The following is a 126,202-nucleotide window of genomic DNA, read 5'->3' on the forward strand; positions in this document are numbered from 1 at the left end:
GCATCCAATTATATCAGTGCATTTGCAGCAACATAACCCTTACGAAACGTCTATTCAATCAAATAGCCTAATGTATCAAATGAGCAATTCCATTTTTTTTTAAACCAGATTTGACACTCTCATTGATCTCCATACAAAAACTCCTCACTTCGTCTGCTTATTTTCATGGACTGATTTTGGGCGGGGTAAAACCTCTTGCTTCACCTCTTCCTCTCTGTGTGGCAGGAGAGGCTACCCAGGATCAGAGGGGGCTATCTGACAGAGAGGACTCAGCATAAACAGGAAAATCGAACTGTCCCGCCCAATGGCATGAATGTACATTTGTAACCAATCACCCAATACATTTAAAGTTCATTGAATGAAAGGTCCCATCTTGTTTGTAATGGACAAATGGTTTTATTTTGGCAATGTCACAGGTCACCATGTATCCTACTCCTACAAAATATTCTCAATGTGAAGTGATTCTCCATGTAGGTCAAGAAGCCTTTTAGAGTTAATTTCCTGCAATTCAACACATTTTGCCATGGGGCGCAGAGAAGATATTGCAATTTTATAGCTAAATTCATGCAATTCAAACATTTTTGCCATGAAAAAGGTCCAGTTCTACAGGTTATTTCCTGCAATTCTACACATTCTGGCATGACTTATTGCCATGTTAATATGATATCTGAGTGAGAACAACTAACGAAATGAATGGGGGCTCCCCTTGATTACTACAAGTTTAGATAGCTGGCTAGACTAACTTACCAACCTATAAAATGTTAGCTGACATATGCTAATCGAGTGAGCGTCAGTGACTGACATAAGATAAACATTCCTGATGCACAACCAATTGTCGAAATTGGACCTTGTGTAATTCTACTATTCTAACTCTTAACAGTAAGTTGAGACCCCAACTCTGTTCCCCAACTCTGTTATTAACATGAGTATACCAAACATTAGGAACACCTTCCTAATATTGAGTTGACTCCAATGCTTCCCACAGTTGTGTCAAGTTGGCTAGATGTCCTTTTGGTGGTGGACCATTTTTGATACACATGGGAAACTGTTGAGCGTGAAAAGCCCAGCAACGTTGCTGTTCTTGACACAAACCGGTGCGCCTGGCACCTACTACCATACCCTGTTCAAAGGCACTTACATGTTTTGTCTTGCCCATTCACCCTCTGAATGGCACACATACACAATCCATGTCTCAAGGCCTAAAAATATATTTTTAACCTGTCTCCTCCTCTTCATCTACACTGATTTAAGTGGATTTAACAAGTGACATCAATAAGGGATCATATCTTTCACCTGGATTCCCCTAGTCAGTCTGTCATTGAAAGAGCAAGGTGTTCTTAATGTTTTGTATACTCAGTGTATGTGTTTATACTGTACATAACTAAAGTATGTGGACACCTGATCGTCGAACATCTCATTCCAAAATCATGGTCATTAATATGGAGTTGGTTCCCACTTTGCTGCTATAACAGCCTCCACTCTTCTGAGAAGGATTTCCACTAGATGTTGGAACATTGCTGCGGGGACTTGCTTCCATTCAGCCACAAGAGCAGTAGTGAGGTTGGGCACGGATGTTGGGCTATTAGGCCTGGCTCGCAGTCAGCGTTCCAATTCATCCCAAAGGTGTTTGATGGGTTGAGGTGAGGGCTCTGTGCAGGCCAGTCAAGTTTTTCCACACCGATCTCGACATCCTATTTCTGTATGGACCTCGCTTTGTTCACAGGGGCATTGTTATGCTAAAACAGGAAAGAGCCTTGCAGAAAATGTTGCCACAAAGTTAGAAGCACAGAATCGTCTAGAATGTCATTGTATGGTGTAGCGTTAAGATTTCCCTTCACTGGAACTAAGGGGCCTAGACCGGACCATGAAAAACAGCCCCAGACCATTATTCCTCCTCCACCAAACGTTACAGTTGTCACTATGCAGTGGGGCAGGTAACATTCCCCTGGCATCCGCCAAACCCAGATTTGTCCGTGGACTGCCAGATGGTGAAGCGTGATTCCTCCCTCCAGAGAATGCTGCTCCAGAGTCCAATGGTGGCGAGCTTTACACCACTCCAGCCGACAGCTGGCTTTGCGCATGGTGATCTTAGGCTTGTGTGCGGCTGCTCGGCCATGGAAACCCATTTCATGAAGCACCCCGACAAACAGTTATTGTGTTGACGTTGCTTCCAGAGGCAGTTTGGAACTCGGTAGTGAGTGTTGCAACCGAGGACAGACAATTTTTATGCGCTACGCGCTTCAGCACTCAGCGGTCCTGTTCTGTGAGCTTATGTTGCCTATCACTTCGCGGCTGAGCCGTTGTTGCTCTTAGACATTTCCACTTCACAATAGCACACTTACAGTTTACCAGGGCAGCTCTAGCAGGGCATAAATTTGACAAACTGACTTGTTGGAAAGGTGGCATCCTATGACGGTGCCACATTGAAAGTCACTGAGCTCTTCAGTAAGGCCATTCTACTGCCAGTGCTTGTCTATGGAGATTTAATGTCTGTGTGCTCGATTTTATACACCTGTCAGCAACAAATCCACTGATTTGAAGGCGTGTCCACATACATATATATATATATATATATATCAACCAGGGGCCCTAAGCGACCGCATATGCCTAGAGCCAGCCCTGATTTAGGTATACTCTACCAGAAATCAACAGACTTTGCATAACCTAGTTGTCCAGCCTTAACTACCAAGTCATCCTACTTGTCATTGAACGATAAACATACAATTGAGTTCCTGTAGTCCAGGTGGCTTTTAGATAACTGCTGCGTAAAGTAAAAAAACTAATAGCTCTATAAAATATGTTGCTTAATAATTATTGTCCATTCTTTGGTAGGTATAGCAATGATTGGCCAGTGTTTGAGTTCTCCATAGGGGCCTCCTCCCATCTGGAGGAATTGAACTTTCACAATGACATCATCGTAGGGAAACACAGACCCTGGCGGCAGAGAGATGGCCATGGAATGTTGGACAGCATTCTACAGTGAATTTCACAATTCCCAAGTGATTCCGTGGAGGGGCAGGGAGGGTGGGCACTCCACAACATAGCTGTTATGACAGGGATGCCGCTCGGAATCAGGGGTTCTTTGCCTTGTAATTCCAGAAAAACACGTTATTCAGACAAATCTCAGTGTTTAGGTTAGGAAACACATTTCGGCTAAAGATTGTTGAGTGAAGTCTGTAACAAACTGTCAGTCAGAGAGAAGCCCAATGAGAGAGGTCTGCAGTAGTTACCCTTAGGCAAAGATCTAGAATCAGCTTATCCTCTCCTAACTCCTAACTTGATCTATTAGAGGGGAAACAGTTAAACTAACCACAGATCAGTGTCTGGGACAACTGCATACTGCTCCAGAGGGTTAGAGTGTGTACAATCCAGAGTGGTTTGGGTAGGTTCTGTGTGGTTTGGTGTGATTCCAAGCTGCATTTAACCAGTTCCATCTCAATATCTCTCCCTCCCTCCATTATCTCTTCTCTACACACAGTCACAGCATCATACTAGGCCATTACATTTGACACCTCTCATAATGAGTTAAATAAATACTGACACACAGAGAGAGGCCCGGAGTCCCCTGATCGGGATGTGATTATCATCGCCTGCCCTGACATCCATAACCTACTACCATGGCCCTACGTCAGAATGCTCTTGTACCCACTGAAGCGAGGGTCCCTTTGGGGTCGAGAAACCCTGACTCTCCCTGGAGACCTGGGGAACTGACTGGGATCATCGGGACCAGAGAGAGAGAGGAAGAGAGAGAGAGAGAGAGAGAGAGAGGGAGAGAGAGAGAGAGAGAGAGAGGGAGAGAGAGAGAGAGAGAGAGAGGGGGAGAGAGAGAGAGAGAGAGGAAGAGAGAGAGAGAAACCAGAACAAACAAATAACAGAAGAACGCGTCTGTCTTTCTTCGTCCATTTGAGACGCTCCACTCCCACAAGCCTCTGTGGTATGTGTAATGACTCTACAATTAGTGTCCCTTTGTGTGTTACCGTGTGTGTGTGTGTGTGTGTGTGTGTGTGTGTGCATGTGCATGTGCATGTGTGATACTGAGAGCAAGAGCGCCAACAATGTGGTTTGGCCTGACACACACACACACACACACCAGTTGAGAAAAAGGGAAGGAACATCTAGTCAAATAGCTACCCAGACTATTTGCATTGCCCCCCCCCCCCCCCCCCCCCCCCCCACACCACTGCCACTTTCTGTTGTCATCTATGCATAGTCACTTTAATTAACTCTACTTACATACTTACATACTACCTCAACTAACCGGTGCCCCTGCACATTGACTCTGTACCGGCTCCCCCCTGTATACATTGTTATTTTTACTGCTGCTCTTTAATTACTTGTTACTTTTATCTCTTATTCTTATCTGTATTTTTTTAAACTGCACTGTTGGTTAAGTTGTATTGCACTGTAAGATGTATTGTTGTATTCGGCGCATGTGACTAATACAATTTGATTTGATTTGAAAAAGGGAGGGAGCTAAAATGAAAACATCTTTCCCAATAAGGGAGAATAAAACGAGATCCTCACTGCCTGCAGACAGCAGCTGTGCTGATACAATCTTTCTCTCTATTTCTCTCTCTCTCTTTTTGTCTCATACACACACGTTTTCTTTCCTCCTTGATTCTTATTCTTTCTTTTAGTGCCTCTCTATCACTCTTCCCCATTCTGTCTGCCCTTGTCTGGGTCTCCTCCTCTCTTCTCCTCCTCTCTCCCTCCCATCATTCCCCTCCTGGAGGACCACAGAAATGTACAGTTAGTCTGGGAGTTTTTCTCTGTGTCAGTGTGATAATCAGTGGACTGCCACAAGCCACACACACACACACACGCACACGCACACACACACGCACACGCACATCCAGACAGCTGTGTGTGAGTGGCTGTAGCCAGACTTTCATTGCTAGTTATAAATCAAGATAACATTGCTATGATCTATCTTGAATGTGTTATCATAATAACTGCATGTCAACACACAGCTGTAAACTGCTACCATTGAAATAGTGTTAAATCTGTGTGTGTGTGTGTGTGTGTGTGTGTGTGTGTGTGTTTAAGCAGTCTCAGCCCTTGTACATTGCTATACTTATAAGCGCAATATGTGAATCTCTGTGGTCATTTCCCTGACCATGATCAGTCAATACTGGTCATGTGAGCTTTAAGTGCATGAGATAGTCACGTGATGTATGTCTGAGTGTCCCATTATCACGTGTCCCTGGTGTCTGGTCATGTGATCAGTGATGCAGCTGCCATGATGGGTAGAACGGGACCGTGAAAAGATCCAAGTGGGTTTCTTTTCGACTCATATCCAGTCTACTCATTCTGACTCTATGGTGGCGTTAGTTTTCTTGCGGTCCTGTTAGTTGAGCAGGAGGTTGTTGAGGTTGATGACTGTGTTGGCGAAGTCAGTCAGTTCCACAAAGTCAGAGGTGATGATGTTAATCCCGTCAACACCGGGTTTCTGGGTCTCGACCCACGTTAATATGATGGGAAGGTTCCTGAGAAGGGGAGGAGGACGGGAAGAGGGGGGAGATGATAAGGGGAGGAAGGGGGAGTGGAAGAGAGAGTCAGACTATAGTTATTGTATCCAAAGCATTGTTTAAGTTTGGAGCTCTCTCTGTTTTAGTTATGGGTGCATTTCAGCAAACACACACACACACACACACAACGGCCAGGGTCGTATCAGTGATAGAGCCCTTAACCTTCCACTAAGCCCCTGCAGCCGTCAGGACAAAACCAGGAAGTGGGAATGTTTATCCTGTGATAATAAGCCATCTTGTTTCCGTGGATACGCAAAATTAGGCCATTTCCTCCCAGCCTGCCGTCTCCACTAAATATCCGCTTCAGAGTCACTTCTAGACACTCATCTATGGTCAGATTTCTGTTGTCATCTCTTAATGGTTAATGGTTAATATGAGGATGTATGGAGAGCCACCCGATCCTAGATCTGTACCTAAGGGCAACTACCTGGAGAGTCTAACTAACAATTACCCTTACAGTTTACCTTCCCCAAGTCCTACCTTTAAGCATTAGGGGGAGATGCCAAACTGACCTTAGATTAGTCCGTGTTTAGGGTCTTCACCCTACTGGGAGTCTGACCGACTGATAAGCTGACAAAACTGACTGTGTATACCGCCCTCTGCTGGCTGCTATCAGAATACATACTATACGCTCAGTACACACAGAAACACTAATAACACACACCTCTCAACTAGGTAGTTGCGTAGCCCCTTGACCAGGCCCTTGACAACGGTCTTGACTCTGGGGGTGAGGATGGCCTGAGTCACGTGGAAGGACCCCATCTTAGCCCTCTCACCTAGTGTTGTCTCCAGGAACTAGAATCATAATCGTAATCATTATCAACATCAGTCGGATTTATATACAATTTTTATATGAGATTTATCCCCTTATCTCATCCACTACAAAATACACACACACACACACACACACACACACACACACACACACACACACACACACACACACACACACACACACACACACACACACACACACACACACACACACACACACACACACACACACACACACACACACACACACACACACACACACACACACACACACACACACACTGACCTGAAAGAGTTTGGTGGTGTCTGTAGTGTTAGCCCAAGGAGCTGGACACTTGTTGCCCGGCCATATCAATGGACAGCTCTCAGCTGACAGGTGGTGGTAGAATACTATGACCTGGGACACACAAGACTCAGACTCACTCTCAGAACATTTCGTTTTCACACCTTAACCCTTAATCTGTCTATCTGCTAATTCATAATTATGACTCACCTATTGTACCGGTCTCGTCGCCTGTCTGATTACTACACACCTGTCACCTGCCAGGTAATCTGGCTCTAGAATCGAGATTAGGGTCACAGAACATAGAAACTCACCTGACCACATCTCTAAATGAGATGTTTCTGATAAACACACACACACACACAAGAACAAAGGCGGAGAGTTCTGGTTTATGACCAATAACAAGTGGTGCGATGGGGAAACGCACAGGAATTTACAAGATTTTGCTCACCCAACTTGGAATACTCGGTCCTCAAATGTTGTCCTTTTTACCTTCCGAGAGAGTTCTTAGGGATTATCACCATGGTTGTGTACATCCTTCCCCAAGCCGACACACGGCTGTGTACATCCCGCCCCAAGCCGACACACGGCTGTGTACATCCCGCCCCCAAGCCGACACACGGCTGTGTACATCCCGCCCCCAAGCCGACACACGGCTGTGTACATCCTTCCCCAAGCCGACACACGGCTGTGTACATCCTTCCCCAAGCCGACACAAGGCTGTGTACATCCTTCCCCAAGCCGACACAAGGCTGTGTACATCCTTCCCCAAGCCGATACAAGGTTGTGTACATCCTTCCCCAAGCCGACACACGGCTGTGTACATCCTTCCCCAAGCCGACACAAGGCTGTGTACATCCCGCCCCAAGCCGACACACGGCTGTGTACATCCTTCCCCAAGCCGACACAAGGCTGTGTACATCCTTCCCCAAGCCGACACAAGGCTGTGTACATCCTTCCCCAAGCCGACACAAGGCTGTGTACATCCCTCCCCAAGCCGACACACTGCTGTGTACATCCTTCCCCAAGCCGACACAAGTCTGTGTACATCCCGCCCCAAGCCGACACACGGCTGTGTACATCCCGCCCCAAGCCGACACACGGTTGTGTACATCCCGCCCCAAGCCGACACACGGCTGTGTACATCCCGCCCCAAGCCGACACACGGCTGTGTACATCCCGCCCCAAGCCGACACACGGCTGTGTACATCCCGCCCCAAGCCGACACACGGCTGTGTACATCCGGCCCCAAGCCGACACACGGCTGTGTACATCCCGCCCCAAGCCGACACACGGCTGTGTACATCCCGCCCCAAGCCGACACACGGCTGTGTACATCCCGCCCCAAGCCGACACACGGCTGTGTACATCCCGCCCCAAGCCGACACACGGCTGTGTACATCCGGCCCCAAGCCGACACCAAAATGCACTCAAAGATCTTTATTGGACCCTGGACAAGCTGGAGACAGCGTATCTGCAGCGTTCATTGTTGCAGGGAACTTTAGCAAAAGTGATTTGAGAACCGTATTCCCAAATTAATATAAACACATTGACCTTCCAACTCATAGAGATTCAACGCTGGACCACTGCTACACACCTTTTCGACACGGGTATAAGGCCATCTCCCGTCCTCCTTTCGGCAAATCTGACCATGACTCCATTTTGCTCCTTCCCGCCTATAAACAAAGACTCAAGGAAAGTTCCAGTGGTCAGGTCTGTACATGCTGGTCTGACCAATCAGAATCCAGGTTCCAACTGTTTTCATCACGTGGACTGGAATATGTTCTGGGTTATTTCTGCCGATAATATCAATGAATAAGCAGACCCAGTCACCGGATTCATAAAATGATGTGATATCCTCCCCACCCCCTCAACAGCCATCTACCTTGGCCCCACCCCAATGGAAATTTGTGACCGATTGGCTCAATTCGCTACATACATTGGCTCAATTGGCTACATCCATTCAGCATCGTTCACACCCCCTTAAACTTAGCCTCACCCATCTCTTTAAGGATTCACATGTGCGGCCATGTGCTAAACAGTGAGTACGGTAGTGTTTTAAACAACCCAAGACTAAAGGCTGGTTTAGTGCAGGTCATGTTGTTCTTCACATCACCATCTCTGGTAAACACACACTATATCAAACAAAGTCTATGTTGATTTGTCACATGCACAGGATACAGAAGATGTAAACAGTACAGTGAAATGGTTACTAGACATGTAGCTAGCTAGCTAAACAACTAACCATAATCCCAACTCATAACGTAACTACACTGCATGAATCTACAGGTAGCTAAAGCTAACCAACTACACTGAACAAAAATATAAACACAAAATGTAAAGAGCTGCATTAAAAGATCCCAGAAATGTTCCATACTCGTAAAAAGCGTATTTCTCTCAATTTTTGTGCACAAATTTGTTTACATCACCGTTAGTGAACATTTTATCCTTTGTCAAGATAATCCATCCACCTGATAGGTGTGGCATATCAAGAAGCTGATTAAACAGCATGATTATTATACAGGTGCACCTTGTGATGGGGACAGTAAAAGGTCACTCTAAAATGTGTTGTTTTGTCACTCAACACAATGCCACAGATGTCTCAAGTTTTGAGGGAGCGTACAATTGGCATATTGACTGCAGGAATGTCCACCAGAGCTGTTGCCAGATCATTTTATGTTAATTTCTCAACCATAAGCCGTCTCCAATGTCGTTTTAGAGAATTTGGCCGTACGTCCAACCTCAGCTCAGGACCTCCACATCTGGTTTCTTCACCTGCGGGATTGTCAGAGGGGGGTAAGCGGGTTGCTGAGGAGTATTGCTGTTTTCCCTTTTGTGGGGAAAACTAATTCTGATTGGCTGGTGTCACGCCCTGACCTTAGTTATCTTTGTTTTCTTTATTATTTTGGTTAGGTCAGGTGTGACTAGGCTGGGTATGTTAGTTTTTGTATTGTCTAGGGTTTTTGTATATCTAGGGTTTTTTGTAAGTCTAGGTATTTGTATGTCTATGGTGGCCTGAATTGGTTCCCAATCAGAGGCAGCTGTTTATCGTTGTCTCTGATTGGGGACCATATTTAGGTAGCCATATTCCCTTGGGTATTTTGTGGGTTCTTGTCTATGTGTAGTTGCCTGTCAGCACTCGTTTATATAGCTTCACATTCATTTTGTTATTTTGTTAGTGTTCTTTCTTCATTAAAAGAAGCATGTACGCGCACAACTCTGCGCCTTGGTCTCCTCCATACAACGAACGTGACAGGCTGGGCCTGGCTCTACAGTGGGTAAACCATGGCTGCACCCCTCCTAGTCATGTGAAATCCATGAATTAGGGCCTAATTTATTTCAATTGACAGATTTCCTTACATGAACTAACTATGCAAAATCTTTGAAATTGTTGCATTTATATTTTGTTCAGTATAGGCTCAATGTTAGCTAGCTAGCTAAAAGTACACTTTAACTTGCAATAAAAACAACTTTCTGACAAAATATGAAACGTATAATATCTGCAAATGTAGCTAGCTACACTCTCTTACCCGTATACAAGGATGAATGCTTCTCCCTCTGTCACAGATGCCATGGTTGCCCATAGTTTGAAGATGGAATCCGGAGACAGGTGTTTTGTATATTAGTCTTATTTGTTCTCAACTCAATTCTCACTTGCAATCACGCCTGAATTTTCTCAGTCTCCTTAGCTATCATACTCGGCTTCCACTGGGCATCCCACTAACTTCAAAGCTCGATCCTCCAGAAAGTGGAGAGCCTTAGCAACACTTTTGCAGTTCTTCGTGATATCTTTCAAAAACGCCACGTTAGAAAAGATTACCTACACATACTGTAGCTATTGTTAAATGCCTCTCCTGTGAAGTAGTGACGTGTGACATACACCTAGTTTCCTGAAACAAGTCACATGTATCATGCTGAATAGCCACCACTGCTCCTACCCCCCCCCCCCCCCACACACACACACACTCACACAGACACGCACACAGAGGGATACAAATACCAACAGTATTCTTTCCCAAGCACTCTCAAACACAAGTGCAAACACACACACCAACTGCCTCCTGACTTAATCTTCTGTCATCCATTAAGACTTACTGGCCGCTTACAGACCGAAATAGCTGTGTGTGTGTGTGTGTGTGTGCGTGTGTGTGTGTGTGTGTGTGTGTGTGTGTGTGTGTGTGTGTGTGTGTGTGTGTGTGTGTGAGAGAAAGAGAGCGAGAGAGACAAAGAGAATCAATGTCTGTGAGATGAGATCCCTGATTGACAGGTTGAAATAGCTGCAGCAGCATTTAGTAAGCAATCCACTTTAGCTTCTACTGAAATCCTGACTCCACTATTACTCTAAGGTGTCACACACACTCAACTTGTAGATGACTGGGTCTTACTATCAGAGGTTGAACTATATCTGGAAGTGGAGGACGTGGAGGAGTGTTCACACTTTCTGACCTCACCCTGTCTGTCTCACCTGGTACTTGTTCTCCCAGAGATAGTCCAGAGTGATCTCCTCAACAATGCCGATCTTGCAGAGTTTAGGTCCGAACACTTCCTGGAGCATGTTGATGAGGTAGGTGTGATGCTCCATCCCCATGGCGTAGTGATGGTTAAAGTCCAGGAACACCATCTCCTTACCATGGGCGTCCAGGAAAGAGTTAATGTCCGACAGACCGTCACGCACCTGAGAGAGAGTGAGAGAAGTCAATAGTAGGTGGAGACGTTTACTCTAGGTTTTCGTGTAATAACATGTTTATTGATCTTCTAGGTGTCTGGCTATGGGGTCAGTACATCCACCTTGTGTCCAAACAGGCCATGGATGAAGTAGATCTCAGTACCAGACTCTCCAGGTTTGGATGACACACGCAGGTCAAAGTAACGAATCCCTGCATCCAGCTGCTCCTTAAACGTCAGGTTCTGGTGATAAAAGTCATATGCTGACAAAGACTGAGGATCCCATCTTTTCAATAGAGTATTGGTTAATCATCTGAACCAGTTGAACCCTCACCTGTGTCATGGACCACTTCTTCATGACTTTCTTGGAAACGAAACGGAAGGCTGTGGCCAGGTATTTGACTATGGCCTTCTGGTCAGGGCCCACCGGGGCCTTCACATCTACCCAGAAACTAAACGAGTCATGGGACCCTGAGAGAGAGGGATGAGGGGAGATTGGGAGAAGGAGGGGAGAGAGGAATGAGGAGGGTTGAGAGGGATGAGGAGGGGAGAGAGGGACGAGGAGGGGAGAGAGGGAGGAAGATGGGAGAGAGGGACGAGGACAGGAGAGAGGGACGAGGAGGGGAGAGAGGGAGGAAGATGGGAGAGAGGGACGAGGACGGGAGAGAGGGACGAGGAGGGGAGAGAGGGAGGAGGGGGGAGGGAGGAGGGGGGAGGGAGGGAGGAAGATAGGAGAGAAGGATGAGGAGGGGAGAGAGGGAGGAGGGGAGAGAGGGAGGAAGATGGGAGAGAGGGAAGAGGAGTGGAGAGAGGGAGGAGAGGGAGGAGGGGGAGGGAGGGAGAGAGAGGAAGATGGGAGAGAAGGATGAGGAGGGGAGAGATGGAGGAGGAGGGGAGAGAGGGAGGAAGAGGGGAAAAGACAGATCAAGTGAGATAGAGAAAGATATGCCTTTTCAGTCTGGAAAAGGAAGTGAAGGTCCTTCTGCCGATCTTGTGAGTGGGCTAACCATCTACTTTTGTGCATTCTCTCTCCCTCTCTCTCTCTCTCTGTTTCTCTCTCCATCAAACACACAAACTCAGGTCTCATGCAGGTAGTACAGATTAACACCAAGAACCCTCTCTGAATCCATTAGGATAGCCTCACTACATTGTAAACAAAACAAACACATGCATGCCACATCAGTCTCACATACACGTCACACAGAAAATCAGTCACACCCCAGTTCCCCAGACCCACAGGTGCTGCATCACTGTTTTTCTCTCTAGCCCAACAGTAGCCTACGCTGTTCTCAGACAGAGAAGGTGCAACTTAATTTAGCTAAAGTGTGGCTTTGCTGTTAAAACCATATAACCCCAGATAGACTTTACCAGTGGGAGGTCATAAACCAAGTCAGAGCCAACAGTCATCATTATACGCCTCATGTCGACCGACATATGACACCCCTACAACACACACACACACACATACACATGTAAAGTGCCGTCAGAAATTATTCACACCCCATGACTTTTTCTACATTTTTATGTGTTACATCCTGAATTAAAATTGACAAAATTGAGATGTGTGTGTCTCTGGCCTACACACAATACCCCATAATGTCAAAGTGGAATTGTGTTTTTTGAAATTTTTACAAATGAATAAAAAATGAACAACTTTAATGTTTTGAGTCAATAAGTATTCAACACCTTTGTTATTGGCAAGCCTAAATAGGTTCAGGAGTAAAAAGGTGCTGAACAAGTCACATAATGAAATTGCATGAACTCACTCACTCTGTGTGCAATAATAGTGTTGAACATGATTTTCAAGGTCCCTCAGTCAAGTAGTGAATTTAAAACACAGATTATACCACAAAGACCAGCCAAAATCCTAGAGGAAAACCTGGTTCAGTCTACTTTCCAACAGACACTGGGAGACAAATTCACCTTTCAGCAGGACAATAACCTAAAACATAAGGTTATGTTACACTGGAGTTGCTTACCAAGACGACATTGAATGTTCCTGAGCGGCCTAGTTACAGTTTTGAAAATCTATGGCAAGACTATCTAGCACTGATTAACAACCAACTTGACAGAGCTTGAAGAATTTTTAAAATAATAAAATAGTGTACAATCCAGGTGTGCAAAGCTCTTAGAGATTTACCCAGAAAGACTCACAGCTGTAATCGCTGCCAAAGGTGATTCTAACATGTATTGACTCAGGGGGTTGAATAATCCCAATCAAGATATTTTTGTTTGTTTGTTTTTTTACAAATGTTAGAATTTTCTTCCAGTATTTTGTGTAGATCATCGACAAAAAATGACAATTACATCCATTTTAATTCCACTATGTAACACAACAAAATGTGGAAAAAGTCAAGGGATGAATACTTTGTGAAGGCTCTGTAAATAACAGATATGGTTAACGCGCGCTTACCGGGCACTGCAAGGTGCTTCAGGGGCATAGCTGTGAGCTCGGGGGAGAGTGAGCTCATCCAGTTGGCGTTCGAGGCACCGATACCCGTGGGCCGCGTCTTCATGGCACCTCTCTGATCTCACCCCCCCCCCCCCTAAAAACGTTAACCGTCAAATCTGGTATACCTGCTGCCGGTGTAATGCCAGTATCCTCGCCACCCCCATGAGACTCACAGTAAAATAAATCATCCTGAGGTGAGGAGCAAGAGCGCCTTTCATGCCTCCTCGAGCCACCTGTGTATCTACCTGGCTCTTTACCAGTGGTGCAGAGCCCACCAAGGCAGCCGAAGTGCCTCCAACGGCTAATGACTTGACTAATCTTCTTAGACCGAAATTACACTCGTTATCCCCCCTCCATTCTTCCCTCACTCCCTGCGTGCAGGTTTAAACCAGCAGGGCTTCCCTCGATGCGTGCTGTGCATTAGCCTACTCAGGCTCACCCTACTCACCACCGGAAACAGTGACAGATGGACAACGGCTTGGTCGGGGGTCTCTGTCCATCCTGGGGGCAAAATCTTAAATGGCCATAAAAATGCTTGAGTGACCATCCATCATTAAAGTGACAAAATTTCACTGCAGAATATACTGTATGTGACTGGAGAGAGTAGGAGAGAGGTGGCACTAGGAGTGGGCCTAATCGCCTACACAAGTGACCTTGTGGTTCCATGGCAAGCACAAAGGCCTGCCTGTACAACTGGTCCACAGCATAGTGCACATAGTCTACTATGAAGTTTCATGTATCACTGCTAAATATTTTAGCATAGAACAGGGGTCAGCAACAGGCCGACCACTGGCAAAAAACAGCCCCCCAAGTTAAACATTTTTTTAGAAAAGGGATGTTCGTTTTTGGAGAATAAATAAATAAATAAATAAATAAATAACCAGGAAACAGCTAAACAAATAATTTTGGAAATCTGTTCCCAAGTATTCCCACCAACAACAAAACAAGAGACATATCCCACTGGGAACAGACGTCAGTTCAACGTCTAGTTTTTATTTACATTTGGTTATGTTGTCAACTAATGTGAATTCAATTTGAAATCAACAACAAATGTCACCATGTCATTGGATTTAGGTTCAAAGTTGGGTGAAAAAAGATTCCCTTACATTGATGACTTTTTTCAAATTGAATCAGTGTTCCATGTTGATTCCATGTCATCAATGAATCGGAAACAACGTTAATTCACCCAGTTTTTGCCCGGTGGGATGTGATTGTGTCTCAATGTAATCAAGGTATGAAATGATTGTGTATTTGAAAATAACAATCTAATTTTGGGCTCAGTTGTGAACTTGTGGATGTGTATGAGGAACAGGCAGCCAGAGTTCTACTGCGCATTAGGCCTAATGTAATAAACTTGAAAGATATTGGAAGGTTATATTAAGACATTGGTATATATCATATTGTTGTCCATAGGTACATCTGTCAGCACCGCATGCCAGACGGACCTGACCAACACTGCCATTACTGAAATGGAGGAGGAACTTATTTCTGTAGCATGAGGTGGCAGAGTAAGTGACAAACAGCTGACAGAACAGACTGAGTGGCTTACTTGACAATCTCGAGTCAGGGGACGTTGTTATGGCAGACTGCAGGTTGAATATAGAGGACAGTGTAGGGTTCTACTGTGCCACCATAAAGCTATGTGCATTTACACTGGACAAGAAACAGTTGTCTGCTTTAGAAATAGAAAATACTAGAAAGAGTTAGTCAGTGTTAAAATATCAGGTGCTACGGAGCAATGTACCTCACCATGAAGCCATGAGTACCTTACCAAGAAACCTGGAGAATCAGTTGTACTGATTGAAAAACTGGGGTCATGTGTTGTGCGCTCAATAATCTCTCAGACTCCATTGTCCCTTTGCCCCCTCCCCCCCTTCCACCAGAAAAAAGACAGAGCTCAATTTAATTGTTCCCGGTCAACATTTTTGTCAGAATGTATTGCTTAAAAAATCTTGGCTTTTGCAACTGCCTCTCTCAAAATGTATTTTTTATTCCAAACAACAAAATTGCAGTAATGTGTGTAATGTCTGTAATATTATGCTGCTCCTGAACTTGATAGTAGTAGGCATGGTCTCTACGCAGCTGGAGCTCTCCGATTCTATGAGACAGAACTCTTTCTTTCCAACTCTCTGAACAAAGATGTCCTCCTGGTGGCAGTAAGGACACTGGAATAAGATGTCGATTTTGAGATAATTAGATGAATTGATTGCTTTATTGTTGGTTGAGTTATTGATTGTTTGGTTGGTGGAATGATTGATTGAATATAATTGGGTAATTGATTATTAAATACAATATGGTGCATTCGATGGATGACTAGAAGTTAGGATAGGATGAACTTTAAAAGTCCCAGAGGGAGAACAAAAGATCTTAGACACATTACTACTGTATACAAAATAGACCCTGTACATTACAATGATTGATTGAACCAACAATGATTAAACAGTATTGATCTATCGATTGAATGATTGTTTTATTGATTGAACAGTTGATTTGTTGGTTGATTGACTGATTTAAGCTATTCTCTTAAAATGCCAATCTACAGTTGCTACATACATTTTTTGACAAATATAAATTCATATTATGTACCCCTTAGGGTTGAATTGCAGGAAACCAGTTACCGACATTTACCGGGATTTACCGCCAAAAATCACTCCCTTTTCCCAGGATAAATAACTGTGACAAACCGGTAAATTATAATAAATGATTTATATGAACAGCATGCCGCGAAATGGAACTGTTAAATTATATGTGATGTCTAAATCTGTCTTCTCTACAGCCTCTGCTTGATGAATCAACGCTCAGAGTGGGGACATACTGCCCATCTCAGCATGGAGCGCAGTTCACAATGCATGTAGACCTATAGTATCATCACATCATGGTAACTTGATTTAATCAATTTTAGAACAAAGCTGTAATGTAACAAAATGTGGGAAAAGTCAAGGGGTTTGAATACTTTCTAAATGCACTATATATATATATATATATATATATGCCTACTAATTATACAAATAGGCCCTGTTATATTTCAAAAATAAAATACAATTTGTTAGCCTATACTTGTAACTTTGTAGGCAGCATGTGCTGCACCAGAATCGCATGTTCTCTTCTGCTTTATCATGTTTTGAACGATGTGTATAATTCCAGTCTATATAATACAATACAGTACAGTAATACAGTTCACACTCAAAAAGATTAGCCTACTTGAGCTAGTTTCATTTGGTTACCCAAGAGAGCATATAGCTAGCCACATCTATGGGCTTTTATGTTTTTCTGTCATGCGTAATGTGCAGTAGCCTACAGTATATCGTGTAGCCTATGCAATGGATAACGGCACAATCATTTGGGCTTTTTTGGTCTTGGACTCATTAAATATCATTAATATAGGGCTCATAAAATGTATTTAATACAGGTCTCATCAGGCTCTGATAGCATCAGATTTGAATTTTCATGCTGATCAAATCTCTAATCAAATCCAGATATGTTTGTATGCTTTATAATGCTTTTGAATGACACTTCTGGTTTTTAAAAGTGATTTCTTCTCGGGGTGGAACATTTGTAAAATGCCTGGGAAATACTCAACCCTAGTTACCATTGATCATTGAAGAATATACTGCAACTTATAAACGCCTCATGAGCTTAGTTAAACTTTTGTGGGTTGGGTAACTATTTGTTATAGTTTCATCTTCTGATTGCCCATTTAAGTGTGGTTCACTACCATACCTTGAGTATGGTATACGTCCTTACCTTAATCTCACAGACTCCTGCACCAGGAGTAATAATAAGGGAACCCATCAGGTGTGGCACCTATGTATGACTAATTGGCATCAGCTGAAGGCCACTGCCATGGACCACAAAGTTCTCATGTTCCAAGGGACATGACCTCTGCATACTGTTTGGCATCAGCTTCATGTCTGTAACCTGTAACCATGACTACAACAAACACAACACAGATATTATAAAGGTCTCCACAACATAAAAAGCTATCTTTTCTAATTCATTCACTTTTATAAAGGGACTTCCAGGGACATATTGTAACGAATGCAATTGATCTTGGGATTTATTTAACTTCAAATCAGTACATTCAGGAGATAAATCTATCAATTGATACTTCCCACCTAATTTTCTCTGGGTAGCAGATGCTGTTTGAAAGACTATTGGATGGGTTGTTAGGATCAGTGTGCAGGAGGTAATGATTTGTCCGGCTCGCTGTCTGAACCAGATCTTGGATTTAGACTGGCTTCTTGTCTCCTCCTCCACTGTCTCTATTTGGCTTTCAGTCATTGTGCTTAGGTTGTCCACAGTCGTGGAGTCAACTGCACAGCCCATGATGGAGGGTGGCAGTGCTTTTGTTGTTGACTTGGGCACAAAGCCTGTGTAATGTACATTTTGTTATATAATCCGTAAATTCTGGCCTCAAAGAAGAAGATATCAAATGCCTGGTATATGGCGTTTTTGACAATTAGAATGGGAAAATATGTCCCCTGCCGAAATAGTTAAATTCAAAATAATAGAAAGAATCAAAAAGAATAATACACCTGCATAACATCAGAGCAACGTTTTTTGGAGCATTTTGGTTTAGTTTTTTCTAAAATTCCTGGTATTGTCGATCCACTCACAATGGGAGGCCAAGTCAGAGATGATGTTGCCTGCTCCATTGTACAACTTGCCTGGTCCATCCTCCTCTTCTTAGCCCTTGCAGATAAGAAATCGATGTTGGCTACAGGGGCTGCTGGTATCTGTGGATAGGATAGAAGTTCAATATAGTAAACGGCATGGTAGGGTGCGAGCCCAGGTCGCTGGTGTGAAAGTTAGACACCCTATGCATCGTTCCAATAGGGTTAACTCACTTGGTGGGAATTGTAATTGTGGTACACTGTGGCTGAATGTTGAGGGAAAATTATTATAAATATTTCTACCTTTTTTACATGTGCAAGCATCAGCCAGCTGCTCCGTTCCATTGTGCATGTGACCGATTCTCGCATGGGGTCGCCTTCCTCCACTGCGTATAACAGGGCTCCAACATGGGAACATGACTCTGCCAACCTGCATCAGTTAAATCTATAAATTGTTTATATTTCTTCAATTGAATGCATGAGTTTGTTACAATCAGCCTGTGAGGCTTTCATCAGATTCACTGCTCTTACCCTGCCATACACCTTACCCTGCCACATCACCTCTCCATCTCCCTTCACCATCACCTAGGTCCTCAAAGCAGGGCCTGACATTTGCTGCTATTGGTTCACCTGACCAAAACAAAAAGGATAACGACGTGAGAAATATATACATAGATCAAGTCAAACTGTGGGAGGGGCATGATCATTTTTCAATCAATCCAGGGGATTAGCTAAATAGTTAACGTTAGCTAGCTATCGTGCTACAGAAACGTAATGCTAACAAGTAGCCTGACAAAACTTTAATGTATCACATTATATTTCTTCATTCCGAGCTTTTATAAGCCTTCATCTGGTGTTGGGTTGCAACCTGGTCTTTGCTGTAGTAGATTATCTGGTGCAGTAGCTAAATTAGCTAGCTACAGTAAATAATTGCTGGAAACTGGAGGCTGGGCAAATCTGTTGTTTGATAACACCCCCGGATTTATCGTAAAAGGATGTATACTGTAGCTAAGAAAACGATACTAAATGTATGTTGTGTAGTAAGCTGTTAGAAGCACATGTGCCTCACCCTAATAATGTTATCACTTTCCCCCTCATAACTTAGTCTACTGTTCTGACTTGGTGGTGCACATGTAGCCTATAGCCTGTTTTAGAGAAATGTCATCATTGAATATTGTAAGCGCTTTCATTTTCTGCTTATATATGCCCCCTTTATTTATCCTACTGTTCTGACTTGGTGTACAGGGAGAATACTGTAAGAACGGCTCACGTTCTCAATTCTGTCGCTGTACATTTCAAAAGGGCTGCACAAATAGTTATCTTGACTAAGTTCGCCTTAGCTCACTCGTTAATGTCTTCATCGAAATTACTAATTGCCTCTTATATGCTCATCGTTTCCTTATGCCGTAGTTTTTACATCTCAAACTGTCAGTAGAAACCACATTTGTTTAAGCAAGTCAGCCATATCAACTATGTTTTTTAAAAAGGCAGTAAATGAATCTGAATGAACTGTTTCGCTGCTAGACAAGGCTTAGCCAGGTGTAGCGGTGGTAAGGATTCCCGATAGCTCTGCTATTGGGACAACTTTATGTCGGCCCTAATAGTGTGTGGGCACTGTTTCTCACTGTTATAGTGCAATTCATGTATTGTTTAGTGTTGTGTAGCGGCTTTGCTGGCATGCATCTAAAAAAAAATGTTGCGTTTGCCCCACCAAGACTTACATGCTAATATCGCCATTGCTAGTGATAGACAAGATTTAGAGACAGAATACAGACAGCAGAGTTTCAAAAGTTTACATACATTATATACTGTACAACTAGGTAGAGTGAGCATAGACCTAAGAGAATGAGCAGATATACAAATATACTGTGGGTATAAGCTTGATATACAGTGGATGTTTAAATTTATAGTATCAGTATGAATATTTCTACAGTGCCTTCAAAAAGTATTCATACCTCTTTACCTTTTCTTCATTTTGTTGTGTTACACCTAAATGTTACATTTATTAAATAGAGATTTTGTGTCACTGGCCTACACACGATACCCCATAATGTCAAAGTGGAATTATGTTTTAAGAATGTTTTACTAATTAATACAAAATGAAAAGATGAAATGTCTTGAGTCAATAAGTATTCATCCCCTTTGCTATGACAAGCATATGTACTGTAATTTCAGGAGTAAAACCTTGCATAACAAGTCACATTATATGTTGCATGGACTCAATCTGTGTGCAATAATAGTGTTTAACATGATTTTTAAATGGCAACCTCATCTCTGTACCCCACACATACAATTATCTGTAAGGTCCCTCAGTTGAGCAGTGAATTTCAAACACAGATTCAACCAAAGACCAGGGAGGTTTTCCACTGCCTTGCGAAGGAGGGCACCTATTGGTAGATGGGTAAAAAAAAAAGCAGACATTGAATATACAGTACCAGTCAAAAGTTTGGAAACACCTACTAATTCAAAGGTTTTTCTTTATTTTACTAGTTTCTACATTGTAGAATAATAGTGAAGACAACAAAACTATTAAATAAACGTATGGAATCATGTAGTAACCAAAACAGTGTTAAACATATCAAAATAGATTTTAGATTTTAGATTCTTCAAAGTAGCCACCCTTTTCCTTGATGACAGCTTTGCAAATGCTTGGCATTTTCTCAACCAGCTTCACCTGGAATGCTTTTCCAACAGTCTTGAAGGAGTTCCCACATATGCTGAGCACTTGGTGGCTGTTTTTCCTTCACTCTGCGGTCCAACTCATCCCAAACCATCTCAATTGGGTTGAGTTCGGGTGATTGTGGAGGCCAGGTCATCTAGTGCTGCACCATCACTCTCCTTCTTGGTCAAATAGCCTTTACACAGCCTGAAAGTGTGTTGGATCATTGTCCTGTTCAAAAACAAATGATAGTCCCACTAAGCACAAACCAGATGGGATGGCGTATCACTGCAGAATGCTGTGGTAGCAATGCTGGTTAAGTGTGCCTTGAATTCTAAATAAATCACTGAGTGTCACCAGCAAAGTACCCCCACACCATCACACCTCCTCCATGCTTTATGGTGGGAACCACAAATGAAGAGAGCATCAGTTCACCTACTCTGTGTCTCACAAACACACGGCGGTTGGAACCAAAAATCTCGAATTTGGACTCATCAGACCAAAGGACAGATTTCCACAGGTATAATGTCCATTGCTTGTGTTTCTTGGCCCAAGCAAGTCTCTTCTTCTTATTAGTGTCATAGCGCTTGATTATTTTTGCGACTGCACTTGAAGAAACTTTCAAAGTTCTTAATGTCTTACAATAATGATGGACTGTCGTTTCTCTTTGCTTATTTGAGCTGTTCTTGACATAATATGGACTGGGTCTTTTGCCAAATAAGGCTATCTACTGTTTATTACCCATTACTTGTCACAACACAACTGATTGGCTCAAACGCATCAAGAAGGAAAGGAATTCCACAAATTAACAAGGCACACCTTTTAATTGAAATGCATTCCAGGTGACTACCTCATGAAGCTGGTTGAGAGAAAACCAAGAGTGTGCAAAGCTGTCATCAAGGCAAAGGGTGGCTACTTTGAAGGATGTCAAACATAAAATATATTTTGATTTGTTTAACACCTTTTTGGTTATACATGATTCCATATGTGTTATTTCATAGTTTTCATGTCTTCACTATTATTCTACAATGTAGAAACTAGTAAAAATAAAGAAAAACCCTTGAATGAGTAGGTGTGTCCAAACTTTTGACAGGTTACTGTACTTTTGAGCATGGTGAAGTTCTTAATGACATTTTGGATGGTGTATCAGTACACCTAGTCACTACAAAGACAGGCGTCCTTCCTAACTCATTTGCCAGAAAGGAAGGAAACCACTCAGGCATTTCATCATGAGGCCAATGGTGACTTTAAAACAGTTACAGAGTTTAATGATAGGAGAAAACACTGATTGATTTCCCGAGTGTGGTTTGACTTTGAAGGCGGACGACAGAGTGGTTGGAAGATGGGTACAGGTGAGGAAGGTGGGTACAGGTGACGGATCCTGAGATGATTCCTGTAACTAGGCAGAGACCAATAAAGAGGAATGTGTTATATGTGCTTCAGTAAGGTGGGAGTCTTAGCATTCATAGACATGGTTGTCAACTGTACTGCAACAATAGAACGTAAGTCATAGGAAATAGAGGTTATGGTGGCAGCTGCAGTGAAGTTCTTGGGCTTGCAAGGCTTTACTGCAGAAGATTTGCACGGGGTGTTGAGTGGTAGTGTTCTATTGGCCTGGAGTAGGATTAGATAAGGTTAAATTGTGGAAAGGGGTGGAGGTTTTTCTTATTTTGTTGTTGTTGTGAAGGCTAATAGCTCTATGTGCCAGATGGCTGGTTGGTGAGGGCCACAGCCCAGGGAAATAAACTTTTCAGGTGGTGGGAGGTTTTGGTCATGAGTGACATGAATCTACTGCAAGAAGCGAATTTTTGGAGGAGGGGGTGACCAGTGGAGGAAAAAGTACCCAATTGCCATACTTGAGTAAAAGTAAAGATACCTTAATAGAAAATGACTCAAGTAAAAGTGAAGGTCACACAGTAAAATACTACTTGAGTAAAAGTCTAAAAGTATTTGGTTTTAAATATACTTAAGTATCAAAAGTAAATTGAATTGCTAAAATATACTTAAGTATCAAAAGTAAAAGTATTAATAATTTCAAATTCCTTATATTATGCAAACCAGATGGCACAATTTGTATTTTTTATTTTATTTACGGATAGCCAGGGGCACACTCAGACATTCATTTACAAATGAAGAATTTGTGTTTAGGTAGTCCGCAAAGATCAGAGGCAGTAGGCATGACCAGGGATGTTCTCTTGATAAGTGCGTGAATTTGACTATTTTCCTGTCAAAATTTACTTTTGGCTGTCTGGGAAAATGTATGAAGTAAAAAGTACATTCTTTTCATTAGGAATGTAGTGTAGTAAAAGTAGTCTTAAGTAGTACTTTAAAGTATTTTTACTTTAGTACTTTACACCACTGAGGATGACTGGGGTGAGAGGTGTCAGCGATGATCTTTCCTACACGGTTCCTTGCCCTGGAGTCGTGCAGGACCTCGATGGAGGCCATGAGGCAGCTGATGGAAAATGCATTGCAGTTTGCCCTTGCAGTTAGCAGACACAGACCCAAACAGTGATGGAGGAGGTGAGGATGGACTCAACGATTGATGCATAAAACGGGATCAGGATTGACTGGGAGATTGAGTTTTTTAAGCTGCCGCAAGTAGTACATCCGCTGGTGTGTCTACTTGATGACCGCTGTCCCCCCAGCACCTTGTCCTCCACAGAGGCAGTTCAAGGACCTGGACAAACACCAGACTACTACCCCCCCCCCCCCCCCCCCCTGCTGAAGGCAGCCATACAGTGTGCTCGCTGAGGAGAGACTTGAGGAAAATTAAACCATGGCAGAGTTATCAGTGGGCACCAAGAAAGGTGTGCAACTACAACAAACTGCCCCTCGGCCCCTTTCTGTGGACAGTAAGAGTGTAGCTTCACAGCCCCGGATAACCGTCAAATCCCAGAATTTGTGCTGCTCACTTTGACAGCGACAGCTTTTCAAATGCATTACAAGTTACGCTGGGTCATCACCGATGGCTGAAGCTGAAGACAGACGCTGTCCCATCCATTTATCCGGAGCATGCGGTTCTCTATGAGAATATTAAAAGACTGTTGAAAGAAAAACAACCATGCTGCCTCGTAGGGTTGTGATGGTCATGGAATTTTGAATGACAGTTAGAGACCAGCCAAATGACCGCGGTCACAGTAATAACCATTTGAATAGCCCAAAAAATGTATAATCAAAAAATGAAGACTCACCTTTTCTCCTCTCCTCTGCTCCTGACTGCATGTGCTGCCATAGAAATAGAATGAATAGAACAGGCATCATCCAAGTCAATGAATGATGGCATAATAGGTGGACTGGCGGAAAATACTGTGAGTGACTGTCATTGTCTCTCTTATATGATGAAACTGCTTTCAAACTCTTGAATAACCTCTTGTTTATTATCAATGTATATTTATTTTGGATCCTAATCCTAGACACTATGACTCAGCTCGCTTCTACTATCAAATCACAATATCAGATCCTTATCATAGAGCAGGGGTTCCCTAACGTTTTTGGCCCACGACCCAATTTTGATATCTGAAAATTCTCTTGACCCCAACATTGCGGGAAAAAAATTAAGTAATTAAAAGCCAATGTTAACGTTTTTATCTGGGGCTGTAGCAGTCGATTGAAAAACATTCTAACAGTATTTCTGGTTGATTTCTCAACTCACCATCACATACTTTTAATGCAGGATTGCATTGAAATCAGATCCATACACAGGCTTGGGAACATGGGAGGGGGGAACCTCTCCACTCAGTACTCCCTGTAACGTTTCGGCTGTAAAGTCCTGGAGATCCAGAAATCGATTTTCACAATGACATCTAGCTTCTTTGATTTTGTATTCTTTTGACTGGTGCAATTGATAAAGTCCACCTTCTTCACTATTAGTGTGTCGGGATCCTTCTCCTGCTTGTCATTCACTGCAGACTGTGGGACATCCACTACCATCTCCTCTCTACTCACTCCTTCAGCTATTTTCACTGCCTCCACATAGCAGACTTGCTGGATAATCCTAACTACTGCGACCTCCTTCATCCTTACAGGGAAATCAGGGAATTTGGATTTGTGATTCCCATCACAATTACAACAACGTGTTTCATCTGACTCTTCAACTACGACATATTTATTAATTCGAAAAACCCTTGCCATGTGTCCAAACTTTTTACAATTGTAACACTGTACAAACGGTCTCACCACATATCTCACATACCCAAGTTTTACATAAATTGGGAGAACCACTTCATCAAACGACAGTAAAACCGATAGGCTTAGCTCCTTCTTTCCGATCTATCATTTGATTCAAGTGACGTGCGTCTACCACTCCTGGAATGTTATCCCTAAACCACACACTCTTTGTCCAACGAGGCACCAGAGATGACATCTTTAACCAGTGCTCTACTCTGAAAATCATAGCTTTCCACATCATACGTCGCCATCTTGTAAAGACACAGATCTTTCTCCTTTTGCTCTTTTGGCACACACGAAATCAACATCATACCGATCCTGGTCCCTCTGACCGATTCCCCTTTACCCAATTCGTCCTTCACCATCTTCGAGACCGCAAACGGGTCACCCAAAAAAAACGTGAATCGTGAATCTCACTCCAACCATAAACTGCTGTTAATTTTCAACTTTACTCCACTCTTCTTCACCATCGTCCACTCATTCTCACCAACTGTACTCGCGCCAAGAGAATTGCACAATGCTTCCAACATTGCATCCCTCGTCTATGACAGTCAATTGCAAATTAGTTTGACATAATGTGTCGTGGTGTGGTGGAGGCGTGGTGGACAGAGCGCGCCTCATCTCTGCTGTCACATACAATTTTCTTCTTCTTCTTCTATGGTATATTGGCAATCACACAATTTAATGAATCACACAATTTAATTTACTTGAAGCGCTGCTTCATTAGAACTCAGCATCCACTTCCGCCATCTTTCACACCCTTCCACTCCACCAACATTCAACCTGGATCGAATGTCGGAAGTCAGAGATTTCTGAGTTCCCAGTTCGAGTTCCTAGTTGTTTTGAATGCAGAAGGTTATTATTCCCTTTGAGTCAGGAACCAAAACTCCTCCGCAGTGACACATCTGTTTTTTGTCAATATAGTCATGCAGCACATTGAACATCCCCTGTGCCGTTTGATGCTCGGGGATCGTGAGACAGAACAATATGTCCTCGTGAATAGCATCCCGCCGACATGTATAGTGAACAAAAGTCAATGCATGGGCATCTCGCCCCTCACAGCTAACGTCCATTGGGAGAGCATAAGCTGGGGAGTTTTTGAGTCATTCAGTCAGAATTTACTCTTGATTGCTAGCATGACTTCTTCAGTTAACAGTGTTATCTGACAAAGATATTAATGCGAGTTTCTGTGCCTCTGCCTCCCCACACATTGTTTTCACCATATCAATTGCGGCCGGTAATATCTAAGTCTCTACAATAGTGTGTGGTTCCATAGGATAGCAGGTCTAGCCATTCACCATGGGAATTATTCAATTGCAATGGTCAAGTGCTACCTTTTCCCATGATTTAAGGGCGCTTTCTGGTTGACTTTTTTCTTTTCAATTTCAATCATTTTCTTTTAGATTTTTAAGGTTAGCCACATTACAATCAATTTGGAATACAGAAACGATATTATATATTTTTGTATATACATATTTCTTTCTCCGTATTTTGGAAATTCTCAAGCGACCTCATTTTCATATCAGGTGACCCACAAGGGGTCGCGACCCCTAGTTTGGGAACCACTGCCATAGAGAGAGAAGTGAATCTGCAGGTGGATCTATTTCATAAGGAGCCTGCAGATAATTAACCTACAGGCCAAGTGCTCAACAGCCTGTGCCATAATGGTCCAGACCTCTTGGCATATCAAAAGTTTTGCATGCTTTAGATACAAGTTGTTTTTCCTGCAGCTTTTTAACAACATTGATTAACCTCATCTCAATTCTGAGAAACTGTTTACATAAAGTCCCATTTAGGCTATTCTTACTTGATTGTTGAAAATCACCCATGGGTAGGATTAATTAAATTGGCAGTTATTTTCATTGGGCACTGACTGCATTTAGTCCATATAGTCATTTGGGGAATTCACAAAGAAGCAGAGACACTGCCCCATAAAAATGTCTCTTGACTTCAAAAGAGATACCATGTTTTTTTATCCAACTGACCAAAAAGAAAACGGACTTTCAATGTAAATTTGGATTACTAGCCTACTTTATTCAGTTTCTCTCTCCCCCACCCCCATCCCACCAGTATGCACAGCTGGCTGGCCACGGTCTCAATGGGTTGTCACTTGTTAACACAGCTACAACGTCATAATTATGGCTAAACCTACCCATTTATACAATTTATCTTCATAAAATCTGATTTGAAAACTAAACCTAACCTTAACCCTAACCTTAACCACACTGCTAACCTAATGCCTAAGCCTTAACAGAGCTGCCAACTCTCACGCATTGTCCATGAAGCACACGCATTTGACCCTCTTCTCACGCTCACACGCCACACACACCTCTTATATCTGACGCGTTGGAAATGACTGCTTTTATTTTTCTAATTAGTCCATTGCATATAGTGCGGTAACCTTTGAACTGTGATCCAAATCGTTTTGAAATCAGAGCATCTGCAACAGCAATTTAACATCACGCACGAAACCTCTATTATTGTCCTGTCTTGCCACAACACTGTGATTGGTGTAGTTATGTAAGGGATCAAGGAAATTGGATGCACATTTTAAAGAAAGGCCCCTCAAGATTAGAGTGGAACTGAATGGAGAGAGAGTTCATAAGACCGTAAAAAGAGCAGCACGGTAGCGTTGTTTTATGTACAATGTTGTCAACAAAATTAGGTTGCTGTTACTCCCGTCCCTATTGCAGAATGCAGCCTTTTGACAGCATGTACAAAAGTCGATTTAATCCACGCTCGCATTAGTCCCCTCGTTTCGAGATTGGTTTTTAGGCTGTGACAATGAAAAGGCAGCAGACAGCAGCGAAGTTTGGTAGGATGACCTTATTTGTGTCTATGGAAATCATTTTGTCAAACATATTGTGAACCCAAAAGTCTAAATTTCATTCTAGAAGGGGGACAATAAATATACAAATCATTTGGTTAGGTGTAGGGGAAGATTTATGTCATCTTGTCTTCAGGAGATTTTATTATCAATTTACTTTATTAAGTCTGATCAGTTGTACAATTGTCATTATTAACAAAGGGTTCAAATAATATTATTCCACTTCTCCCCAATTTACCCAGTGTCTGATATGCCTACTTGTGTCTTTGAAAATGAATTATATAAAGCTATGTAGTTTTGCAGCCATTTGTGGACGGTTTTAAATAAGTCCTACAAATGAGCAATGGCTCATTTTTGAGATTTAAGTACTGTGCACATGCTAGGCAGAGATGGTAGAGGGACTCACATCATATTTGTTCTATGTGGAGTCAGATGATGGCAAGGATCTTCAACTAGTAGGCATGAACCACAGGAGTATTGATATGCATTCGATTTTTCTTGAACGTTGAGTGATTTTGAGAATTAATTGTTATAACAAGAACATTTTCAAACACCCAGCACTTGGGAAACATAGATCAGGGTTGGCCAACCCTCCTGGAGACCTAGCAGAATTTTCTTCCAGACCTGTTTGAAAGAGATAGTTGACAAAAATGACAAAATACAACACGTTTGAGTCCTTACTTTGAAAGCAGTCTATGGACAACAGACCCACTGCCATCAGCCATTAATATTAGTATTTCCTGTGCAGAGCATTCCCACTGACCTTCCCACTGTTTCTCCCATTTGCCTGTCTGCCCATCCAATTCCATTGCTGTCTGAATAAAGTGTCAAACTGAATTAGAGGATGATGCCTCTGGAATGTATACAGTGATTGAGTAGGTGAAGTTATTGTCACGCCTGCTCCCGCTCTTCCTCCCTCTGGCACTCGAGGGCGCCAGACTCCCCAACATTACACACTCAAGCCACCTTCAGTACGCACACCTGCCTTTCCCCATCACGCGCATCAGCGCTCATTGAACTCACGTGGACTCAATTACTTGTGTAATTTCCTTCCCTATATCTGTCTGTTTCCTAGCTCTGTTCCCTGCTTCGGGATTGATTGTCGTCTCTCTTTGTGTTTCCCAGTTCTGACGCTGTTCCTGTCCTGTTGCATGTCCATTCCAAATTAAATGTCAACTCCCCGTACCTGCTTCTCTTCTCAAGCATCATTCCTTACAGTTATGGAGATTGTACTCCTATTAGAGAGACGGTGAGAGAGACACTTCCTCAGGATAGCAGCAGTCCTAATATGTCCATCAGCTCCGGGGTAAGTATGAGTCGCCATCCCAACAGACCAGAGAGCTCAAGGGAGCTGAGGGTCCATGATGAGAACCACTTGATCCATAGTAATTTCTCTTCCATCCTTCCTCCACTTCTGTCTTTCCTGTAGACTTGGCAAGTAATAGCGAATGAACCCCTCCTGTCTCAGCCTCCAGTATTTATGCTGCAGTAGTTTATGTGTCGGGGGGCTAGGGTCAGTTTGTTATATCTGGAGTACTTCTCCTGTCCTATTCGGTGTCCTGTGTGAATCTAAGTGTGCGTTCTCTAATTCTCTCCATCTCTCTTTCTTTCTCTCTCTCGGAGGACCTGAGCCCTAGGACCATGCCCCAGGACTACCTGACATGATGACTCCTTGCTGTCCCCAATCCACCTGGCCATGCTGCTGCTCCAGTTTCAACTGTTCTGCCTTATTATTATTCGACCATGCTGGTCATTTATGAACATTTGAACATCTTGGCCATGTTCTGTTATAATCTCCACCCGGCACAGCCAGAAGAGGACTGGCCACCCCACATAGCCTGGTTCCTCTTTAGGTTTCTTCCTAGGTTTTGGCCTTTCTAGGGAGTTTTTCCTAGCCACCGTGCTTCTACACCTGCATTGCTTGCTGTTTGGGGTTTTAGGCTGGGTTTCTGTACAGCACTTTGAGATATCAGCTGATGTACGAAGGGCTATATAAATACATTTGATTTGATTTGAACTCCGACCAAAAGTGATCAGCAAGGACTTGGCTATGCCTCCAGCGGCGTTTCTCTTTCATGTTACTGGAGTCATAGAAAACCTGAGGAAGAGAAGAGTCATAGCATCCCATAAGTAGGCGGCTCGGTGTGCCGGGATCTGGGTCTGCGACAAGGGTGGCTTGTACAGTCGCAGAAGAGCAGGAGGTAGGTCATCTTTGGAACTTCAGGTTTGGCGCACCATCTTTGGCATTGCAAACAGGTGTGCTGAAATTTTCGGATGGCTTCACTTTCCCGCAGAATCCAATATCTACAGCGCAGTTCCACCAGAACCCTCTCTGGGCCGGGATGGAGGAGAGTCTCGTCAAAATCTTGAATGAGTAGCTTGGTCAGCAGTAGATGCAACTGCAATACGATGGGGTGCATAGCATTCATCTCCAGGTGCTGTGCTCTTCGCAGTCTACCGCCAACTCTAGGGAGTCCTGAATCCTTATCATACTCAGGAGACAAGGGACCCAGATGACTGTTAGAAGGTATAGACTGGTTTGACATGATGGCGTTGACCTCTTCAGAAAACGATTCCATCTGAGCCTGCTTGGTTCGCTGCGGCTATGTAGTCAACTGCATCGCTGGGTGAACTGGAGCGTGGATCGGCCGCCCTGTGTAAGGATCTAGTTGCTGCCTTCATGAGGTCTTTCTATGTATCAGAACTGCTGATATCTGGGAACTGAGGACTGGAACTGACAGACACATGTCCGCAGAAGGCTAATTTCTTCAGTTCGCTGTCATCATGCTCCGGGTCAACAGAAGGCATTGAAGGCCACTGATCTTCTGAGTGTTGGAAGACCTCAGTGACTTGGTGCCATCGATGTGGTTGGGCCAGCTCTTTCAAGGTCATGCCCAGAGTGATGTCATCTGCCGGCTTGTTCGTGGTATCCACATACCTCCAGTTGACTACATCCGTAAGGTACTGAATCTATGTAACATGAGTTCCTACAAAAACCTTCTATCTACAAGATTCTGACTTAAGCCAATGGAGGACTGTGGTGGAATCGGCCCAGAGGATGACTTGTCCGATAGGCAGGGTGAGTTTCTCCTTGAGGTACACTGGCCAGCTGAGCCCCAGTGAGTGCAGCACACAGCTCCAAGCGTGGCATCGACAGCTGCTTCTTTGGCGCAACGCAGAGATTGAGATGATGTGAAGCTCCGCCTCTTTCTCCTAGGTTGGCGTGGTGCGGTTGTGTCAGTGGGATAGACTCAAAGCTGTCACATAATTCATCAGACGGCGCTGGCGAGGGGCTCCTCTCCTCTGACTGAGTCACCTGGGTTCTGGCTGCATCAACACCTTCATCTCTTTCTTTAAGAAAAGACGTGACAAGCTTGACTAGATCTAGCTCATTAGATACCTTCTGTAGATGCTCCTCGGGCCCGGTGAGCTTCCTGCTGTCGATGCTGAGCTTCTTCCTGTCGTCGCTGAGCTTCACTGGCTTCGGGCTGCTATGCATCAACACTCTACGTCGACGTTGTGATCTTGCTCTAGCTGACATTGTAGGTCATTAAACTCTATGAGCTTCATTCCTTCCTCCACATAGCTGCTTGGAAATGGGATAGATCTGGGAAGCGGCTCACCGATGAGTGGGCACTATATCTGGAGCTGGTATCACTCCTCTCTGATCGGATGTCCGCTCGACTACGCCTTCGTCCTAATGATGGAGGTGCCTGAGTTGTGGATAGGCGTTGTTCCTGGTGAGGGAGATATTCAACAGCATAATCACCCAGGAGAGCTTGGGGATATCTTTCTCTCTGTATATGGGGCCGCACGGATGGGTCAGGTGCGCCCGTATGTGTTGGATCAATCTCTTCGGATGGTTTACTCAATCCGACTCTGAAAGACCATGAATTAGAGGTTGATGACTCTGGAATTTATACACTGATAGAGTAGGTGAAGTTATGGAGTTTGTACTCTTATTAGAGAGACGGTGAGAGAGACACTTCTTCAGTTTAGGGTTCTTTAATGTTGATTGGAGATTAACAATGTTTGCGATTCTGTGCCATCTCATTCAGCCGTGATTATCCAATTAACTGTCAATTTATCTTTACAAGATAGATGTGTTCGAGCTGCACATGGTAATGAACTAAACACTCTGCCAGCTTGTGATAGCGGTGATGTCATCACTGAGAAAATATGTTACAAAAATGTTTACCCACCAAAAATCTCAAAACAACAATGTCGTCAAATTTGAGTGTTCATTTAATGTTCAAAGCCTTCTGAATACACCTGACCTGTGTGTTTTTCACCCTGGTCAGAAGCCATGCCAAAATACATTGAATTACAGGAAATTTGCTTTAAAACGTGTAAAATGTTCTTGGGGGAGGACCCCCAGACCCCATCTGGGCAAAATCTCACTCCCACGATTCTTCAAAGGTTGGCAGCCCTGCATTAAATTACGCCCTTTTTTGTGTGTGCCAATTTTTACTTTGTGGCTGTGGAATCTGTCTTTGTGGCTGTGTTATGAGCTCGGTCTTAATAGGCAGCACAATTCTGATATTTTTTTCCACTAATTAGTATTTTGACCAATCAGATCAGCACTGAAACATTTCTGATGTAATTGGTAAAAAGACCAATTAGTGGAGAAAAAAATATCAGAATTGGGTTGCCTAAGTAAACGCAGCCCATGAACTCCGTCAGAATTTTGACAGCCATAAAACACGCCCCTAGCCGCGCACCTCTCCCACAGGCCGTCAGCGGGATTCTACAACACGCTTTACGCTCCTTCAACATCCATCAATTCATTCAGTCAGTCATAGCCATGCAACGACAATGGGAACGGATATTTAAAAACTGCAAAGGCAAACAACAAAGAAAAGAGGTCACCAGAGGCGTAAATTGACAAATTGGGGCTTATATCGTTCTTTCAGGTTGTTTTCTGTTATGAAATGGACCAGATCATAGCCTGATGTCGCGTGCTGCTGTCAGTCTGCTGCTGTGGCCGCGTGCAGATGTGGACATACTAGTACATTAGGCCATTCACCCCGCGAGCTATTGTCCCCTCCATCCTCTTCCACTCCATCCCCTCTCTCGGGGCCAAACTGGCGTGTGCGTCCCTCCCCGGGTATGTCTCTCCGTCTCTCCGCCAGATGGGGCGGAAAACAGGTGAGTTCCGTTTTTTTTCTATTTTTATGTTCTTTCTTTTCTTGTTCTTTTCTTGTTTCTGTGGAGTTTATAGTGTCTGTTCGGAGTTTTCGCTACCGACGAGGGAGGCCAAATACAAGTAGCCTAAGCTTTAATTAAGAGGTCACAGCTTTTAAAAGGATGGTTCATAAACATTTTTTAAAATAAGACTGACAGACTGTCCACAGCTGATCTCCGCAGAAATTAAACAATGTGTTAATTATGATACATTTGATGTATACAGCAATCAATAAAAGCAGAAGCTATAGCTTATAATAATACAATGTATTAAAGACTCATTGTTTATTCCCTTTACCCAAAATGAAAGAAAACAAAAGAAGAGTAGGTCTATGTTAAAGTTGAATGAGTTTGCCACTCTTTTTTCCTCTCCTCCCTCTCTGCATGGGACAGAAGCCTCTGGAGAGGGATGTTTCCTTCCTCAGCCGTTTGTCCTACTGGTGGATTTACAGGTAACAATATTAACATTTTCACATTAGATGCATCATTATCATTAAACATAATGTATCTGATGTATGTTACATAACTGGCAGATTATTTGATTGATGATGTCCTTTGTGCTGTGGTTGCTGTCAGAGTCGTGTCAGCAGGCCATAGGAGGGGGCTACAGCTGTCGGACCTGTGTTGCCTTGGCGATGAGGACTCAGCCCAGAGTTTATGCTCAGCCCTCCAGCAGCAGCAGCAGCACCGGACGACAGAGGGACGGAGTCATAGCCAAGAGTCAGGAGAGGAGGAATCACTGGGTGGAAACACCTCCCACCCAGGTGTTCACCTGTCTGGCCCCGCCCTGCTGTGTCATCTGTATGGGTGGCTCCACCCCTCACTGCTCCAGGTAACCCTGCTGAGGATGACCTCTGACCTACTGGCCCTCCTGCCCCCTCAGGCCCTCAGGTACACACACACAAACACACACGTACACACAGACACAGACACAGAAACAGACACACACACACACACACACATAAACACACCCATGTACACATTTCCTGTGGCGTTATCTTCAAATGCATATTGTTCCCATATTGCTGAAGGAATCTGTAAAAAATGTAATAAAACATTTATAAAAGTGTAAGAGCACAGAACGTCTAGATTCAGCAAGAATATACACAGGTGATAGATACCCTCTTCCTTACACTGCACTGCCTCACCTGTCCCCCAGGTATGGTATTCTCTACTGTGAGAACCAGCCTGTCTTTGATTGGTCTGGGCTTACCCATGCCCTGGCACTATTGGCTGCTGTAGTGTGCCACGCCCTGGTCCAGCAGGTGTGTGAGCGTCACAGCAGAATGACTGAGGTCAGAGTTCAGACAGCGCTGACTGGAGCCTTGTATAAACAGGTACAGAGACATCCACCTCTCTCTCTCTCTCTCTCTCTCTCTCTCTCTCTCTCTCTCTCTCTCTCTCTCTCTCTCTCTCTCTCTCTCTCTCTCTCCTCTCTCTCTCTCTCTCTCTCTCTCTCTCTCTCTCTCTCTCTCTCTCTCTCTCTCTCTCTCTCTCTCTCTCTCTCTCTCTCTCTCTCTCTCTCTCTCTCTCTCTCTCAGTGAACATACATTCAAGAAAATAAAAGAACACTGTTAAATGCTTGCCTTCCTTGTCCTTACACCCCCCCCCCCTTCCCTTCACCTCTCCACCCTTCCTCTCTCTTTCCTCTCCCTTTTCTACTGTAGGCCCTGTCCCGGTGCAGTATTCCTGGGTGTCTACCCTCCCCTGCCCCATCGTTAACCCCACTCCGGGCTGACGTTGGACGGTTAGCAGAGCTCCCAGTCTCCCTGTCTGCCCTGTGGTCTTCCTGGGTGCAGGGGACAGTGTGTGTGTGTCTGCTGTGGAGAGAGCTGGGTCCCTCTTCTCTGGCGGGACTAGCTGTATTGTTACTGCTGGTACCGCTCACCTCTGCTGTACAATGCAGGGCAAGGCTATTACAGGTAACAGAGAGAGTGTGTTTGTGGGTGTGTGTGGCTGCGTGGCGCAGACCTGTGTATGTGTGTAACAATGTATTTTCCCCCTCAGAGAAGCCAGGAGAGCGTGAGGGGAGAAAGACAGCAGCTCGTGCAGGAGATGCTGAACGGAATCAAAGTCTGTCTCTCACACTCTTTTTCAATTTCTTAGTAACCTCAAGACTTCTTGGGTCCTGTCTCTTTCTCTTTTTCTAAGTGATCTAATATCTGTTGTACTCAACTCTCTCTATTCCCACTTCCTCTCTATCTTCCTCCCTCTATCCTTCTAGACGGTGAAGTTGTTGGTCTTGGAGGCGTGGTTCCAGTGCAGAGTGGGCATTGCCAGAGAGAAGGAGCTGGAGACGCTGAGGATTCTGGGATTCCTGACGGCCTTCTCCCTATTGGACCGCGTCTGTGTGCCTTTCCTGGTCCGTCTTTGACCGCTGACCTCTCCTGACATCTCTCTCCCTCAGAAATACCCTAACAGACAGGTGCAGTAGAGTTTGAAGGTCAGTGTTGGACTGGGACACCAGCTGAGACACTGTAGCTCTCCAGGACCAAGGCTGCCTAGTTCAGTCACTAAACAGTACAAACGTGTCAATATCATCAACACTGATGAGAAAGTAGACCTACATAAGCCTTGTTAATGAATTGGGATTTGTGTTTAAAAAGCCCCCTACTTTAGTGAGTCCCATGGTCCCTCTGGCCAGATAGAGAGGGTAGTTGCTTAGCCCTGTCCTAAGCTGATCACTAATACAGACTCAGCGTTGTGGACAGTCTGGGACATTGCGTGCGTTTCATTTTTCGGTCGTAATCTTCCTACCACCTCTCTGACCCAGAAGCTGATATGCAATCTGAGGGATCCAATCAGCATCCAATCACAGCTTTCTGTCCAGACTGGTGTCCGCCTACCTGAGCCCTGGAGAGACAAACCTAACACGCACATACAGCACTGGAAAGGATATTAGATGTTTCAATAATGTGCAGAGATCAACCCTAATCTGACCGGATCACAGATGAGGATCAGTGATTATCGATGAATGGATCTGGGATCGGATAGTTTGGTCTGTGATTGTTATTGTGGACTGATGGATACTGTAGATGAGGACTGATAGATGGTGATGGATGATTAACATGTACTAACACACACACACTCCCCTTTCTGTGTCTCTACAGGTGTGTGTGTCCAGTTTGGGTGTGTATGTGCTGGTGGATGATGGTAATGTTCTGACAGCGTCTCAGGTGTTCACCTGTGTGTGTCTGTTCACACTGCTACGCTCACCTTTTAACCTACTGCCCTCCCTGGCACTGCACCTCACACAGGTAACACACACACACACACACACACACACACACACACACACACACACACACACACACACACACACACACACACACACACACACACACACACAGTAAAGACTTCTGCCTAACCCCGCTCTCTTTCTTTTTGATTGACAGACCTGGCACTCCCTCTGTCATCTGGACCACTTCCTCTTCTCACAGGAAGTCTCTCACACAGGTAACTAACTACAGGTATTTATTATTTATTTTGAACATTTATTTAACTAGGCAAGTCAGTTAAGAATAAATTCTTATTTACAATGACGGCCTACCCCAGCCAAACCCAAACCCGGATGACGCTGGGCAAATTGTGGCTGCTCTATAGGACTCTCAATCACGGCCGATTGTGATACAGCCCGGAATCGAACCAGGTTCTGTAGTGACGCCTCTAGCACTGAGATGCAGTTCCCGCGCCACTCGGGAGCACACCTGTATAGTGTAACACACACACACACTTACCTAGCATTAGCATGATACTGTACAAATCTGACCTGATCCAACCCTCTACCCTCTGTGTGTGTACCGGAATCCTTTTCCTAAATCTTTATGAATCTCTTTTTCAGAGAATGGCACTCTTTCAGAGAATGGGGTCAAGAAAAGCTGTCTCGAGGAGCACTCAGATCGGTGTGTGTGTGTTTTTTCTGTTTATTAACTAGAAAGCATGTCCCCTGTCATCCCTAAGCTGTAGTGTGTTATGTTATTACCTAACCTGCTTACACAATAATGAGAAGGCTTGGATTATACACACACACACACACACACACAGATGACTCAGTTTCTCTGGCCATGCGACATCAAGGGACTGACCGAGGCTCATCCCCAAACTAATCTCTGCCCTCTGATTGGACAAGGGTCTCTCATCTGTGCTGGTCTGATTGGTCAGATTGGGGTAGGGGTTGGTTTATGCAGGGTAAAATTTTTGATTATGCCAGCAAGGTCGGGTTGAGGTGAATACAAAGATGAGGGTGAGATGGGTTGAGGTTGGTGTGTGTGAGAGAGTGGAAAGGGAGTGGAGGTTTGTGCAGAGGCTAAGATAGATGAGAGGTGTGTGTGTGTGTGTGTGTGTGTGTGTGTGTGTGTGTGTGTGTGTGTGTGTGTGTGTGCGTGCGCACGCGAGCCATGGCGTGTTTGAGGGGGTTAGAAAGGCTAAATTACAAATCTTTCTAATCCACAACATTAACCCCCTCACAGAGATAAGAGCATTAGACACACAGAGCAGAGCCCTGACCTGGTCCTCACCGCATTACTTCCCTCTCATCATATCTGATCTGTGGTCATGCATGCTGAGACATAGACATACACACATACATCTTTTCCTTCACTAACCCTTCCCCCAATCCATCTCTCTCTCTCTCTCTCTCTCTCTCTCTCTCTCTCTCTCTCTCTCTCTCTCTCTCTCTCACACACACACACAAATACATAAAATGTCCCCTCTCATTAACAGGTGCAGTAATGAGACCTTGAGAGAGACAGAAGCAAACACTGTACATCTGCCCAAACATGGTGTGAGTACACAGATCTAGGATCAATCTACACATAGAATACAAACAGAATCTGTCCCGAGGTCAGCTGTTATAACACAGTATTTTCCTCTTCTAATCTCAACCTTGCAGTTTACAAAGTGACAGAATAATTGTATGTGTATTCTCCCTGCAGGTGAGCAGTGTGTGTATTCGGCTGTATCTGCATGTGTGTGGCTTGGGCTGGGTGTTGTTGACTGTATTATCCCAGGTGTGTGTTTGTGTGGTGGGTGTGTGTCAGACCGGTCTGTTAGCCGTGTGGACCAGACAGGCTAAAGAACTACAGGGGCTGGAGGAATGGAGAGAACTACGAGACTCACGACTATCTGTCTACGCTGTACTGGGGCTGCTGCAAGGTGTGTGTGTGTGTGTGTGTGTGTGTGTGTGTGTGTGTGTGTGTGTGTGTGTGTGTGTGTGTGTGTGTGTGTGTTTGCGTGCCTACTGTCTAACTCGCGAGCGTGTGTATTTCAGCTCTGTCCGTGTGCTGTGTAGCATTAGCAGTCACTGGTGGTTCTCTGAAGGCGTCTGCCAGTCTCCACTCTGAGCTGCTCTTTGCTCGGCTCCGCCTTCCTCTCAGATTCTACCAGATCACGCCCTCTTCTCTGGTCCTGCGCAGCCTATCACAGGTGAGAGAGGATCTATAAGCAATGACATTATGGCCCTAATTTTTTATAAAAATGTATAGAAAATAGGTTCACATGTATCTCTGTCTGTCTCTCTCTCTGTAGGAGATGTACGTGATTGACGAGCTAGTCCCCACCAACCTCCTCTCCTGGCTCTCCTGTTGGCTGCAGGTGTTTGTGACAGTGCTGCTGATTGTCTACATCTCCCCTCTCTTCATCCTGATAGTTCCGGTGCTGACTTACCTCTTCCTCACAATACAGGTACAGTATAGCATGTAATGGTATGATATAAAATGTAACGCTATGATATAAAATGTAATGGTATGGTATAACATGTAATGGTATGATATAACATGTAATGGTATAAAATGTAATGATATGATATAACATGTAATGGTATAAAATGTAATGATATGATATAACATGTAATGGTATGGTATAACATGTAATGGTATGGTATTACATGTAATGGTATAACATGGTATGGTATGGTATTACATGTAATGGTATAACATGTAATGGTATAACATGGTATGGTATGGTATAACATGTAATGGTATGATATAACATATAATGTTATAACATGTAATGGTATAACATGGTATGGTATCGTATTACATGTAATGGTATGATATAACATATAATGGTATAACATGTAATGGTATGGTATAACATGTAACGGTATGATATAACACGTAATGGTATAACATGTAATGGAATAACATGTAATATGGTATAAAATGTAATGGTATAAAATATAATGGTATAAAATGTAGCGGTATGGTATAACATGTGATGGTATAACATGTAACGGTATGGTATAACATGTAATGGTATAACATGTAACGGTATGGTATAAAATGTAACGGTATGGTATAACATGTAATGGTATGGTATAACATGTAATGGTATAACATGTAGCGGTATGGTATAACATGTAACGGTATGGTATAACATGTAATGGTATGGTATAACATGTAACGGTATGGTATAACATGTAACGGTATGATATAACACGTAATGGTATAACATGTAATGGAATAACATGTAATATGGTATAAAATGTAATGGTATAAAATGCAATGGTATAAAATGTAGCGGTATGGTATAACATGTAATGATATAACATGTAATGGTATAACATGTAACGGTATGGTATTACATGTAATGGTATGGTATAACATGTAATGGTATAACATGTAACGGTATGGTATAAAATGTAACGGTATGGTATAACATGTAACGGTATGGTATAACATGTAACGGTATGGTATAACATGTAACGGTATGGTATAACATGTAATGGTATGGTATAACATGTAATGGTATAACATGTAACGGTATGGTATAACATGTAACGGTATGGTATAACATGTAACGGTATGGTATAACATGTAACGGTATGGTATAACATGTAACGGTATGGTATAACATGTAACGGTATGGTATAACATGTAACGGTATGGTATAACATGTAATGGTATGGTAGAACATGTAATGGTATAACATGTAACGGTATGGTATAACATGTAACGGTATGGTATAAAATGTAACGGTATGGTATAACATGTAATGGTATAAAATGTAACGGTATGGTATAACATGTAACGGTATGGTATAACATGTAACGGTATGGTATAACATGTAACGGTATGGTATAACATGTAATGGTATGGTATAACATGTAATGGTATAACATGTAACGGTATGGTATAACATGTAACGGTATGGTATAAAATGTAACGGTATGGTATAACATGTAACGGTATGGTATAACATGTAACGGTATGGTATAACATGTAACGGTATGGTATAACATGTAATGGTATGGTATAACATGTAATGGTATAACATGTAACGGTATGGTATAACATGTAACGGTATGGTATAAAATGTAACGGTATGGTATAACATGTAATGGTATGGTATAACATGTAATGGTTTAACATGTAGCGGTATGGTATAAAAAGTAATGGTATGATATAACATGTAATGGTATTACATGTAATGGTATGGTATAACATGTAATGGTATAACATGTAATGATATGGTATAACATGTAACGGTATGATATAAAAAGTAATGGTATGGTATAACATGTAATGGTATGATATAACACGTAATGGTATGATATAACACGTAATGGTATGATATAACATGTAATGGTATAATTTGTAATGGTATGTAATGGTATAATTTATAACATGTAATGGTAGAATTTGTTCTACTGTATTATTGACTGCATGTTTTGTTTATTCCATGTGTAACTCTGTGTTGTTGTTATGTGTCGATTTGCTACGCTTTATCTTGGCCAGGTCGCAGTTGCAAATGAGAACTTGTTCTCAACTAGCCTACCTGGTTAAATAAAGATGAAATAAAAAATAAAAATAACATGTAATGGTATGGTATTACATGTAACGGTATGATATAAAATGTAATGGTATGGTATATAACATGTAATGGTATAACATGTAATGGTATTACATAACATGTAATGGTATGGTATTACATGTAATGGTATGGTATAAAATGTTTTTGATGCCTTTCGTCTGTCTATATGCTGTAAGTACATTCCTGTCCACTAGATGGAGTAATCACATCACTGACTCACTGATCTGCTTTAGTTTCTGTAAGAAACACATGGAGACAGATGTTACTCAGCAAACTGCATTTTTCTCTTATACTCGCCTTCTGTTCTTCCATTTCTCTCCTCCATCTATCTATCCTCTCTCTCTCTCTCAGTCATACTACAGGTCAGTCTCGGGTCAGGTGAGGAGGATGGTTTCAGACTCTGCCTCCTCTCTCTCATCCCTCCTTTCTGAGTCACACAGGGATGAGGTCACCAGTGGTAGTCATGACGACCCCTTGACCCGTTGCTATGGTGCCCTCAACGAGCACCTGGTGTGTCGCTACAACTGCATTTTATTGGACAGGTTAGAGGACAGGACCCTTTACACACAAACACATTCACATAACTCATACATATTACAAACACAGAAATAGTGTGTGTTAATAAAATGTTATATCTCTCTCTCTAGGTGGGTATCAGTGTGGTTGGATGCCTTTGCAGGACTGGTTCTGTTCCTGGTCTCTGTGACTCTACTGGACTCTGAGGTAGACCCCAGTACTGTAGGACTGGTCCTGACTTACACCCTCAGCCTGAGAGAGGTTCTTCATCTCCTGGTCCAAGCAAGCTGTGGCGTAGAGAGCAGTGCTGGTGCCATCCAGAAGATGGACCAACATGCACACATGGAGAGAGAGGTAGGCTGCAGAGTAGAGAGAGAGGTAGGCTGCAGAGTAGAGAGAGAGGTAGGCTACAGAGTAGAGAGAGAGGTAGGCTGCAGAGTAGAGAGAGAGGTAGGCTACAGAGTAGAGAGAGGTAGGCTACAGAGTAGAGAGAGAGAGAGAGGTAGGCTACAGAGTAGAGAGAGAGAGAGAGGTAGGCTACAGAGTAGAGAGAGAGAGAGAGGTAGGCTACAGAGTAGAGAGAGGTAGGCTACAGAGTAGAGAGAGAGAGAGGTAGGCTACAGAGTAGAGAGAGAGAGAGAGGTAGGCTACAGAGTAGAGAGAGGTAGGCTACAGAGTAGAGAGAGGTAGGCTACAGAGTAGAGTGAGGTAGGCTACAGAGTAGAGAGAGGTAGGCTACAGAGTAGAGAGAGGTAGGCTACAGAGTAGAGAGAGAGGTAGGCTACAGAGTAGAGAGAGAGGTAGGCTACAGAGTAGAGAGAGGTAGGCTACAGAGTAGAGAGAGGTAGGCTACAGAGTAGAGAGAGGTAGGCTACAGAGTAGAGAGAGGTAGGCTACAGGGTAGAGAGAGAGAAAGAGGTAGGCTACAGAGTCGAGAGAAAGAAAGAGGTAGGCTACAGAGTAGAGAGAGAGATAGGTAGGCTACAGAGTAGAGAGAGAGAGAAATAGGTAGGCTACAGAGTAGAGAGAGAGAAAGAGGTAGGCTACAGGGTAGAGAGAGAGAGAAAGAGGTAGGCTACAGGGTAGAGAAAGAGGTAGGCTACCGAGTAGAGAGAGAGAGAAAGAGGTAGGCTACAGGGTAGAGAGAGAGAAAGAGGTAGGCTACAGAGTAGAGAGAGAGAAAGAGGTAGGCTACAGAGTAGAGAAAGAGGTAGGCTACCGAGTAGAGAGAGAGAAAGAGGTAGGCTACCGAGTAGAGAGAGAGAGAAAGAGGTAGGCTACAGGGTAGAGAGAGAGAAAGAGGTAGGCTACAGGGTAGAGAGAGAGAAAGAGGTATGCTACAGGGTAGAGGGAGAGAAAGAGGTAGGCTACAGAGTAGAGAGAAAGAAAGAGGTAGGCTACAGTTACTGTCACAGATACAGCACTGTTATGGTATTAAACAGAGTAGAGAGGACACAGATATAGCACTGTTATGGTATTAAACAGAGTAGAGAGAGGACACAGATACAGTACTGTTATGGTATTAAACAGAGTAGAGAGAGGACACAGATACAGCACTGTTATGATATTAAACAGAGTAGAGAGAGGACACAGATACAGCACTGTTATGGTATTAAACAGAGTAGAGAGAGGACACAGATACAGCACTGTTATGGTATTAAACAGAGTAGAGAGAGGACACAGATACAGCACTGTTATGGTATTAAACAGAGTAGAGAGAGGACACAGATACAGCACTGTTATGGTATTAAACAGAGTAGAGAGAGGACACAGATACAGCACTGTTATGGTATTAAACAGAGTAGAGAGAGGACACAGATACAGTACTGTTATGGTATTAAACAGAGTAGAGAGAGGACACAGATCTTCAAAGTAGCCACCCTTTGCCTTGATGGCAGCTTTGCATACTCTTGGCATTCTCTCAAACAGCTTCACCTGAAATGCAACAGTCTTGAAGGAGTTCCCACATATGCTGAGCACTTGTTGGCTGCTTTTCCTTCACTCTGCGGTCCAACTCATCCCAAACCATCTCAACTGGGTTGAGGTCTGGTGATTGTGGAGGCCAGGTCATCTGATGCAGCACTCCATCACTCTATGTATTGGTCAAATAGCCCTTACACAGCCTGGAAGTGTGTTGGGTCATTGTCGTCTTGAAAAACAAATGATAGTACCACTAAGCGCAAACCAGATGGGATGGTGTGTCGCTGCATAATGCTCTAATGGACATATCCTCTACCTGCAGCAGAGGTAACTCTGGGTCTTCCTTTCCTGTGGCGGTCCTCATGAGAGACAGTTTCATCATAGCGCTTGATTGTTTTTGCGACTGCACTTGAAGAAATGTTCAAAGTTCTTGACATTTTTCACACTTACTGACCTACATGTCTTAAAGTAATGATGAACTCTCATTCCTCTTTGCTTATTTGAGCTGTTCTTGGCATAATATGGAATTGGTATTTTACCAAACAGGGCTATCTTCTGTATACCACCCCTACCTTGTCACAACACAACTGATTGGCTCAAATGCATTACGAAGGAAAGAAATTCCACAAATTCACTTTTAACAAGGCACAGCTGTTAATTGAAATACATTCCAGGTGAATACCTCATGAAGCCGGTTGAGAGAATGCCAAGAGTGTGCAAAGCTGTCATCAAGGTAAAGGGTGGCTGCTTTGAAGAATCTCAAATATGAAATATATTTTGATTAACACTTTTTGTGGTTATACATGATTCCATGTGTTATTTCATAGTGTATGTCTTAACTGTTATTCTACAATGTAGAAAATAGTACAAACAAAGAAAAACCCTTGAATGAGTAGGTGTGTCCATACTTTTGTGTACTGTATATCACTCCCTCTCTTCTCTTCCTCTCTCAGCCCCCCTGGTCTGTGCCCTGTAGAGCACCCCCTAGCTGGCCAAAGGAGGGAGTGGTGGAGTTCAGGAGCTATGAGACGGAGCTTAACCCATCACCCGCTGAACTGTCTTTTTGCACTCGGACCAGAGAGAAGGTTTGTGTGTGAGCCTTGATTCTCTGTGTGTGTTTGTGTGTACTTTGCTGTAGGTGTGTGAATGTGTACATGTATATACTACTAGGTTTATGTTACTCTACAGGTTGGTGTGGTGAGCAGATCAGGAGCAGAGCTGGATGCCATAACCAGTTCTCTCTTCCGATTGGTGGAGGGCCGAAGGGGCGTGTTGATGATTGACGGGGTGGACATCTCTAGTGTGGGACTCCATGACCTTCGCAGCCGGTTGGCGGTCATAGCTCGGGTTCCAACTCTGTTCTCCTGTTCACTGCGCTCCAACCTGGACCCCTGGGGTTGCCATGGGGATGCCCAGGTGTGGCAGGCACTGGAGAGGTGCCACCTGAAGGAAAGGGTCAGCTTGCTGCCAGGACAGCTCCTCTACCCACTACAACACGGAGGGGCCGGGCTCAGGTACAGTGCCTTGCGAAAGTATTCGGCCCCCTTGAACTTTGCGACCTTTTGCCACATTTCAGGCTTCAAACATAAAGATATAAAACTGTATTTTTTTGTGAAGAATCAACAACAAGTGGGACACAATCATGAAGTGGAACGACATTTATTGGATATATCTCAAACTTTTTTTAACAAATCAAAAACTGAAAAATTGGGCGTGCAAAATTATTCAGCCCCCTTAAGTTAATACTTTGTAGCGCCACCTTTTGCTGCGATTACAGCTGTAAGTCGCTTGGGGTATGTCTCTATCAGTTTTGCACATCGAGAGACTGAAATTTTTTCACATTCCTCCTTGCAAAACAGCTCGAGCTCAGTGAGGTTGGATGGAGAGCATTTGTGAACAGCAGTTTTCAGTTCTTTCCACAGATTCTCGATTGGATTCAGGTCTGGACTTTGACTTGGCCATTCTAACACCTGGATATGTTTATTTTTGAACCATTCCATTGTAGACTTTGCTTTATGTTTTGGATCATTGTCTTGTTGGAAGACAAATCTCCGTCCCAGTCTCAGGTCTTTTGCAGACTTCTTCCAGAATGGTCCTGTATTTGGCTCCATCCATCTTCCCATCAATTTTAATCATCTTCCCTGTCCCTGCTGAAGAAAAGCAGGCCCAAACCATGATGCTGCCACCACCATGTTTGACAGTGGGGATGGTGTGTTCAGGGTGATGAGCTGTGTTGCTTTTACGCCAAACATAACATTTTGCATTGTTGCCAAAAAGTTCAATTTTGGTTTCATCTGACCAGAGCACCTTCTTCCACATGTTTGGTGTGTCTCCCAGGTGGCTTATGGCAAACTTTAAACGACACTTTTTATGGATATCTTTAAGAAATGGCTTTCTTCTTGCCACTCTTCCATAAAGGCCAGATTTGTGCAATATACGACTGATTGTTGTCCTATGGACAGAGTCTCCCACCTCAGCTGTAGATCTCTGCAGTTCATCCAGAATGATCATGGGCCTCTTGGCTGCATCTCTGATCAGTCTTCTCCTTGTATGAGCTGAAAGTTTAGAGGGACGGCCAGGTCTTGGTAGATTTGCAGTGGTCTGATACTCCTTCCATTTCAATATTATCGCTTGCACAGTGCTCCTTGGGATGTTTAAAGCTTGGGAAATCTTTTTGTATCCAAATCCGGCTTTAAACTTCTTCACAACAGTATCTCGGACCTGCCTGGTGTGTTCCTTGTTCTTCATGATGCTTTCTGCGCTTTTAATGGACCTCTGAGACTATCACAGTGCAGGTGCATTTATACGGAGACTTGATTACACACAGGTGGATTGTATTTATCATCATTTGTCATTTAGGTCAACATTGGATCATTCAGAGATCCTCACTGAACTTCTGGAGAGAGTTTGCTGCACTGAAAGTAAAGGGGCTGAATAATTTTGCACGCCCAATTTTTCCGTTTTTGATTTGTTAAAAAGGTTTGAAATATCCAATAAATGTCGTTCCACTTCATGATTGTGTCCCACTTGTTGTTGATTCTTCACAAAAAAATACAGTTTTATATCTTTATGTTTGAAGCCTGAAATGTGGCAAAAGGTCGCAAAGTTCAAGGGGGCCGAATACTTTCGCAAGGCACTGTAGGTATCAGACAGCTGTATACGGGTACAGGTGTGAGAGAGACAGGTACAGGTGTGAGAGAGACAGGTACAGGTGTCTGAGAGACAGGTACAGGTGTGTGAGAGACAGGTACAGGTGTGTGAGAGAGACAGGTGCAGGTGTGAGAGTGAGAGACAGGTACAGGTGTGAGAGAGATACAGGTGCAGGTGTGAGAGTGAGAGGTGCAGGTCTGAGAGAGAGAGGTGCAGGTGTGTGAGAGAGACAGGTACAGGTGTGTGAGAGAGAGGCAGGTGTGTGAGAGAGAGACAGGTACAGGTGTGAGAGAGGGGCAGGTGTGAGAGAGAGAGACAGATGCAGGTGTGAGAGAGAGAGACAGATACAGGTGTGAGAGTGAGAGACAGGTGTGAGAGTGAGAGACAGGTGCAGGTGTTTGAGAAAGAGGCAGGTGTGTGAGAGAGAGACAGGTACAGGTGTGAGAGAGAGGCAGGTGCAGGTGTATGAGAGAGAGACAGGTGCAGGTGTGAGAGTGAGAGACAGGTGCAGGTGTGAGAGAGAGAGACCGGTGCAGGTGTGAGAGAGAGAGAGGCAGGTGCAGGTGTGTGAGAGACAGGTGCAGGTGTGAGAGTGAGAGACAGGTACAGGTGTGTGAGAGTGAGAGACAGGTACAGGTGTGTGAGAGTGAGAGAGAGGTACAGGTGTGTGAGAGAGAGACAGGTACAGGTGTGAGAGAGAGACAGGTGCAGGTGTGAGAGAGAGACAGGTGCAGGTGTGAGAGAGATACAGGTGCAGGTGTGAGAGTGAGGTGCAGGTGTGAGAGAGAGAGGTGCAGGTGTGTGAGAGAGACAGGTACAGGTGTGTGAGAGAGAGGCAGGTGTGTGAGAGAGAGACAGGTACAGGTGTGAGAGAGGGGCAGGTGTGAGAGACAGGTGCAGGTGTGAGAGAGAGAGACAGATACAGGTGTGAGAGTGAGAGACAGGTGTGAGAGTGAGAGACAGGTGCAGGTGTTTGAGAGAGAGGCAGGTGTGTGAGAGAGAGACAGGTACAGGTGTGAGAGAGAGGCAGGTGCAGGTGTATGAGAGAGAGACAGGTGCAGGTGTGAGAGTGAGAGTGAGAGACAGGTGCAGGTGTGAGAGAGAGAGACAGGTGCAGGTGTGAGAGAGAGGCAGGTGCAGGTGTGTGAGAGACAGGTGCAGGTGTGAGAGACAGGTACAGGTGTGTGAGAGTGAGAGAGAGATACAGGTGTGTGAGAGACAGGTACAGGTGTGAGAGAGAGGCAGGTGCAGGTGTATGAGAGAGAGACAGGTGCAGGTGTGAGAGTGAGAGACAGGTGCAGGTGTGAGAGAGAGAGAGGCAGGTGCAGGTGTGTGAGAGACAGGTGCAGGTGTGAGAGTGAGAGACAGGTACAGGTGTGTGAGAGTGAGAAACAGGTACAGGTGTGTGAGATAGAGACAGGGGCAGGTGTGAGAGAGATACAGGTGCAGGTGTGAGAGTGAGAGAGGTGCAGGTGTGTGAGAGAGAGAGGTGCAGGTGTGTGAGAGAGACAGGTACAGGTGTGTGAGAGAGAGGCAGTTGTGTGAGAGAGAGACAGGTACAGGTGTGAGAGAGAGGCAGGTGTGAGAGAGAGACAGGTGCAGGTGTGAGAGAGAGAGGCAGGTGTGTGAGAGAGAGACAGGTACAGGTGTGAGAGCGAGGCAGGTGCAGGTGTATGAGAGAGAGACAGGTGCAGGTGTGAGAGTGAGAGAGACAGTTGCAGGTGTGAGAGAGAGAGAGAGGCAGGTGCAGGTGTGTGAGACAGTTGCAGGTGTGAGAGTGAGAGACAGGTACAGGTGTGTGAGAGAGAGGCAGTTGTGTGAGAGAGAGACAGGTACAGGTGTGAGAGCGAGGCAGGTGCAGGTGTATGAGAGAGAGACAGGTGCAGGTGTGAGAGTGAGAGAGACAGTTGCAGGTGTGAGAGAGAGAGAGAGGCAGGTGCAGGTGTGTGAGACAGTTGCAGGTGTGAGAGTGAGAGACAGGTACAGGTGTGAGAGAGAGAGAGACAGGTGCAGGTGTGAGAGAGAGAGGCAGGTGTGAGAGAGAGAGGCAGGTGTGAGAGAGAGAGAGAGAGAGAGAGACAGGTACAGGTGTGTGAGAGAGAGACAGGTGCAGGTGTGAGAGAGAGAGAGACAGGTGCTGGTGTGAGAGAGAGAGAGACAGGTACAGGTGTGAGAGAGAGATAGGTACAGGTGGGAGAGAGAGAGAGACAGGTACAGGTGTGAGAGAGAGATAGGTACAGGTGGGAGAGAGAGACAGGTGTGCATGTGAAACGTATGTGGCAGATTGACAAGTGTGTAGACTAAAATCAGAGGAGGCTGGTGGGATGAGTTATAGGAGGACAGGCTCATTGTAATGGCTGGAATGGAATCAAATGTGGTTTCCATATGTTTGATGTGTTTGATAAGTTCCATTTAATCATTTCCAGCCATTACAATGTGCCTGTCCTCCTATAGCTCCTCCCACCAGCCTCCTCAACCGTAAACCTCAGTCTGCAACTCCCTCTCCCTCTCCAGCTCCAGTGAGAGGAGGCTGCTGTGTGTGTGTCGTGCCCTGTTGAAGGACTGTGTTGTCCTGGTAGTGGAGGACCCTGTTCCCCCTGTAGACGTCCACACTGAGAGGCTGCTCCAGAGCATCATACACACACACTTCTCCCACTGCACCGGGCTGTATCTAACACAGAACCCTGGGAATGTCACACACACTGACAGGTGAGGGTTACTGAGATCTGTGTTCCTCTGTGGGATTTGTGTTCTGTCATTTCATCTTATAAGAAGAGATTAATGTTGCTCACTTTTTTCCATATGCTTGACCAGTTGTATCTCTCTTTCCCCCTCCTTCTCTCCCTGCCTCTCCAGGGTGTTGGTGTTAGATGGGGGACGTGTGGCTGAGTTTGACTGCGCCTCTGCTCTCCTCCAGAGGGGGGCACTGTTCTCCCAGCTGCTCTCTGAGACACATAGAAACCAAGACACAGAAGAAGAGTGAAGAATGAGGGTGGAAGTTGGTATTAGGAACAGAACTAGGATCATTTTACCCATGATCATAATGATGCTGGACTAGCTGTTTGAGTTTGCTCAGTTGTTTGAAGCATGGGGTTCCAACACTAGAGTAATAACACCAGAGTTGTGGGTTTCAACACCAGAATAATAACACCAGAGTTGTGGGTTTCAACACCAGAGTAATAACACCAGAGTTGTGGGTTTCAACACCAGAGTAATAACACCAGAGTTGTGGGTTTCAACACCAGAATAATAACACCAGAGTTGTGGGTTTCAACACCAGAATAATAACACCAGAGTTGTGGGTTTCAACACCAGAGTAATAACACCAGAGTTGTGGGTTTCAACACCAGTGTAATAACACCAGAGTTGTGGGTTTCAACACCAGAGTAATAACACCAGAGTTGTGGGTTTCAACACCAGAATAATAACACCAGAGTTGTGGGTTTCAACACCAGAGTAATAACACCAGAGTTGTGTGACACTCTGGATAAAAGCATCTGCTAAATGACCATATTATTATATTACCATGTGTTAAGTGCCCCTCGTAAGAGGATCCTAAAGGGCTATACATTGTGATGAGGTTACTTACCTCATCCTCTACCAGCAGCGTCCATCTTGGCTCAATGGGGCTATCTGGTTGCCGTGACTGTGATGCTTTTGCAATATGGTCAATGTGAAACTGAGTTATAGAGGAACCGCATGGACTGTGGCCAGGGCTTTAAGTGTACTCAGACTATGTGGTGATACAGGATCAATAGTAAAAGTACAACAAATACAGCACAGTAAGCACAGCACTCAATACATACAGCAAGTTTATCTCAATGACTGACACCAGCACAACAAACTACTGCCTGGACTACAGACTCTCTCTCTGTGTCTCTCTCCCAACCCCCTTCTCTTAATTTATCTTTCATTTCTCTCTCTCTCTCTGTCTCTCTCTCTCTCTGTCTCTCTCTCTCTCTCTCTGTCTCTCTCTCTCTCTCTCTCTCTCTCTCTCTCTGTCTCTATCTCTGTCTCCCAACCCCCTTCTCTTAATTTATCTTTCATTTCTCTCTCTCTCTGTCTCTCTGTCTCTCTCTCTCTGTCTCTCTCCCAACTGCCCTTCTCTTAATTTGTTTGATCTCTCACTCTCTCGCTCCCGGTTAGGCATAAATCTGTTCTGATTGAAGAGGGCTTTTATTGACCAGGATTATCCGTCCAGCTCTGTATCTACTGTTACGGGTACATTCAGGCTTGGCCAGTACTGTTTATACAAAATCTCTACAATGTATACAAAATGTATTGTGTCCTTTTGAACTCATTCTGACGATACATGATCAATTGTAGCTGATCATCGCTGTGTGTGTGTTTCTAATGAACATCAAATGTTGAAGGTTCTATTTTCTTAATTTTACCCTGAGCTTTAAAATGCAATGATTACTCATATCTATAATTACCAGAACCTCCGTGTGTGTGTGTGCTCTTGTTGAAGCACAGGACTGATAAGTTTAATTGGCAGGCTAATCACTTTAACAAAGTACGACTAATAACTGACTGGGGTAACCCACACACACTCTTCAGTGTGTGCGTGCGTGTCATGTCTCATCATCGAAAATGCACAATTAAACACGACGTCAATGAATCACATAAAGCTTTTTTATTGAGTTATCTCGTCACAAAACAAGTTATGGGTGAAAAAGGTATCTTTCAGTTTCTACAAGGCTCTTTATAAACTCTGTTTTCATCTCTGGCTGTGGGTAGACATGCTAGCAGGACAGTGACTGCATCACAACGCTGAGTACAAAACACGCCACTTCTTAACAACACATTCACACACAGGCTCCAAAACGTACCACACCATCACCAGAATCTAGTCTCATATATGTACCACTGATCTACTGTATGTGTTTCTAGAACCTCTAGAACCTAATGTATGTACAACACTCCATCCAACACATACACACTGAAACATACACAAATCCCTTATTAAAACCTTGTTCAATGGTTGAGCGTGCTACACGTGTGTTTGCCTTTGAAAGAAAACACATGTAGTACTCTCATATATTCCATCATATGAAAGCAATAACACAGGACATCGGAGGATAAGTTGAGATGTATGGCATGTATCAATATTTAGCCAGGTGGATAATCTCTCACATTAGACAATGCTTATACGGAATATAAAATATAACATTGTAGACCATGTAACATGCACAAAACTGCACTTACAGTATTCATATCAGGCGGTGATAAATATTGGATAAATACTGACTGTTTCATCCATGAGATATTTACTGGCATTATGCATTCAATTAGATTGGATCATGGACATTTTTTTATTTTTTTCAGGACATTTAGGAAAGTCATTTAGCTGACTGATCTGTCTGAGACATAGCTCCCCAGTGAGGGAACAGAGAGTTAAGCTAGTACTAAACCCTGAACAACGGGAAGCAGATCAAACAACACACTTCAATATCCATTTTAAAGTCCTATTTCCCTATTTCCCCCTCCCTGCCTCTTTCCCTCTCTCTTTTTATCTTTTATTCACTTTCCCTTAAATGTTGCTCTTTTCCCCCACTCCCTCCCCTCCCTCCTCTCCCTCCACTCCCTCCTCTCCCTCCATTCCCTCCCCTCCCTCCTCTCCCTGCTCTCCCTCCTCTCCCCCACTCCCTCCCCTCCCTCCTCTCCCTGCTCTCCCTCCTCTCCCCCACTCCCTCCTCTCCCCGCACTCCCTCCTCTCCCCGCACTCCCTCCTCTCCCCGCTCTCCCTCCTCTCCCCGCACTCCCTCCTCTCCCCGCTCTCCCTCCTCTCTTACACCTCGCTGTGTGCTGCTCTTCAGGAGTGAATCTGTGTGATGTGTTAAGTGGCTCTGACCCTATTCCTGGTCACAGGGGATGGTTCAATTCCTTGTTTTATCAGGGTCCCCCTCGCACCACCCTTAATTACTGATAGTTAATTACTTCCTCTGTTTGGAACCAATTAGTGTAACACACACACACACATTAGTGTACACACAAGGTAGCATGCTCACACTCACACATGCGTACAGACACTGGGATTCCAGCAGAAACTCCCTGGCAACAGCAGCAGGTATACCTTGATATCAGCAGCAGTAGGTTTACCTTGATATCAGATAGGTACGAGGATTGCCAAATTATCCATTAAGTCGTTTCATTTTTGTTTGCAGGAACACATTAACAGGAGGACAGGACAGGAGGGGTGGAGGGGAGGAGAAAGGAAATAAGGAAAAACTAAACAGAGTGGTGGAGACATGAACAAATTGAACAAAGGAAATGCAGAAGAGGAGAGCAGGTCATTGGTTGAGGTGGATAGTAAGATGTATTTGGAACAAGGATCGTATGAGGGAAAGAGAGGTAACATTCAGTTGCTTCTGCCTAATCTGTTTATCTTGTTTGTGATGTAACCTGCCATTCATACTTCCATGCTGTCTGTCTTGGGTGTCTTGGAGATCCAGAGCGTTGATTGGTGGTTAACACTGGTTTTGGTCCGTGGTTTGCTTTATGAAATAAAAACAATGGAAACAGAATTAACAATAGTAGAACAAAATTAAATTAGAACACTAGAACCACAGATGAATCGTAAAACAAAACTGTGTGTACGTGTGTGTGTGTGTTAAACACGAGAGCTGTTGCTCACACAAACACTTCTGTGCCAGCCATACCCAGCGATAAAACTCTGGATCCTTGCCTACTCATAACTCCTCATAACTCAGATTTCCTCAGATCGCGTTTGTCGTGTTGTAAGTTCAAGTGTGTCGCCTGTTGTAAAGGAGAGACCTCGCACGTGCTAGGGTCATGGCTAGAAGGGCCATGACCCTAGCGTCAAATCAGATTTGACTTTTTTGTAGCAGGTTAGAAACATTTACGGAGCAGGTTAGAATAATTAACGTAGCAGGTTAGAATAATTAACATAGCAGGTTAGAATAATTAACGAAGCAGGGTTAAATTATTAGGTTAATTGCAAAACATTTCAACTTTTGACTTGATCCCTTCTAGCCGCGTTAGGGCTTTGGGAGTGTTTCAGGAAGAATTCTACTGCGGCGGGCAGGAGTCAGAGGCGTGATTAACCGGTCTCTGTCTGTAGATTGCCTCTCAGTTCCCCAGATATCGGAAATATGTTAAAAACCACTGGTGGAAAAAGTACCCAATTGTCATATTTGAGTAAGAGTAAAGATACCTTAATAGAAAATGACTCAAGTAAAAGTGAAAGTCACCCAGTAAAATACTACTTGAGTAAAAATCTAAAAGTATTTGGTTTAAATATACTTAAGTATCAAATATAAATGTAATTGCTAAAATATACATAAATATCAAAAGTAAAAGTATAAATCAATTCAAATTCCTTATATTAAGCAAACAAGACAGCACAATTTTCTTGTTTTAATTTACGGATAGCCAGAGGCACACTCCAACACTCAGACATTCATTTACAAATGAAGAATTGTGTTTAATGAGCGTTTGTGTTTAATGAGTCCACAAGATCAGTGGCAGTAGGGATGACCAAGGAAGTTCTCTTGATAAGTGTGTCAATTAGACAATTGTCCTGTCCTTCTAAGCATTCAAAATGTAAGTACTTTTGGGTGTAAAAAGAATTCACCATTTGGATGTAGTGAAGTAAAAAATAAAGTTGGCAAAAATATAAATAGTAAAGTACAGATACCCCCAAAAATGACTGAAGTAGTTCTTTCAAGTATTTTTGGAAAAAAAGTACTTTACACCACTTTTAAATACACATCAAATCAGACGGACAGCGATACTAACCTGGATAAATAATAAAAAACGAAGTTGCTGCCCAATCAAGGCAGAGGAGAGCTGGGAGTGTCTATATAGGAGATGTAAAGTCACAGTAGTGGGGTAGGGAGGTTGGCTGGCATTATACAATGTGCTGGAGTTGCACTTTGGTTATTGTAGGAACACCATCGACGGGCCCAGCTATCGACCCAGTAATCATAGACTTTGTTACACTATCTGTTGCCAGAGTAGGGTAACACACACACACACACACATCGCCTACACACAATCACAATAATAATTAATGACAGAGGGCTGAGCCAGTGGCCAGGGCTGTTATGCTAAATGACTCTTTGCTAACAAGGCGTCCTTGTGTTATGCCAGTGATTATGACTGAGTAAGCACTGTTCTTACCAAACAATTACAGCCCAGACCCATCCATCACAGCACAGGGACGGGGGGGACTGGACCCATCCATCACAGCACAGGGACGGGGGGACTGGACCCATCCATTAGTGGATGGGGTTCAGAGATTGAGCTGTTTCTCTGATTAATTTTGAGTATGCCAATTCAAGGAATTTAAAAAAGAGAGTTGATGGGAGTGTAAGTGTGATTGAAAATGAGAGAAAGAGGAGTATACAGTATAAGAGAATATTATACGATTGGTTTGTATGAGGATCATAGATTGATATTTTAGTGAAGTTGTTATCAGTAAGGCAGTACTGGGGACTCCGGGGACTTAGTGTGTTCAGTTGTGTTGTAAACATAGGGAGTTGTAGTTTTTGTTGTTGCAGTTGTATGTCGTGTCTCACCTCTTACTAAACATCTGGAAACAGCAAGTCCCAGAAGCCACCAGGATGAGCAGCAGCAGAGGGATGGTGGGGATGATTACATAAACCAGCAGCATACCTGCAGAAGGAGGATAGACCAGAGATGGAGCTCCAGAGAGGCTATTTCAGTAATTACACTCTATTTAAACACTGTCTTACATTCCATATCATCGCTACACCATGTCTCACACCACCTCCACCTCTCACCTGAGGATCCAGCTATGACTACGTGTGGGGCGTCGTCCTCACTTGGTCCGGATTGTTTGACCTCATCTGCCTGCACCACCGCCACATCTGGGACGGACACACAAAGATACTAAATCAAAAAGAGATATACTAACTGATACCCTCATGCAGTCAACCATGCTGACCTCCAGGAGTGGGGCTGATGTGGCCAGGCTATGCCCCAGTGTGTGCCTCCTCACCTGGGTCACGAGCTCCAGGCCTGTCCCCCTGCTCCTTCCCCAGACGGCTCTCTGGATCAACATCAGAATCAGAAAAAACTTGATTAAACAAAACTGATATGCATTTCTGTTTGTGTAATGTTTTACCAGGCTAAAACACAATTGGATCGGAATTGGATATCACAAAATTGGGAGCAAAAAATTAATCCATAATAATAATAATAAAAAAATATATATATAACAACCTTTTAAAAGGGAAACGTATAGAACACTCCACAAAACACACAGAACTCATCTCATCTGCCGTGACATTTGTACCTGTGTGATGCTGATTACCTGTGTGATGCTGTCTACCTGTGTGATGCTGATTACCTGTGTGATGCTGCGTACCTGTGTGATGCTGATTACCTGTGTGATGCTGCGTACCTGTGTGATGCTGCCTACCTGTGTGATGCTGATTACCTGTGTGATGCTGCGTACCTGTGTGATGCTGCGTACCTGTGTGATGCTGAGTACCTGTGTGATGCTGCGTACCTGTGTGATGCTGCGTACCTGTGTGATGCTGAGTACCTGTGTGATGCTGCGTACCTGGTTCGTACTTGCAGATGAAGTTGTGCTTCATGTTGCACCTGTCATCATTCCACTGGTACATGTAGGCCCCGCCCAGCCCGTGGAGCGCTGTAGGCTGGTGGTACATCACTACACACGCCTCCCCTCCGCACGACGGCTCGTCAAAATACCAGTTCCTAACACACACAATCACACACAATAATACACATATTCAAATTAAAACACAGACATACACAAAAGCCTCACCAAAGTAACAGTTGCTGTGTGAAACATACACACCTGAATTGGGACACACTCCCATCGGTCCAGAGGTAGAGGTCAGGACAGGAGGCAAAGCCGCCATTTTCCTGTGTGTGTTCTCCTTCTGTCCTCATCAGCCCGATCCAGAAATCACCGTCTGCTATTCCTCCATTACCGGTACCTGCTCCTTCCCCCGTTTCTGTCCCTGCTCCTGTTGAGGAGGTCCGAAGCTCCTGTAAGAAATAATATATATATTGTAAGTATATTATAAGTAAATAAGAAATATATTAACAAGTTCATGATTGGAGCACTTTGAGGAGGTGTTTTTGGTGTTGTTGTTTGTACTGTCACACACACTAGTGCAAACGCACACACACACACACACAAACACACACACACACACACACTGACCTGTAGCAGGTGTTCTATGTGTCTCTGCTCCGCAGCGCTCTCTACACTCAGCAACGACCCTCCGTCCATCTCACATGCCTTTCTGGCCTCGCTGAATGCAATCCGGCTGGTCATTTCCCGGAAGTAGGCGATCTTATAGCATGGATGATCCTCCCCTCCCTGACACACTGTCTGACCTGGAGGCAAATGAGATCATCAATCTATCCATTGATTGCATGTAGGGCTCGCACAATTACCTTCTAACCATGTAACCGACGGTTATGGATGAAGATCGGAATGCCCCCCCCCCCTGCATCAGCAGCACACATAGAAATAGAATGAATAGAAGGGTCTTGGAACCTCTGGCTAATTGACTGGTAAAATCATGGGTACACTCGAAATTGCTGCCTGGTATTGTGATGCAAAAATGTTCATGGGAATGTTATAAGGCTGTGACGGTCATGAAACTTTGTTAGCCGGTGATTGTCAAGCAAATAACTGCCGGTCTCAAGGTAATTGACATAAATACATTTAGCATCTCCTTACTTCCATGCCTACAAGCCACTGATGCAGACCTTTGGAACAGCTACATTTTTTAAAAGTATAATAAATCCATTTAAAATAGCCTACATCATCACAATAAATCCATGACTTATTTTAGACAGGTCTAAAGAAATATGACATGAAGAAAATGTAGTCTATTTCAGATTAACAGAATAGCATACTGTGAGTTGTCCTTATGTTAGGCCCTGATCTGGCTATGCCATATGGCTGTGGGCTACACTAGTTCATTTAGTAAACAAGATTTGCTTAGATTCCGTGGCATTATTTTATATTATTTTATAGTACGAAGAATACATTAGCTGAATCAAATAAAAAATAATATTTTCTCCAAAGGATTTGAGGGAGTGCACACATGCGGCTATTCTTTGTGGAGCAGTTAAAAAAGAAACAGGTCCTCCTATCTGTTTAATTTGTGCTCTCACTCACATGGCTGTCTGAGATATCTCAATTCTTATTAGCCAATGCCCATCACATGATTGGGTCCTTCTCACGGGCTACAAGTGAAGACGCACATGCACAAAAGTTCTTGGCCAATTCCGAGGCGCATATTGAAGATATTGGAAGAACTGTCCACATTTCCTTTGTCAGCCAACAAGATGAGTAGGCCTAACAGACAGCAAAAGCACTAGCCTATGTCAATCTACTATCCACCGTAGTACAAAGAGTTGACCTATTCTATTCTGTGCGAGAAATAAATATTCCAAGCATAGTCTGGGACAGTTGTGGGACGGGAGAGATCCCAAATTAATACAATCACTAGTATCAAAAAAACATTTTAAAAGCAATGAGGCTGATGCAACGGATCAGAACTATTAGCTTAAAATGTTCATAAACTATGAGGCTATTTCTTCACATTATAAGTGCAGCAATGCGCATACAGGAAAGCTCAAATGTTTCAAAATGCAATCAATTAGCGGGAAAACACAAATCTTAAAAGTGACCGCAAATACGATTATGCATGTAAGGCTTTTATTATAAAGGTGTATTTATATGGTGAAAATGATCTTCCCCAAACTTGAAACTCACGCCCCTTGTAAAGCGGATTAATGAGCTTAATTTTAAGAAGTTGTTTGGCCACTTTAGTTGTGATACAAACCTTTTCAAAACATATAGGCCTGATCTCCTGGGTGACGCACGTTCTAAGGCACTGCATCGCAGTGCTAGCTGAGCCACCAGAGACTCTGGATTCGAGCCCAGGATCTGTCGCAGCCGGCCGCGACCGGAAGGTCCATGGGGCGATGCAAAATTGGCCTAGCGTCGTCAAGGGTTAGGGAGGGTTTGGCCGGTAGGGATATCCTTGTCTCATTGCGCACTAGCGACTCCTGTGGCAGGCAAGGCACAGTGCACACTGACCAGTTGGCCAGGTGTACGGTGTTTCCTCCGACACATTGGTGCGGCTGGCTTCAGGGTTGGATGCACACAGTGTTAAGAAGCAGTGCGGCTTGGTTGGGTTGTGTTTCGGAGGACGCATGACTCCCGACCTTCGTCTCTCCCGAGCCCAGTCGGGAGTTGTAGCGATGAGACAAGACAGTAACTACTAACAATTGGATGCCACGAAATTGGGGAGAAAAAGGGGGTAAAACATTTTAAATACACAAACAAAACATATAGGCCTATGGGCTGGGCTACATGAGGTGTGATACTAACCTTATTAAAACATATAGGCCTATGGGCTGAGGTGTGATACTAACCTTATTAAAACATATAGGCCTATGGGCTGAGGTGTGATACTAACCTTATTAAAACATATAGGCCTATGGGCTGAGGTGTGATACTAACCTTATTAAAACATATAGGCCTATGGGCTGAGGTGTGATACTAACCTTATTAAAACATATAGGCCTATGGGCCGAGGTGTGATACTAACCTTATTAAAACATATAGGCCTATGGGCTGAGGTGTGCGACTATGATTTGAAAAAGTCGGGGGGGGAAAGTGATGCACTGTTTTTTGTCTTACTGCACACAAACTGGGCATCATTCACAAGTGATAGGCTAATATTATCACCCATCAGACTCATCTTGTTTTAATCTATACTAAATAATATAATATACTATATACACATATATTAAATAATATATGTGTGAAATTAGTTTTGATTTAGAATGGACCATTATCATGCACCTGTCTCAAAACGGGAAGGGGGAAAAATACATGGCATCTAGGCATTTAAATAGTGAATGGAGGATGCTTTTTCCGTGGTTTATTTTCATTTCAGCCAGGTATATGCCCGAGTGATTAGAAGGATAATAGTGTGCTGAGTACCAGGCAGTTAGCAAGTTTGATAGGCTATAAAAGACCTTCAGCAGCATCAGAGATTGGAGAAGCCAAATTACCGTGACTAAACGGTCACATGGAATTTGACTGCCGTCATGACTCATGACCGCCGGCGTGGTGGTAATACTGTCACCGCAACAGCCCTAGAATGTTTATTCAGATGATGTTAACGTATGTGGCACAGGCCATGGAATGTATTTTTTGTAATGCTACTTGAGTTGAATCAACAAATCACAGCACATATTGATGGGTACACTTCCTGCTTTTTCTTCCTGCTTTGACTTCCTACTCTGCTCAACGCAATGCCCACCAGTCCACTCACTATGCTATCACTGACTCGAATGGGGATGCCCGTTCCGTTCCTTCTATTCCTATGGCAGCACATGCAGTCAGGAGTTGGAGGAGAGACGAAAATGTGCGTCTTCAAAAAAGAAGTATATTCAAACGATTATTTCAGTGACCGCGGTCACTTGGCTGGCCAATTACCGTCATACTAAATTCCATCACCGTCACAGCCCTAATTGTAAGTAGACAATTTACATAAGGATGATTAATTAATCAATGAACAATTATGTCAAATCTATCTGTGTCAGTTGTATGCAATAGGAGTCAATTTAAGCATCTACTGTATGCCGGTAATGTGGACAGACTACGTAACATACAGTGCCTTGCGAAAGTATTCGGCCCCCTTGAACTTTGCGACCTTTTGCCACATTTCAGGCTTCAAACATAAAGATATAAAACTGTATTTTTTTGTGAAGAATCAACAACAAGTGGGACACAATCATGAAGTGGAACGACATTTATTGGATATTTCAAACTTTTTTAACAAATCAAAAACGGAAAAATTGGGCGTGCAAAATTATTCAGCCCCTTTACTTTCAGTGCAGCAAACTCTCTCCAGAAGTTCAGTGAGGATCTCTGAATGATCCAATGTTGACCTAAATGACTAATGATGATAAATACAATCCACCTGTGTGTAATCAAGTCTCCGTATAAATGCACCTGCACTGTGATAGTCTCAGAGGTCCGTTAAAAGCGCAGAGAGCATCATGAAGAACAAGGAACACACCAGGCAGGTCCGAGATACTGTTGTGAAGAAGTTTAAAGCCGGATTTGGATACAAAAAGATTTCCCAAGCTTTAAACATCCCAAGGAGCACTGTGCAAGCGATAATATTGAAATGGAAGGAGTATCAGACCACTGCAAATCTACCAAGACCTGGCCGTCCCTCTAAACTTTCAGCTCATACAAGGAGAAGACTGATCAGAGATGCAGCCAAGAGGCCCATGATCACTCTGGATGAACTGCAGAGATCTACAGCTGAGGTGGGAGACTCTGTCCATAGAACAACAATCAGTCGTATATTGCACAAATCTGGCCTTTATGGAAGAGTGGCAAGAAGAAAGCCATTTCTTAAAGATATCCATCAAAAGTGTCGTTTAAAGTTTGCCACACGCCACCTGGGAGACACACCAAAATGTGGAAGAAGGTGCTCTGGTCACATGAAACCAAAATTGAACTTTTTGGCAACAATGCAAAACGTTATGTTTGGCGTAAAAGCAACACAGCTCATCACCCTGAACACACCATCCCCACTGTCAACCATGGTGGTGGCAGCATCATGGTTTGGGCCTGCTTTTCTTCAGCAGGGACAGGGAAGATGGTTAGAGACATACCCCAAGCGACTTACAGCTGTAATCGCAGCAAAAGGTGGCGCTACAAAGTATTAACTTAAGGGGGCTGAATAATTTTGCACGCCCAATTTTTCAGTTTTTGATTTGTTAAAAAAGTTTGAAATATCCAATAAATGTCGTTCCACTTCATGATTGTGTCCCACTTGTTGTTGATTCTTCACAAAAAAATACAGTTCTATATCTTTATGTTTGAAGCCTGAAATGTGGCAAAAGGTCGCAAAGTTCAAGGGGGCCAAATACTTTCGCAAGGCACTGTATATGGTAGTAATTTACGTGAGATTTTCAGTTCAGTATGCCAGTAATACAGCCAATGCCATCAAGTAATGGTTCCACCATTGTTTCAAAATCAAGTTACTTCCTTGAACTCTCTTCTCATTCCTGTGGCCGTGGCTGTTTGTCTTTTCCTCCCTCCATCTATCTCCATCCATCATCTAATCAGTGATCAGTAAATCCACCATACTACTGTATCTACACCCAATCAGCCCCTCCGCCGGTCAGTACATCCATCAACCAGTCCACAAATTAACCAACCCACCTGTCAATCAACCAGTCCACAAATCAACCAACACGCCTGTCAATCAACCACCTCACCAAACAACTGATTTATCAATCTATAAATCAGTTCATATTAGTGATAACTACACCTCAGTGACTCTCTGTTGATCTTAAGAAGTGGTTTGAAGGTCTTCCGTGAATGCAAACATCTCCATTGAACTTATCAGTTGTACACAATCACTCGACCCCCTCCCACACACACACCCTTAACGACTCTTGGCTTCCCGCCAAAAGGATGTGGTCATCGCATTCGCATCCTCTCAGTCCCTTAGAATTTACCGTCAAACTTTCCTAGTGTGGTCAATATCCTCTGTCAATCAGGAAGTGACTCTAGCTAACTGACTGTAGTAACAGGGCTGCTGATCACACTGTAGGCTGGAGGCCCACTTCTAGAACAGCCTTGTTACCGCTCACAAACAGACATTTACTGGATGTGTTCACACACTGATATGACATTTACAGTAAGCAGCAGTCATGCTGTACTGTACTCATACACAAACACAGAGTAGACACACCCACAAACACAGAGTAGACACGTGTACTTTCACAAGTATGCACGCACACAGGTACACACATACACACAAATATAATCTCACACATGCAGCACACAATATCCAGCATTATAAAGCTGTGCTCTAAGATGGCAGTTAAGTAGGTGAAAGTGGAGGATCTGGCCAAGATTCTGGACTGACTCTTAAAAACCATGTGTGTGTGTGTGTGTGTGTGTGTGTGTGTGTGTGTGTGTGTGTGTGTGTGTGTGTGTGTGTGTGTGTGTGTGTGTGTGTGTGTGTGTGTGTGTGTGTGTGTGTGTGTGTGTGTGTGTGTGTGTGTGTGTGTGTGTGTGTGTGATGCATGCATGCGTGCATCAGTGAATAATACCAGTGATTAATACACAGGCAGTTAAAGAGGCCTAATAATAACATTAGCAGTGTGGCCAGGAGGTACTTTAAATGATTGGCTGCCTGGTCTAGATCAGATCTGCACTATCATCACTTTGGAACCCAGTAATGGTACCGGGGCGCACAGACGACCAACAGACTCAGCATTTTCACCTCCTTTCTCTCTTTCTTCCTCTCTTCGTTCATTCCCTCCATCCATCCTGCCTCATCTTCCTGTTCTGATACCTCAAAATTATTCTTCTCAACCCAAAGCGTCATCGTTTTCCTTTCTCCCTTTCTTTCTTCCTCTCTCTCTCTCTCCTTTATTCATTTGTTCCCTCTATCCGGCCTCCTCTGCTCTGATTCCTCAGATCCACATTTTCATCAGTTCTTCCCTTTCTTTTCCTCTAACAGCCTCCTCTTCCTTCACCCCTTCCTTCACCTCTTCCTTCACCTCCTCCTTCACCCCCTCCTTCACCTCCTCATTCACCCCTTCCTTCATCTCCTCCTTCACCCCCTCCTTCACCTCCTCCTTCACCTCTTCCTTCACTGCTTCCTTCACCTCCTCCTTCACCTCCTCCTTCACCTCCTCCTTCACCTCTTCCTTCACCCGCCTTCACCTCTTCCTTTACCTGCCTTCACCTCTTCCTCTGTTTCTCTCCTTCATCCCCCATCCCCTTTTCATCCTCTGCACTTTCCCTATCTTGGAACATCAACCCCTCTCTCTCACTGATTCTCCCTCTGTCACTGTCTTCTCCCTCCTCTGTGCCACTTTTTCAGTTTATTTGGACTAAATCACATAGTAAGGACATTTTAGGTTAAAGAGGGGCATATCTCACCACTAATGAAATAAAAGTTGTCCACTCTCCCCTCACTCTCTCCATCTGTCATCTGTCTTAACTATAAAACTCTCTCTCTCTCTCTCTCTTCGCTCTCTCTCTACAGGATGTAACAGATTTGAATGCAAACATATTAAGTCAGCTGCCTGCCCTATGACACCGATGGCCCTGACACATGTAGAATAGCAGTCTGATGTAAATCACAGATATTCCTACATTTAGTCACAGAGGGAAGGAACAGTAAATAGACTCAATCTTTACAGTCAATAAAACCAATAAATCCAGTTTCCAGGGTAAACTAACTCTAACAGGCTCACACACATTCATACACATGTATGAAAGCAAGCACATGCACACATGTGACACACCTCATCATCTGTAACTGTAGCAATGCAATAAAAGCTAAACTGAAGCAGTTAACATGTAATTACATTTTTGACATGAAGGAATAGAAAACATGATTCCATGTGGAGAAAATGTTTTTTTTGTCTCAGATAACCTAATCTTATAGATTGATTTATATTTTTCAATCCTAACAAAATTCACAAATGTCCATCTAATTTTAATGATGATGGTGGTGGTGGTGGTTATGATGATGATGATGATGATGATGATGATGATGATGATGATGATGAACCATAGGCCTATAACTTTAACCTAGTCACAAAAGATAACATTTTACTGGTAGTTTATGGTTGAGATTATTGTTTGATGAGAATGGTTAAGGAATTATTATTTGATTATTCTTATCTTGAAGATAACAGAAATACAACCAATATTCAAATGTTATTATTATATAACGCTTATTTGTTTTATACGATCATTGAAAGTAGACCAATATGTGAAAAACTGACCGTAAAAGTTATCACATCATCAACTTACCACTGACAACTCTTGCGCCGTGACCGCTGGAGGCCATGACCATCACTCCGCATAGAACTCTCAGGATATTCTGCTCCGCGCTCTTCTTCGATGATTTCATACTTGACAGAGAAAAAGAGCTTTGAAATAAAAATGGTATTGTAAAAATAAAAAAAGCTCCTTCTCTCACATCAGAGTTCACCGGTCCACTGCCAGTTTGTTGACTGCGACTCTGCTCTCAGTCTCCGGTCTCTGCTGTTGTCATGGTTTCCACCCAAATTTCCGGTTTTTACTTTTCAGTGAGCAAGATGCTCTAATGGGATTCGTACCGGCACCCTCACGCGCTCGAGGACCGGAAAATGTTCTAAGAACGGGGGCTCGCCTCGTGCAGACAGCCCACCAGAGACAGTGAAACAGCGAAAGTGGCTCCCACAGGCGCGTTTATTGATCCCCCTCCCTTTCCTTCTCTCGTTGCTGAGTCCCTCTGCAACTGATCGACCACACACAGCTGTCACCTCGCGCCCCACCGACTTTTTAATTAGCCTCGTGACACGTGCCTCGCACCCCTCCCCAATCTATATGTGCGAAATCCATTGATAGCATGCTTGAGATTAGATGGAATATAATTGCATGAACACTTTAAGCAAATGCGTCAAACTATAAACTAATATTAGGATTAAGCCCCCCCCCCCTTTGAACTGTTAAATCCAATCAAAATAGATGGAAACTATCTCTAAACACCAGAGCCTTGGGAGAGTAATAAAATAAAAACGCATACTAATATGCCAGGCCAGAGACCAGAGCATGCCAGGCCTGAGACCAGAGGTAAATGGGTTGTTCCATTAAATGAGTGCCTTTTATGTCCCTTTAATTAGAAATTGTGCACCAATATTGAATTTTAAAAGACTGCATATTAAATGAATGATGCTTTAATATAGACCACATGGGTAATTATATAAATCAGATTTGTTTTTATATGAATAAATTCAGCATTTTGACATGTCCCTCAGTCATTCCTGTCACTTCTAGGAAGATTTCAACCCAACGTCTCCAGGTTTACACCATCATTGTAAAGCCCTAGTTATTTTGTTGCTTTGACAAAGTCATTTCTGAAGATTACTATTCATTTCATGTGATTAGTGATTCATTTACATGTGTCCTTCATTTTAAGGTGAACTCTGTTAAGGGATTTAATATAGTGAAACTATTGCATGTAAAATATATATTTTTAAAGAAACATTGAACATCTAATAGTCAAGTCATGGTGTAAAAGCAGGTGAGCTGGTTCTACTCTTCTTGACCATTTTCTGGTGTTTTGTGGTGGAGAACTGAGGGGTGGAGCATAACACACAAACCCTGTTACCCATAGATAGACTGATTAGAAATGTTTTAGCAATAAATCATTTTTGGTGACGCTTGCATTCAACTGCCACTCCCTGTTGCGCACAACAAGCTTCCATTCCCTCTGTCACAAGGTGATTTATGGCTGATTTAACAAGAAATCATCAACCCTGTTACAGTCAACTCTGTTACTTTATTTGGCTCTTAATAGGAACTTACTATACTTACATTTTTTATTGATAACCTTGAGATGGGAAACATGTTTTTATTACGTTAAACGTGCTCTTTATGACAATGTTAAAATTGGGTGAAATCTAAAAAATGTTGGGACCAAGTCACACTTCTTAAAAGGCATCAAATTGGTAGAACGACCCAAATATCGAAATGATTTTCATATTGTTCTCCCACAATTTCATATAGTTATGATGATAGCCAATGACATTGTCTGGCAGACAGGCCCTCTCTCTCTGTGTTGTATTGATCTGGTCGCTATAGCGATATGGAGCCAGGCTGTTATGGTCCTCTGCTGTTAAACACGCTGTAATATGCATTGACACAAAATATGCTATTACTTAATTCACTGTTAGATATTGATCGCTTATGGCCCCCCTCCCTACTCTCCTCCTCTCTCTATTCATCCCTCCTTCCTTTCCACCCTCCTCTTCGGTAAATGTGTAAATGCAATTGGGGTTTTCTGGTCGGACGGGAGGTGTTCAATAACGACACTAAGATATTCTCTGACACATTATCAATAAAGTGGCCAGAGCATTATTACAGCTGCTGCTGCCATCATTATCATCAAGAGGCCAGATTAAACATGAACTGTCAGGAAATGAGAATAGATAAGAAAAAAAGAAAGAAAGCGAGAGAGGGCTTGTGAGAGAGGGAAACAGAGAGAGAGAGAGAGAGAAAAGGAAAGAGAGTGAGGGATAGAGAAGAAAGGAAATGTGGGGTAATCATAAAAAAGACGGAGGATGGAGCTGAGTTTGAGTGCCATCGGGCAGAGGAAAGGGCCAGCTTGCAGAAAAGTGAGTAGGGCAGTAACTGGGGCAGCTGAATCGGGTCCTGCTGAGGCGGCAGTCTGAATGGACACGGGCAGGGGCCAATCCCAGAACATCATCATCACTAATGTCATCACTGTCCAGCTGCTCTTCATCATCTTCCTCTTCATCATAGTAGTCATTCTGCTGTGAAACCATGTGTGGACACACAGTACATGGGTCAGAAAAGGCGTTTGTCTTGGCTGCTTTCTCTCTCTACATTTTCACCCGTCTTTCTGTCTCTCTCTCTCTTTCTCTCTCTCTCTCTCGCTTAGCCTTAAAAATATTGTGTTTCAGGCCCCCTTCACCAGGCCATAAAGAGATCGTATTTAAATGTACCATTTCAAGCCTTTTTAAGTAATTGTGTTTAAAAAGTGTCACTCTCTGTTAGGACAGTTTTATTGCCCCTAAACTCCACTCAGAGACTGTGACGGATCCACCAAATCTCGTTAGGTAAGAGGGGTAACAATCTGGGGGTAGGCTGCACCCCTTCTAAAGAGCTCCCTTTGGGGTACACAGAGGCCTCGACCACCTGAGGGCAGTCTGAACTAATAACCGTTGGTATTGACCTCTTGAAAACAGAATGTACACACACACACACACCACGACCTGGAGGAGATCAATTTGAGACAGATTTACTAAATGGGATATTACTGTATAGAAAGAAAACTAGCGCTTCTAAAAGGCACTTGGGATGAATAGGATACAATATCTTCGAAGATTATATATGGTATTGTTCAACTGGTATGGGGGTCCATTTAGCAATAGTTGATGCCTATACACTGTGTCTCGGTGACGAGCAATCAAAGAATTGCACAAGAATCAATGTATGAAATTGGAAATCAATACAAAAATGTACTCCAGCTCAGTTCTTTTTGACTGGAATTCTATTGAGTGAAATGTATTGATTTCCATGGCTGTCATGTTGAGGGTAGAAAAGGAAAAATATGCCATTCTTGCCTTACTATTGTATTTCAGGCAGTGGCCAAGACCCCATATAATTGTTGCATTTACAAAGCACTTTAGATTGTAAAAAAAAGGGTGAGCCTTCACCCCTTATAGGTTGACTTATCACAAAACACCTATTTGATTGAACAGGGCCCTACTGTAAATGTGTCTGCTCTACACTACTTTGTCTTTATTGACAAGTGGCTTCTCAAGATGAATAGGCGTTACCTCCTCTATTTACCCACTCCATCCATCCATCCCTCCATCTCTTTTTCCCCCCGAGAACGGAAGCAAAGGAAGCCTCTAAGCACTCACGAGGGAATCATCCAGAATGGCCTGCAATTCTGTCTGTGAAAAGTAACAGGGTGGGAGAAAGAAGAGAGCAGCGGTGCGTGGGTAAAGTAACTGGGGAACCCAAGCAAAAAAACCTACAGTGCATTCGGAAAGTAGTCAGAACCCTTCACTTTTTCCACATCTTGTTACGTTACAGCCTTATTCTAAAATGGATTAAATCGTTTTTCTCTCTTATCATTACCACATAATGACAAAGCAAAACATTTGTATTTTTTTTGCATATAACATCACATTCAGATAAGTGTTCAGACCCTTTACTCAGTACTTTGTTGAAGCACATTTGGCAGCGATTACAGCCTCATGTCTTCTTGGGTATGACGCTACAAACTTGGCACACCTGTATTTGGGGAGTTTCTCCCATTCTTCTCTGCAGATCTTCTCAAGCTCTGTCAGGTTGGATGAGGAGAGTCGCTGCAGATATTTTCAGGTCTCTCCAGAGATGTTTGATCGGGTTCAAGTCCGGGCTCTGGCCGGGCCACTCAAGGACATTCAGAGACATGTCCCAAAGCCACTCCTGCGTTGTCTTAGCTGTGTGCTTAGGGTCTTTATCCTGTTGGAAGGTGAACCTTCACCCCAGTTTGAGGTCCTGAGTGTTCTGGAGCAGGTTTCCATCAAGGATCTCTCTGTACTTTGCTCCGTTCATCTTTCCATCTACCCTGACTAGTCTTTAGGTGCCTTTTGGCAAACTCCAAGCAGGCTGTCATGTGCCTTTTACTGAGGAGTGGCTTCCATCTGGCCACTCTACCATAAAGGTCTGATTGGTGGAGTGCTGCATAGATAGTTGTCCTTCTGGAAGGTTCTCGCATCTCCACAGAGGAACTCTGGAGCTCTGTCAGAGTGACCTTCTCCCCCGATTGCTCAGTTTGGCCGGGTGGCCAGCTCTAGGAAGAGTCTTGGTGGTACCAAACCTCTTCCATTTCAGAATGATGGAGGCCATTGTGTTCTTGGGGACCTTCAATGCTGCAGACATTTTTTGGTACCATTCCCCAGATCTGTGCCTCGACACAATCCTGTCTTGGCTCTCTACAGACAATTCCTTCGACGCCATGGCTTGGTTTTTGCTCTGACATGCATTGTCAACTGTGGGACCTTATATCGACAGGTGGGTGCCTTTCCAAATCATGTCCAATCAATTGAATTCACCACAGATGGACTCCAATCAAGTTGTAGAAACATGTCCAGGATGATCAATGGAAACAAGATGCACCTGAGCTAAATTTCTAGTTTCATAGCAAAGGTTATGAATACTTATGTAAATAAGGTATTTCTGTTTTAATACATTTGCAAACATTTCTAAAAACCTGTTTTTGCTTTGTCATTATGGGGTATTGTGTGTAGATTGTTTAGGACATTTTTATATTTAATCAATTTTAGAATAACGCTGTATCTTAACAAAATGTGCAAAAAGTCAAGGGGTCTGAATACTTTCCGAATGCACTGTATGGGCCTAAGGCCGAGACAATAAGAATACAAAGTGTCAGAATAAATTCAACCACACCTTTGTTTCATCACAAAACCGGAGAGCAACATCTGTCCGGTGAAGTCCACAGAGCATATTGCATGGAACAAACAGTTACATGACCTACAGCATCGTCAAGCAAGTTCATGACTACTTAAATCGAATGATTTAGAACCACGGAGAGTTACCACAAGTTGCAAAGAAAACAGGAGCTGCCGCCGCTATTCCAGCACCGTTTCAACTTCAACATTTCAACATCATCAAATCACATATGCTTAATCTAATACAGTGACAACTAAAATATAGCAAAAACAATTTAGTCCAATCAACATAAGCTAAATTTGATTTGGCTGTCTATGGTTCTAATTTTGTGTATGGGTGTGTGTGTGTCTGTGTGTACGCGTGCGTTTGTGCAAGTATAAAAAACATGTTGACTCACCGTAGTTGTTGAGAAACACCAATGCCATCCTCGCTAGCCTAACTTCCATTCACGGGCAACGTTAGCTAGTTAACATTAGCCTTATACATCTGTCTGCAAAATGTGTATGCATTTATGGTTGGATCAGAATAGTCGTTATAGTCATTGGCCAGTACGGATAATTAAGTAAAACCACAAGTCCAAATCCTTATCTCCATCCATGGGTAATTTAGGAAATGGACAGTTTTAGCTAGCTAGCTAGGAGGACAACAACACAAAGAGATGAAACAATTCAAGTTGTTTCTGTCAGTGACGTATTGCTCTCAATGAGATGTGATTGGAGTGAAGCCAAATCCAACTGGCTTCCCTTGACACTATTTTTTTTGCTGCGCCAGGACCATTCACAATTGACCTAACTCAGCTCAATGCTGATTGGATATTTAAAATAATAATAATAATTATCAAGGAAGGTCAAATGCCTTGCTGGCTTCATTCGCATTCAAAGCTACTGGCAGCAAAAATGTCATACTATTTTGACCAGACAGCATCAGATCGATGGCCTACACATACAGAAACAGAGGGCCGCTGTTTTCGCTCGCTCGGATGCTTTCGCCATTGAGACACATTCATCCTTTTGCGAATTGAAGGAAAATTATGAAACACCGAGAGATAAAATATCAAATCTTTCATACGTCTTTGTATTTTTTCCTTGATCCTTGACTGAACCCTCCACTACCTCCCTTGACCCCTACATCTCCTCCTCAAAACCTTCCCCTATTCTCCACAACCCTTAACTGAACCCTTCTCTCCCACCCTTGACCCCTACAACTCCTCCTTCACCACCCCCATGCTTCTCAAACTTTAACTGGACCCTCCTCTCACTCCCTTGACCCCTACTCCCCCTCCCCTTGTTCTCTTCTCTCCAACCTCTTCCACTGCATAACCCCCCACCTCACCCCCTCACTCCCTCTAAAGATAAATGTTGCCCACCTTGGGGTGGGTGAGTGAGCGCTGCCTCTCTGCTGATTGAATTAGAGACTGGTTGGCGTGGTGATACAAGATGGAAGGAGCATTAGGAGGAAGTAACAGACATCCCATTAGACAGACATCAGACTACAGCTCACCCCCTCTGATCAATGGGTTACATCAACACTCTATTCTCTCTCTCTCTCATTAACAGTACTCCTGTGATGGTTGTGACCCGTATCGTGTTCACATCATAACCTACTTACTGAGGTGTTGTTACTGCAAGTTCATATAGTGTTTCATAAGAGAATGTGATAACAGCTTTAAGTGTTCCATAATCAAAGTTTCACACATGGTAGTAAGGATGGATGGACTGTAGGAGTGAACAGGGCGGTAGCAGTGAGGGATGACTGGGTGTTTACAATACACACACACACAAAGACACACAAAGAGTTAGATTAAACCTGACACTGGGTTAAAAGGAGTGAATTAGGATAAATCGTACATTGCAAGCTTTTGTATAAATAAGTGAAGGCGCCAGTCAGAAAGAGTCCAGTGAGCTAACAGGACAGAGAACATGAACAGTTAGAGTATAAATAACCACTAAATAGACAAATAGAAGAGAGAGACAAACAGAGAGAGAAACAGAGAGAGAGAAACAGATAGAGAGAGACAGAGAGAGCGAGAAACAGAGAGAGCGAGAGAGAGAGTGAGAGAGAGACAGAGAGCGAGAAACAGAGAGAGAGACAGAGAGAGCGAGAAACAGAGAGAGCAAGAGAGACAGAGTGAGAGAGAGACAGAGAGCGAGAAACAGAGAGAGCGAGAGAGACAGAGAGTGACAGAGAAACAGAGAGAGAGAGAGTCTTTAGTTAATGACCTGCACTCTTTACAACCCTTAAGAGACCCAATGGACCAAGGCCTCATCTAATCCTACTGATTCTCATCACGAAGAGGACAGACCCCACACACACACACACACACACACACAGGTCCTTCTACGAAATGAGCCCCTTTTGCGTTCCTTTGATATTTGAAGAAGAAATTGTGCACCAATATTGGATTTTAAAAGCCTGTTATATTAAATGAAGTGTCCTTTAATATAAACCACATGAAACAATTAAATAAATCCGTTTTTTATATGGATAAAGAGCCAAAATTCTGCATTTTGATATGTCCCTCTCTGCACTCTCTGTGACTTCTCTGAAGATTTTAACCCACTTAACCCCACATTTCTCCAGGTTTACACCATCATTGTAAAGCCCTAGCTATTGTTTTGCTTTGACAGTCATTTCTGAAGATAATCATTTTAGGGTCAACACTTTTAAATATTTCTTTCAAAAGATACATTGAACATCTGTGCAAAAGCAGGTGAGATGGTTCTACTCTTCTCTGCCATTTTCTGGTGTTTTGTGGTTGAAAACTGAACGGGTCGAGCATAACAGGTCAACCCTGTTACCCGTAGATAGACAAGCTAGAAATGTTTTAACAATTTACATTTTTTTGTGATGCTTGCATTCAATTGACCCTCCCTGTTGCTCATAACAAGCTTCCATTCCCTCTGTCACAAGGGGATTTATGGCTGTAACAGGGTTGAAATCATCAACCCTGTTACAGTCAACTCTGTTACTTTATTTGGCTCTTAATAGGCACTTACTATATTATTATTTTTATTGAACCTCTTGAGATGGAAAATGTGTTTTGCTCGTCATGAACATTTGCTCGTTATGACAGAATGTAAAAAATTTGGTGAACAAAATATTAGTATTTTTTTTAAGTTACACTTCCCAAATGGGACTCATTTTGTGGAACAACCCACACAAACACACACTCTCCAGCCATTCCTTCAAACTCAAATATACTCACACACACTTGTACCTGTTGTCGTCATCGTCCCCCTCTCCCAGAGCGACTGGTTACTAGTATAATGTTCTATGGGGTGACATCAGCAGTTGAGGAGGTGTCACTGCAGAGCTAACGTAATCAGTGATTACACCATAGGTCACAGGGTCAGGTCACCAGACCTATAAACACACACACCATCCTACTTGTCTTTTCCTCTATGCTATTATCTGTACCAAGAGGACAATAAAAGAGAGGAAAGGAGGGAGAACAGAAGAAGAGAGACAACTCAATGGAGTTAGAGAATACATCTAGAGAGACTAGATCGAGGGACTAAAGTAGACAATTGGAAAATAAAGAAGGAAAGACAGGTAATAAGGGAAGGGACCAAACCAAAGTCAGAGAGAGATTGTTACTCCTACCATGCCTAAGTGTATACTGTCTGGGCCAGGGACAGGGGCGTATTTCTCCCCAAATTGCTCCATTTCCACAAATGGACTTGTATTGATTAGAAGGAATGCATCTCTTCAGAACTGCTAATCTGTTAGTGCCGTTCTCCCTCCGCCAGTCTCCACTTAAGGCTAATTACCCAGAAGCCAATACTGCGGCCGAGGGCGGTTAACTTCTCCCTCTCCGATTGGACAGTATAGCCTGGAGAGACAGAGAGAGAGCAAGAACTGAGTGAGGAGAGAGGGATGGTAGAGGTGAAAGAAGAGAGGAGGAGATAGAGAGGACTAGAGAAGTATAACCAGTCAAACTCAGACTGCAGCCAGGTCTGTTTATGTTTATAATGGTAATGTGCATTGTCTCAGAGAAGATAGACAAATATTCACGGTAACTCTCCACAGTATCAGTCAGAGAGAAAGAGAAAGAAAAGAGAAAGGACAAAAACAAAACAGCAAAAGAGGCTAGATTCACCTGCTCTGAGAATGTTTCTCTCTCTCTTTCTTTCAATTCAATTCGCTTTATTGGCATGACGTAACAATGTACATATTGTCAAAGCTTACTTTGGATATTTACAATATGAAAATAATAAAAAAGAATAATAATAATAATTCTCTCCCTCTCGTTTGTGCTGCGCTGGCTCTTTAAAGGCCCAATGCAGCCATTTTTTAAATATCAATATCAAATCATTTCTGGGTAACAATTAAGTACCTTAGAGGAATATATTTTTATTTAGAAAACAATTTCTCAAGCAGGAAGTTTGCTAGGACGGTCAAGGTGTGTTCTGAGCGAGGGACCAGCTCGGAGGGGCATAATGGGATGGATATGTAACTTGAAAATTATATTGTCAAGATTTATTTTTTGGGGGGGTGGGCTATTTACAGTGGTGTAAAGTACTTAAGTAAAAATAATTTAAGTAGTTTTTTGGGGTGTCTGTACTTTACCATTTATATTTCTGACAACTTTAACTTCACTACATTCTTAAAGAAAAAATGTACTTTTTACTCCATACATTTTCCCTGACACCCAAATGTATTTGTTACATTTTGAATGCTTAGCAGGACAGGAAAATTGTCAAACTCACACTTATCAAGAGAACATTCGTGGTCATCCCTACTGCCTCTGATCTGACACACTAAACACATGCTTTGTTAGTAAATTGTGTCTGAGAGTTGGAGTGTGCCTCTGGCTATCTGTAAATAAAATACATGGAGTTGGAGTGTGCCTCTGGCTATCTGTAAATAAAATACATGGAGTTGGAGTGTGCCTCTGGCTATCTGTAAATAAAATACATGGAGTTGGAGTGTGCCTCTGGCTATCTGTAAATAAAATACATGGAGTTGGAGTGTGCCTCTGGCTATCTGTAAATAAAATACATGGAGTTGGAGTGTGCCTCTGGCTATCTGTAAATAAAATACATGGAGTTGGAGTGTGCCTCTGGCTATCTGTAAATAAAATACATGGAGTTGGAGTGTGCCTCTGGCTATCTGTAAATAAAATACATGGAGTTGGAGTGTGCCTCTGGCTATCTGTAAATAAAATACATGGAGTTGGAGTGTGCCTCTGGCTATCTGTAAATAAAATACATGGAGTTGGAGTGTGCCTCTGGCTATCTGTAAATAAAATACATGGAGTTGGAGTGTGCCTCTGGCTATCTGTAAATAAAATACATGGAGTTGGAGTGTGCCTCTGGCTATCTGTAAATAAAATACATGGAGTTGGAGTGTGCCTCTGGCTATCTGTAAATAAAATACATGGAGTTGGAGTGTGCCTCTGGCTATCTAAAATACATGGCAAAAAAAATGGTGCCATCTGGTTTGCTTAATATCAGGAATGTTTTAATAAGTAGGTATATTTTAGCAGTTACATTTACTTTTGATATCTAAGTATATTTTAAACCAAATACTTTTAGACTTTTACTCAAGTACTATTTTACTGGGTGACTTTCTATTAAGGTATCTTTACTTTTACTCAAGTATGACAATTGGGTACTTTTTCCACCACTGCCTATTTACCTATACTGCCTGGTGATGTCACTAGGCAAGCCTAAACTTGCTGTTTAGAAGGTACTGTGTAGATAGATTTTCAACCAGCAACTATCAGGAAATTACACTGATCACTTGTTTTCACACTTTGACGGTGTTAGTTTCATCAGTCGTACAATATGATGCAAAACACAGAGAAAACAGCATTTTGTCTTCACTGGGCCTTCGAGCAAGTCTCTCTGGTCGTTGTGGTAGGATGCGGCCACTTTGGACGGTGCTCAAATGAAAAAGACATTTCCCTGTGGGCCCCTATTGCTCCAACAGCTAACCCTTCAGCCTTAAGGGCTCCCTCAGGATCACATTAATACATTTTTATACAGGCATAAAAAAAAAACTCCTGACTGCTCTTAGTAGCACAACCGCAGGTACTAAGAGGATAATGAATGGTGATGTTTCAACTGGAGGAGAGGTAGAGATTGCCAGAGGTAAGCCACAAACCTGACACCATGCATGGAGACAGATGCACTGACACATCAATCAAGTGTAGGTGACTGTGGGTGGGTAGTTGGTTCAAAGCATTTATCAAACATTGTGGAACTGTCTGTACTCTGAATATATATCCATATTGATAATTTCATGTATTGTGGTAGTGCATGTCTATTCCGTCTTTGTAAACTACACAGAGAAAGAATGAATCATCCAACATATCATACAAATCTGTGACTGAGTGTATAAAACATTAGCAACACCTTCCTAATATTGAGTTGTACCCCATTTTGCCCTCAGAACAGCCTAGGGGCATGGATTCTACAAGGTGACAAAAGTGTTCCACAGGGATTTTGGCACATGTTGACTCCAATGTTTCCCACAGTTGTGTCAGGTTGGCTGTATGTCCTTGGGTGGTGGACCATCCTTGATACACATAGGAAATTGTTGAGTGTAAAAAACACAGCAGCTTCACAGTTCTTGACACTCAAACCGGTGCGTCTGGCACCTACTACCATACCCCATTCAAAGGCAAGTTCATATTCTGTCTTGCCCATACACCCTCTGAATGGCACACATATACAATCCATGTCTCAATTGTCCTAAGGCTTAAAAACCTTTAACATGTCTCCTCCCCTTCATCTACACCGATTGAAATGGATTTAACAGGTGACATCATTAAGAGATCATAGCTTTCATCTGGATTCACCTGGCCAGTCTCTGTCATGGAAAGAGCAATGTTTTGTACACTGTGTGTTTCAGGGGTTTTCAGAACAAATCTCAAGCTAATTTAACAGTTAGATGTTAAGGCAACAGCTGTACAGCTAAATGTAAGGTATTATTGAAGTGTCCTAGCTTGTTCTAAGTGTGCCCCCGCCCAACTCCAACCCTGCAGAGCACTATGCGATCCTGACAATAAACAAACAATAAACTAAGAAGAAATTGAGTGATTATCCAGAGTCTGAATCTGTCTCAGCCTGTTTACTAACAAATGAAGCCCCAGAGTGATTGTCCCCTTCCTGATTATCCTTTGTGATTACTTTTTTGGGGAGACCATATAAAACTCAATTATGTTAACTACAAGACGTGCCCTGAATGGCTCTCCCTCAATGTGGCCACTTTTAAAAATCAATTCTTGGTTATGAATTGGCTCCGTTTGAATCCCTCGTGGAGATAATGTATTTGTAAAGGCCTGAACGGCAATTTATGGTTTAAGGTGGCAAGAGGCTTATGAAGTATGTAAAGCCTAGCTGTCTCAGTCTGACAACCACACCTCACTCACACACACACAACACCACCTCTTCATTCCAAATACGTTTGTGTCATCAACCACAACAGAACTATAATGTCTTTATTTCTGTCTAACTCTCTCCATCTCTTCCTTTTTGCCTCAATCATTGATTAACATTGATGTTTAGTATAGTGCCTTGGATTATATGCATTTGTGGTGTAGGAGCATGTGGAGACTGGGTGTCAAAAAGTGTAATTGTGTCTACCTGTCTGTACCCGTGTGTGTGTATTTCTCATTGGGGGTTAATAAGGGGATAATTAATGGCTTCCAACGATTCGACACAAAAAATAATTATCCTCTTCGCATCATCAATCTCCAGAGTCATCCTGAACAACAGCAGAGGCACCGCCACACACATCCTGATGAATATTGATTTCTTAACTGGAGAAAAACGGATAAAAATCAAACCGTGTGCAAGATGTAAAAATGCAAAAGCCTCATCGAATCAGCCCAGTGTGGCTGCGTCCTCTAGTGTCTATTCAGTCACATTACAGAGCGTGAGAGAGATCTATTTTCTATTAATTAACCTACTTTGGCAGTGTAAACATGTTTCCCCTGCCAATAAACCCGTTTGAATTGAATTAAATTCAGAGCGAGCGGTGGCGTTATGACTCCTGTTCTAAATGTGAAATGAATTCCAGATGACCTATTATTTATTCAACGCCAGACTGTAACCTATTTAAATACTAAGTCATTAAAATACGCAAGTGTAGAAGTTAGACTCGTCTACTTTAGGAACACGCTTAGAGCTCGATGTTTTTTTAGTGCCTATAGGCCAAACGCAAATTCTTACGGAATGTCGGTTTGTTTAGAAGTCTGCGTACATTCAGCAAGGAAATGACCCTCACCTTATCTCGGTAGTAACCATATCTAATCGATTCCCTAACGGTCTGTTGTTTTCAGAAAGCGAAACTTGTTCTCCGCACCTGTCCTGTCCAGTTCGCATGCACAAAGGTGACATTGGGTCACACCCAAGGGAGAGAGGCGGGAGAGAGGAAACCCAGATCACGTGGAGAGTGCCAGTAATTGCGGATCAGCCTCAGGAATGGAGATGTACGATGTACTTCAATTCCTTTCTGCCTTTTCACCCGGGGTGTTTTAAGCCTCAATTGGTTAACGGAGGGTAACCAAACGCGAGCCGGTAGACTGATAATGTCAACACATGACGCGGCGAAGGTAGATCTCAGATTTCTAGGTGGGGAAAAGGAGAGAGAGGAAGAGACAGAGGCGCCAAAGGTTCCTGTCCAGAGAGACGGAAACTGGAAGAGGACGAACAAGATAGAGTAAATGTCTTGATTAATTTAAAACTTAGTTGTAATTGCTTCTTTGCAAATGATAGTCTACGGAATTGTGAAGTCCATACATTTGCAGCAATTTAAGGTCAGTAGGCTGATATCATTCCATATAATTTGGACATGTTTGGTTTTACAATTTTGGGGTTTTTCTCTTCTAGCCTTCTTGTTCAGCCTAGGCCCACTTGCGTTTGAACTTTCGAGGTGTTTTTATGTAACAGTCAGCTCACACATGCATGCTCCCTGACATTTTAAAGTAACTGTCCAGTGTTTCCGATTTCTATTAAATATAATTTATAATTATTTAAAATATGAGTGAAATAATTTCCCCCCAAGACTTCCAGTCTTTGCCTGCCCTTGAACGGTCTAGGTATATAGAAAAGTTTTCTATATATTTTCCATATTGTCTATATGTTCTTTCAACTTGCCGAAGACCAGCTGTGCAGACAACCCTACCAAATGGCCCAAAGTAGCCTATGGCAATATCTACACCTACTTGGTGGAATCTTCAGGTTTACACAGGCAATATACATAGCTAGTTAGAACTGGTCCTTGGGCAGTTGATGCAACTTATTTGGGTGGTCTTTTCTCCTACTATTGTTCAAACAAAACAGTACGCAACCAGATTTATTCATGTTAACTATAAAAGCATGGTTAGTTCGCTAACATTAACTAACTGAAGAAAGTCTATTGGAATCAGCTCTTTGCCTGATAATCGTGAATGACCACCGCATGGAATGTACATCTGTTCATGCTTACATTTTTACGTGTAGAGTCAGTGTTTATAGGTATGATGTAGTTTGTTGATTTAAGGCGGCATGGAAGTATGTTAAAAATGACCAACCAAGCATATCCAAAATGTTTGTAGAATGCTTAAAAATGTCGGGTTATGCGTAAAGTAAGTAATTTAACATAGGAGTAACGGGAGGACCCTACGGCTGTACCCTACTGGGGGGCATGGTAACGTTAAGCCATGTCTCGCTGTGTATCTATGCGAGTAGACTGCTGATTTGCCAGCTCAGTCAATTTCACCTTTATTTAATGAGCCAACATAAAATAGCAAGCATTTTTTAAACAGTCTGTTTGAGGTGTTTTTTTTTGGGGGGGGGGGGGGGCAAAAAATACGAATATAGGACTATTCAACAACATTATCTGGGTATGAGTTAAGAGTAACTTTTTTTAAAGTGAGATTTTCACTACAGTTACTTTAAACGTCACCTAGGAACATAGTTGTGCTGGCATTTGTGTGGAACCATAGGCCTCCATGCATGTTCAGGATTGTTCCTTTGCCAATTAAATCAACGTTCCTAATCCCATATCAATCCCTCTACAAAAGGTAAACAAATCTGTGCTATAAAGCATTGCCTTTACTGTGCAAGTATTCAGTTGGGGTGGGACTGGCAGATGGTTGTGACATTACCCATGTTTGCTGTGAGGTCATAGGCTAACCTAGGTGAAATTGACACAGGGATGGGGGGACATGTCATCGTCCACGCACCCTCCCCCCAATATTGAGAACAGTTCAATTTGTCCCCCCCCCCCCCAGTCATTTATTTGGGTTTCCAGATCATCCTCTGAGGAAATAGCAATAACAACTTCCACTTATCCTTCCACTTATGCCTCAAGAGAGAGAGCCATAAAAAGTCATGTGTAGAATTGCAGGAAATCTGTAATAAGATGTCAGAACCCCGTCTACTGTTCATCCCCACAAGTATCTACACCACAGTTTCGCCCTTGACCTATTGTAAAGCAAAATCCCCTTGAAGGCTTAAATCCTTCTTTAACCTGTCTCTTCCCCTTCATCTACACTTAACAAGTGACATCAATAAGGGATCATAGCTTTCATCTGGTCGATCTATGTCATGGAAAGACCAGGTGTTCCTAATGTTTGTGCACTCAGTGTACATCTGTGAAGATCAAAATGGACAGCCATTATATGTCTTCACAATAAGCTTACAGAAAGGTTGATTTATGCAAATCATTTTGAACATCTTATGACAGGACTATGACCTTTCACTTAGAGATTATCTTGCATGTCGTGCTGGGCATGTTAGACGTTTTGAAGAAAATAAGCCTTGAAGCACATGCATGCTGCTGTGGAGAGCATAGTGGTTTGACCAACTATTTTATTTACTCATAACGGATGTGAAGCTTTCCTTTAGGATAGATGTTTGCTTTGGCTTGAGGTGCTCAGTGCTGTAAGCATTCCAGTTTAGTTTGATCATAGTTTGGAAAGATTTAGGCCAACGCCGGCAACAACAGTGGTGTTTCTGTGAATAGAGCATGTTCACCCATTTTTTTCCTTGTTGACATCAATGCGCTCATGGTCTGTGGGAGAAAGAAAGGGTACAAACATTGACTGAATCTGCCCTGCAGTCTGTTGAATTTGGCATTCGTCTCTAGTTAAAGGAATGATTGCCATGGGAGAGCTCTACTTATAGCATGTCCTGCCACGTTGTCCTGTTATGATGCAGAGCTTAGTAAGCCTTACAGCCAACAAGTCTTTTTCTAAAGGAAAGGCGTAGCAGCTTGTGTAATGGCTTATTTCACCCACAGCATAGGGCCATGCCTCTGTATTGGGAGGGAGAAAAAGGGAGGGAGAAAGAAAAATGAAAGGAACAGAAGATTGAGAGACAGACAGACAGACAGACAAAGAGGCAGACTGAGACAGAGAATCCTCGTGTGACTTCGATGCCGAAGACAGCTAGAGGCTTTAAACTATAGTCACAGTTGATTTAAACTTGGCCCATGCTGGTAGCTGCCAGCCAGCCCAGAACAGGACAAGACAGTGTAGTCGAGATGGTAATCACTGCATCTCCCTGAGGTATAGTACTCTCTGATTACTTTGATATCTTTCCCAGTGACCAGATTGTGTTTAGAATCAGGGTGAATAATCAGAACTTTAGTGGGATTATACTGACTGGTTGTGATTAGTCTGTGCAGAGACGGAGATCATCAGATAGATGTGTGTCAGATAGTTGCTCCATATTTATGTTAGATTGTTATCAGGTCTGTGTCTGTATTGGTGTTTTAGCTGGTATATCAGTCAGCAGCGTGTGGCTGCCTGGGCATGTTGAGTGACGGGAGCGGATCATTCTAAAATAAATCAAATGATTTTATATGTCAGGTAAGGCTGATAGACAGATAATGTGAGTGTTAGAATCACAGTCACTCACCTGCTGCTATTGCCTATGACCGATTGGACCTTGTCTTTATGGTCTAGTTCCATATTATTGGACTTAGGTTCTGGTCATACCTGGTCTGATTTCCATGGATACTTAGGTGTGTTGTTCCCCAGGAGACCCCAGGATGTGAGGTGGTCCCAGGAGAAGAATCATCATGGAAACGAAGTGGAAACTGACCAGTGGACTCAGACACCACTCAGTGCCAACAGTGGGGGGATAGAACAGACAGGTGAGACAACTCGGACACCTTATAGACACAGGTGACTAGTGCTGCGCAATTATCGGTTCAATTACTCGAATTCCATTATTGATTTATTTTTTGTGAGCCCAGAGAAATCAAATCATTCACGAGAGATTTGAGAAATTAAGTCAAGAACTATGTAGGCTGAAGGGAGTTGTAGTTTTCATTAAGTAAACTCAACCTACGTCAGTGCAGAAACATGGTAATTATATAAAATGACAGAGACAGATCAGAGAGGAAGAGACTTTGAAGAACTAGTAAAAATGATTTTGTCAGACCACTCTGCAGTATACTTAGACAGGCTAGCTAAATAGGATGACTACAGACAGTACCGTATGGGGAGCACCTAACGTTAGATGGCCTGGCTGGCTGACTGCTACTGATGAGATTACTTTAAGGAATGAAAGATAATAGTCATCAAATAAAAGCTAAGTAATATACACAACTGAAATATTTATTATTTCATAGTAATTTACTATTTTTCTATTGATGTCTATTTATGTCAATGCGGACCAGACAGAGGCAATGGAATAAGTTAATGTTTTGGCAATTGAATGTTCACTACTTTTGGCTTTATAAAGTCATTATTTCATAATACATTTCATGTTTAAAAAATATATATAAAAAAATCAAAAAGCGTTATTTATTTTTTTATAATCAAAACGAAACGAATCGACCCCAAAAAGCACTAATCGCTCAGCACGACAGGGGACACAACTGAGGGAACTTACAGCAGTGTGCAGTGATTTACCTGTCTGCTGTAGATCCACATGGACTGTTAAATTAGTACCTATCACAGGTCTAGTTATAAACTCTACTCTAATACCATATGGGATGTTTGTGACCAGAGCTAACTTTGGGGACCAGGGAGGAGAGTCACGGCCGACCTGCAGTTCTGAACAGGAACCCCAACCAGACCTGGTTCACATCCTCCCTTTCCTTCAGACTCTCCTCTCAACACAGCAAGAAAAACGACCTGGAAAAACTAGAGTCCACAGCTCAGAGGGAACACTGTCTACACAGGTGAGACAGAGCATTTTTAAAGCTAGAGTTTATTGCCTTAGTTATGGGATTTTGCATTATACAGTGATGCATTTTTTTATTGCCCTTCTCTTAGACACTATCCTTCTTTTACCATCTATGTATGTGTACAGACAGAATTGCACCAACACGGCTCCATAAATCAATATGGTTTAACCAAGGTTAATTAGTTCCTTGGACTGCTGTACTGAGGAAATCCTTCAGATTGATTTCTTAGGTGTGTATGTGTGTATGTGTGTGTGTGTGTGTGTGTGTGTGCGTGTGTGCGCATGATTCTGTGCGCGCGTGTGTAATATGTGTCAGAGATTAATGCAACTCTTATCAGTACGAGTCATTTATCAAACACTGTCCCTTAGTAACAGACGACCTTTACCTGGCTGTATTGTCACCTATCCATGTCAGCCCTTTAGACTGAGGCTACACACCTCTCAACATCAACTTCTATAGTAGCACTGTGGCCCTGTGTTTGTGTGTGATGACTTTATTACAAGTGTGATGTTAAGACATTCAGTTAATAGTTCCGCTATTGCTAACATAGCCCAGGCAACACCACTGGAAGTAGTCTGGGGCGGGGGGCGGGGGCGGGGGTGGGGGTGCTGCTGTGACGTTTTCCACGCAGAAAGAAAAACATTGCCTCTGCTGAAGATGTCTATATGTGGTCTGCTAAAACAGGACTGGTAAAGGCCCAGTTTACTAACTAAATGTACTTGTAGTTGAGTGTTTACCAGCATTTGTAACTTCTGAGTCTGATAATTATCTGCACCAAACAGTTAATCTGATTAATACTGTTGGAATATAAAAATAGTTGCTTGATATGTTTTCCAGTTTCTTGAAATACTTTGCAAATGCAACTTATTTCTATGTGAACTGAAATGGTCTATTCATTCCTTTTCAGTAGACACTCTTACCCAGAGCAACTTACAGTAGGGAGTGCATACATTTTCATAGTTTTTCGTACTGGTCCCCTGTGGGAATCAAACCCACAACCCTAGCATTGCAAGCGCCATGCTCTACCAAGTCAGCCACATCATCAAAAACCACTTGATGTCTCAATGTACTCAATTACTCTACTGTACATTGTTTTTCTTCATGGTGATGGAAAGTCTAGTTACAATCCTAGATGACCAGCTTGTGTAAATTAATACTGCACAAAAAGTGTTTGTTTTCCATGTTATTTGATCAATAAAAACATTTAATTTCGTATGGATGTTTTGTGTCTTTGCCCATAACTTTGCACCTTTTCGATGTAAACATTTGAGGACAGGATTGAGTTATTTCTGGATTCCATTAGAATGACTATTGCAGAGAAAGGGACAGGGCAACAACTCTTACATTCCCAAGTATTGAATCTAGCAAAAGACTCTTCTTAATTATACAACTTTTTTTGCTGGTAAAAAAATGTTTTTGCTCATGCTACAGGCATCTATATCAGTCTGCTAATACTAGTAAAGGCCCAGTGCGCTACTTTTGTGAAAATGTTTTAAATATTTAATCTTTTTTTAATTCAAATATATTTCGAATTCAGATTTGAGGGGTTTATGGGCATATTGTTGGATCTGCTCCCATTGCTCAACACTCACACGCCCTGCTGACTGATATACCAGCTAAAACACCAATACAGACAGCCACCTGATAACAATCTAACATAAATATGCCCATAACTCCCACAATGCTGTTACACCCCTACTTCCCGCGGCTATGAGCCCAGGTAAACATAAATCATGAAAAAAGGGAGAGCTGGAGGATAGACAAGAAGGAGAGAATGAGCAATGGAGGTCAAGAGAGAAGATGGAATGTAGTTGATCCTGTGGATCAGGGTGAATGAAAAACTTGTGACACCTATAACCTTTACAAAAACATTAACACCCAGGAGGTGTGTCTGCATGCTTGTGTGTCTTATGTATTATGGTATACAGTGCATTCGGAAAGTATTCAGACCCCTTGGCTTTTTCCACATTTTGTTATGTTACAGCCTTATTCTAAACTGGATTCAATCGCTTTTTTCCCCTCATCAATCTACCCACAATACCCCATAATTACAAAGCAGAAATTGGTTATTTTTTATATTTTATTTTGCAAATTCATTCAAATTAAAAACACATCAAATTTACATAAGTATTCAGACCCTTTTACTTAGTACTTTGTTGAAGCACCTTTGGCAGCAATTATAGCCTTGAGTCTTATTGGGTATTCTTCTCTGCAGATCCTCAAGCGCTGTCAGGTTGGATGGGAAGCGTTGCTGCTCAGCTATTTTCAGGTCTCTCCGGAGATCAAATCAAATTTTGTCACATGCTCCGAATACAACAGGCATTACCGGGAAATGCTTACTTACAAGCCCTTAACCAACAATGAAGTTCAAGAAATTGAGCTAAGGAAATATTTACTAAATAAAGTAAAAAAATTGAATAAAAGTAACATAATAAAATAACAATACTGAGGCTATGTACAGGGGCTACCAGTACCGAGTTAATGTGTGGGGTACAGGTTAATGGAGGTAGTTTGTACATGTAGTTAGGGGTAAAGTGATAATGCATAGATAATAAACAGTGAGTAGCAGCAGGGGGGGGGGGTCAATGTAAATAGTCCGGGTGGCCATTTGATTAACTGTTCGGCAGTCTGTTGGCTTGGGGGTAGAAGCTGTTCAGGAGCCTTTTGGACCTAGACATGGTGCTCCGGTACTGCTTATTGTGCGGTAGCAGAGTGAATGGTCTATGACTTGGGTGACTGGAGCCGTTAACCATTTTTGGGGCCTTCCTCTGATACCACCTAGTATATAGGTCCTGGATGGCAGGAAACTTGGCCCCAGTGATGTACTGGGCCGTACGTACTAGTCCACGTTCATCTCCTGTGTCTTGCTCACTTTGAGGGAGAGGTAGTTGCCCTGGCACCACACTGCCATGTCTCTGACCACCTCATTATAGGCTGTCTCATCTTTGTTGGTGATCAGTCCTACCACTGTTGTCGTTAGCAAACTTAATGATAGTGTTTGAGTCGTGCATGACCATGCAATCGTGGGTGAACAGGGAGTACAGGAGGGGACTAAGCACGCCCCCCCCCCGAGGGGCTCCGTGTTGAGAATCAGCGTGGCAGATGTGTTGTTGCCTACCCTTACCACCTGGGGCCGGCCTGTCAGGAAGTCTAGGATCCAGTTGCAGAGGAGGTGGTGTTTAGTCCCAGGGTCCTTAGCTTAGTGATGAGCTTTGTGGGCACTATGGTGTTGAATGCTGAGCTGTAGTCAATGAACAGCATTCTCACATAGGTGCTCCTTTTGTCCAGGTGAGAAAGGGCAGTGTGGAGTGGGATTGAGATTGCATCATCTATGGATCTGTTGGAGTGGTATGCGAATTGGAGTCGGTCTAAGGTAGTCTGCAGGATGCTGTTGCTGTGAGCCATGACCAGCCTTTCAAAGCACTTCATGGCTACCGACATGAGTGCTACGGGGCAGTAGTCATTGTTACCTTCGCTTTCTTGGGCTTTCAGGGACTATGGTGGTCTGCTTTAAACGTAGGTATTAGACTCGGTCCGGGATAGGTTGAAAAATGTCAGTGAAGACACTTGCCAGTTGGTCCGCACATGCTCTGAGTACACGACCTGGTAATCAGTCTGGCCCCGCGACCTTGTGAATGTTGAGCTGTTTAAAGGTCTTGCTCACATTGGCTACGGAGAGCGGGATCACACAGTCGTCCGGAACAGCTGGTGCTCTCATGCATGCTTCAGTGTTGCTTGCCTCGATGCAAGCATAAAAGGCATTTATCTTGTCTAGTAGGCTCACGTCACTGGGCAGCTTGCGGCTGGGTTTCCCATTGTAGTCCGTAATAGTTTGCAAGCCCTGCCACATCCGATGAACATCAGAGCCAGTGTAGTAAGATTCAATTCAATCTTAGTCCTGTATTGAAGCTTTGCCTGTTTGATGGTTCGTCTGAGGGCATAGCAGGATTTCTTATAAGCGTCCGGCTTAGTGTCCCGCTCCTTGAAAGCACGTGTGACATGCTGGTAGAAATGAGGTAAAAATGATTTCAATTTGCCTGCATTAAAGTCCCCGACCACTAGGAATGCCACTTCTGGATGAGCAAATTCTTGTTTGCTTATTGCCTTATACAGCTCGTTGAGTGCGGTCTTAGTGCCAGCATCGGTTTGTGGTGGTAAAAGACAGCTACCAAAAATATAGATGAAAACTCTCTTGGTAGATAGTGTGGTCAACAGCTTATCATGAGGTACTCTACCTCAGGCATTCAAATGGGTTCAAGTCCGAGCTCTGGCTGCACCACTTAAGGACTTTGGCTGGGCCACTCCTGTGTTGTCTTGTCTGTGTGCTTAGGGTCGTTGTCTGTTGGAAGGTGAACGTTCTCCCCAGTCTGAGAACCTGCTCCAGAGGGCTCAGAACTTCATCAAGGATCTCTCTGTACTTTGCTCCATTCATCTTTCCCTCGACCCTGACTAGTCTCCCAGTCCCTTCAGCTGAAAAACATACCCACAGCATGATGTGGACACCACCATGCTTCACTGTAGGGAGGATGCCAGGTTTCCTCCAGACGTGACGCTTGCATTCAAGCCAAAGAGTTCAATCTTGGATTCATCAGACCAGAAAATCTTGTTTTTCATGGGCTGAGTCCTTTAGGTGCCTTTTGGCAAACTCCAAGCAGGCTGTCATGTGCCTTTTACTGAGGAGTGGCTTCTGTCTGGCCACTCTAACATAAAGGCCTGATTGGTGGAGTGCTGCAGAGATGGTTCCCCTTCCGGAAGGTTCTCCCATCTCCACAGAGGAACTCTAAAGCTCTGTCCAAGACCCTTTTCTCCCGATTGCTCAGTATGGCCGGGTGGCCAGCTGTGAATGAATCTTGGTGGTTCCAAACTTCTTCCATTTAAGAATGATGGAGGCCACTGTTGTTTGGAACTTTTGATGATGCAGACATTTTTTGGTACCCTTCCCCAGATCTGTGCCTCGACACAATCCTGTCTCTGAGCTTTACAGACAATTCCTTTGACCTCACTGCTTGGTTTTCGCTCTGAAATGCACTGTCAACTGTGGGACCTTTTTTATAGACAGGTGTGTGCCTTTCCAAATCATGTCCAATCAATTGAATTTACCACAGGTGGACTCCAATCAAGTGTAGAAACATCTCAAGGATGATCAATGGAAACAGGATGCACATGAGCTCAATTTTGAGTCTCATAGCAACGGGTCTGAATACGGTATCTTTTTTTTATTTGTAATAAATTTGCTTAAATTTCTAAACTGTTTTCACTTTGTCATTATGGGGTATTGTGTGTAAATTGTTTCCTCAATCTAAATGAATCAATTTGAGAATAAGGCTGTAACGTAACAACATTTGGAAAAAGTCAAAGGGTCTGATTAGTTTCTGAATGCACTGTATAACCATTAACATTCATTGTAATGATGTATTAATGTTTTTCTCTACATTTCCCTGCTGCTCCAGTTCTCAGGGACCTGTAAGGGACACACCTATAGCTCAAGCACAGGTAAACATAAAGCATTACCATTTAGTGGCAACATTATTAATGACACTTTACTTAATAACACAATAGACATGTTATTAACAGTCATTACAGTTAATGTCACCAGTTTGTGTCATTACAGTGTTGCCATTAGCCAACATCAATTGTCATGACTGCAAATGGCATTTGCTATATTAACAGCGCCATTGAGGCCATATTATGACCGCTTTAATTAAATCGTTGGCACATGAGCAATGTCAGTTTGAACATTGTGTAATCTGAAAAGAACCATCATGAATGCCAGTGTGGGGAGGAGAAAAATAGTGTTTCTGTGGAAATCCCATGTACTTGAAATAACCTGTTTGTCCAGACTAATTATTTTAATAACATTTCCATGGGAACATGACTCCTGTAATCCTCCAGTTTCAATAAGTACACCATGTCAGATTAAATGTGTTGTCACACACAAATACTCTACCACTCATCCTACAAAGCTTTGGGAGGTGTGGAGTGACAAGCCACAGTGTTGACATATGAAAACCATTACGTGCTGCAGTTTGATCGAAGGAAATGGATTTGACATTTCTGACGTTGCATAACTTTTGGACTAAAAGCAAAATCGTTCAATCATAGATTCTCTTTTTCATATAAAACCTTTGGCTGTGAGGTTAAAGCTTAACAGATATGTATCTAATTGTTGATAACAATATAATCTGATTTGAACTTTGAACTTTCTCGACAGGTGAAAAGAGAAGTCTCACCATCATATTATTTTGTACCAGCCAATTGCCCTTCAGAGGAAGAGGAAGTGACATTGCTTCTTTTTAAAGAGGAAGAGGATTCCAAGACAGCCATGTTGTCCTCCACGCTGGTGTCGGTTCTCGCCCCACAGTGGAGTGGGAGAATACGCAGGAACAAGCGGGGCATGGCCGGTACAGACATTGGTGTGTTTGGCACGGCAACCAGTGAGTCTGGACAGGAAATCCAAGGTAATGGACAGGAAGTGAGCGAGGGGGGTGTGCTTTTGAAGCCGCAAGTCCCTCTCGAGACAGACTCTGTAGGACAACGACGACAACAACAGTTTCTGGAGACCCAGAACCAACGTGTTGGGGAGAGGGGGTTGACCCTTGGATCACAAGTCCATGAGAGGGCTTCAACACTGGGTAGCAGCAGAAGCACAGTGGGGGGCTGGTATGAGGGAAGCACCCCCAGCCTCAAACTGGACAACCCAACAAAGGCCCCAGTTTCTAAGCCTGTCTCTCTGGATGTGAGTTGGGGGAGGCTGGCCAACAGAGGCGGAGAGGGGGGAGCTGTTTCCCCTGTTTCTCCCAGCTCTCCCCTCTCTCCCGACCTGCATGTACACAAGGGCATGTTACAGGCAAGTCGTCAAGGAGCCCAGACATCATTGCTGAGTTCCAAACCAACAACCAGTAGCCTTCTTTTCTCTCTGAGAAGGCTCAACACTATTGCGAGCTCTATCCACTCAGAGACAAATATCTCATCTCTAACCAATGACAGAGATGGAGAGACTTCAAGTCCACACCTCTCTCCAACCACAACCAATTACAAAGCATCAGAGACAATTAGGGCACATCTTTCCTTAACCTCATCCAATGATGGAGCCAGAGAGAGGTCCAAGTTCCTCCCCTATTCAGCTGATCCCACTTACAAGACAATAGAGAGGTCAAGGCACCTCCCCTTACCAACTTCCAATCACAGAGAAGCAAATACACACCCTTTACATTACAAAGACACAGAGGGCACACCCTTTACCAAACTTCCCCAGACTTCCAGGGCGTATCCCAACCGAACCTCCCCCAGTAAGCAGACTCTTCTGTTTAGTGGTCTAGAGAGACTTTCCCCCTCAGAGAGACCAGATGGAACCACGGTTCCCATCAGTGATACTCATCTACCTTCCTCTCCACCGTCCCAATATGACCACCTGGATTTTCATGGGAGCCAGTCTCTTCCCAGAGTAACCACCCTGAGATCTACTAGCTGGAGAAAGCACATTACTCTGGAGGACAGTGTGTCTAATCCCAGTTCCCCCCTCAGTCCCACTACCACCACCACTATCAACAACAACAACAACAACACATTCAGCCTCTCAAGCACTTCCACCAATGATAACACGGGTCCCTTTAGCACCAATAATAACACGGGTCCCTCTAGCACCAATGATAACACTGGTGTCAATCCCCAAATCAGCATCAATAACAACAATCATTTAGTCACCCCCAACAATACCAACCTAAACAGCAATACTGTCACTGGCAAACACACACCTCAGAGCACCCTTAAAAGGACTTATGCTCAAGATATCCCAGACCAGGATTCCTATAGAATACTCAAAACTCAGAATTCCCTTAACTCGAATGACCGACATTCACAAAAGCCCTATTGTTTGTCCAATATCTCCTTCAGGTCTAACACCAGTAGCCCAGCTAGCTCGAGCACTTTGAGTAGCCCAATAAAGTCCAGCAAGCCTGATCGCTACAGTAGGCCATGTAGTTATGACACCATCTACACCCCTCTGACCGTATTTAGCCCCAAGACTCCAACCAGCTCTGAAACCAGTGACATTCCATCCTCCCTCAGTAGTCATAGAACCCTTTATTTGTCCCATTCCCCGAACCCCTCTTCCAGACAGCTCTCCTTACAAACCAGTATCGCCTCCACATCCCTCAGTAGACACAGACCCCTCTATAGTTCCCGCTCACTCAATACCACCAGCTCTATGAGACAAGACCCCCAAAACAGCCCAAAATCTCCACCCCCAGTCGTCAGAAGCCAGATTCCCATAGTGAGTAACATCCACACCCCCACATCCCAACTGCAGTCCCCTAAAACTGCTTACACGCCTACCACAACTCCCCAACCACTCCTACTTAAAACCGGCTACGTCCCCAGTATCCCGACCCGCTACACCCGACCGTTGTCCCCAGACAGCCATACCCCCATATCCCTGAGTATCCCCACCACCCAGGCCCCCTCCACCCTGACCCTCTCCCCACCCAGCTCGTCCCCTCTGGTGGAAAGGACGTTCATAGGCAGCCTAGACCTCTCCCCTAAGAAACACCAGCCCCAAGTGGAAGGGAGGGTAACAGCACATAGAGCGTGGCAGGAGTCACAACTAAGGCTGTCACAGTCTCATTCACCTCAGAGACCTCTGTCCCCAACCAGACCCCTCCGTAGTGTAGGGGGTCCCGCCATCTTCTCCTCCCTGAGATCGGGCAGCCCAACCTGGGCTACGTCACCTTTGTCTCCCCCAACCCCCAGGACCACCAAACTACAAGTTTGGAGGGGAACCTCGATGCATAACTTATCCATAATATCTGATACATTGGTGAAGGAGGGAGGGCAAGCTCTCTCAGAGCATGTTAGCGACCACACTTCAAACGTCACAGTCAAACACACAGGAACCGACTCGACCGTAATAGGATCACAGAGGAAGACCGCTGCCCCTCTCTCCCTTCCAGATTTTGGGAGCTTTTCCAAGCCACGATTTAGCTCCCCGCCCTATTCCACACTCAAGTCTTCACGCCCAACACAGGGTGAGGTCACACACACAACATCACACCAACCCCTTCTCTCACCCCCTACCTCACCCCAACACTACCCCTTCTACGGCCATCACAGGGCTAGGTCACAGGACAGTTCAAAGATTGTTGCCTTGGAAATTGATTGTGTCAACAACAACTCCAAACAGACCAGTCAAGAAAATGTTGAGACACTTGTGTACAGGATTTCTAAAGTTGATTCCTCTGCCATATTGGACACTATTAGGCCTGCACAGCCCTGCTTTCCTCGACGCACACCAGACACACGAGTCGTCACAGGGATAAAGTCCAATGAACTCTGCCGTCTACCTTCACAACACAGCCAGGTGATTGGAAGTCCCAGCTGTCAATCATACCAAAGCTCCAATGACAGTGGAGCATTAGCCATTGAGAAGGTTGTGTGTAAAAGCGAGAGTTTCCCTAAGAGTGCAGCGGCTCCATTACAAACCCAGTGCCCAAAGAAAGGCTTATTCTCACTGAGAGGTAAGAGAGACAATGTTGTTGGTACGCCTGCTACCAATATCCCTAGAAACCCAGCGATGCCTCAGTCTGAGAAACCAAAGAAAGAGTCAGAGAAGGAGCAAAAGGAAAGTAACAAAATAGACCTGGTGCTGAGTCGACTCCGGCAGACCTTCAGAGTCAAACGTCTCGATGACGAGAGGACGAAGATAACACCCCAGCCTCCTCCTGTCAATGGAGCCAGTGACATTAGTGATGTCACTGAGAGTAGTGGTTCTAGCAATCGAGAAGAGGAGGAAAAATGGAGGGAGAATGATGGCGTTCACAAACCTTCAAACTCTTTCTGGGCTGGCAGTGAGCACACGTCAGATATGACGAAGGAAAATGTTAGACGTGAACACTCACAGTTTGAGGGTTTTAAAGACCATAAAGAGGCTAGAAACAGAGACCAGCCTTGTGTTATGGATCTTCCTCAATTTGAGGCTTACAAGGACGAAAGGATCACTAAACCCAAACACCAACCTTCTAGTAGCGAGATCAGCCCAACAAGGCGGCAGTTTGAAGCTTACAAAGAGGAGAGGATCAGTAGAGCCAGAAAGCAACCTCCTCAGAGAGACTTCAGCTCCGTTATGCGTCAACCCTGGGACCCCAGCCGCTCTGCAACCCTCCCTGCCTACAGAACCTCCTCAGGCAGCACCAGAAACACTTTCTCTGTCTTCCACTTCAACCAGAAGGACTCTGAGAACGATAACGTGTTCCACATTCCCAGGATTCCTCAGAGGAAGAAGACCACCTCTCTCTGTGAGCCAGGGGACAGGGAGTTCGGTTCCGGTGATCAGCGTGGCAGTGAGGGACGTCTGGCATCCTTCTCCTCCTGTGCTGATCTCAAATACGGTCTTGAGGCTGGGCGTTCCTTCTCTGTGACTTCTGTGCTCTCCAGCCGACCTTCGGGTCCTGGACGCATCTCCTCAGGCCCTAGGGTCAGCAGTGTCAGTGACCTCACTTACCCTGCTCTGACCTTTGGAGAAGAGGTCATGACTTGGGATGACTGTAGGGTCAAAGGTGATTGGACAATACCAAGGTGGGACACACACACAACCACTGGCCACAAAACCATAGGTGACAGCCAAGCTGTAAATGACTGGTCTGTCATTAGTGACAGGACATCCAGAAATGAGCGCAAAACAATCAAAGCTAATTTTATAAATCCACACAAGGCTAGATCTAAATCCCTACCCAGAAATGTATCCTGGAGTTCAGAGGTCACCGCCCTATCTCCAACCTCTACCACCACTGGCCGCATGTGGAACCATGGCAGCCTGGAGACCTCTCACTCCCTGTGGGATACAGAGGGTCCTCCAACCCCCCCTCCGTCCCCTCCCTGGTCCCCAGCCTCCAGACGCATATCTCGCCCTCCCAGCTCCTCCTCCTCTGCCTCGCCCTCCCCCACAGACAGCAGGGCATCACAGGACAGCCTGTCCCCTAGGGGGCGCCTACCCTCCAGGGGCTACGTCTCCAACCTGGCAGTCTTTGAGGAGTCCGACTCAGGCTCTGACATGGACTCTGACACAACCACAGATGATGAATACTACCTGGCAGGTGATGGCGGTGAGAAGGAGACTGAACTGTGAGAAGAAATACTGTATGGGATGCATCTCAATAGTCTAAAGTGGGTCTGTCTGTCTCCTTTTGGTCTCCTTATATAGAAAGGATACTTATTTACACACCTATTTATGCTCACTAAAAACAGACTTGTTAAGTGTGCATGGCTCTGGGCCTCCCGAGTGGCGCAGTGGTCTAAGGCACTGCATCGCGGTGCTAGCTGTGCCACTAGAGAACCTGGTTCGAGTCCAGGCTCTGACGCACCTGTCCGCGACCGGGGGACCCATGACGCAGTGCACAATTGGCCCAGCGTGGTCTGGGTTAGGGCAGGGTTTGACATGCAGGGATGTTCCTGTCCCATCGTGCACTAGCGACTCCTGTGGTGAGCCGGGTGCAGTGCACGCTGTCACAGTCTCCAGGTGTATGGTACTTCCTCTGACACATTGGTGCTTCTGGGTTAAGCGGGCATTGTGTCAAGAAGCAGTGTCGGCTTGGCTGGGTTGTGTTTCAGGGGACGCTTGAGTTGCAGCGATGGGACGAGACTGTAACTACCAATTGAATACCACGAAATTGGGGTGAAAAAGGGGTAAAATAATGAAATCAAATAAAAAGCGCATGGCTGACAGTAAAGAAGTCAGCACTGTCAGATCACAGGTTAATGTCATGCTCTTATCCTGGGATCCAAAGAGCAGCCCACATGAACTCTACACCATATCCAAGAGCATGGCACTCTGTTTTTTTGTCATGTCACAGGTTGATTGGATACTTGACTTTCTCATGTCTGATATTTGTTTAGTTATCAGTGGGAAGTGTACTGTATATGCTAGGTTAAAGGTATTTATGAACAAAGAGCTCTAGCTATAAAGCTATCCTATCCTGTTTTATTACTTCTGCAGCTGTTCTAACCATGGCCTTTATTCACAAAGTGTATCAGAGTAGGAGTGCTGGTCTAGGATCAGGTCCCCCCTGTACATATGATCATATTCATTGTGATCTGAAGCCAAAACTGATCTTAGATGAGCATACGTGAATACTGACCCTGTTGTGGTAGAGTCCTGTACCCGGTTGAGAGGTATACCTACCATACTCAGTTTGGCTGGGGTCACATTTCATTGTCAAGTGCTGCCTATCAATATGCTTTAAGCTAGCATGCTATATGATATGCAAGATAAATATCTTTGAATGTTTTAATTCTAATGGAAATCAGTATTTTCTATTTTGGTTGTCTTGGAAGGTTTTCCTGAAATGCATATGTGTGCATTATAAACAGATGATTGTTATAAATAATGTGGGAATTACTTTTTGTGCAATTCAACAGTTGTTTTTGGAACAATAAACCAGTTCTAATTCTGTATCTGCCCTTTTGTATTTTATAAATATATATATATTAAATATCAAACTGTTATGCCCAACTATCATATCTAACCAAAGACTGTGTGCTGTGACATTAGTGTTTTGACTTTCCCCTTGGATACCTGAATAGTTATGCCTGCCACCAACACCACAAGAGCATTCCTACCAAACCACATTCCAACTATACTAATGAACCAGTGTTTGTGTTTTCTATAGTGTTTTGCACAATAATGATTAATAGGTTATGTATACAACACAGGAGGTTGGTGGCAGCTTAGTGGGTGAGAACAGGCTCGTGATAATGTCTGGAGCGGAATTGTAGAATGGTATTAAATACATGAAGCACATGGTTTCCAGGTGTTTGATGCCATTCCATTGGCTCCGTTCCAGCCATTATTATGAGCCGTTCTCCCCTCCGCAGCCTCCTGTGGTTTACAATATTATGTCCAGTGCATTCAGAAAGTATTCAGACCCCTTGACTTTTTCCACGTTTTGTTACATTGCAGCCTTATTCTATATTGGATAAAATAGTTACGTATATATATATATATATATATATATATATATATATATATATATATATATACGTAACTATTTTATATATATACGTAAGTATTAAGACCTTTTACTATGAGACAACATTTTTGAAGAGTTTTTGCTTTTACCACAAATATGAGTATTAAAAATAAAAAGAGATACCTTATTTACATAAATATTCAGATCCTTTGCTATGAGACTCAACTGAGCTCAGGTGCATCCTGTTTCCATTGATCATCTTTAAGATGTTTCGACAACTTGATTTTAGTCCACCTGTGGTAAATTCAATTGATTGAACATGATTTGGAAAGGCACACACCTGTCTGTAAAAGGCACATAACAGCCCCCTTGGTGTTTGCCAAAAGGCACCGAAAGGACTCTCAGACCATGGGAAACAAGATTCTCTGGTCTGATTAAACCAAGATTGAACTCTTTGGCCTGGATGCCAAGCGTCACATCTGGAGGAAACCTGGCACCATCCCTACTGTGAAGCATGGTGGTGGCAGCATAATGCTGTGAGGATGTTCTTCAGGGGCAAGGACTGGGAGACTAGTCAGGATCAAGGGAAAGATGAATGGAGCAAAGTACAGAGAGATCCTTGATGAAAGCTACTCCAAAGCGTGCAGGACCTCAGACTGGGGTGAAGGTTCACCTTCCAACAGGACAACGACACTAAGCACACAGCCAAGACCATGCAGGAGTGGCTTCAGGACAGGTCTCTGAATGTCCTTGAGTGGCCCAGCCAGAGTCCGGACTTGAACCTGAGTAAAGGGTCTGAATACTTATGTAAAAGTCATATTTCATTATTTAGTTTTTTTAATAGATTTGCAAACATTTCAAAAAAATAGTTGTTGCTATGTCATTATGGGGTATTGTGTATAGATTGATGTGAGGGGGAACAATTTAATCAATTTTAGAATAAGGCTGTAACGTAACAAAATGTGGAAAAAGTCAAGGGGTCTGAATACTTTCAGAATGCACTCTATGTCTGGCTCTCAGGCGTTGTTTAATATGTATTCAGCAGGCGTAGGTGCTATCAGCAATGCTCATGGCATTACATGCATGCACCTGCTTGTCTCTGCCTCTACACTTCAAAGGACTTCTCCCCACTACAGTTCAACCTGTCAGCACAACAACAACATTCGAAAGGGCGTCTCCTAATAGTTATTACATAATGATGGGTTATTAAAATGTACATTTAAATTGTCATTTGGAAAATATTACCTTTCTCTTCTCCCCTCCCATCCTCACTTTTTCTTTCCGTCTACCTCACACCCTGGCAAGGTTTCTGGCTCTCTCTGTCTCTCTTTCTCCCTCCTCTCTCTCACACTCTGGCAAGGGTTCTAGAGTCATCGTTTCCCATAGCTGTTGGGTGGAATGCAGTCTCAGTAAGAACATTGGGTGCAGTAGTGTGGTGTTCACTGTTTGGCAGGCAGGCGACAGCTACACCCCAAATTAAGTGTGAGAATCTCTTTCTCAGTTTCATGTAATGTACAGTACCAGTCAAAAGTTTGGACACACCTACTCATTCAAGGGTTTTTCTTTATTTATACTAGTTCCTACATTGTACAATAATAGTGAAGACATCAAAACTGTGAAATAACACATATGGAATCATGTAGTAACCAAAAAAGTGTTAAACAAATCAAAATGTATTTTATATTTGAGATTATTCAAAGTAGCAACCCTTTGCCTTGATGACAGCTTTGCACACTCTTGGCATTCCATCAACCAGCTTCATGAGGTAGTCACCTGGAATGTATTTCAATTAACAGACAAAGCCTTATTAAAAGTTCATTTGTAAAATGTATTTCCTTCTTAATGCATTTGAGCCAATTAATTGTGTTGTGACAAGGTAGGGGTGGTATACAGAAGATAGCCCTATTTGGTAAAAGACCAAGTCCATATTATGGCAAGAACAGCTCGAATAAGCAAAGGGAAACAGCAGTCCATCATTACTTTAAGACATGAAGGTCAGTCAATCCGGAAAATTTCAAGAACTGAAAGTTTCTCCAAGTGCAGTCGCAACAACCATCAAGCACTATGATGAAACTGGCTCTCATGAGGACCGCCACAGGTAAGGAAGACCCTGAGTCCCCCAAGACCCAAGTTCATTAGAGTTACCAGCCTCAGAAATTGCAGCCCAAATAAATGCTTCACAGAGTTCAAGTAACAGACATATCTCAACATTAACTGTTCAGAGGAGACTGCGCAAATCAGGCCTTCATGGTCGTATTGCTGCAAAGAAACCACTACTAAAGGACATCAATAAGAAGAAGAGACTTGCTTGGGCCAAGAAACATGAGCAATGGACATTAGACCGGTGAAAACCTGTCCTTTGGTCTGATTAGTCCAAATTTGAGATTTTGGGTTTCAACCGCTGTGTCTTTCTGAGACGTAGAGTATGTGAACGGATGATCTCAGCATGTGTGGTTCCCACTGTGACGCATGGAGGAGGAAGTGGTGAAACCAAAAGGTGGTGACACTGTCAGTGATTTACTTAGAATTCAAGGCACACTTAACCAGCATGGCTACCACAGCATTCTGCTGCGATACGCCATCCCATCTGGTTTGTGCTTTGTTTGTGATCATTTGTTTATCAACAGGACAATGACCCAACACAGCTCCAGGTTATTTGACTAAGAAAGAGAGTGATGGAATGCTGCATCAGATGACCTGGCCTCCATAATCACCCAACCTCAACCGAATTGAGATGGTTGGGATGAGTTGGACCGCAGAATGAAGGGAAATCAGCCAACAAGTGCTCAGCATATGTGGGAACTCCTTCAAGACTGTTGGAAAAGCATTCCAGGTGAAGCTGATTGAGAGAATGCCAAGTGTCCAAAGCTGTCATCAAGGCAAAGGGTGGCTACTTTGAAGAATCTCAAATATAAAATATATTTTGATTTGTTTAACACTTTCTTGGTTACTACATGATTCCATATGTGTTATTTCATAGTTTTCATGTATTCACTATTATTATACAATGTAGAAACTAGTAAAAACAAAGAAAAACCCTTGAATGAGTAGGTGTCCAAACTTTTGATTGGTACTGTATGTCTGTGTCTGTCAGCGTGTTTTGACATGGAGACGAAAAATGTTTTATCAAATGTTCAGATCTTTTCTCCCTTTTTCTCTCATCTCAAGTTTCATTCTTTAATTTTTATTTTTTTTATTTTTTACAATGACACACTCTGCCATGCCCATGTTAATTGTTAACTAGATGACTTTACGCAAACAGGTAAATGTTTAAGGGGGTAAAATATACAAGGCTTTTAATGATTAACTGATACAACACATTCTCAGAAGCACAGCGCACTTTGCTTCATGTCTGTAGGTCTTTGCTGAGATATTACATTTTGTATACTGAACAAAAATATAAACGCAACATGCTAAAATTTCAAAGATTTTGCTGAGTTACAGTTCATTTAAGGAAATCAGACAATTGAAATAAATTCATTAGGCCCTGATCTATGGATTCCACATGACTGGAAAGACAGATATGCATCCATTGGTCACAGAAACCTTAAAAAAAAAGGTAGGGGCGTGGATCAGAAAACCAGCCTGTATCTCGTGTGACCACCATTTGCCTCATGCAGCGCGACACATCTCCTTCACATAGAGTTGATCAGGCTGTTGATTGTGGCCTGTGGAATGTTGTCCCACTTCTCTTCAATGGCTGTGTGAAGTTGCTGGATATTGGCAGGAACTGGAACACGCTGTCGTACACGTCGGTCCAGAGCGGTCTAGAGCATCCCAAATATGCTCAATGGATGACATGTCTTGTGAGTGCAGGCCATGGAAGAACTGGGATATTTTCAGCTTCCAGGAACTGTGTACAGATCCTTGCAACATGGTGCCATGCATTAAAATGCTGAAACATGAGGTGATGGTGGAAGATGAATGGCACGACAATGGGCCTCAGAATCTCATCATGGTATCTCTGTGATTTCAAATTGCCATCGATAAAATGCAATTGTGTTCGTTGTCCGTAGCTTATGCCTGCCCATACCATAACCTCACCGCCACCATGGCGCACTCTGTTCACAACGTTGACATCAGCAAACCATCAGCCCCAACTTCTTCCCCAGTGGAGGACCCTCCTGCAGGGGAGGATACAATGGAGCTGGACCGCCAGCCTCAGAGGGTCTACCACAGGGTTGCCAGGATGATACAGAGGACTTGGAGAAGACACGTGGTGGGTGGCACCACAATACGACACACACAGGCACACACACACACAGGCACACACACACACTCACACACAGACTGTGTAACCTCTCCATCTCCTATATGTTGGATACACGCGTTTTCTAGTACTTCAAGAACCTTGTGAGGTTCTTTAACCAGGGAGACCCTCGACTCCTGCTCAAAAAAGTAAATCCCAGTGAGGTAGCACCCTACACACACACACACACACATACATTGACCATTATGAATGGTACAATGGTTGTTATTGCAGAGAGATATTCTGGATGCTGCGGTAGGAGTCCAAATCAGATTCAGACTGGGAGGGGTGTTCATTTTGACGGTGCTAAAAATGCAGAAAAAATACCTATCACTCACAATACTTGTGCCGGAATTTATTTAAAAAGCTATCTGTGATGATTTATGCAATACAAATAGATGTGTGCATGCTAATGTGAGATTTGTTTGTCCTTTCCCACATAGACAATCTTTCCACCGAGCATCCACTATAAGATCTACTATTTACATCTACACCCACGACCCATCCTGGACATGTGTGCCAATAGCCCCAAAGGATACACACCCTCCCCCAGGCAGGAGGCCCGTCCCCAGGCAAAAATACAACCAGAGGCCCCTGGTGCAGGACGAACAGGCTGGCTGGTACTGCCGCATAGAGAACAACGGCTGGAGACTGCTCTCTGTGAAGGTGGGGCAGAAGTTCAGACCCAATGATATCACACTATATCGTATATGGGTTCGTTCGGTATGATATGGTTGGAACCGCAAAGAGATACTATGTTGTCATCATTGCTTTAGTGCAGTACTCAGCTCCTCTGTGAAAGAAGATTATAATTTGAGAAGTCTATTGGTTCAGGTTGCTCTGTTAGGTGACATCATCACATTGGAGACCAATGGCAGGAAGGTGGAGTTCCACCATTCCAAACTCCAGTCAGCAGCACGTGAAGAGGAGGAGGGAGATCAAGTGGCTGAAGCAGATGTGAGTTAGTGAGCATCCTTACCTGCAATAGCACCACTCACTATGATATTCGCTGATCTGTATGCCTCAAACAGCATCATTATTGCTAATCTACACTGAGTATACCAAACATTATGAACATCTTCCTAATATTGAGTTGCCTCAATTCATTGAGACAGCTGCAATGCAGTGTACCCAAAGCAACAATGTTTTTTCACATTTCTGCAGGTATATTCATGACTGGAGGAATGTGTGCACCAGTAATTCCTCTGAGTCTTGCAAAGGTACAATGATTTATTCCTTGAGTTATGGCACATTATAACCAAACCAACAACTTCAACGTGATTATAGCATCCCCCTGTGGTCAAGGGGAGTAACAACTCCCTCTTTATCAATTTCGATTTTAAAGGCTTTATTGGCATGGGAAACATTTGACAATAGACTTCATTGCCAAAGCAAGTGAAATGGATAATAAACATAAGTGAAATAAACAATACAAATTAACAGCAACATTACACTCACAGAAGTTCCAAAAGAATAAAGACATTTCAAATGTCATATTATGTCTGTATACAGTGTTGTAACGATGTACAAAAGGGAAAATAAATAAACATAAATATGGGTTGTATTTACAATGGTTGCCATTTTCTTGTGGCAACAGGTCACAAATCTTGCTGCTGTGATGGCACACTGTGGTATTTCACCCAGTATATATATATGGGAGTTTATCAAAATTGGGTTTGTTTTCAAATTCTTTGTGGATATGTGTAGTCTGAGGGAAAATGTGTCTCTAATATGGTCATACCTTTGGCAGGTTAGGAAGTGCAGCTCAGTTCAGTCAGCTCCGTATCCTCCAGCCTCATCAAGTCAGAACGCTCCAGGCCAATCTCTCTGACTGATGGCTGGCTGACTGACTATATCACTGACCAGACCAGAAAATTGCAATACAGACTGACAGAGACTACTTAAACCATGACCGTATGCAGTGAGATTCAATTAAATGTGAAGAGAAATGAAGCAAAGTGGTGAATGTCACTTTATGTTGATACTACATTTTATATATTTGTAGTCATAAGTGTGGATTCTATATTTTTTCTACTCCACCGTTTAACAAATTGTAATAAGTCTAAGGACATCAGATGTAGGTAAACCAGACACAATGTGCGTCGAAATGTTATACCTATATTCATGTTCAAATTATCACTCAAAGAAGGACACACAAAAATGAGGGGGCACCCGGATTTGAACCGGGGACCTCTTGATCTGCAGTCAAATGCTCTACCACTGAGCTATACCCCCAACCTATAATGACTGAAACGGAATTCATATATAAAGACAAATTTACCTAACTGTATATAAAGTGTTATAAACCATATACTAATACATGTAAATAACAATGCAACAATAGTTTAGACAACGGTAAACGTACTTTCCTTTTTTATTTCCTTCTACTAGCCTGGTTGTATATATTTCATCTGATTCGGATGTGTCGTAAAACTAACACAACCCCAACCGGAAGTTTTTTTTTAACTGAAAGTGAAAACAGCCTCATCAGAGCGACAATGGTAGCTATCATATTAGCAACATTTGTTGTTTAATTAATACAGTAAATGTGTAAAGTTGATGTTTGTGCGAGTTAACTATATTGTTTATACGAAATACCAATGAATCGTGGGGTTCTGGACCTTCATTACTAGCTGTATTTGTAGAGACGTTTTGATTTCGAGTAACTTAGTCACTCGTGCCAGTGAGCGAGGAGCTAGCTAACGCTAACTAGCAGCGATGAGGGAGCCAACGTTAGCTAGATATCTCTGTTTGGTTAATGTATCTAACTTACGTGAAAAACAAATCAGAAGCCGAAAGCCTCAACAGAAGCTGGAAAAGCAAGCAGAGCGAGACGGGCGGAAAGGACGGGACAGGTAGAGCAGTGGCTGTATGCTAACAGGATAGGCCATAATTCCAATATTCTTTGCTGATAGCGATGGTGTTTCCATAAGTGGGTGAATGTCTAATTTAGAATGTATGGTAACGCCTCAACTCTTCACTACCTCTTCCAATTTAAATTATTTCGAGAAGAAACGTGTATAATGACCATGTGTATTATTTTATGACTACTACAGCGCCAGCGAAAACACACAGACTTTCTAATTGAGTAAGGCATCAAAGTAGACAACCCACCTGCCCAGCTTCGTTTGGGTAATTTTAATGAAAAACAATGCATTCTAAAATAAATCACGATCACCTTTGGTGAGTTTAGACCATTAGCTAGCTAACGTTAGCTACATAGCAACGCGCCAATTATCATCCGGCCTGTCTTTTGTTTCGTGACAACTAACAATGTAGCAATTCGCTGACGTTAACTCTGTTGTTTGGGTTGCAGTAAAGTGTTACTATGCCTCTGTTATAATTCTAATCGAGTTGTTCTGTTGTTCGTCACCAGAATACCCGTGGACTCAGATCACAGCTGAAGGACAGTGTACCGGTGACGGGCATGGGTCCACAGGTTGGGGCTTATGGCGTTCAGGACACACTCAGGAGCGGGTGAGAGTACTGTCTCTGTGTTGGACACTCAATTAACTCAAAGTATGTAACTAGCTAAACTATCAGTTTTTGATATAACTGCCGTTTTCTCCTATCCCTCTGTTTCTCTCTCAGATTTAGCAGTGTGAAAAATGAGCTGCTTCCCAGCCATGCGTTGGAGCTTTCAGAAAAGAATGTGAGTGACCAACATATTTGACACAGGTCCTGTTTTACTGAGCTACAGTCTATGCATCTTTTCTGGGAGTTAATACAAGTCTTCAGGTATTTATCTCCTAACCATCTCTGCTACTTTAGCTCCAGCATTGAGTGTTTTCTCCTCTCCCTGCAGTTTCAGCTGAACCAGGACAAGATGAACTTCTCTAACCTCAGAAACATCCAGGGCCTCCACGCTCCCCTCAAACTACAGATGGAGTACAGGGCAGCTAGACAGGTATACATACACACACTATCTCACACACAATAGCATATCTCTGATCTTCATTGAAAACAAGGAACCGTGTCTGAGCAATTGCAATAAATAACTTTCCAACGTATACCTTCACTCTTTCCTCCCCATCTCAGATCCAGCGCCTGCCATTCCTGCAGAGCTCACACCTGGCTCTGGACACTCTCAAAGGGAACGATGAGAGCATCAGCTTTGAGGACATCCTCAACGGTAAGACACACTAACAATAGGTTGTCTACAAAGGAGGAGAGCAGAAAAATGATCAGGAACTAAAGCCACAGGGAACACAGTTGAAGTGAAGCTGATGAGAACTCACGGCTATGTTGTTTTTCTGATGTGAACAACCATGTTCACCACCATTTTGTGTCCATCTCCTTGCAGATCCAGCCCAGAGTGAGATGATGGGTGAGCCCCACATCATGGTGGAGTACAAGCTGGGCATGATGTAAGAGCCGTCCGACCCCAGGACGTTTGTGTTTACCCGCTGTTAACTAGTTACCGTGTGACAATGCATCTGCTTTAGAGATGGTCACTTACTTCCTCATGTGAGACCGCACTCAATACTTTTGTATCATTGGATTCTTTTGTTTCTAATAAATCCTGTAACTCAACCATGATGTTGATTTATTGCTGGTGTGGTAATGTTTTTGTTGTACTTAATTTCTAGAAATACACAGAAGCACACGATGCATCAACATTTATTTTATTGTTCATACAAAGGCAAGATTTGTTGCAATGAGCTATGGTTAGTGGTCCTTATTTGGTACATTGATTGTGTGTAGGTTTAACTCTAATGATTTATCTTATCCATCATGACAACACACATCTGTTCGTCAGATGCCCCTGACAGTAAGTACTCCCCCTTGTGATCAAAACAACACTGCACAGCGCCCTCGTGCTTCAGCACACCCGCCACCTGTGAGGACACCAGATCCACCACCCTCACCTTACAGTCATGCCCTGCAATCGCCAGCATCCGGCAAGACGGGCTGAAATCCACCTCGTTGCTAGACTCTATGGTGAGCACGTCCTGATGTCACATAGCATGAAAGCACAACAAGATTCGCAAGTCGCCGGCGGGGCTGAAGGAAGCATGGTTAATGGAGCTGCGGCTGCCATAGAGTGTCTTGAGCACACAGGTGTCCCACAGGGACAAGGACTTATCAGCAGAGGAGGGGAGGAACTCTACACTGTCTACACTAGTGTGGCTGCGCAGTGTGTAGCTGCACCTTTCAACCTTTCAATACACCTTAAAAATAACTAGGCAAGTCAGTTAACACATTCTTATTTTCAATGACGGCCTAGGAACGGTGGGTTAACAGATTTTTACCTTGTCAGCTCGGGGATTCAATCTTCAACCTTAAGGTTAACTAGTCCAACACTCTAACCACCTGATTACATTGCACTCCACGAGGAGCCTGCCTGTTACGCAAATGCAGTAAAAAGCCACAGTAAGTTTCTAGCTAGCATTAAACTTATCTTATGAAAAATTATCAATCATAATCACTAGTTAACTACACATGGTTGATGATATTACTAGTTTATCTAGCGTGTCCTGCGTTGCATATAATTGGTGCGGCATTCGCGAAAAAGTACTGTCGTTGCTCCAATGTGTACCTAACCATAAACATCAATGACTTTCTTAAAATCAATACACAAGTATATATTTTTAAACCTGCATATTTAGTTAATATTGCCTGCTAACATGAATGTCTTTTAACTCAGGAAATTGTGTCACTTCTCTTGCGTTCTGCGCAAGCGGAGTCTGGGTATATGCAGCAGTTTGGGCCGCCTGGCTCGTTGTGAACTGTGTGAAGACTATTTCTTCCTTAAAAAGACAGCCAACTTCGCCAAACGGGGGATGATTTAACAAAAGCCATTTGTGAAAAAAGCACAATTGTTGCACGACTGTGCCTAACCATAAACCATGCCTTTCTTAAAATCAATACACAGAAGTATATATTTTTAAACCTGCATATTTAGCTAAAAAGAAATCCAGGTTAGCAAGCAATATTAGGCTTTCGACTCTGTCAATCACAACATTCTTATTGGCAGACTCGACAGCCTTGGTTTGTCAAATGATTGCCTCGCCTGGTTTACCAACCACTTCTCTGATAGAGTTCAGTGTGTCAAATCGGAGGGACTGTTGTCCGGTCCTCTGACAGTCTCTATGGGTGTGCCACAGGGTTCAATTCTCAGGCCGACTCTCTTTTCTGTATACATCAATGATGCTGCTCTTGCTGCTGGTGATTCTCTGATCCACCTCTAAGCAGACAACACCATTCTGTATACTTCTGGCCCCTCCTTGGACACTGTGTTAACTAGCCTCAAGACGAGCTTCAATGCCATTACAACTCTCCTTCCGTGGCCTTCAACTGCTCTTAAACGCAAATAAAACTAAATGCATGCTATTCAATCGATCACTGCCCGCACCTGCCCGCCCGTCCGGCATCACTACTCTGGACGGCTCTGACTTAGAATACGTGAACAACTACAAATACCTGGGTGTCTGGTTAGACTGTAAACACTCCTTCCAGACTCACATTAAGCATCGCCACTCCAAAATTAAATCTAGAATCGGCTTCCTATGTCGCAACAAAGCATCCTTCACTCATGCTGGCAAACATACCCTCGTAAAACTGACCATTCTTCCGATCCTCGACTTCGGTAATGTCATCTATAAAATAGCTTCCAACACTCTACTCAACAAACTGGATGCAGTCTATCACAGTGCCTTTCTTTTGTCACCAAAGCCCCATACACTACCCACCATTGCGACCTGTACTCTCTCGTTGGTTGGCCCTCGCTTCATACTCGTCGCCAAATACACTGGCTACAGGTTATCTACAAGTTTCTGCTAGGTAAAGCCCCGCTTTATCTCAGCTCACTGGTCACCATAGCAGCACCCACTCGTAGCACGCACTCCAGCAGATATACAGTGGGGCAAAAAAGTATTTAGTCAGCCACCAATTGTGCAAATTCTCCCACTTAAAAAGATGAGAGAGGCCTGTAATTCTCATCATAGGTACACTTCAACTATGACAGACAAAATGAGAAGGAAAAAAATCCAGAAAATCACATTGTAGGATTTTTTATGCATTTATTTGCAAATTATGGTGGAAAATAAGTATTTGGTCACCTACAAACAAGCAAGATTTCTGGCTCTCACAGACCTGTAACTTCTTCTTTAAGAGGCTCCTCTGTCCTCCACTCGTTACCTGTATTAATGGCACCTGTTTGAACTTGTTATCAGTAGAAAAGACACCTGTCCACAACCTCAAACAGTCACACTCCAAACTCCACTATGGCCAAGACCAAAGAGCTGTCAAAGGACACCAGAAACAAAATTGTAGACCTGCACCAGGCTGGGAAGACTGAATCTGCAATAGGTAATCAGCTTGGTTGGAAGACATACTGATAAGACCACTGATAATCTCCCTCGATCTGGGGCTCCACGCAAGATCTCACCCCGTGGGTGAGCAAAAATCCCAGAACCACACGGGGGGACCTAGTGAATGACCTGCAGAGAGCTGGGACCAAAGTAACAAAGCCTACCATCAGTAACACACTACACCGCCAGGGACTCAAATCCTGCAGTTCCAGACGTGTCCCCCTGCTTAAGCCAGTACATGTCCAGGCCCGTCTGAAGTTTGCTAGAGAGCATTTGGATGATCCAGAAGAAGATTGGGAGAATGTCATATGGTCAGATGAAACCAAAATATAACTTTTTGGTAAAAACTCAACTCGTCGTGTTTGGAGGACAAAGAATGCTGAGTTGCATCCAAAGAACACCACACCTACTGTGAAGCATGGGGGTGGAAACATCATGCTTAGGGGCTCAGCAAGGGCATTGTAGATGAAACGTGGCTGGGTCTTTCAGCATGACAATTATCCCAAACACACCACCCGGGCAACGAAGGAGTGGCTTCGTAAGAAGCATTTCAAGGTCCTGGAGTGGCCTAGCCAGTCTCCAGATCTCAACCCCATAGAAAATCTTTGGAGGGAGTGGAAAGTCCGTGTTTCCCAGCAACAGCCCCAAAACATCACTGCTCTAGAGGAGATCTGCATGGAGGAATGGGCCAAAATACCAGCAACAGTGTGTGAAAACCTTGTGAAGACATATAGAAAAAGTTTGACCTCTGTCATTGCCAACAAAGGGTATATAACAAAGTATTGAGATAAACTTTTGTTATTGACCAAATATCTCACTGGTCACCCCCAAAGCCAATTCCTCCTTTGGTCATCTTTCCTTCCAGTTCTCTGCTGCCCGTGACTGGAACTAATTGCAAAAATCTCTGAAGCTGGAGACTCACATCGCCCTCACTAGCTTTAAGCACCATCAGTCAGAGCTGCTTGTTCTCAACTAGCCTACCTGGTTAAATAAAGGTGAAATAAAAATTAACTAGGTGAAATTGTGTCACTTCTCTTGCGTTCATTGCACGCAGAGTCAGGGTATATGCAACAGTTTGGGCCGCCTAGCTCGTTGCGAACTAATTTGCGTGAATTTTACGTAATTATGACATAACATTGAAGGTTATGCTATGTAAAAGCAATATTTAGACTTAAATATCCGTATTTCACTGAAAGAATAAACGTTTTGTTTTCGAAATAATAGTTTCCGGATTCGACCATATTAATGACCTAAGGCTCGTATTTCTGTGTGTTATTATGTTATAATTAAGTCTATGATTTGATAGAGCAGTCTGACTGAGAGATGGTAGGCACCAGCAGGCTCGCAAGTATTAATTCAAACAGCACTTTTGTGCGTTTTGCCAGCAGCTCTTTGCTGTGCTTCAAGCATTGCGCTGTTTATGACTTCAAGTCTATCAACTCCCGAGATTAGGCTGGTGTAACCGATGTGAAATGGCTAGCTAGTTAGCGGGGTGCGCGCTAATAGCGTTTCAAACGTCACTCGCTCTGAGACTTGGAGTAGTTGTTCCCCTTGTTCCCCTTGCTCTGCATGCCTGTTCTAATCTTCTGAACAAGGAACTTAAACGTTAGCTTTCTTACATGGCACATATTGCACTTTTACTTTCTTCTCCAACACTTTGTTTTTGCATTATTTAAACCAAATTGAACATGTTTCATTATTTATTTGAGGCTAAATTGGTTTTATTTATGTATTATTTTAAGTTATAACAAGTGTTCATTCAGAATTGTTGTAATTGTCATTATTACTTTTTTTGGTCCTCCAATAATCAATATCGGTATCGGCGTTGAAAAATCATAATCGGTCGACCTCTAGTTTCTACAACTTGATTGGAGTCCATCTGTGGTGAATTCAATTGATTGGACATGATTTGGAAAGGCACACACCTGTCTATATAAAGTCCCACAGTTGACAGTGCATGTCAGAGCAAAAACCAAGTCTTGAGGTCGAAGGAAATGTCCGTAGAGCTATGAGACAGGATTGTGTCGAGCCACAGATCTGGAGAAGTGTACCAAAACATGTCAGCAGCATTGAAGGTTCCCAAGAACACAGTGGCCTCCATCATTCTTAAATGGAAGAAGTTTGGAACCACCAAGTCTCTTCCTAGAACTGGCCATCTGGCCAAACTGAGCAATCAGGGGGAGAGGTGACTAAGAACCTGATGATCACTCTGACAGAGCTCCAGAGTTCCTCTGTGGAGATGGGAAAACCTTCCAAAAGGACAACCATCTCTGCAGCGTTCCACCAATCAGGACTTTATGGTAGAGTGGCCAGATGGAAGCCACTCCTCAGTAAAAGTTACATGACTGCCCGCTTGGAGTTTGCCAAAAGGCACCTAAAGGACTCAGACCATGAGAAACAAGATTCTCTGGTGTGATGAAACCGAAATTGAACTCTTTGGCCTGAATGCCAAGTGTCACGTCTGGAGGAAACCAGGCACCCCTCATCACCTGGCCAATATCATCCCTACGGTGAAGTAGGGTGGTGGCAGCATCATGCTGTGAGGATTTTTTTCAGCGGAAATGACTGGAAGACTTGTCAGGATTGAGGGAAAGATGAACGGAGCATGGTACAGAGATCCTTGATGAAAACCAGATCCAAAGTGCTCAGGACCTCAGACATGGGATGAAGGTTCACCTTCCAACAGGACAATGACCCTCAACACACAGCCAAGACAATACAGAAGTGGCTTCAGGACAAGTCTCTGAATGTCCATGAGTGGCTCAGCCAGAGCCCGGACTTGAACCCGATTGAACATCTCTGGAGAGACCAGAAAGTAGCTGTGCAGCGACACTCCCAATTCAACCTGACAGTGCTTAAGAGGATCTTCAGAGAAGAATGGGAGAATTTCACCAAATACAGGTGTGCCGAACTTGTAGTGTCATACCCAATATGACTCAAGGCTGTAATCGCATGCAAAGGTGCTTCAACAAAGTACTGAGTAAAGGGTCTAAATACTTGTGTAATTGTCATATTTCATTTTTTATTTTTTTAAAACAGTTTTTCCTCTCATTATAGGGTATTGTGTGTAGATTTATGAGGAAAAAACATTTAAATACATTTTAGAATAAGGCTGTAATGTAACAAAATGTGGAAAAAGTGAAGGGGTTGAATACTTTCCGAATGCACTATATCAGTTTCTCTGGTTTTACTATTTATGGGTATGTGTTTGGGTAAAATTAACATTTTTGTTTTATTCTATAAACCACTGACATTTCTCCCAAATTCCTAATAAAAAATACTGTCATTTGGAGCATTTATTTGCAGACTGGTCAAAATAACAAAAAATATGCAGTGTTGTCAGACCTCGAATAATGCCAAGAAAATAAGTTCATAAACAACACATTACTGATGTTTTATCTTAGGAAGAGTTCAGAAATCAATATTTGGTGGAATAGCAGTGCGTGCGAGACCTGGAGAGGCCTAGAAGCCACAGTGTCTCGCACCCTCTGTGAAATTTGGTGGAGGATCGGTGATGATCTGGGGGTGCTTCAGCAAGGCTGGAATCGGGCAGATTGGTCTTTGTGAAGGACGCATGAATCAAGCCACGTACTTTTATCATTTTTTTTATTTCACCTTTATTTAACCAGGTAGGCTAGTTGAGAACAAGTTCTCATTTGCAACTGCGACCTGGCCAAGATAAAGCATAGCAGTGTGAGCAGACAACAAAGAGTTACACATGGAGTAAACAATTAACAAGTCAATAACACAGTAGAAAACAAAGGGGGAGTCTATATACAATGTGTGCAAAAGGCATGAGGAGGTAGGCAAATAATAACAATTTTGCAGATTAACACTGGGGTGATGAATGATCAGATGGTCATGTACAGGTAGAGATATTGGTGTGCAAAAGAGCAGAAAAGTTAATAAATAAAAACAGTATGGGGATGAGGTAGGTGAAAAAGGGTGGGCTATTTACCAATAGACTATGTACAGCTGCAGCGATCGGTTAGCTGCTCAGATAGCTGATGTTTGAAGTTGGTGAGGGAGATAAAAGTCTCCAACTTCAGCGATTTTTGCAATTCGTTCCAGTCAAAGGCAGCAGAGTACTGGAACGAAAGGCGGCCAAATGAGGTGTTGGCTTTAGGGATGATCAGTGAGATACACCTGCTGGAGCGCGTGCTACGGATGGGTGTTGCCATCGTGACCAGTGAGCTGAGATAAGGCGGAGCTTTACCTAGCATGGACTTGTAGATGACCTGGAGCCAGTGGGTCTGGCGACGAATATGTAGCGAGGGCCAGCCGACTAGAGCATACAAGTCGCAGTGGTGGGTGGTATAAGGTGCTTTAGTGACAAAACGGATGGCACTGTGATAGACTGCATCCAGTTTGCTGAGTAGAGTGTTGGAAGCCATTTTGTGGATGACATCGCCGAAGTCGAGGATCGGTAGGATAGTCAGTTTTACTAGGGTAAGCTTGGTGGCGTGAATGAAGGAGGCTTTGTTGCGGAATAGAAAGCCGACTCTTGATTTGATTTTCGATTGGAGATGTTTGATATGAGTCTGGAAGGAGAGTTTGCAGTCTAGCCAGACACCTAGGTACTTATAGACGTCCACATATTCTAGGTCGGAACCATCCAGGCTGGTGATGCTAGTCGGGCATTTTCTTCCAGAACAAGGTTGTCCTGGAAGAAAACTTGCTTCCTTCTGCTCTGACAATGTTCCCCAACTCTGAGGATTGTTTTTTCCAACAAGACAATGCTCCATGCCACACAGCCAGGTCAATCAAAGTGTGGATGGAGGACCACCAGATCAAGACCCTGTCATGGCCAGCCCAATCTCCAGGCCTGAATCCCATTGAAAACCTCTGGAATGTGATCAAGAGGAAGAAAGCTATGATTGAAAATCAGGGTTATTCCACCAAATATTGATTTCTGAACCCTTCCTAAGTTAAAACATTACTTTTGTGTTGTTGTCATTTTCTGCAAATTATTTGGGATTTGAGAGAAATGTTGTCAGTAGTTTATAGAAAAAAACTAAAATGTTAATTTTACCCAAACACATACCTATAAATAGTAAAACCAGAGAAATTGATCATTTTGCAGTGATCTCTTAAGTTTTTCCAGAGCGTATATGTACAGTAACCTGTCAAAAGTTTGGACACACCTACTCATTCAAAAGTTTTTATTTATTTTTACTATTTTCTACATTGTAGAACAATAGTGAAGATATCAAAACTATGAAATAACACATATGGAATCATGTAGTAAAAAATAAAAAATAAAAAAATAAAAAAGTGTTATACAAATCAAAATATATTTGAGATTCTTCAAAGTAGCCACCCTTTGCCTTGATGACAGCTTTGCACACTCTTGGCACACTCTTGGCATTCTAGCAACCAGCTTCATGAGGTAGTCACCTGGAATGCATTTCAATTAACAGACAAAGCCTTATTAAAAGTTAATTTTTGGAATTTCTTTCCTCAGTGTGTTTGAGCCAATTAATTGTGTTGTGACAAGGTAGGGGCGGTATACAGAAGATAGCCCTATTTGGAGAAAGACCAAGTCCCTATTATGGCCGAACAGCTAAAATAAGAGAAATGACAATCCGTCATTACTTTAAAACATGAAGGTCAGTCAATCCAGAACATTTCAAGAACTTTGAAAGTTTCTCCAAGTGCAGTCTCAACAACCATCAAGCACTATGATGAAACTGGCTCTCATGAGGACCGCCACAGGAAAGGAAGACCCAGAGTTACCTCTGCTGCAGAGGATAAGTTAATTAGAGTTACGAGCCTCAGAAATTGCAGCCCAAATAAATGCTTCACAGAGTTCAAGTAACACACACATCTCAACGTCAACTGTTCAGAGGAGCCTGAGTGAATCAGGCCTTCGTGGTAGAATTGCTGCAAAGAAGCCACTACTAAAGGACACCAATAAGAAGAAGAGACTTGCTTGGGCCAAGAAACATGAGCAATGGACATTAGACTGGTGGAAATCTGTCCTTTATTTTGATGAGTCTAAATTGGAGATTTTTGGTTTCCAACCACAGTGTCCTTCTGAGACGCAGAATAGGTGAACGGATGATCTCTGCATGTGTGGTTCCCACCGTGAAACATGGAGGAGGAGGTGTGATGGTGTGGGGGTGCTTTGCTGGTGACACTGTCAGTGATTTATTTAGAATTCAAGGCACACTTAACCAGCATGGCTCCTGCAGCAATATGCCATCCAATCTGGTTTGCACTTAGTGGAACTGTCATTTGTTTTTCAACAGGACAATGACCCAACACACCTCCAGGCTGTGTAAGGGCTATTTGACCAAGAATGAGAGAGATGGAGTGCTGCATCAGATGACCTGGCCTCCACAATCACCCGACCTCAACCCAAATGTAATTTAATTTAACCTTTTATTTAACTAGGTAAGTCAATTGAGATGGTTTGGGAGTGAAGGAGTGAAGGAAAAGCAGCCAACAAGTGCTTAGCATATGTGGGAACTCCTTCAATACTGTTGGAAAAGCATTCCTGGTGATGCTGGTTAAGAGAATGCCAAGAGTGTGCAAAGCTGTCATCGAGGCAAAGGGTGGCTACTTTGAAGAATTCCAAATAAGTAAAATATATTTGTATTTGTTTAACACTTTTTTGGTCACTACAGGATTCCATATGTGTTATTTCGTCATTTTGACCTCTGCACTATTATTCTACAATGTAGAAAATATAAAAATAAAGAATAACCCTTGAATGAGTAGGTGGGTCCTAACTTTTGACTGGTACTGTATATCTATAATTCAGCACCCCCACCCCCAAACTACTTCCCACTGCTATGCTGCTAGGGAAACAATACAATGACTGGATACATAATGGGTGTGCCATGACATCCAGTGTTGTAGTGGAGGGTATACACAGTATAGCCCCTAATTTTTCAGAGGGCTTTGGGTATACTCACTTCTTAATCCCCACTGATACCTATCAAAGTGCTGTAGTGGAAGTATATGCCATATCAATTAATAAGGCTGATTGAACAGGTCAGAATGTTTAGCTTAAAATGTTGATAAATTATTATTATCATTTCTTCACATTTTAGGCGCAGCAATGTACACGTGATGGTAGGCCTAGGCTTGAATGTTCCAAAAAGCAATTGCTTGAAACTCTGCTTTAAATTGCACACCGCACATGCGAGTGGTTTCAGACAGAAATATCCCTTCCCGAAATGTTGAAAGAGGGGGATTTAAAGATGCAACAACCATCATGGGTTACTAATATGACTAGGATAATGCCTTTGGTTGCTAGACAATGAAAGAAAGTTGAAAGAAACCCAATAGAACAGGAGAATACATATGAGTACGTCTTTATAAAAATATTATTGACTCCACGTTTCTATGGTGGGATTTTGGCTATAGGATACTTTGAAGCAAGGTACGACATGCCTCATATGAAGTCAAATGTCTAGGCAGTGGTGAAAAGTACTAAAGTAAAAATAATTTAAAGAACTACTTAAGTCATTTTTTGGAGTATCTGTAAGAGAGATTAAAGTAGATGTCACGTGTCAAAATTTTGATTGATGACCCTATGTGAACCTATGTGAACTCTATGTGAACCCTATGTAGTGATGACGTGTGCATGTCTTCTGGTCAGGCAAGCCTGGTTAGGTGGGGGCTATGGGGTGAGTAAGGGTCCATTTGACAGGCCGTTAATGATTGATGACCCAAGCCTGATAGGCAAGCCTGGTTAGGTGGGGGCTATGGGGTGAGTAAGGGTCCATTTGACAGGCCGTTAATGATTGATGACCCAAGCCTGATTTATGACCCTATGTAATGATTTATGACCCTATGTCATGTAGAAGGGTGCATGCCCAGGGTTGAGTAAGTGACCATGTGTCAGGTCAACCTGTTACTGTTTCTCACGGTTTGGGGTGGTTAATGCCCCTTATAAAGCGCCTGAACAATACCTGTTTAAGAGTGCACAAGATCTTAAGAATAACCATGGAATTTGGGATCGGTACCAAACAAGTGATGACGGTAACAACTGAAGCAGGCCCTCGGGTTGCCCATAGAGCAAGGGCAAAGTATCAACCAGCAATATATGATGCGCCAAAAAAACGTTTTTTAAATGTGTATAGAACCCAAATACCGCCAGCAAATGCTCTGACAGATCAAGTGTTGATGTCTAATGGCCAGCAGTGGGGGTATCGGTTTGATTACCTGGCCTGTAGAGTGACCCTCTATACGGTAGATGAAGGAGAAGAATATACAGACCAGACTGTAGGCTTGGAATATGGTGTTGAAGACTGGTCGGTTTTTCGCAAGGTTGTGTGTCCTGAACTGAGCCTTATCACCAAGGGGTATAGTGTGTTCACGGGCCACGAGACCCGTTGGGAAGGTACCCCGGACTCCTCAGGACAAATATTTCACAGGGTGAAAATACAAAGAAAGAATGGCCGACCGTGCGGCAGCGTGGAGTTCTATATCGGCACCGAGGCAATCCGAAACCACAACCTTAGGGGTGGTGGCCTGACTGGGGATACCCGACTGCGTCTGCTTATTCCTTTTAAGAGTTGGGATGTACTGGAATTGAAAATGTTGCAACCGTTGGATGCTCTCTTTGTACAGAGCCAACAGCGTCAGAGCCTTGTTCATTTAAAGAAGTGCATAATATATACGAATCGTAAAGATTACGATGCAAAAGAGCCTCAAGAAGATACAGCGTCAGAAGAAAACTAAGTAAGCGGATGCTTTAACCCCGCCCCCCAGATACCCAATGGCCTTGTTCTACAATAAAAAGAAAAAAAGCAGCCAGTTCTTCATTTCAGCATACACCATGGATCTCCAGACCATCTACGAGGAAGCCACTACGTCATGGGGGCCCGACACTAAAGACTCTATGCCACGAAGCCCTACACTCTACGCACCCCTGGCAAGACCCGTGACACCCCCGACATTTACCCAGCCTGAGGATGTGTTTGATGGGGTGGCCAGTACTATTTTTGTGGATACAATCAAGGCCTCTGTAGCTACACTTTTAAACGTGGTGATTGGCGAATATATACGAGAAAAATGCATCGGCTGTGAGATCAATCATCCCAGCCAGCGTCGTCATCCTTGCCTCTACGACCCTCCTAGATACTACTTTTTCAATCATTTTGAGGAGCTGGTGAAAAGACTGTGGTCCTGCCGTTTTATACCAGCGCTGGTCATCGCCCTGGAGTCTATGGGTATTGCGCCGTCTATCCCTAGAGTTTACGGGGTAACCGAAGCCTTCCTACATGAACTGAAGGAGGCCATCTTCATCCATGAGAAACTCAAAGAAATCCGACACACCCTGGTGGACGACAACAAATACAGGGAAGCTGTGGTGGCTGATGTGATGCTTTTCTGGCTCAATAAATCCCAAGAGACCGAGTGACATTTTGTTTATTTAGAGCTATGGGTAACTATGTGTCTACGATGTTTGAGCGAATAAATACATTTTTTCTTTTGAGAGACCTTACAAATGTTATGCATCAGATTATTGAAAATAAAGTGAACAATGTAAAGTTCTACACAACCCACAATACAGGGGTTATTGTAGAGCGTGTGTTAAAAATGGAGCAAATCATGAAACATGTCCGACATACGGGCGAGAGTTTACAATGGTCACATATGGTATCAAGGCTTGTTGAGGATTCTGAAGAACTAGAAATAACTTTGGCTAAGATTTTACATTATTTGTTTGAACCACCCTTTAATGTGAATGTGTATCATATTTGTTGTTTATATACTTATATATCAGACGTGTGTGTTTTAAAAATTCAGCGAAACAAACCTGTAAATCTAAACAATATATACAGGGTGTTGCATGCTGTGATTGTTGAGAAAACGGGGACTTGTATCTTGCAACAAATCCTGAATTGTCTGTATACGTAATAATTGTTGCATTCTTAAAATAAAAATTCACAAACTGAAATGTTGTCGTTATATGAAAGTGGCTCATTACAGTTATTGTACCTCAGAGAGGCAAGAAGGATGGCTGAGCAGCTGTTGAAAAACATATATTATAATCCCTCTAACCCCGGGTCTTATGGGGGTAAAGAGCGTTTACAGAGAGCTATAGTCGAAGAAACAGGTAGTCTGTTAAGCGATGCTAAAGTGAATGAATGGTTATCAGAGCAAGATGCCTACACTCTACATAAACCTGTAAGAAAACATTTTCCAAGAAATAGAGTTTTTTCTACGCATCCATTATCCCAATTTCAGGCGGATCTATGTGACATGCAGTCCCTTGCCGATAAAAATGATGGAAATCGCTACATGCTAACGGTTATAGATATTTTCTCTAAATTAGCCTATGTAAGGGTGTTAAAAAATAAGAGCGGGGCAGAGGTGACCAGGGCCTTTGAATCGATCTTGAAGGCAGGAGGCGCCCCCAAGAAAGTGCAGACGGATGGCGGAAAAGAATTTTTTAATAAAACATTTCAGAAGCTAATGAATAAGTATAATATAGTACATTTTGCTACAGGCTCTGATTTGAAAGCTTCGGTTGTGGAACGCTTTAATAGGACTTTGAAAGAGCGGATGTGGCGCTATTTTACAGCTCACAACACCAACCGATATACAGACATAGTTCAGGATTTAGTAAACGGGTACAACCACAGCTACCATAAGACTATACGTATGAAGCCCTCGGAGGTCTCTTCGGAAAACTCTTTTCAAGTCTTTAAAAATATGTATGGTTTGTTCCCACTTCGCCGTAAGAAAAAAATGACTTTTAAATTCCTAGTGGGTGACTTGGTGCGTATATCAAAGTTGAGGGGTGTTTTCGACAAAAAATACGAACAAGGCTTTAGCTCGGAGTTGTTTACCGTTACCGAATGTCTGCCACGCATTCCGCCGGTCTACAAATTAAAAGATTATGACGGGGATCTTATAGAGGGATCTTTTTATGAGAAGGAATTACAGAAGGTCCAGTTGGGTAAAGACAAAGTCTTTCACGTGGAGGAGATTCTAGATCAGAAGAGAGAAAAGGGTAAAAAATGGTTACTGGTCCGCTGGAAAAACTGGCCTCAAAAGTTCAACAGTTGGGTATTGGAGCAGGATGTGGTGGAGGCAACGGGGCTTAATTTAAACCCCTAGTCATGATAACTAGCGCATCATTCGCGTGTACACAGTTGGGCATCATGGAACACAGCGGCTTCTACCTGACTCTCCCCAGTAATGCGTCGGCACAGATATATCGTAATAATCAGAGTTCGAAGTATACAACCAATTTTCCAAAGCCTATAGAGTTATCAGAGGCTTGGGAAGTAGGTCTCAGCGAGATTACATACCCCCATAGTTGGTATAATATCAAAGCTAAGGACCGTGATTTTTATTGCAAAAGGTTCTCGGAACCTGCGATACTTATTAAGCTTAAAAAAGGTTTCTATAGAACCGTCGACAGGATCGTCTCAGAGTTGAATGAACACCTAACCCTGAACAAGATGGAAATATTCCTATTCTACAATCCAATCCATAAAAGGATACAAATCTCAGGGCCTGCTAACGGAGGTATAAAGACCAGCGGTAATTTATCCTACATGTTGGGGATGGGTCCCAATAAATGGACGTATGTGAACGATAAATTATTCCCATTCCCTGCGGATATACATGCAGGCTTTTACAACATATTTGTCTATACCGACATCATAACCTATCAAAGGGTCGGAGACAGCTGTGTGCCCCTCCTGCGAACAGTTCATATAGACGGCAAGGATGGGGACATCGTCACTGTCAATTATGACAAGCCGCACTACGTACATGTCAGCAAGAACTATATTGAAAACATTCTGGTTGAGCTTAAAACGGATCAGAACGAAAACATTGAATTTACTTATGGTAAAACGATTGTAAAACTCCACTTTAGACCCACCAAAACCTCTCTACATATATAATAGCTGTATTATATTTATAAACATAATACAAATAAAAGTGTTATGGAGCACCATCAGCTCGACCCTAACCGTTATGTTTCATACTATGTGGATCAAGTGGGTAATGGACTACCAGGATATCATGGAGCGCCGACAATGTATGGTTCGGGGATAGGAGGTATATTCCGTAACCTCTTCAGGATGGTTTTACCGTTTATGAAGAGAGGCTTCAGCATAGCCAAACCACATTTAAAATCAGCGGCTAAAAATATAGTAAGTGAGGTTGTAGCCAATGCTATGACCCGAAGGGCGTCACCAGAGGTGGAGCATCAAGAAGGCTCGGGGCTTATGATATTGTCTCGAAGGCCAAAAAAGAGACCCCCTGGTTTAAGGCGTAGGCCGGCACCTAAAAAGCGGCGGTTAACTGTTAAAAGAACCTCAGTAAGTCAAAGACGGGGTAAAGTGAGGAGGTCTGTACCAAAACAGGCTAAAAGAATACTAGGAAGTATTTTCTAAAAGAATAAGTGACATGGCTCTTTTACATCGAATGTCCTCTGAAGCTATAAAGACAGAACTTGATCTTTTCACGGCACCGTTAACGCAGCATTCAATAGATAGATCCAGTTATGTGGAGATAGCCCCTCTCTCTGCTATTACCGATAACGGGCCTATCGAATTTTTCATACCAGGCCATGGTGACAACTATCTGGACCTCAACAACACCTTGGTGCATTTACGTCTAAAAGTGACCAAAAGAGATGGGTCTAATATTGCAGACGATGCCAAAGTGAGTCTCATTAATTACCCCTTGGCCACCATTTTCTCCCAAGTTGATGTGACTTTGGGTGAACGCCTAATCAGTCAAAGCAGCGCTACATACCCTTATAGAGCCATCATGGAGTGTTTACTAAACTACTCCGAAGACACTCTCAAAACCCAATTTAGCGCCGGGCTGTTTAGCAAGGATACTGCAGGAGCCTCTATGGAATCGACAGACCCTTCCACCGGTGCAAACAAAGGACTAGCGGCACGAGCTCGCTACTGCGCCGAATCTCGAGAGTTTCATTTGCTAGGCCCTATACACTCTGACATTTTCTTTCAAGAACGGTTACTCTTAAATTCGGTTGATTTAAGATTAAAATTAACCAGGGCCAAGGATGATTTTTGCCTGATGTCTCCCCAAGACGGGGATTTTAGTTTGAAAGTGTTGGGGGCAACCCTTTTTATTAAAAAAGTATCTGTATCTCCGGCCGTGCGCCTGGGTCACTCACATGCTTTGATGAAAGGAAATGCCCTTTACCCTCTCCAAAGAATTACCATGAAAACCTTTAGCATACCTGTGGGCAGTAGAATCTGCAGTCAAGAAAACCTATTTCTAGGCCCTTTACCCAGATATGTGGTTATAGGTCTGGTTGATCACGCCTCTAATACGGGCAGTTTAGATAAAAAAACCTTTAATTTTCAGCACTTCAATGCAGAGTATGTAGCGCTCTGTCAGGACGGACGTCAGGTTCCGGCGAAGGCTTTCCAACCACAATTTAATAACAACATATCTGTGCGAGAATTTTACAATCTATTCCTGGCTACAGGGCGACATCTAAAAGATCTCTCTTTACCTATTGACAGAAATGATTTTGCAGAGGGTTACACATTGTATGCTTTCAATTTATCACCTGATGATGACACCTCAGGAAATCTGTCTGTGGTGTCCCAAGGTAACCTCAGGCTGGAAATGCGTTTCCGTACACCTTTAGCCTGTACAGTTAGCATGATTGTTTACGCATGCTCTGATTCAATCTTGGAAGTGAATGCCCGAAGACAGGTCTTAGTGGATTATTATTAAGGACCTTTGAACAAAGACATGAATACCCAAGAGTTGGACGGGCTCATGAGCCGCTTGATTGGAAGACAATTTTGTGGAGTGTTGGCTTGTGATGAATTACCTATTGAGATATGGTCTGAGAGGCCTGCAATGTTTATTGTCAATACCCATCCTAAACACATGCCTGGTGAACATTGGCTAGCTATGACATTAGAACAGGAAGGTGGACGAAAAATCTCAACTTTTTTTGATTCCTATGGCTTTCCCCCCGGTTTTTCACATTTCCCTAAATCTATTAAAGATTTTTTGACCCTAAACGGTACAAAGATCTACTACAACATCAAACAAGTGCAAGATAACCTTTCCACTACATGCGGTCACCACTGTGTATTTTACCTGTGCCAAAGAGCCCGGGGAGTTTCTTTTGAAGATGTTATGTCTCTTTATAAGGATGATTTAAGAAGTAATGATAACCTTGTATCTTGTTTTGTTAGAAAATATCAAAAGTGTTCAAATGTGTGTCCTTTAAGAACGCGTAATCAAGGCGTATGCTCACGTCATATGTTTCAAGAATGCCACAAATGTTAACTTGCTTATTTTTCAAATAAAAAATTTATTGAATTTAATCATAGTCATTCAAAAGTCATTTTCAAAAGTCTAACCACGCCGAGAGATCGGGTTTAGGAAAAGGTCCTGAGACGTTCATGGGAGTAAATGAGTTAGCATCATCGCTTTCATAGGGGGACGGTGTCGTTGGGGCATCTTTAGGGGTGCTGTATCTCGTTGAAGGCTTTTGTTTTAAAGCTTGAATCTGTTGACGAAGCTTATGGTTGGGTACACCGGAGAGGGGGATGTTGAGGATTGCCAGGGCCTTAAGAAACTGACGCCAGCCGGGAGGCCTTCGGTCATCAGCAACCTTGTGGGCAGCCGTGGTACTTTTAAGCAAGTCCTGCATATGGGACCCCCTAACCACAGAGCCCTGAAGGATAAACTCTCCAGAGTCGTTCCAAGCAGCTATCCCCTTTGAGTCTTTTATCTTGTTCATAATGTATTTAACATTCTTCCTGTTACGTAAAGGCACATGTGTCAGTAGGTCATGCATAACTTTATCTTCAAATGGCATTTGAGCTTCACCCGACATATTATCTCCACTAGGTAAGATCGACGGTACAGGCCTTACAGGGGCATGGCTATCGTTAGGTTCGACATCTGTTAAAGGGTCCGGTAGGGAAAGGGTTAAATGGTTAGTCTCTCTCTCCCCTTGCTTTACCCGAGTCAAATACCTTTGCATTAGGTTTGTGTATTTTTGAATCTTATCATAGGGGTTCAATCCTTTTCGGTTCAAAACATCCTTCATGGCCGTATCCAAATCATTTTCCGCTGTTTGTCTGATATCTTCAGGACCCTGCATTTGTTTTTTAAGTCTATCCAACTCTTGTTGAGGCACCAAGTACATTTTAGTGGCCATCACACCACGTGTTCAACCCCCACGTCTGGCCGCAATAAGGCTGGTGATGAAGGGCACGGCTATACTGAGTAAAGGTAGAAGAAAACCCCCAGACTGTTGTATACTATGTCTTTTCTTTTGAAGACTGGCCCTTTTATTGGCAAAGAGTTTGATCGCTGTCTTTTGTCTCCTTAATTTTTTCAATTGGTTCAGGGTGAGTGGAATGCGTCCTTTGAGAAGATTCAAAGCAATCTCACATAGGGCTAATATGAGATCTGAAGAACAGCGACCCAAGATGGCCTTCCGTTCTTTAGCTGTAGAACCTACTAGCCTTCTCAAGAGGGGGAGGTTTCTTTTTAAACGCAGAGACATAGCGTTTACTTTTTAGGAAGGTATGCAGCAGGCCTCTCCCCCGGAAGCAGCCCTGTACGTAGCCTAAGGTGTTCTGGAGTATTTGCTTTTAAATCCACGATTAAATAAGAAAATGGCTCTTTGGTAGCGTCCTCATAGCTCTCCATAAAGTATGATTTCCGTCCAGGGTACATCTGCTGAGCTAGAGTGCTAATTTGCAGTTTGTCTCTAGGATTTTTAAACAATACCATGTAGTTGGCATTCAAGCTAATGGTCCGACTATTTTTACCTTGGTGAAACACATTCTGGACCAAGTAAAGCACGGACAGGTTTCTATGATGAGTATATTGGGTAAAAGCTCGTGCAATTTCAGGGTGTTCGCTACCAGCAAATAGCATATCGTCCAAAACCAGCAGATTATTTACATGTGGGGGGAGAAGTTCATCATCAGACAGAGAATCGGGTATTCCTTCAACAAACTTGATTTTTATTGTCTTCAATAATTCATCATACAGAGGTTGGTAACATGAATAACACCATACAATATTGTCAGGCTTTTGAGATAACACATGTTCAGAATTCTCTAAAATACTTTTTACAAAAAAAGTTTTACCACTGTTTGAAGGGCCTGCAATTAATGCTGAAAAAGGCAATTGTAGCCGGGGGTCAAAACCCTCGACAGCAGTCATAATATCTTAAGCTTTAAGACACACTGGGGCTTGTAGCATAAGTCAGTAGCCAAAGGGCAATGTGGTACCGTCAGGCAATAGCTGTCTCTTGTCATAGACTACCCTGAATCTTTTAGTGAGTGGTGCGTTTCTTAGATGGAACCCCTTTTTATCCCTCACTATTTTGTTGTAGGAGCTCAAAATCTCCAAGTCACTATTCTTGTCCTTTACGAACACCTCGACCAAGCGCGTGATTGATTCCAAGTTTACACGCGGTGCATTTTCATAGTTTTGAGTCACGCCTTTGGCTTTCAACACCACGTGATTGGCTTTAGTCCTAAAAGCATAGCTTTTTGGACCACATGAGGACCATTCTGTAATATGGTCACCCTCTTCGAGTTCACTCGTTAAACCCCCAAGATAGTTGCTAAGTGGGGGGGTCCAATCCGCCGGTTTGCTTACATAGACCACAGAGTCTGTGTCGTGGTAAAGAACCCGCCTCTGAAGCTGTTCCATGAGGGTGTACAGTTCAAGGCGGCCATAGGCTGTGGTAAATGCTGCAAGAAACACATTTACATTACCCGGGGGTAGAACCCACTTTTGGTGGCGCCTCCATTGCACCAAGGCAATGTCTTGACTCAAGAAGGAAAAATGTGAAATTTCGTATTGGTCCGAAAAAACGAATTCCAAAAATTCTTCGGGGTCTTTAATGATCGAAGTTGTTAGCATATTGCATCTCTGCGCTAATTTCCCCCAAAGGGAGTTCAAGTACAATTTCGACACATTTCTTTTGGTTTTGTTGACCTCTATTCTGTCAGGGTCAAGAAGTATGCCTTCTCTGTCATGGTAGTCTTGAATGTACTGGTCTTTACTTTCTTGATCTGTGACCGATGCAGGATAGCCTGAAGCCATCTGCTTGCATCTCAAGAAGGTTTTGATGTACTCTTTAAAAAGTGTGTCTGATTTCCTGGAAAAGTTCCACACTTCAAAGATTTTGGCCACACGATACCCCTTCTCTAAAGCCTTAGAGAATTCTACAGTGACCCATACACCGGTCAGGGCTCTTTCTTGATCTGTGTGATCACAGGGGTTTTCCTGGTTGTGGTTTTCACAGCATGTGCGACAAAGGGGAAAGAAAAGTTTTCCTTTAGGACCCTTGTAAGGCAACACAGGTATAAACAGCCCCCTAGGAGGGTAGACAGTCGCTTTGATTAAACCAAAATAATTTTGGGGTTCGTCAAAGTCGCTGTGAATAATTTCAGGATGCCCTATAGGATAGAATGAGGAACTCATTACATGAGGATATAGGGATGTAAAATCTACATAGCCTATTGTCTCGTCGGGTTGAGCTACATAACGCAATGTCAAAGCATTGGTCCGGCCTCCAAACAAGGCCTGTCGCGGTTCCAGGGGCTCTGGAGGGTCATAATGGGTAAGGAAGGCCTTAACACTAGGATCTGCCTTTTTGAGGGCTGTCCATTCGTGCTCCCACAAAACCACAACTTTTAACCCGTAAGTAGCCTTTAAAGAATTCAGTTTGTCTTGAAACTCTTGGTACATTTCCCCAAAAGTCTTTTGGGTTAGGACACACATGGTCTGGGGGACAAAGCATAATTTACAACCGTGGAAGAAACAACCGTTGTACTCATACACTGTCTCAACCCCGTCAATCTGTGTGTATCCATCTACATGGTAAGGCCCAAAAGCCTTCTCCCCCCGATTCAAAGCATGTTGGATAAAAATATCTTTATCCTGGGCCAAGTACTCCAACCATTGAATGGAAACCACTAGAGTAGGCCTTGAATTGGCGTCGGTAGTTGTCTGGCGATGGGATAGCTATAGATTCAGGAGTTAGATAGTGTGTACGATAGGTTTTCATGCACGCTGATGCAATAGTTGTACAGCTCCAGGGGTCAATGCCCGCATCTTTGATTACCTCTTCTCTGAATCTGAGGCATCCTTCACGAAGTATAACAACGTCATTGTCACAGTATGATTCCATCTCTTTATGGAAATCAAAAGTGCCATGTCTTACGGTCTCGTACCATGTCATGAATCTCTCACGCTCTTTGGGAGACATTTGATCACACCCGTACATTTCGGGGGCTGGATAAGATCCTATATAATGTAGATTCTCCTCAGATGTGAAGAAATGAGGGAAATAGCCTTTGACAGAGTTTTCAAAACCCAAGGCCTCTGGCATTTGAGCCAATTCTCATGGGTAAGGAAGCTTAAGCTGTCAATATATCTCTGTTTGAAGGCGGGGTCAACAAAGCATAATATTTTACTCCTTGAGCTATGACACTGGGGGGCCACGCCTTGCTGTATCAAAGGGTTCAGAAGCAGATAGGCGTCATAGGCCCTAGCATTGTGAGCTATAAACGTGAAGTTTCTGTACTGGGCTTTTCTAAAATGTTTTAGAAAGAGCCGGGCACAATTGGGTCCCTCGGCCGACCATTTTTCACCCTTGAAAGTCATGGTTGACACAAAATAGGCAAATGAACCCCTGATTGCTGATTTGTCTCAAAATCATAAAACACATATTTCTCTGTATGTTCATCTTCAGCCAAGGGCTGAATGTAACACTCATGTGTTACTTCTTGAACCGCTTCCGCGTCTCTGCTTTTCAAAGGACCTTTACAGATTGGGCAGTGTATAATTCCACAAACATGAGGTTTAGGGCTATCTATTTTATTTGTAATTGCAATGACATTTTGGACATTTCTTGTTAATGTCACAACTGCTTACAGATTTACATGCCTTGGGATGCCATGTTTCAGTTTTGTGTTTTTTCGTAACAGTAGGCCCGAACGACATGTGCGTGACAA

General features: G+C 43.2%; 5 protein-coding genes, 2 long non-coding RNA genes and 1 other non-coding gene across 8 annotated transcripts; 3 read left to right on the top strand and 5 right to left on the bottom strand.

Moving 5' to 3' along the window:
* Window positions 1–4,297: 4,297 nt before the first annotated feature.
* On the bottom strand, window positions 4,298–14,074 carry plcxd2 (phosphatidylinositol-specific phospholipase C, X domain containing 2). Its single transcript, XM_031796491.1, has 7 exons — window positions 13,664–14,074; window positions 11,585–11,721; window positions 11,374–11,493; window positions 11,051–11,260; window positions 6,589–6,699; window positions 6,193–6,323; window positions 4,298–5,486 (listed from the first exon to the last, which is right to left on the bottom strand). Exons 1-7 carry the CDS (start codon window positions 13,764–13,766, stop codon window positions 5,348–5,350), a joined length of 951 nt encoding a protein of 316 aa, XP_031652351.1. The 5' UTR covers window positions 13,767–14,074; the 3' UTR covers window positions 4,298–5,347.
* A 737-nt stretch (window positions 14,075–14,811) lies between these two features.
* On the bottom strand, window positions 14,812–19,373 carry LOC116354804 (uncharacterized). The gene is made up of 3 exons (XR_004204031.1): window positions 18,864–19,373; window positions 18,619–18,745; window positions 14,812–18,438 (listed from the first exon to the last, which is right to left on the bottom strand). It is a non-coding gene; the product is annotated as an uncharacterized LOC116354804 (long non-coding RNA).
* A 4,333-nt stretch (window positions 19,374–23,706) lies between these two features.
* LOC116354805 (uncharacterized) lies at window positions 23,707–25,884 on the bottom strand. Its single transcript, XR_004204032.1, has 3 exons — window positions 24,630–25,884; window positions 24,169–24,202; window positions 23,707–23,999 (listed from the first exon to the last, which is right to left on the bottom strand). It is a non-coding gene; the product is annotated as an uncharacterized LOC116354805 (long non-coding RNA).
* Window positions 25,885–32,717: 6,833 nt separating this feature from the next.
* abcc13 (ATP-binding cassette, sub-family C (CFTR/MRP), member 13) lies at window positions 32,718–52,095 on the top strand. The gene is made up of 20 exons (XM_031796492.1): window positions 32,718–33,119; window positions 33,549–33,607; window positions 33,732–34,046; window positions 34,315–34,492; window positions 34,823–35,077; window positions 35,163–35,228; window positions 35,380–35,517; window positions 36,266–36,412; window positions 36,551–36,611; window positions 36,997–37,057; window positions 37,878–37,938; window positions 38,090–38,309; window positions 38,425–38,579; window positions 38,682–38,837; window positions 41,319–41,509; window positions 41,615–41,837; window positions 44,357–44,488; window positions 44,592–44,917; window positions 49,068–49,262; window positions 49,410–52,095. Exons 1-20 carry the CDS (start codon window positions 33,081–33,083, stop codon window positions 49,534–49,536), a joined length of 3,105 nt encoding a protein of 1,034 aa, XP_031652352.1. The 5' UTR covers window positions 32,718–33,080; the 3' UTR covers window positions 49,537–52,095.
* Window positions 52,096–52,268: 173 nt separating this feature from the next.
* LOC109908781 (chondrolectin) lies at window positions 52,269–64,864 on the bottom strand. Its single transcript, XM_020507474.2, has 8 exons — window positions 64,411–64,864; window positions 56,740–56,915; window positions 56,368–56,561; window positions 56,107–56,264; window positions 55,540–55,590; window positions 55,322–55,408; window positions 55,097–55,193; window positions 52,269–53,050 (listed from the first exon to the last, which is right to left on the bottom strand). Exons 1-8 carry the CDS (start codon window positions 64,508–64,510, stop codon window positions 52,966–52,968), a joined length of 948 nt encoding a protein of 315 aa, XP_020363063.1. The 5' UTR covers window positions 64,511–64,864; the 3' UTR covers window positions 52,269–52,965.
* Window positions 64,865–77,975: 13,111 nt separating this feature from the next.
* On the top strand, window positions 77,976–95,149 carry zmp:0000000991 (mucin-12). The gene is made up of 5 exons (XM_031796493.1): window positions 77,976–78,243; window positions 81,551–81,666; window positions 82,527–82,701; window positions 88,158–88,200; window positions 88,919–95,149. Exons 1-5 carry the CDS (start codon window positions 78,113–78,115, stop codon window positions 93,824–93,826), a joined length of 5,373 nt encoding a protein of 1,790 aa, XP_031652353.1. The 5' UTR covers window positions 77,976–78,112; the 3' UTR covers window positions 93,827–95,149.
* Window positions 95,150–102,078: 6,929 nt separating this feature from the next.
* On the bottom strand, window positions 102,079–102,150 carry trnac-gca (transfer RNA cysteine (anticodon GCA)). The gene has a single exon. It is a non-coding gene; the product is annotated as a tRNA-Cys (tRNA).
* Window positions 102,151–102,334: 184 nt separating this feature from the next.
* LOC109909940 (proteasome maturation protein) lies at window positions 102,335–104,454 on the top strand. Its single transcript, XM_020509033.1, has 6 exons — window positions 102,335–102,416; window positions 103,292–103,392; window positions 103,507–103,567; window positions 103,721–103,822; window positions 103,954–104,047; window positions 104,219–104,454. The coding sequence occupies exons 1-6, from the start codon at window positions 102,336–102,338 to the stop codon at window positions 104,284–104,286; spliced, it is 507 nt and encodes a 168-aa protein (XP_020364622.1). The 5' UTR covers window position 102,335; the 3' UTR covers window positions 104,287–104,454.
* Window positions 104,455–126,202: the final 21,748 nt, after the last annotated feature.

The sequence above is a fragment of the Oncorhynchus kisutch genome, linkage group LG18, assembly GCF_002021735.2.
Source record: "Oncorhynchus kisutch isolate 150728-3 linkage group LG18, Okis_V2, whole genome shotgun sequence".
Classification (NCBI taxonomy): Eukaryota; Metazoa; Chordata; class Actinopteri; order Salmoniformes; family Salmonidae; genus Oncorhynchus; species Oncorhynchus kisutch.

Excerpts from the sequence above, each read along its gene's own strand:
- plcxd2 (XM_031796491.1), bottom strand. The coding sequence starts at position 13,766 with ATGAAGACGCGGCCCACGGGTATCGGTGCCTCGAACGCCAACTGGATG. Across the intron at positions 11,494-11,584 it reads AGAAGTGGTCCATGACACAG|AACCTGACGTTTAAGGAGCA; the intron begins GTGAGGGTTCAA and ends TTTTATCACCAG. Across the intron at positions 6,700-11,050 it reads TCTGGGAGAACAAGTACCAG|GTCATAGTATTCTACCACCA; the intron begins GTGAGACAGACA and ends TGTGTGTCCCAG.
- abcc13 (XM_031796492.1), top strand. The coding sequence starts at position 33,081 with ATGTCTCTCCGTCTCTCCGCCAGATGGGGCGGAAAACAG. Across the intron at positions 34,047-34,314 it reads CTGCCCCCTCAGGCCCTCAG|GTATGGTATTCTCTACTGTG; the intron begins GTACACACACAC and ends CCTGTCCCCCAG. Across the intron at positions 38,580-38,681 it reads TCCTGCGCAGCCTATCACAG|GAGATGTACGTGATTGACGA; the intron begins GTGAGAGAGGAT and ends CTCTCTCTGTAG.
- LOC109908781 (XM_020507474.2), bottom strand. The coding sequence starts at position 64,510 with ATGAAATCATCGAAGAAGAGCGCGGAGCAGAATATCCTGAGAGTTCTA. Across the intron at positions 56,562-56,739 it reads ACATAGAACACCTGCTACAG|GAGCTTCGGACCTCCTCAAC; the intron begins GTCAGTGTGTGT and ends TATTTCTTACAG. Across the intron at positions 56,265-56,367 it reads GGGAGTGTGTCCCAATTCAG|GAACTGGTATTTTGACGAGC; the intron begins GTGTGTATGTTT and ends TGTGTGTGTTAG.
- zmp:0000000991 (XM_031796493.1), top strand. The coding sequence starts at position 78,113 with ATGTCAACACATGACGCGGCGAAGGTAGATCTCAGATTTCTAGGTGGG. Across the intron at positions 81,667-82,526 it reads TGGGGGGATAGAACAGACAG|AGCTAACTTTGGGGACCAGG; the intron begins GTGAGACAACTC and ends GTTTGTGACCAG. Across the intron at positions 82,702-88,157 it reads AGGGAACACTGTCTACACAG|TTCTCAGGGACCTGTAAGGG; the intron begins GTGAGACAGAGC and ends CTGCTGCTCCAG.
- LOC109909940 (XM_020509033.1), top strand. The coding sequence starts at position 102,336 with ATGTGTCGTAAAACTAACACAACCCCAACCGGAAGTTTTTTTTTAACT. Across the intron at positions 102,417-103,291 it reads GCCTCATCAGAGCGACAATG|AATACCCGTGGACTCAGATC; the intron begins GTAGCTATCATA and ends GTTCGTCACCAG. Across the intron at positions 103,568-103,720 it reads TGGAGCTTTCAGAAAAGAAT|TTTCAGCTGAACCAGGACAA; the intron begins GTGAGTGACCAA and ends CTCTCCCTGCAG.